At 45.3% G+C, this 144179-nt stretch overlaps 1 protein-coding gene across 1 annotated transcript; it reads left to right on the top strand.

Moving 5' to 3' along the window:
- Positions 1 to 34774: 34774 nt before the first annotated feature.
- LOC146861462 (uncharacterized) lies at positions 34775 to 133628 on the top strand. The gene is made up of 6 exons (XM_085646244.1): positions 34775 to 34895; positions 49822 to 50015; positions 59229 to 59545; positions 118867 to 118892; positions 123252 to 123323; positions 132206 to 133628. Exons 1-6 carry the CDS (start codon positions 34775 to 34777, stop codon positions 132217 to 132219), a joined length of 744 nt encoding a protein of 247 aa, XP_085502370.1. The 3' UTR covers positions 132220 to 133628.
- Positions 133629 to 144179: the final 10551 nt, after the last annotated feature.

Here is a 144179-nt window from a genome sequence, read left to right as displayed (position 1 = left end):
GCACCAATCCTAGCGCGAACCCTATTCTGATTCACTATCCAATCAGAGCGCGGACTTTTTGACGTCAACAGTCGCTGCAGTCGCTTGTCTCCTGTCTTCTGTCACTCGTCTACCCCTCCTTTACAAAATCTTTTCAGTAGACTTCGTGTCAAGATTTCTACAAAATCTATTAGTTACAACATAAAAACATCTCCATTGTCTGCTTCGCTAACCACAGAATAGTAAAAGAGAGTCTATTTTTCAAGAGTCAACAAACTTTCATACATCTCATAACTGTTTCCTCTAGGACTTATCCAAAGAGTCTTACAATCAATAAATGTATATACATTCACGCACATTCATGCAAGAAAAATATAGTACATGCACACAGAATCCTGTTCTCGGGAAGCAGCGCACAATCTGTCCCACTACAGAATTATAACATACATTAACTAAGCAACTTCGCCCAGTTCCTCAAACAAGCTCAGAGAATACCTATTACTCCTCCCGCGATAAGCTTTAACGGAAATCCTTATGGATCCCTGGGACTTAAGACCAGAGTTTCACAGATAACCTTCACTATGATACACACTCCTTATATACCAGAAATATATTCTAATAGTAACATACAACAATGTCACTGATTCCGAACCCAGACAATGTGGACGCGCAACTTCAATTGTCACACGTTATTCCTTACAATCCCGTCTTTCCCGAGAGCAGCATATACCTTACTCTGCCCTACTACGGAACTGCTACAACAGCTTCCAAGTTCCAGAAGCACTACATATAACTCAACATGACGACTTCAACATATAGTATTAGTACATATACCAATATCGATAAAATAAAATCAATAATCAATAAGCTAATGTACAAGCAATCTTATCAGATCAAGACAACCATCAAAACCATCCTCTCTCTGCTACCAGGAAATTGATAGAGATCAGGGTATCTAAAATATGCCCACTACCACAGATAGAGTAATCACACAGTTACACGCACATACATTCATCATACGCTAGGGCCCATTTCACTAACACACGCTCAAATACTCTACCAGCAATAAACCTGTGGAAAGAAAACACCTAAACACCCTGCATCAATATCAGGTCAATTAGATCTGGTTTTGTGACTGTCCTAATCAATAACATAATCTACACAACATATACAATAGTGATCAGAAATATAAACCCAATAATTGACAAGAAAGAAAATTCAACACCATGTTTAAAATTATATTGCTTTATCTAAATTAGTCAAAGTAAAGTCAATCAGAATAAATCATTTCTTATAGTTACCTATTCTAACTAAATGCCAGAACGGGTCAGGACAAGTCTCTCGGTAAGGTCTTTCAAGACGAAGTCCTCAGCACCGATCCTCAGCAACGCAAACTCACGCGGCAAAGGTAAAATGGCAAGTGGCAAAGCCCTCCCTAGGCTAACAATTTTTATAGTAAAAATTACAATGGAAACACACATTAAGTTTGCAAAATACACTGAATCACTAAGCAGAGCGAGAAGGAAAGGATGCAACATTGCAACATTTGTGAACCTCCGCTCAGGAAAAATACACATAGCGAAAACTACGGAACAGGAACCAAGAAAATAAAACATGTATCACAATAATCCGGCTTCTCTTCGGCCATCGAGCCACAGTTCAGAGTTTCCCTCTAAGGCTCCTTTGTTTTTCAAGATTGCCAAGGACACTTTCACTTCTCTTGGAGAACTCCCAAAAACTGCTGCTGTCCTCATGGAAAGTTTCATTCAAGGACCATGGTCAGTCAACTTCAAGACCATTTCCAGCAGGGGTCTCCCTCGTCACGTCTTTCACATATTCACTCGAGGCCAGGCTCACAAAATCAGTCATCATAGACTAGGCCTCCATAGGCCACAATAGACCATCTCAATTAAAAGAAATAAAAACAACGTTACTACAGCATAATGATTAAACAGTGTTAACCCCACTAATACCCTTATGTGTATGCATTTATCTAGCTCTTGCGACATAAAAAATCATTAATTCGGACAGCGTTTTGTGCTCAAAATAAACAGCACACAGCAACGTTTAAACATGAAAACTTGCACGTTATTTTTTAGAAAACAGAAACAGCACACGTATGCTAACCCTCGTGTAACTTTCTCTTATGTTAAGACAAACGGATTGATTAATAAAAAACACACTTGCACAAGACAAATAATTAATTGTTATTTATTAATAATTAATAAAACGCATAGACATACTAGAGCTTCAAAAGCCCCTGAATTTTCTAAATGAAAACTCTGCTCCAGCACGTGTACAAATCCCCCATCCGGGAGATACCAACTTTAGCCAACTCACGTAGGGCTGGCCTCTCCCGTGCCGCAGAGATGTTGGAGTGCGAGGCCAAAGGTAACAGTGGAGCATATAAATAGGATAGCTGAGGCCTTTTCGCAATCAGTCACCAAGCACACGCCATGCATTGTACGGGGTTTATTTCAGTCCGTGGGCCACCTGAGCCGCCAGACAGGGTCGCCGTCTGCAGTGGCATTGGAAGAACGGCATCTGAGTCAATAGCTACGTGAGGTTGAAACCGCTGGGAGAAATGCCAATAATGCGCAAACTGCACCTGTGACCAGAGATAGTATAGTCTGAGGTCGGGGGCCTCAAACCCGCCCCGGTCAAAGGACTGAACCAGAAGATCCCACCTGCATCTGGGCTTCTTTCCGCCCCATACAAATGTCAACAGTGACGATTGAAGCGTTTTAAACAGCGCCATATTCAGTTTTATAGGAATATTGACAAAAAAATAGAGCAGTTTGGGGAGGAAGGACATTTTTACAACAGCTATCCTATCTGCAAGTGAGAGGGGCAGGTGCGCCCACCACTCAGCCAGTTCAGTGATACACGTGACAGTACGGCCATAGTTCTCAGAGATCACCTTATCCGGGTCCATGTGCAGCCACACCCCCAGATATTTCACGGGATCTGACGTCCAGTTTAGTGGAAAATCCAGCTCCACCTCTTTCGTATGTGCCGTCAGCGGAAACACATACGACTTTGCCCAGTTGATCCCGAGGCTAGAAAACCTCTTAAATTTTACATATTCCCGGAGCAGTTCAGGTAGAAATGTGGCAGGCTCTCGGACATAAAGTAACATATCATCAGCATACAGGGAGACTACGAGAGGTCTCTGCCGAAAATGCAAGGCCGCTGCTGCATGCTTTTGACGGAGTTTACAGGCCAGGGGCTCCAATGCGATCGAGAAGAGCATTGGCGACAGGGGGCACCCCTGCTGTGTGCCTCTTTCAATAGGAAATGCCGATGTCACCCAGCCATTAACACGCACCCGAGCAAAACCGGGTTGTCATAGAGCACTCTAAGCAATTGCAGAAAAAACGGGGGAAAGCCCATTCTAGTCAAGACCGTGAACATGTAGGTCCATTGGAGAGAGTCAAAAGCTTTTGCTGCATCTAGCAGCACTGTAACTGCTTGGAAGTCTCAGTCAAAATAGTGTAAGGTGGAGAAAACAGTGCGTAAGTTGTGAGTCGTAGAGCGATCAGTTACAAACCCAGACTGAAAGAAGAGGGACCAGCGGTTGTAATCTGGTGGCGATCATTTTTGCCAGGATCTTCTCGTCGATATTAATGATCGAGAGATGCGACTCGAGAGTTGAAACAGTATTGCAAACAATACTCAGAATCCAATTTGACCGTTCTTTTCACCCAATCAATCTTCGGATTGTGTTCCGTCAACCATGGCAGACTCAGAATCAACTGAAATTGAGGGGCGTCTATGAGGCTGAACTTTAAGATGCTCTGATGTTTTCCAGGTCCGATCAGCGTGATCTCTTCTGTGTAGTGGATGATAGGGCCAGAGGATAAGTTGGTACCGTCTACCGCACGAACTGGCTCCGGCTTTTCCTTCTTGACGAAAGGAATTTCTAGGGCCTTTGCGAACTTGATGTCACAAAAGTTTCCGGTGGCCCCAGAATCCACCATGACGGATACTCCATCCACCTCAACGTCTCGAAATCTTATTAGACTGGTGATTATTAATTGAGGTGCGGCAGACTGCAATGTATTTGCTAAATACTGAGCATTTGGAGTTGTCTCCTCGGCTGCTCCTACCAGAGCAACTCCATCTACTGGTGGGGCCGGTCTTTTACCCAAATATTGTTTTTAGGCCTCTTGGGACATTCTTTGACAAAATGACCCGCGCTTCCACAATACATGCACAATTTCCCACTTCTTCTCTGCTCTCTCTCTTCTTTGGTTAAGGGACCCGCACCGAACCAATCTGCATAGGCTGCTCTCCAGTTCCCACCTCAACAGACTTAGATGTTTCAGTCTTGAACCGATCAAAATGGGGTGGAATATGACGTATTTCCTTTCGACGCTCATTTCTTCTCGCGAAGTGTCGCTGATCAATTTGAAGAAACAGATCGATTAATTCGGACAACTCAGTGGGTTTCTTGGGAATTTGAGATAAACCATCCTTTAACTCATCCTTTAGCCCTCTGTAAAATATGGCAGCTCTCTTAGCCTCCGGCCAATTAGTTTCCACTATCAACTTGTTGAAGTGCGCCAGGTAGGCTATCAATTCACGATTTCCCTGTTTCAGATCTAACAGTTCATTATCAGTTGTTTGCAAAATTGCTGTTTGATCAAAAATACACATAAACTCCAACTTAAACTCCTCTAAATTATAAAGAATGGGATCATTGGTGTTCACTAAGGGCATGGATCAAGCTGCGGCATCACCACTCAGGTAAGACAGTATGAAAGCTACCTTGGATTGGTCTTCCCTGAAGATTGTGGGCCTACACAAGAAATATAAGGAACACTGCGTGAAGAAAATCTGTGCTTTGTGTGGGTCCCCATGAAACCTCTCTGGTGGGGCCAATGGAATAGTCGGGGAGATGGCATGGATCACGTGGGTGGTTAACTGCAGCCGAAGGAGAAAAAGGCTGGAACTTTGGTTCTCTAGCGCTTGAACTGGTACCAGCTAAAAACTCCTCAAATCTTTTTCGAAGAAAACTAGCTTCCTGACTAGACTTCCTAACCTCCGCCCTAGTTTCACTCAACTGCTTCTGCAAACCTTCTAAGACTGATGCCAAGGCCTTAACGTCTATACCTTCAGCCATTCTGCCCGGGTAAAGGAATGTTTATGGCATTTCAATCTGTTGGAACCCAGTATCTGTATTAGTGCCTCCACAGGAGCAGAAGGGCTGAATACTGTATCGACGAAATTTTCCCAACTCCTCAACCCCATTGCACACCAGATTTCACTCTGCCTCAGAAAGGAGGGGGGAAGGGAAATGGGAAAATAGAGACACCGCCACAGCGGGGCCACCTTGGAGCTCTTCCTCAATATGGTCTCCTAGCACCTGTAATACAAGCACACAATTACTCAGGACTCTACTCTTTGCACATACATGCTCTAATTTACTTTACTGTATACTTAGATTTCCTAGTACCTGTGTTATACTGTGGACTAGCTTATCTCTAGTATTGTAATTGCCTTTTTGAATGTTCGTAAAATGACTGTTCTATGCCACTAACCACTTCTTCTTTCTTTCTCTTTCCAGATAGATTCTGATGGTAGAACTGCGCCAGATGAGTAGGTAAGTAAATATATATAGGATGAATGCAGTAAGCAGTGAGAGATATGGTTTGAGTGGCAAAAATAATATGAGAGTATGCGCCTTTCTTTTAGTACTGTCCGATAGAGTTCTGCGCAATATACTTCAATAGTTTCTTAATGAAGTCTACAAAATGATTTAGTCTCTATGCCTTTGCTTGACAGAAGGAATAAACAGCAGTGTCTAACTTCCTCGTAGGAAATAATAAGGAATGTCTCTTAAATCCAGAGAGAAAATAAGCTTTTGCTTCTTCAGGAAAGAAGGCTAATCTGACTGAAATTGCAAGCAAACAAATAAAGGGATAAAAGGTGATGAAGGTGGACTGACGAGAGAATCCTCTGACTGGACCCTCTCTCAAGTCTCAAGAAAATACCTGCTTACTCCCACGTTGGCGGAAATGGGAACCGCTACAGACCTTAGAGCTTCAAATGAACTTGGCAAATGCAGGAAAATGTGAGCAAAATAACCTCGCAGGATTTTCTGACAGGATAACGAGAGGAGCACTGGAAAAACGCTGCTACTCTCTAGGAATGACGGTTGAAGTACAACGCGCTTCAGGTGCGTGAGCACGATAACCGACTATGCCATCAGAGAAGGCAGAACACTAGAACGCTGACTCTGCACTATGTAGACCACCATGTTGGTATTTCTGCTGCAACTGTATTTCAGTCTCTGAGTTTGCGGAACGTTTTGGCCACCAACTGACTCCATCACTTTGGTACCTGACTGACTCCTAGTACACCCTTCAATCCCCAAACTGGTGAGGAAGGCTTCCGCCTAGAGGAAAACCGCTCAGCCATGACACTTGGCTAGACCCTAAAGGAGACAAACAGGGCAGGAGAAAGACGAAACCATAGGGTACGCTGGATGTAAACCTGAAGGGCCTTGTGAACATCCCCAGGCAAATCAGGAAGAACCACCCCCTGCTGCAAATGGAATTTGGAGGAGACTTTAGGGAGAAAAGCCGGGTTAAGCCGCAAAACCAACCTATCCTGTAGAAACTGCAAATAAGGAAAGGAACAAGCAAAGCACCCAACTCACCCAACCGCTAAGCGGAGGTGATGGTCAATAGAAAAGCGCCTTTAGCAGACAACCACAACAAATCTGCATCCAACAAGGGCTCAAAAGGGCGCAACTGTAGACGCCTCAAAACAGTCGGCAAATCCCAAGAAGGCACAATAACAGGAGTGACGAAGCCGAAAAGACTGCAGAAGCCGACTCACCAAAGGAGCAACACCTTCCAAAGAGGCCCCGAACCCCTACATGCCTGAACCACAGCCCATTGAACAGACAAAGTAAAGGGGGAAAGGCCTTACAAAATCCCACCATGAAGAAACTCAAGAATAGAAGCCGGAGCCCCAGCCACAGGATCCACACCATGAGAAGAGCACTGTTAGCCCTGGCATCTTTTTGCTTTCTGACCTCCCGGTTTTTAATCTGTTTTTGCTGGTTTAGTGTCTCTGCACACTTTCTCACTGCTGGGCAGTGTTAAAGTGCAAGTGCTCAAGGTTGTTAATTGTGGTTATGGATTGGTGATTCCATGATTGGTTATTTGATTTACTAATCAGTCCCTAGTACAGTTCACTGTGAGTGCCAAGGGCCTATAAATCAAATTCTGCTAGTGGGCTTGCAGCACTGGTTGTGCCACCCACACAAGCAGCCCTTAAAGGTAACTCAGACATGCCACTGCAGTGTCTGTGTGCAGTCTAGTACTGCCATGTCGACTTGGCAAGTGCACCCACTTGCCAGGCCCTAACCTTCCCTTTTCGTACATGTTAGTCACCCCAGGGAAGGCTTAAGGTAACCCCATGAGCAGGGTGCAGTGTATGTGAAAGATAGGGCATACCCTGTTGTGTGTGGCATGTCCTGATAGTGAAATACTATTAATTTATTTTTTCACTTATGCATGGCTACCTGTTCCCATAAGATTGAATGGGGAGTTTGCTTATAACATCATATTTTTTTTGCAAATCTATTTTATTAATTTTGTATTTTTACAACTTACAGCATATTTATGCAGGCATTGCTGGGCGTACTATCTGATATATGAGGTATGATACATGTACATTTGTCTGGTCTTATTGCATTCACAAGACATTAAGTATAAATGCTGTAAAAACAAGACTTTTAGGTGCAGTTGCAGATCGTGTCTAATAGGTAGGCAAGGGAAGAAAAAAAGGGCGGGACAGAAGTCATGTCAGTTACATATTAGCTTACATTTCTGATTGTCCTCTGGAGCATATACGTTATTTCATGTGTACCTCTGCACGCCTTTACTTGCGCTAACATGCAGATAAAGTAGTTGTACTTGTACTCGTTGCCAGCTAGGCAACAGTAATGGATTAACAAGAGAGCAAAAAAGACAAACTTTGCATAAACAGACCGCAAAAAAAAGAAGAAAAAAAAGAGAAACGTGTACAACAAATGCTCCGCCCTCAACCCCTCCCTGTTTCCATGCATCGTGCTGTATGTTACTCTTACAGCCGGTAGCTACTAGCTGCCCCCTAAATTATAAACTGTGTGATTGTTCTCTAATACAGTCAACATGTATTTGCCAGTAAAAGGGTATAGTGGTGAATATGCTATCTCAGTTTGTAGTTCAGTGTTGAGGGCATCCCAGTATGTTGCGATGGGAACCTTACGCAGCCCCAGAGTTTCTTTGCGTCTGATGGTGAGGCTCTCCGCCTTGGCCCACGCGAGCATGGAGTTCCGTCAGGCCTGTATATGGGGAGAGTCTGGTGCCTTCCATCGTTTAGTCAGCAGCCTATTGGCTACTATCATTCCCAAGTCTAAAAATATGGATGTGACCTTTGTGTTGGGTGTCCTACGGAACTTGTGTAATAAATAGGTTGGCAAATCAAAAAGCAGCTCCTGACCAGTACAAGTGTGTAGTATTGCGGCCACTTCACTCCAGTATGTACCCACCAGGGTGCAGCTCCAGAGCGTGTACTAAGTCAGCCCCATTCTCAGTGCACCTCGGACATCTTGTATCTTCAAGACTGAAGTATTGATCCATTTTTGTAGGCGCTATGAAATATGTATAGCTGTATCTGTCGGAAGCGCATATTCCTGGGGATGTGTGTCGGGCTCGCAAGAATGAGGGCCCATTCCGTGTCGGTAAACTGGTGACCCAGGTCCCACTCCCACTTGTGGCGGAATGTGTCAAGGCTAATCGCTGCGTGGGTTCTAAATGAGGCTGTGAACCAGCGCATGAGATGTCTGCCATGTCCCATGACGTGTAAGTACTGCATGGTAAGATGCGTCCATGGCTCTGTAGAGAGTCACCTTCAAACTCCTCACCCACGCCTACAAATCCCTCCACAACATTGGACCCAAATACCTCAACGATCGAATATGCTTCCACGTACCCAAGAGGAACCTCCGCTCCCCCGACCTCGCCCTGGCAGAGGTCCCCTGCAGCAAGGGTTCTGGCGGTCGTAGTCTTGCGCCTGGATGGAATAGCCCGACTCTCTGCTCCAGAGGGTAGGGCAGCTGCGTAATCGCAGTATCTGCACAGTGACGGCCTGCCAGCCACCGCGCAATCCACTGTAGCTGAGAGGCTAGGTAGTAATGCTCGAAACAAGGAGCCGCCAGCCCGCCTTGGTCTGTCGGTAAGTACAAATTTTTCAGTGGCACTCTATGCCTGCCGTTGCTCCAGATGAAATCTCTGATCTGTTTCTCTAAGGTGGTGAAGAAGGAGGCTGGTATTTATATTGGCAAATTGGCAAATAATATAGCAGCCGCGGGAGGATCACCATTTTAGTTAGTGCTAGCCTACCCGTTACAGCCAGTGACAGCGTGCTCCAAAACCGCATCTGCGGCTTAATGGACATCACCCCCTTCCCTAGGTTCCCATCAAAAAAATCGTCTGACTGGCGGTAAATCTGGATTCTAAGGTAGCGGAACTTTTCCGGCTTCCATTGCACCTGTTTGTCACTCATGGTGAGACCCGGGTCCCGAAGCCCCTCATTGAATGGGTAGAGGCAGGACTTGTCTATATTCACTTTTATCCCAGAGAGTACAGCAAAATCTTCCAGCAATTGAGCCAGTTGACCAGGGACTCGGTTAATATCTCTGATATAAATGTGGCGATCATCCATATAAAGCAACACCTGATGTGTAGCATCTCCAAGGGGCACCCCATCTCCCAGATGGGTGCGCAGCGCCTCCACTAGCGGCTACATTTCGAGTGCGCACAGGAGGGGGGACAAAGTGCACCCCTGCCGTGTACCTCTCTGTATTGGAAGGGAATCCAAGATGTAGGGGCCCACTTTGACTCTGACTGTGGGGTTTGTGTAGAGTAGGCGTGTTAGTTGAATAAAGAGTGGGCCTAGATCAAATGTTTCAAGTACTGCAAACAGGTAGTTCCACTCCAGGGAATCGAAGGCCTTTTCTAGGTCCAGTACTAGGCATCTCGCCCATAGCCATTCCCCCACTGCATATGTTGAAACCCTAAAGCACTGCCGCAGGTTGAGTGAAGTACTGCGGGCTGGCACAAAGCTATTTTGGTCTGTATGGACCAATGCTGGGACTACTTGTACCAATCTGTCTTCTAACACCTTTGCGAGTATCTTGTAATCGGTGTTGTGCAGGGCCAAGGGTCTATAGGAGCCCATCTTCACCGGATCTTTGCTGGGCTTCAATTATGACACCAGGTGCGCTTCGCGCATAGAAGGAGGGTGTTGCTGGGGCTCTAATGCAGTAGTGAACACAGTGCTAAGACGCTGCACAAGTGAAACGCGGTATGCCTTATAGTACTCTACCGGTAGCCCGTCTGGCCCTGGGGTCTTCCCGGAAGCTAGAGATTGTATGGCATGTCCGATCTCTTCCATCGAGATCTGTTTATTGAGTGTCTCCCTGTGCTTTCCTGCCGCTGAGAGTAGCTGTAAACTGCCAGAAACCCCACCAGGTCACGTTCATCACAACTTCAACGGGACTGATATAGGCATGCATAATGCTCTATCAGGGCCTCATGTATTTCACGCTGCGTAACTAACATCTGCCCCGTGGCTGCCCGCAGCATCCCGATTGAGGCGTGGGCATGTTCTTGCCGGATCAGCCAGGCTAGCACTCTGCTAGCTCTATCTGCTGAAGTGGGCGCGCGGGCTGTGTGTGCAGTGTAATTGTGGCAACGAAGCTGCTCCATTTGGTCAGCGTGTTCTGAGCGTAGTGTTTCTAGGCATCGCAAGTCTCTACCTGTCCCCTCTCCTTCTCGTTCGTATCGCAACAACTGGGATTTCGATTTTTTCAAGGGAGTCAGATAGCTGCCTACGGACATTCCACGTGGCTCCCATGCAATGGCCTCGTATTGATGCTTCCAATTTTATGAATGCATCGCTAGCTCTGTCCTCATTTAGTTCAAAGTACGCTAATATTGCCATCCCCAGTGATGAGCGAGCGGGTCCTCCAGTGCACTAGGCTGGAGTCGCCACGTGAGGACCCGGGGGCATTGTGTCTCCCACCCGAGTTGCAGCAACAGGGGATTATGATTGGAGTGGGTCTGACCCAGGTACTCAACACTGGACCAATGGGAGTAGAGCCTGCAATCCCACTGGTCAGACAACGACTTAGGATCAAACCCCAGTACCTCCCGAATGTGGACCAACATGTTTGAAAAACCTTCCCCTAGATATACTTCCCCTTAGGGGAATTGTCCATGTCCTCAACATCATCCAACTTAGATTGTTTCGCAGAAGGTTCAAGCAGTGCCGCCTGCACCGCAAAATTAATCAAACCCTACAAATCAGACCTGGAAATCTACAACAGGTCATCCTCCTTCAGCTCATGCACATTATTCTGTTTGGTTAAAGACTTTGCAGGCACCGGAGAGGAAACCTCATCCTCCATGGCAAAACAGGAAGAACAAACAACACACAGGAAGCCACAGAACGAACCAGTAAGTGCCCAGCTACTCCCACTAAATACTTTCACCAGGCAACCAAGTCATAACTAAGACAAGACTTGGAAATGCCAAAAAGAACAGCCCTGCCGCTCTCCCCACAGCCACAGAAAAAAAACCTAGCACCAGAACAACCCGCCCCAGCCAATCACATGCTCGGGAGCGCATTCTGGAGACAGAGCAGGTATGCGGCCGACCGGAACACCGGTGCGGTCAGCGTGAACACCAAAGTAAACATGCACACAAAAAAAAAAATCACCACACCGCAGGCCCAGCACGAAGTGGCAGAGACAGGCACAGCAAAAAAACAACATTCCGACTGCTGTGTCGGAAAGTAGAAAAAACAGGCATGGCGGTGGGTGGGAGGGGCTTTTATAATAAAACTAATAGAAACACTAACGTTTTATTTGACTGTCGTGAGGCAGGTTTGCCTCACTTTGTAAGGACTGGGACGAGGAGGTCCTATGAGGGGGTAATGACATCAGACACAATGTCAATCAAATGGGGAGACTAGTTTCTTTTTGTATAGAATTGATATTTGTTAAAGAGTTACTTTGCAAAATATCATTTATGCATAATATTTGTTTGTTTAGCAGAGAGCAATAATTGCAACAAACTTATTGGTGATATAGTCCATTTTATCCCGTCAAGGAAGGTGTTCGCATGTCATTTAAATGCCCATAAGTACCCTTAAAGATAGTTCAAGAAAATCAGAAGTAAAGTTCATGAGGCTCAATGATTTACAGACCAAAAAGTTTCACAAAGCGAATTACTTTACCAAGTAAAATTGTCTTATATAGAATTAACTTCTCATAAAATAAAGGGGTTGACGTGTTTTGGCCTGGTACTTTTGGACCAGTATTATAGCCCTTCAGCATCTCGCATCAGTGCCACCATTCATTTAGACCTAGTTCTAAGACTACGAAAGTTACTGGTTTTGGTTTCGTTTTGAAAATCAAGTACCCCAGAAGGCAGGCACTGTAAAGAGAGGACAATTTGGCCTTTTAGAACAGTGGGTGGAAAAGAAAATAACACTGCAGTTCTCCACTCGGTCGTCATAGCTTTTAATAGAATGCCATTGCACCCTGAAACTTGTAGATTAGATTTTAAATTCGATTGCCCCTTACCCTTTCATCACTTTGGTTTAAAAAAAAGCAAGACTAGTTGAAATTGTCCCAAATTAAGAGTTGTGCCATTTAGAGGGTATGCATTCGATCTCTTATCATCCAGTCCCACCTTGACGGTACAAGGGTTGTCAGTTTTCACTCACTCAGTCTGGTCTTTGCCAAAACGCTGTAAGGCATGCAGTTCCCAAATAGCCTGCTTTAAGTATCCAGACATATTCTCTTGCAAACCTGGGGGCAAATCTACAAGAAAGTGCCACAGCGTGTCACCGCAAGCCCTGTGGCACTTTCAAAGCACAGGAATGCAATATATTTACAATAATATGTCGCATTCCTGTGCTCTCCCCTGCGCTGGTGCACAAACAGCTGCCATGCGCTGGCTCAGGCACCCTTGCACCATGGTGCAAGGATGCCTGCGTCATGGGGAGATGGGTTTTTGTGCAGGAAGGGGCACCTTCCTGCACAAAAACAATCACCACAGGCATTTTCCTCTTTCAATACGCGCTGTAGAATGCAGCACGGATTGAAAGAGGAAAAAACGAGGAGAAATGAAAAAATTTCCTCGTTGCACCCCGCTACGCCACCCCTAGGCTGTAGTTTTCGTTCTAAGCTATGTTTTAGATTTTAAGCAGGATTATATCTGCAAAGAAAAAGAAAAGGGGCTTATTTACAAACCTCTTGCATCGCCGGTGCGTCATGTTGAGTGACGCACCGGCAGGGCAACCTGTTGCATGATATTTACAAGCACACGTAAAGCTACCCTGCGTGGCTTTACGTGTTCTGGTAAATATCGCCCCTTTTCACGCAACACTTTGCGTGTTAGGGGCGGGACACGGGTGTTGCTGTAAGTGTTCAGACGCAACACCCATGTCCACTGATGCATTTCCAGATTTACACGCAATTGTAAACGCGTCAGAATGCTACATATTGAGCCCCAACGAGGAGAAATGTCTTAATTTCTCCTCATTTTTTGCCTCTTTCAATCCGTGCTGCATTTTACAGCACGCATTGGAAGAGAAAATCACCTCAATTGATTGTTTTTGTCCAGGAAGGTGCCCTATCCTGTACACAAAAAATCTCCCCACGACGCAGGCATCCTTGCACCATGGTGCAAGGGTGCCTGCTCTGGAGCATGGCAGCAGTCTGTGCGCCAGCACAGGGAAAAGCACAGAGATGCAACATATTGTTGTAAATATGTTGCATCCCTGTGCTTTGAAAATAACGCAGCGCAGCAAAATGACTTGCAGCACCGCGCTGCGTTAGTTTCTCATAAATAGGGCCCAACGTGTTTAGACAAATACCTCTCACAGTCAGGTAGTGATATTGTAACTGCAGGCAGCCTTGCACGAAATAGGGGTTTACAGAGACAAGCTTCGTTTTGGAGTGTTTTGTCATCCTCAAAATACATTTTCTTTAACGTTTTTTCATTTTGCTGTTTTTTTCAACTTAGGTGGCAAAATGCAGTTTCTAAACTTTTTAACTTGAAACTCCCTCCACGCCAGCACATGGAACGCCTGTTGAACATATGCCTACGCGCTTCAGCAGCTGCTGTTGTATTTCGGATATGGGCTTTCTGCTCAGGATGGCCACCACAACCACTCTGGCCGAAGCCGTTCCAGAGGCAGTGCGCGACGGCCATGGCAAGGAGGAACTGCTGCTCGGCTCCACTCCCACAACCCTAGGGACAAGAATGTTAAAATGCCACATTGCAATTCTGAGGCCCTTCCCAAGAATAGAAGAAGCCCTGGAGTCTCAAAGCCAATCAGGGGCCCCTCATAAGAATTAACAAAGAAGTTCAAACCATTTTGAGTTATTTTAAAGGTCACTCTAGCAGGGAACACTCTTCCAAAACCTCTCTAGCCTCGGGTATTTTTAGATCCAGTGCTTACAGCTCCCATTATATTCCATTCCCTGCAGCAATTGCTTCACGCCCCTTGCAGTATAGACAAAGACCCAAACAACTTTACAGACGGATAGAGGGCTTGAATACGATTTGATCTCATTACCTACCCCATGGGTGATACAGCCAGTCTTTTTCAGCAAACTAAAGAACTTAGGGGCGAGGTGGGGATCTCAAACTATTGGTCTTATGGCTTTCCAAGATGTTAAATAAACTAATGGTGAGCACGGCTCCTTCTATTGATAAAGAAACGTGTGTTCCACACCCATTCGATAAACTTCCCTCAGACAGAATACATAAGCCCACCTTGTCCTGATCCTCCTTATTGCTACCTAAGACCGCCCACTTGAGTTTTCCTGAAGAGGCCTCTGGAGTGAACGGGGGACAGAGATCTTCTCAAGACCCAAGGCCTATGCGAACCTCATGTTACTCGTTGTATTCTAGACAATTAATGCCATTATGGGGAGCTGTGTGACAACACGCGTCTCATCAAATCGATGCAACACTAGCCGTCAGTGAGGAGCTCCTCTTGGTAATAGTTCTTCTATTTCATTTTTATGATTAATATCCCCAAACTCACGACACATACATGTCATGAAGGGGACGATACTTTGATAAATAAAACCATTCATTGGACTCGTCAGGTGAGGGGTTACCATTTTGTTCTACGTGAGGACATTCTTGGCACCAAAAGACACTCGCAAACTGATACGAATTTTGATAATATTGAATTAATTCTCACCAAGAGGGTTCTAGTTGATAATTTGATTGCTTTTGATGTTTGATCCTCCTTCCTGCGTAACACAATCATTTGCTTCAAATACAGGTGAGTCGATGACAGCTGCCCGATTGATTTGTGCATCGCCTCTTCCCACCGCATGGATGGTCCTCCACTCGGGATGTAGACTGCAACCACTGATTTCTATTAATTCTCCAGTCTCTATATTGCTTTCTTCTAAATATGACTGTAGTGTGACTAATGTTACACCACCTCCTCAGTCGCAGAGTGTTTTTTAAGATGGCCCTGCTGTATGGGAGCCTACTGGCGTACTTGGTAGTCAATTCTCAAAGGGGCCTTTAAGTATTGGTTGCCGTGGAATCCAGACTGGGAGGAGTCAAGGATGGCATTCTCTTTGATGAAGGTGGTCAGCTGGGCGTTGACAAATCTCTCTGTGACTTTGGCTGCAAAAGGAAGGAGAGAGATGGTCCGTCGGGTCAGCCGAGGGTTTCTTGAGGAGGGGCTTGACCTCTGCCTGCTTCCAGTCATCGGGGAAGATGCCGGATTCAAAGGAGGCGTTGATGGTCCGGCATAGTTCAGGTGCTATAGCGGCGGCGGCGACTCTGTGGTAGATGTGCAGAGGCCAGGGGTGCTAAATCAAGCTGCCTAGCGACAACGCAGGGCCCCTTGCACCACAATGCAGGGGTGTGTCTTTTTTGGAAGGGAATGATTGTTTATGTACCGCAAGGTGTCCCTCCCTGCACATAAACAATCACCAATGGCAATTTGTAACTTCTATGTGTGCTGCTTTGTGCAGTACACATAGAAGTTGCAACTTGTCATTATTTAATGATTGTTTATGTGCAGGAAGGGAATCCTTCCTGCATGAACAATCACTAATGGCGATTTGCTGTTTCTATGCATGCAGCATAATGCAGCACACAGAGCAACAGCAAAAACGAGGAGTAATTATTCATTCCTCCTCATTTTGCCAGGTTAAAACCAGGTTTTCCCTGGTCTGTTTTTTTGGTGCTGCCTCATACTTGCACCACCCTTGTAAATAGGGGGCAGTGTCAAAAGCAACATCCATTGCCCACTCATTTCATGCTAAGTGCTGCGTGAAAATGGGCTTTATTTACAAGGCGGTGCTCAGCCACGTTAAGTGGCTTAACGTCGCCTTGTAAATAAGTCGATGGGCTTATTGCCACCAGAACGCCATAAAAAATGATGTTCTGATGGCAATAAGCCCTTGTAAATATTCCCTAATATGTTGTGGATGCTGTGTAATACACTTTTTATACTGGTACATATTTTTGGCTTCTGGTGTTCCTTCATTGACTTCAGCTGATTGATTTTAGTACTGTTGTCGAAAGACCATCATTTCGAACATCAACTATGGCTATATGTTTGAGCGGGAAAAATATACTCCAGTGTCATGTACACCCTTTTCCTTTTATGCTATGAAGTGAAGGCTTCTGGTTTCTTTTAATGCAATAGTATTTATTATCTGTTTTGAGTCTTACTAATTTTTTTATTTTATTGTATATATTTTTTATTGTATTGTTTGCTTTTATGGCACTAGCTGCCAAAATAAAGTTATATTGACTTGACTTGACTTGAATTTGTAGCGAAACACTACAAGCAATGACCTGGACTGCCTCCATTTACATTCAGTGGTACACAGAAGGCAGTCTTATGGCAGTAGGTGACAGCGTTTGTCAATGTTTTGGAGGAGGTGGCACACACCATGGGGATATTAAAAAGAAGAGGCAATATGAGAGAAGGCGTGTGAAGGAGAAGTTCTCTATGATTCAGCTACCACTTCCTGGAGAGGCACCTGTATTCCATCTCTCTTTAAGCCCTTGTCAAGAAGGCTGTCCTTTTCACAATGCACCCACAATTGCTATAATATCTGCTTCTTTCTTACAACACTGATGTGGTGCCAGGTAAGATTCTAAATTCCTCTCTCTCAATAAAATCAAACATACAGTCAACCACCCATATCTGTCTTTCACCCATACCTACATTGTTAGGCATACTTCATATGCATTCACCACAAACCACCCCCTAACACATAAAGTATGTACCTCGATGTTTAGATTACATGTTATTTATGCAATTTTCATATAGTTACTCTTTTGAATAGATTAGTTGCTTAGGCCAGGGCAGGAGTAAATGCAAGTGCAGCTGGGCAGCAGTGCAACACACAGGGCCAGTGTGACAATGCATCCTCACTACACACACAGGTATGTCCTCGTGCCACCAACATCACTATCACACTATAGGGGATTTGTACAACTGGGTTTTTAAATCTCTTACACTATATATTAAAAGGTCAAATATGACCTTGGCATTTATATTTTACGGGGGACATTGTACCGGACAATGATACTGAACGGCCAAAAAGTGAAGGACAGCGGGCAATCCTAAAAGGGAATCTAATCCTCCTCCAAACAACTATCTGAATCGCCAACACAGCTCAAGAAAAAGAGGAAGAGGAGAAAGACCTAGTCGAGGAGGAGGACATTCTTACCCACACAGAAAATCTCCAGGATGAGCACTTCATGACTGAGCAGTAGGCTTCCTCCAAAATCAATTCTGATGATTATCAGAATACCCCTGGTAAGGATTATGTATCCCTCATTCATTGTTCTCCTGACCCCCCACAAACATCCAGATGACGCCCCTCTTCATGACGGTCAACATGCTGGGCATTTCAGATGGTCATACATGCAACATGATTGGCATGGTTTAAACCTGCTCTCTGACAGGATAATTGTTTCCAACAACAGTCTAATGCTTGAAGCTATTCATGCAGTGGGGGCTACTCTCAAAGACATAGATATCTCCCTTAAAGGACTCCTTCAGATGATTGCCAGGCAGGCCAATGCCTTGGCTAACATTGTAAAATATTATCAAGACCTGGCAAAGATGCACCCAGAACAGGTTCACAAGTTGAGTGAAGAGAGTGCAAGGAAACAGACCTTGGAATGCAGATTGTAGAAGCAATAAGCAAAACATGCCAATGTCATTCTTCATGGCGAACACATTCACAGAGTTCTTTAAAGGCACCTCAACCTAGGAGGGAAAAACCACCTGGCAACCTAATACCTTTGACACAGACACCTGCAGCACCTCCACCGGCCCCACCTCCAGCTCCGCCACTTCCGTCAAACAGTCTCACCACCAGTATTGCATAGACAGAGTAGGACAAACTCCCAAAATAATGTTTGTTTTGTTAAATTTTACAACTCTCTTCCTGACACACTTGCCGAAAAGCATTATGAAAACTAATAGACTGCTTACCTATTTTATTAAAAAAGCTCTGACTATCTTTGAACAATGTTGAATGTTTGATGTTGAAGTTACTAAATTGGAAAGTGTTCTTTGTTTACCTTTAAAATGCATGGCATTATAATGTCATTATGATACTGAAAGCATCTTCAAATAAATAAACTTTCTTTTGCATGACATACGGTGGATTTATCTACATTTAAAAAAAAATCGAGAAAGACATTATTGGTTGAACTTTTAGATTTTTATTTAACATATTATTAAAAAATGGTTATTTGTGCCATTCATTTGGATTGGGAGATAATATAAACTTTCTTTGGGAATGTGAAAAATTAAATAAAATTGAGTTTTTATCAGAGAGGAAATGCAAACTCTGGGAGTTGGCCAATAATGCAAAAACATGTCAGGAAATGTCTAGGGTACAAGTTCATATACAAAGTGGCTGAATTACAAGAAAAGACCATTACGAGCCAAAAAATGATTCAATAAAAAACGATGATATGTTTAAGAAAGTCTAAGTTCAGAAACAAATGGACTAATTTAGAATTTGGCAGATGGGACAGCCCAGCAAAGCATGACAGATATCTTGCTCATCGTATTACAAAGAGTATGATGCACTTTATATATGGAGAACGGGACATATACCATTATTGTGACAGGGTATACTGTCCAGCAAACTCTAAATAAGGCCTGACAGTAAGTTTTATAAAAATGTGAAATAATATAGTTAAAGAGACAAGTGCAATGTTGTTATTTTGAACTGACCCGACACTAAAATGTGCAAAAACGTTATATATAACCATATATTAGCACTAGACCTCAATGTCTAAAGCAAGCTTAATTTTACAAGCAGCAAAGTTAAATGTGCTGAGATGTGCACAAAATGCTTTAAAGTTGAGAAGAGGAAACGATCCAACACGAACTGCAACATTTCTTCTGACTAGTTAATATTACTGTGTATTCCCAGAGTAGGTTAACGTGTTTTCTACATGCTTTTTCACAGAAACCTGCTCTATATCATTTGTCCACACTGAAGCTTAATGCTAACAGGTTTTTGCTACAGGCTGAAAGGTGATGTGCTATCCTACCTGACCCAATTGCTGATTGTAGTTGCTCCTGCATGATTATTTTAGCTTATTTTAGCTGAGACTTTACAGAGTTTTTGTGACCCTCTCTTTATGGGAAGCTCAGCTGATACTGATTGATCTAATTTTTGGGCTTTATGCTCTAATCTCCCTCTTGCCTCTTGAACATTAACTCTTTATGGGTTAGCGCTAACACCATTTTTGACCTATTCCTTAGATCAGGGATTCTTTCCTTCATGGAGCATGCTGAATGCATTTTTGCAATGGAAACAGGTATGCCAGATGAAGTGGGAGACTGGACCAATGAGGGTGAGGCGGATTGTGGAGATGGAAAACACATTAGACCGGCTAACAAGGAGGTTATGATGCAACATAAAGATTGAAGCTGTTCAGTAACAAATCTTAGAGTATCTGGAGCTCTCCAACTAAATACCAGATATCCTGTGAGTTCGATCTTCGAACCTCTCTGAATAGCTCCAGAAATTTAATGACAGCAGCCAATCCCAAATAATGTTAGGGAAGGGAGTGGCCTACACAATAAGCATTTGGAGTGTCTGGGGTTAAATTGTTCCTTGACTCCTGTTATTATTCTGTCTGGCACTTGGAGGAGGAGATGGAGGAAATGCAGGGGTGTAGCAGGAGGCCCCGTTGGTATGAGTGCCTTCAGGGTTAAGGAGGAAGTGGGTGCAAGCCTAGGTGGGCATGGGGCCTGCTCTTATAACATAATTGGAAGGTCATCTTCAAGCCAGGATTATCCCTAACATATGCTTCTTCTTGGCTTGTGGTGTCCAGATTACTTGTCCCTAAAGTTGGCTCTACAGCCCATGCCCTAAATCTTTTGGTGACTGATCTTGTTTGTCTCCTAGGAAGTGTACTCTCCCTGCTTGTATGTGCCTCCTCCTCCTCGCTGGTGGTGGATAGCTATCTTACCTGCTTTGCTGTCAAGGATCTTCTGCTTTGCCGGTCCTGCTCCGATGATGTTTGTCCAACCCGGTCTGCTGAAAGGCAGGGGAGAACAAGAAAGACATTTTTAATTCATATGTTCAGTACTGCATATTTGCAAGAGCTGACTGTTGGAAGATGTAGCTGTTGTGTGTGCTTCCAGCAAAGGCAGCTTAGTGCTTAATTTGTGAAAAAGTAAGTGCTGGGCCCTTGCCAGGAGGCCACTGCAGCTTTCACTACTCATTGCCCCTGCCAGTGCTGCTAATGACAGTACCAACACAACTACTAAGCATCACACTCCTCTAAGTATGACAATCGAGACTACTCCAGGCTCCCACAGCTATAGGATGGCTTGGGAGGCAGGTCCATTTTTTTTTTGTCAAACTTATTTTTATTGACGTCATTCCAAAAAGTGCACAACATTACAGAGAATGAGTATAGAATTAGAAAGAACGATAGCAATGTGACAAAGCTTATCTAGGGCTGTTGTGTAGCACAGCGGAGGTATCCTAAGCTTTCTTCTCAGTGGTACCTAAGAGTAGGGTGCAGTTGTCCGTAGTGTGAAAGCTTAGAGTGTTACAATCAAATAGGATATGCATTTAGCCCGTCTTTCTTTTGTACGAGTTTTAAGATCGGCACTCTCCAACAGGGAGGGTGCTTAACAGAAGAAGTACGAAACCCAGAAGAAAACCAAATGAGTCCCCAAAATAAAATTAGGATAAAGAAAAACCCACCCACAAACCCTCCCACAGAATGGTGGTGGCGACGGCAACCTATTGTCAAAGTGACACGGGAACTAGTCAGTTATGTATGACGTTAGAATTGAAAGAGATGCATACTTCTGATAGAATGAGGACACACAGCTTGTGGCAGACCCCGCGTCAGGAAGGCGACTGAGGGGCCCCACTTGTACTCAAAGTTTTTGTAGTTGTCTCAGAAGATATCGGACATCCTCTCTAGACTCAAAAGTCTCCAGAGCAGAGAGTGCCACAGCGAGACTGCAGGTGCTTCCCACCTCTTCCAGGCGGCCTCTATCGCAATTTTTCCCGCACCGAGACAGGTCCACATAATGGCATTGTCAGCTTTAGTTTGGTGTTCTAGGGTGGGGTCTCGGAGGCCCAGTAGAATCTCTGTCATAGTGGTCGGAATAGGGTAGCCCAGGTTGTCTTTAATGTGAGTGAGGATATCTTCCCAGAAGGGTCGGATAGTGGGACAGTCCCACCAAATGTGGCGGAAGTCACCCACCAGGCTGCAGCCCCTCCAGCATAAGTCAGACGTGTCTGGAAATATGCGCTTAAGCTTAGAGGGGTACAGGTACCAGTCCATCATTGTTTTAAGGTGAGCCTCCTGCAGTTCTATTGAATGGTTGAATTTAGTAATGTCGGCCCACAGTCCCTTCCACTCACTATCAGAAATTGCTCGCCGGAGGAGTTCCTCCCACATGTGCATGTAACGTGGTCGTGGGGAGTGCAAGGTATTGAGTAGGTGCTTGTAGAGGAAGGAGATCACCCCTTTCATGGAACTGGCAGTCAGGACATATAGTTAAAATTTTGTGAGGGGTCGGGTGGCTGCATCGCGAATGTGAGGTTCGGTGACCCAGTGTTTAAGCTGAAAGTAGTGGAAGTGTTCTGTCAGTTCTAGGTTAAAATCCCTTCTGCAATTCTCAAAAGTAAGTATATCAGAGTTATGGAAGAGATGCGTTAGCGCTCGACATCTCGACTCCTCGACTCGAAGGGGCCCTCCCGAAGGGCCGGCGGGAAGTCCGGATTAAACTGGATAGGGGTATAAGGTGACAGGACGGTGGTCCACCGGCCGTTTTTTTTAGAAATGGTGTCCCAGACTTTCAGAGTGGTGCTGGTGGGGGTACTTGTGTAGGCATTTTCAGGTCTGTCTCTCCTGGGGCGCCATATGAGATCCCAAATAGACCATCCGGCGACGGAGCGGTCCATATAGAGCCAGTTTTTTTCCGACTCACATTTAGACCATTCAGTTACCACTCGTAGCTGTGCATCTTTTTAATAAAGGGCAAAGTCGGGTAGGCCTACCCCACCTTCTGTTCTTAGGTGCCGTAGTATTGGGTAGGAAAAGCGTGCTCGACCTCCCTGCCAAACACATTTTAGTATCATAGTTTTAACTTTGGGTAGGAAATCCTTTTCGAGTTCTATGGGCAGTGCCTGGAAGAGATACAGGAGTTTAGGAAGTACGGTCATTTTGACCGCATGTACGCATCCGAGCCAAGAGATAAAAAGTGGTTTCCATCTATCAAGATCAGTTTGGAGATAGCAGAGGGCGGGCGGGAAGTTAGCTTTAAAGAGCCCTTCAAAATGCTATGTCAGTTGTACCCCCAAGTATTGCAGGGAACGGGAAGTCCACTGTAGCAAAGTATGGTGTCGTAGCTCTCTCACTTCATTCTCTGGGATGGTTAGGTTAAGTATAAGTGATTTGTCTAGATTTATTTTGAAACCTGCCCCTGCCTCAAAGCATGCTAACTCTGTCTGAAGCGTGGGGAGAGAGCAGGTTGGCTCAGTGAGGGACAAGAGTATGTCATCCGCAAAGAGAGAAATGTTGTGGCTCTTCCCGCTAAAGGGAATTCCCTTGATCCCCGGTGATTCCCGTATGACCATCGATATGGCTCAATGCTGAGGGCAAATAATAGCGGGGAAAGTAGGAATCCCTGGCGTGTTTCTCTGGTATGGGAGAAGGGGGCTGAGGTAATCCCGTTCACCTGTACTCTAGAGCATGGCTGTCCATAATTAGCCCGAAGCATGGTAAGGAAGCCATCTGCGAAGCCGAAGTGGGTAAGCGTTTTAAAAAGAAAGGACCAATCCACCCTTTCGAACGCCTTCTTGGCGTCCAGACCCACGAGTGCCACCGGTTTTTCCCGTTTGGTGGCCTTTTCTATCAAATGAACGATACGTCTGGTATTATCATGGGTCTGGCGGCCTTTGATGAATCTAGACTGATCAGAGTGGATAAGGTCAGGCAGGAGGTCGTTTAACCGAGCAGCTAAAATGGCCGAGTATATTTTTGCATCTAAATTTAAAAGGGCTATGGGGCAGTATGAGGAGCAGAGTTGCGGGTCCTTCCCAGGCTTGGGGATAACTGAGATAAGTACTTCGGCCATCGATGGGGGTGGCCGCGCCTTCTGTGGCCATTTTGTTAAAAAGCCGCGTGAAATGGGGTACGATATCTGGAGCGAATGTTTTATAAAAGTGGGCCGTAAGCCCGTCGGGCCCGGGAGCCTTATGTATTTTGAGGGATTTTCTGACGGAACCCACTTCTTCAAAAGTTATAGGCGCTGTTAAGTTGTCATTCTGTACCTGTGAGACCTGGGGAAGCTGTATTGTTTGGATAGCCCTCCTGTGTTACTGCGTCTCTTGATTCTCCCTGGTATAATGTTTTATAAAAGGACCCGAAGGTTTTGGCTTTTTCCGCATCTTTGTGTGTCAAAGTGCCTTCCTCAGTTAGTATCCCCCTATGTATTCCCATTCGCGCTTTTCCTTTAATTGTCTGCCCAGGTGTTTACCTATCTTGTTACCATGTGAGTATAACAGCTGAAGTAATTTTAAAAGGGTGAATTCTGCTCTATTATTATAGATGGCTTGTAAACTGCCCACGGACGGCAGTGAGCGTGAGGAGGGAGGCCCTGGTGGGGTTGGCTTTGTGTTGTTTTTCAATAATTTCCAATTCGGATTCCAAACTTTCCCTTTCCTTGGCCCTCTGTTTGTCCAGAGCGGAATTAAGGGCAATGCATTTCCCCCGGAATACCGCCTTGAAGGCGTCCCAATTATTAAAAGCATTGGTGTCTTCGGGTACAATTAGGTTAAAAAAGTCTGTGATGGCCTCACGTAGCTCAGCACAAAGCACTCTATCTCGCCTGAGGGAAGCCGGTAAGTACCATTTAAGTGTCGTGGATGTAATACGGGTCCAGGACAGGCCTATCGAGCCCAAACACTGGTCCAATACTGTGAATGTGAAAGATCTTAGCTTCCCTCAGGTTTCCCAGCTAATTTTGGCCTATGAATATGTAATCAAGTCTCGAATAGGTGTGGTGCACGTGGGAATAAAAAGTGTAGTCTTGTGTCTGCGCGTAGTGGGTGTGCCAGGCGTCTAAAAGACCCAGGTCATGTAGCTGTTGTTTAGTAGCATCCGTAAAGGAATGAACGCCTGCTAGGTGCGAGTGTGTGCTATGTAAGTCCGCCTGCCATGTCAGGTTAAAGGCGCTTAACAGTATCGTCTTCCCTTCCGCAAAGACTCGCACTTTCCCTAGCAGCTTGCATAAAAAGGGTGTCTGTCCCTGTTGGACTTGGCCCTTTTGCAGGGTCATCCCTGAACTTTTTGCCTTCCTCCTATATTTTCTCTGACCTGTTTTTGTTGGTTTTAACTCTGGGCACTTTACCACTGCTGATCAGTGCTAAAGTGCATATGCTCTTCCTATGTTAAATTGATATACTTATTAGTGACTCCATGATTGGGTTATTTGATTTACCTGTCAGACCCTAGTACAGTGCATCATGTGTGCCCAGGGCTTGTAAGTCAAATGCTGCTAGTGGGCTTGCAGCACTGGTTGTGCCACCCACATAAGCAGCCTGTAAAAGTGTGTCTCAGGTCTGCCATTGCAGAGCCTGTGTGCAGTCTCTGACTGCCATGCTGACTGACTAAGTGTACCCACTTGCCAGTCCCTAAACCTTCCCTTTTCTTCATATCAGACATCCCTATGGTAGGCCCAAGGGCAGGGTGCATTGTAAGTATAAGGTAGGACATGCCCTGGTGTTAGTGGCATGTTGTAATAGTGAATTACAGCCATTTTCGTTTTCACTATTGCAAGGCTAACTGTTCTCCATAGGCCAGAATGGGCAGTTTGATTATTACATCTTATAATCCTAACTGACTCAGGGAACATGGTAGACATTCGAATTTAGTATGTCTGAACTCAGAATGATAAAGTACATCTTTTAGTGAAGTTGGTTTTAACATTCTGTGTTTGAAAATACCACTTTTAGAAAGTAGGTATTTTCTTGCTTAACTGTCCAAGCCTGCCTCTGCTAGGTTGTGTATTGTGTGTCTGGAGTTTGAGTGACAGGGCTGGGGAATTCCAGGAGACAGGGTGAGGTGTCCCAGTGGTGAATACAGAGATCTGCATCTAGATGGGTGGGAGGAGTTGCACCTGGGACCTGAATAGGGCTGTGCCTTCCCTCCACAATGCAGGCTCCACCTCCTGTGGTGTGTCTGATGTCTCTGCCCTGCACTCTGAAAGGAAAGAAGGAGTACTGTAAACAAAGTGCTCCAGGATTGACCAGAACCGGTTTGGACAAGGCAAAGGCCCCTCTGCCTCCAGAGAACAAAGGATTTTGGGGTATAAGTAGTGGGACCCTGATCCCAAGAAATTAGATCACTTCTGGAACAACAAGAAGAAACCTCTGCCAAGGAGAAGAACCAAAGGAAGCTGTAGGACTGGACTGCCCCCCTGCCAGTGTGCTGTGTTGCTGGGTTGGCCTACAGTGGTGTCTTCAGTGCCAAGGAGAGGAGAAGGAACTTTGTGTGTACTTCATCATCTTGCAGAATATTTCTTCAAGGGTTTGAACTTGTGCTTGCCTCCTGCTGAAGTCTCAGGGACAACAGACTTCACCACCAGCTCCCCTCTGAATTTCCTTGTTGGGAATTCTATCTTTCGAAGCCTGCGTTTTGCTGGGAGCTGGAAGCGCGATGCAACGAGAAGAAGCGTGTCGCCGCTGCAGCTGTATTCATCGCGTCGCCGGAGAAGCGTGCCGCCGCATCTCCCAGAAGCGTGCCTTCATCGCAGCTGTCTGCTGTCGCATCACCGGAGAAGCGCGACGCAACCGTGAGGGTCGCCGTCGCATCATTGGAGAAGCGTGTCACCGGGCCTGTCGCGGCTCCAAAGTACGAGAGTCGTCGCAAGGCTGCCAGGGCGTGTCGCATCGTCTCAACGTCGTCACATCAAGGGCGCCATCTTATCGCATCGCACCAGGATTATTGCATCGCATCGAGGCGCCATCTTGCGCTTCGCAACCGGGCTGCAGCACGAGAATCTACGCATCACCTCTTCTCCGGTAAGGATCAAGACGCAGCCCCTACTCTGCGCAAGCATTGAGGCGCGACGCATCGTCTCCCCCGAAGCAAGGAACTGACGCATCTCCAACGCTGCGAACCTTTTGTTTATTTTGCGTTACGCATCCAGGTACTTTTGTGAGAACTGTGTCGCATTTATCACCAACTTGAACTAAGCTAATTCTAACATCTTGAAACCAATTTAAAGTACAGTATTGTGAATATTTGTCGTTTGTGGTCTTGTGTTAAGTCTATATAAAGAATACTTATTTTTATAAAACCTGTGTGGTGTCCATCTGTAGTGTTTGCACTGTATTACTGTATGTGTTCACAAATGCTTAACTCACTGCCATAAGCAATGGTGTACCCTACTAGTGAGTGCAGACCAAACGCGACCACATACTTTTGTGGTAGAATGTTTTTTTCCTTGGATTGTTATTTTTTCCTGAGAACTGCCAATTCTTACTGCCATGAGTCGGCCAGCATCTGTTGCATCTATGGATCTTGAATTTGAGGAAGAGAGATTGGAAACCTACACTGCAAAACAGCTCAAGTAATTCTGCAAGAAATTGAAAGTTGCTACACCAGGCGTTGCTAGAAAGGAGGACTACCAAAAGGCGCTGAGGGCCTGGGTAGAAGCCATAAATACTCCTGAGTCAGTGGTGGAGCCAGCTGGGGATGCATATAGGCAACTGGATAGGCCTGTGTTTCCAGCCAGGGGAGGGGTACCGTCCCCACCTGGCAGTAGTGTCTCTTCCAAAGACCTGTCCCCCAGAGAGTTGGAAGACAGGGAGAGAAATAGGACACACAAGCTGGAGATGGCTAAGCTTAAGATGGAGAGTCAGAGGAAATTAGAGAATAACAAGTTGTCCTTGGAGAGAGAGAGAATGAGAATGGAACATGAGTTGAGAATGGGAGAACTTAAATTGGAGCTCGTGAGGCTTGAGGCCATGAGTGCCTCAGCCCAGCAACCAGGAATGTGTGTAGCTCAGAGATTGAGCTTTGCTGAGTTAGAGGAGGAATACAGCTCAGATGGTGGCAGCAAAATTGAATGTTCTAGTGCTGAGAGAGTAGTACACACACCCAGCGATGTGGCACCTGACTTGAAGGAGGGGGTTAGCATACACCAGGAGGTTCAAGGATCTGAGATAGCTCCAGTGGTGCGCAGTGTCCAGGAAGTAGAGTGGGGCACTGGCGCAGGGGTTCATGGTCCTAGAGATGGGAGAGACACTCCACTGACTCTAGATGAGAGGAGCATCATCCCATGGTTGAAGTACTGGTGTGTGAAAGTGGAGACCGCCCCGAAGAGTGTGGGTTGAATGACAGAGACAGTCAGATACTGTCTTGCCAATCTCAAGAGAGTGGTGTGGAGTACGTGTGCAAGGCACTGGATGGTGAGGTGAAGGATAGTTTGGTTAACCCTTGTAGGGGGCTGTGTAATCCAATTGTGGGAGAGCATATTGTAATTCCCTGTTTTCCAGAGCTATGCCAACACCTGTTGGAGAGTGAGTTCTCTGACCCCAGGGTGCTCACATTGGAGGCAGACCTTTTGGTGGAGTCCAGAGGGTCTGAAGAGGCATTGGGGAGTGATCCTAAGAGGAGTGGCTCAGGTATCTTCCAACCCAGCATGGTGGAGGTGGTTCAGAGTAGCCCAGCTATGTCCTGTAGTAGTGAGAGGGGTGTAGGGACTCACGTCCTGTCTTTAAGAGGAAGGAGTGAGAATGGGCTATGTCCTGGTAGTGCCCAACCTCAGTCTCAGACCCTGGAGGGCTCTTTAAGGGAACACCAGGTAGGGAGCCTAGGCTGTCCTGATAGGCCGCCAGTTGAGGAGGATCCCCTAGTGTCTGGTGAACTGGGAGAGTCTGTAATCATACCTCCATCAGTTCTGGTGTCCGGCCGTGCCACTCCTAGGTGGAGTGTGCAGAAGTCCAGATTGAGGGGTGAGAGGGGGAAGAGTCCCCAGTGGAAGAACCAGTGGGTCAGGGGCCAGCCAGAAGGACTGAGCCACCAATGAGTGACCATGGTGACGCCACTTCTGTCCTGGGGCATCTTCGCGCACTGTCAGTGGGACAGGATGTCGTGAGCTCTGCACCAGGCAGACTGTCACACGACACATTAGTTATGTGTCACCCTCGGAAGGGTATATGTACTCCCCAGGAAGTCCTGGTTTGCCAGGCAAGTGTTCAGCCACAGGGGTTGGTCCCTGGGTTGGGAAGCCAGGTTCAGGTGTTGCCTGACCTGGAGGGAAGGACAACTGTAATCAGTGTCCCTACCGGTTTGTCTTCTGGGGGCAACATTCCAGGTGGGAGGGGTGCAGTACTCTGGAAGGGGGTGCAGAGAGAGGGAGTCCTCGCCTCTGACCCCGATTCAACTGGAGGGTTTAGACCCTAGATTGGAGGACCAGGTTCAGGGTGTCCCCCCTGACCTGGATGCCCAGTTGCAGGATAGAACCCCAGAACTGGTGGGCAAATTGTGCAGGACACCTGCCAAAGGTGCCCCAGCAATTCAGGAAAGGGGTACCACTCCAGGTGGGAGGGTACAGAGCCCAAAGAGGAGGAGGACCAGGTCTGGGAAAGGCCACCCCAGTCTACTGTCCAGCTGCCGGGTACAGGCCTGGGGCTGGTGGGTCAGTGCCAGGATGTCATACCTGACCTGTCAGGAGGGAGAATGGACAAAGGGTGCCAGGCACCTCGGGCTACTGCCCCCCACTCCCTGATGCCACAGAGGTTTGAGAGTCCTGAGAGGCATAAGGCCTGGGTCTCATCCCTGACCAATACCCGTGGCCACTGTGGCTTGATGTCTGTCTGTTGGGACACACCTGTGGGCAAGTTAAGGTTAGGTGCTGCACAGGTGGTGTCCACAGGTGAGGAGAAGGGTTCCCCATGGATTAGCTTGGTGGGCCCTGAGAGTATGGACAGAGGAATCAAAATAGGTTCAGATTGGCGTAGAACTGGAGTCTGCCCCTGCAGTTGTAGGTCAGGTCCGTGTTCTATCGCCCAAAGCAGAGAAAAAGAGAAAAAACCCAACATTACCAACATCATCGTAATACACATCGAGGACAATGTCCCGACCAGAAATCAGGTGTCCCCGGTGTGTATGAAGGCGGGTCAGAAGGACCGAAGTCCCCGTCCGCGCCCGCTCCTAATCATATGTTGAGCTAAAGTCTTCTGGTGCTGCTTTCGGAAAGCGATAAGTCCAGTCCAAGGAGCCCCATCTCTAAGGCTGTTTGTGGCAGTAGGTGTGCGGCAGAGAAGCTATAAAACTAAATCTGAGAGCATGTCAGGACCGGAAACTGGACCTTATTGTATTCGTCAGATAAGTGAACACCCAGTGTAGGACAGCGGCACAGGTCTTCCATTGATTGGAGGCGTAGTATAAGTAGTGAGGGTGTCTCTGTAGTCAGCGATAGGGGCGTAGCACACCCGACCAGACCTGTACACATAGTGCACCCTGATGGTATCAGGGTCCAGCAGGATCAGTGCTGCTTCCAGGGCGTGTTCTATAATTCGGGCATTAGTTCAGTTTGTCCGCGAGGGTCTCATCAACGATTTCTCTGAGAGTTGGTGGACCATTGATTTACTGGAGGGCCGCTCCTCGACGAGTCCTGCGTTTTTTTCTGTGTGGGTTCAGAAAGTTCGGAGGAGAGGCCTAGAAGATCCAGGCCTTCTTGCAGGTCTGTGCTTATTGTTGAATTCGAAGGAGAGGCCGAAGGGATAAGTCCACCTATATCTGATGTTATCGTCCCGTAGTTTCGTCGTGATGGGGCGAAATAGCTGCCTCCGAGCTAGCGTGGCCGGTGCCAGGTCCTGGAAAATGGTGCAAGAGTGGTCCTGGAAAGAGACTGTTCCTTTTTTCCTGGCAGCTAGCAGATCAGCTTCTTTGGCTTTGTAGGAATAGAATTTGGCAAGCACATCGCATGGCCGCTACCTTTCTCCGGTCGCCAGGCCTCCGACACGGTGTACCCTCTCAAGCTTTATCTTAATGGTCTGCGGCTGAGAATTTCCGCGAAGAGGCCCTCGAGGTCCGGTCCCTCGGCACCCTCCTCCAGATCTCGGATGCGGAGATTCCCCCTCCATGCTCTGTTTTCGAGGTCTTCTGCTTTAAGTTTTCTGGTGCAATTGGTCTTGAAGGGCGTGAATGTCTTCTTGCATACTGGCAGCGTGCTTATCTGGATCTTGAGTTTGTGCTTCTAGGTCCATCACTCTTGTGGCCACGGAATCGTCATCCTGTTGGAGGGAGGTGAGTCGTCCGGTGAGCTCCGATTTCAGTTGGTCGATCGAGGCTTTAAGATCCTGCCCCAGTTTGTTCCGTAGTTCAGTCTTAAAGTCCCTTAGCGTAGCCAGGAGATCGTCTTTAGTGGGAGCCATGGCGTCTGTTCTCTTGCCCGATTCAGACAGCGAGCCTTTATCTGTTGACACGAAGAAGTTGGATACACTGGTCGTTGCCTTACTCGTCCCCTTCTTTGGTGGCATAGAGGCAGGCCTGGGCTGGCCTCTGTCGCAGTGGCAGGCCTGAGGAAGAAGTGTGGTGTGAGGCGGCCTGGGACCCCCCCAAAACACCAGCGGTATTAATGGCGCAGTCCTAGGTCCCAGCTAGAGGATGCCCCAGTACGCTCGCGTCCTGTGATCTGAGCTTCAATTGTTAAGCTGTTGTCATGGGGACTGCGATGGAGGCGGAGAGGCTGTAGCGAAGGAAGGCTTCTGTTAATTACATTTCGTTGGACGTCTCGAATCCAGAACTCAGGGTGGCATGTGGTGTGGGTACTAGCATAGTCAAGCTGCTGCAAGTATTAGCTGTCAAGGTGACAGGACGCTGAGTGTCCCTTCGGGTCGTAGAGCAGTCGGTCACCAGTCCTCCTCCAACCCCTTCCAGCACTTCGAGATTCTGAGGATATTGCTCACCAATGCAGGGGGAAGCAGATTCAAAGGAGAGGCAGATCACAGCAACCCCACCGGGTCGGGCACACCGGGCCGCCACGTCAGGGTCAGGCACAGTGTCTACTGCCCGAGAAAAGCGGCATTCTCAAGACGTTATCTTGGGGATCAGAGCCCACTGGTTCAGCGCGGTTGGGATCTCTGGATTGTGTTCTTCAAAATTTGCCGCCGGTTCCCCCGGGGCCACCAGGGCACCCACGCGATCTGTCAGCCGAGGGAGCGTCACTCCGATGTAGGCAACTCAGCGGTTCCTCCTGTGGTTGCTATCTGTTGGCTGCAGTGGCTATGGACCCCTCTCTCTTCTCTAGAGCTCGCATGAAGTGGCAGGAAGAGTATGGCAGAAATAGACCATCACACTCAGCGAGCCCGCCGCCATGTTAAGGTCAGGCAGAGCACGGGATTCGACTCCCAACCAATGGTCTAACTCAGACATTTGCAACCAGGGTAGACCGCATTAGTTTGGGGCAATCGTGATGGGCAGTTGAAATTTGGGTACTCAGGGCTCATGCACCCACCTCTGTTACTTGGTAGTTGTGCCTCGGTAGTATCCTCGCTTCAGTCGTGCTGACCCACAGGTGCCCCGAGAGCACCACAGCACGAAGGCTCCACATGGAAGTCCAAGCTATGATGGCTGTGTCCCCGATGGACCCCGGAGTCGCTTCATGGCGGGGTCGAAGTTGCCACTTCACAGCAGGTAGGTGCCGCCATTTTAGGTGTTCTACAGCCGGACCGCCTCCACTGTATTCTGGTTGTTCTTGGGGGGTTGGCAACAAGACTGGGCTCTCAAAACATGTCCCTTGTTTTTACCGATGCGTTGATGCCTTTTTGGGGTCTGGCTGGCAAGCTCTAACCACAGCAAATTGGTTGGAGCTGTAGCGTAGATCGGGAGCCGAGACGAGCTACGTCCGTTCGGCCATCTTGCCCAGCCACGCCCCCACAGGTCCATTTTTTAAAGTATATTGAATTAGCAATCAACTGTTCTTGTGTTCGTTTCTAAATTAGACATACAACACCACCATGGTGCAGACTATCATATGTGCCAGTGTTGACAGTTAAGTGCCAGTGCCGAGCACCAGTAACCACCAGCTCAAATTAACACTGGGCAGTGTACACATCACTGAAGCAGACAGCTGGCACAATGATGCAGTGCTAGTTGTGTCTGTTGTGATGTTCTGTAACCAAAAGATGATGTGGTATTCTTTAACCACCACATAAGCTTAGGACTGGTAAGTATGTTGCTAAGCTCATATGATTCCAAGGTCAGAAGGCCTCAGGCTGAGCTGACCGTTGGATGCAGATGTGGACAGGGTCCCTAGTACCTCTTACTGAATAAAGGACCTTTTGATCATAACTTATGCACATGAGAGCCTTCTTTGAGAACTTAACATTGGCGATGAATGACATGCAAATAAGGGGGAAGACTAGAAGGTAACTTGGAATGAAAAGGAAGGGCAAGTTGGGACCCCAACACAACCGTTCTTTCCACTCCAGTGTCAAACCACGATCTCAAAACAAGGAATGAAACGAAAGACACCCTTACCATTCCCATGTGGTTTAGATTATCTGAGGTTATTTTTGAGGGGTACTACTCTCGCTTCTTAGCCGCCATGCGAGGCTCAAAACTGAGGATGAAACGCATGCAGTGAGTGTGAGGACATGGTGGGTTCAGAGAGGTCCATCTAAGCATCACTTAGTAATGGCATGCATGCAATCAAACAGTGTACCAGCCAGAGTTTAGTGCATCTCGCATTGATAGGCAATGGCACGCAGGGTGGTGCGAGGCTTCAGAGTGTCAGTGTGCAGAGTGGAGAGTATTTGTAGTGATTAGCAATAGCAGGCGTGCAATTCAATGCAGCACCAGCTAGAGTTGAAAGTGTCTGAGAGCCTAAGCTTTGCCTAGCAATGGCGCGTACGATATGCGATGCTCAATCCAACGCCCCAACACCTGAGTGAATCGGAGCTGAGAGAAGCTCAACGCAAGCTAGTTAACGCCACATACTGGTCGCATTCAATGCTGAATGTGTAATGTGAGTGGGCAGAGCTTGGGAAAGCACATTAAAGTGCAGGAAACCAATGCTGATCAGAGGGTAAGAAGGAAAAGTGCATTAAGGACCAGGAAACCAACTCTGAACATAGAGTAACTTGAGGAGCTATATGCAGCAGCACCAGAGAAGAACTTTTCAAAATACTTATTTATTTGTATTTGTCTATGAAAATGATTAATGAAAACTAAGGTAACTTGACTGAGGGACAAATTGGCATATGGGGTATTACTTCTGATACTTGCTAACTTCGGGTTTTGGCTTTGAATAACAGTGTTTGAACTGTGGATATTTGATATTTATAATTTTTTCTTGCCACTTTCAAACACTTTTCAGTGAACTGGTTCCATAGGGTCATTTAATTTTGGCACTGTCATTTCTGTATTATTGTTGATTTGTTTCATTATGCAAAATGTTACTGCACCACCATTTTGCTTTGCAATACTTGGTGATGCCCCCATACAATGGCTGAAATGGAAAAAGGTGTTCAGTCATTGTGCGAGAGTGTGTGGCACCTCATTTAGGGCTGAAAGGAAAATGTTGTTGCTAATGCACTGTCTGGTCCTGAAGGTCAGGATGTGTTTGAACACCTTCCTGACCTATCTGACCTCGACTCAGTGATCTTGAACCAGATGATAAATTGGTTGCAGAGGACACAATCTCACAAGAAAAAGAGAATTCGTCTGAGGGCCCATTTGGGATTGTTCGAGACAATGGTGAATCTGTTATTATACTATTTGACTCTTGTGCTAAGGTGCCACTTAGGCCAAAAACATTTTAAGAGCACAATCTGATGGGGAAAGTAAAACTATTAAAACCGGACATAAAACCAAAGGGGTATGGTAGAGAACCAATTGAATTGCTTGAATAATTTTGGGGAGCTATGGAATTTAAAGACAAAATTATACCAGGGAAAATATATCTTTCCATCAAAGGAGATTCACTTATTAATCGGATTCACCAGAGAGATCTATTTGTATCTCTGGATCCCAATGAGAACCTCTCTGTTAGAGTCAAAGAGGTTCCGGCTATCAGTTGTGTTTCAGAACAATGTGACGATTTGATCAGAGGGTTCCCTGATGTATTAAAATAAAATCTGGGGTGTCTCAAAGACTATGTACATATGATTATGCTCAAGCCTAACACCCAACATAAGGTGGCTAAAATGAGGAACGTTCCTCTACTGGTGGGAGACAGCATGCGGAAAGAGTTGGATACGTTGATCAATAATGGGATTATCCAGGAGGCTGAAGTCATGGAATGGCTGGCACCTGTTGTAATTGACCGTAAGACAAATGGGGAGGCCAGGCTATGTGTGGACCTTTGAGAGCTCAACAAATTAGTGGTATTAAATCAATATCCACTACCGAATATCAATAAATTGTTGTGTTCTCTTAATTGTACTAAACATTTTTCCTCATTTGACTTAGCTCAGCATACCACCAGATAAGGTTTACCCCTCATCACAAGAATTAGCAACTTTTGTGAAGCCATTTGGCACCTTCAAGTTTTTGAGGATGCCATTTCAAAATATTAAAAGGAATAGAGAGAGTGAACATCCACCAGAATGATGTGTTGGATCATTTGGGCTCACCTTGGTGAACACAATATAAGACTGGGTGAAGTATTAGGGAGGTTGAAAAAAAGTGGGTTGACACAAAAGTCAGAGAAAGGCAAGTTTAATGTGCCTGAGATAGAATACGTAGGAGACTTGATTATAGCATCTGGTATTCAACCCAAAAGTGGCTTGTGGATGCCATAAATGACTTGCCTTCTCCTAAGAGTAAGGCGGAGATGGTTAAATTTCTTGGCATGGCAAAGTTTTACTGTAGGTAATTTGCAGAAAAAATGGTGTGCATGAGAGGTTTACTGAAAAAAGGCAAGGAATATTTCTGGTGTTGATCATGTGATAATGAGTTTGAAGATGTAAAATCTTGCTTAGACAATGCTTGAAATTTGGGAAGTTTTGAGCCCAAGGAAAAGACCTTAGTAATGACTGATGCCAGCTCTAAAGACCTGGGAGCAGTTCTTATACAAAGATAGGGGCCTAGGACAGAGCCACATTGTTTGTGCCACAAGGGCTGAGAGGAGTGGAGGACAAATACTCTGTGATAGAGAAAGAGGCATTGGGAGTCTTTTGCGTTGTGAGGAAACTAAAGAAATCTCCATGGGGGTGAAGGTTTGAGATCAAAACTGATCACAAGCCTCTTAGAGATGTGTTTTCATAGAAAGGAATCAGTTCAGTTCATACGTCTTTATTTCGATATTATTTCATCATAAAAGACATGCGATAAATCATTCCACTCATGACTAAAAACTCCAGTTGTCAAAATTACACAAAATATTAAAAGATCAGGAAAATAAGATAAAATACATACAAGAGTTAATTAGCACAAATCATCACTAATAAGCGGAGTTAAACATAGTATACGCAATAAAATAGGATTAAAAGGTATTTAAAAATGTCGGTTAAAGACGTGTTAAAAATATGTACTTGTTATGAGGGGCTATTTAGCCACTATTGCAATGTTGACTGGCTCTAATAATCCATGTCCAACCCAGAAATTTTGCAATGGCTATAGCCACTGGGATCGATGTATTGGTCCTTAAGAGCCATAATGCCTCCTGGCTCACCCGAGTTTTCATGTTTTTACAGATGGGTTTGAGCCATTTTCCTCGGGGGGCTGAATAGGATGGGCAAACAAAAAATACATGGCCTATGGACTCTTTTTTATCCCTGGACCAAGGGCAGTACTCATTCGTCTGGCCACGCCATGTAGATGTAAAGGATCTCACTGGAAGTGACCCCACCCTAAACTGATGGTATAGTTTTCTATCACAGCTCTTTACAATTACATCCCAATACTCCTCTAAAGAGGGAGTGATCCTGTGTTCCATGAATCTACCAGAAAGAGAAGTGGGATCTGTCTGGACAATATGTTGATAACGTATAGTCGCCCAGTACTGTTCTTTAAAATCCTTTTTTGAAGGAAAAATGCTATTACCGGGATCCGACCATAACTGATCATGGCCCATGTTTACCAGTATCAATCTCACATTTCTAAACCAAGGGATGTTAGCAGATCTGTTGGACCTGTCAGCCCTAGGGTGGTCTCCCCTTCTATTTTTGTATCGTGCCTCATTTTTTCCACCCTCATTTCTATGTTGGACTAGGTCTCCGGGCGCCTTTTCATTGCCAGGCAGTGTTAAGGTGCAGGTGCTCCCTTCTCCCAAGATGGCTGCCACAGACCCCTGCTACTGCAGGGTGGTCGTTTTTCATAGTAGCACCCTAGCTGCCAGGAGCTGGCTGGGACCCACAACAATGTTGCGATACCAGCCCGCCTTTTTGTCCCATAGTTAGAGTGGGGAAGCTCCTGGAAGAAGCTGGAACCTTCTAGAAGGGAGGTGGGGTTTTACTTTTGCCGCCTTGGCTAGAGGTCACCTGACCTAGGGCTACTTAAGAGTGGGAGGGAAGCTTTTGTGGTGAGTTGGCCATTGGGGTGAAGCAGAGCTGGAAGAATCCACCAGGAGTGTAGGCGGTAGGGCCTAGCCAGGGACTTATGCCTCTGAGAGTGACAGGATTTAGGTACTGCCTCTTAAGTGAGTGAGGTGCCCTGTGAATCCCACTGATCTTGCCCAGTAGTAGGAGGACCCAGAGACTCTCTGCCAGCCTGACTAGGAAGGACCTAGTCGCCCTCTCCATCCCTACCCCTGTAACAGAACCCCTTAAGGGCGCCAGATACATCTGCGCCAAAAGACTTCATCTGTCAACTGAGAACTGAAACCTAACTTTAAGAACTGAGACTGCATGACAAGAGCGAGCTGTAAGCCTTGAATGCCAGAGCTGAGACTGCGTGTCCAAGCTACCCTAGTGAACAAAATACTAAGCCGATTGCCAAGCCACCGGGGATCGACCAGGTACTAGCGCTGTGACCCCCGCGCTCCCTGCCCTGGTCTGGGACCCCCGGCATCGTGCTCCGCTGAGCACCATATCCCCATCCTTAATTTGAGCCCCCCCCCTGCGACGACGAAGCCAGCGCGCTCACCGCCGCGGCCTGGAGGCCTGGGAGAGTGCCCTGCTGTGTCGCGAGGCCCAGGCGAAGTCCGGGGCCCCGTCGCTGCCGTCGCAGCCGTGTGAGGAGAAGCGCAAGGTCGGGCCGAGTTCCCCCAACGTCGTGAGGACGGACGCCTGCTGACGCCGAGACGGAGGTAAGCCCGGAGGCCGAGATCCCCCCTGGTGCGCCCCCTGCTGGTCTGGAAACCACACCGCACTTGGCCCGGGTTGTCCCCTCCGTGGGAATCCCCTCCCCTGCCTGCGCGACGGAGAGACCCCGCCGAGGGATCCTGTCCGTGTCCCCCCTCCTGTGTTACTGAGCGCGGTGTTCTGTGAACTGCACCGGAGCATAGGGACTCGCTCCTCAAGTCCAGTAATCTTCCCCGCTGGAAGCCATTCAAAGTACTGACAGACATTACTCTCGTGTGGCGCTTCACGCTACCGACTCTGCTTCCTCAGATGGAGGGACCGGGACGGCGAGTAACCCCATGTGGTATATGCACTGCTCGAAAGTAACTATATGCCAAGGAATGCGAGTAGCGCATTGTGTTATATGCTCTGCTCGAAAGTAATTACATGCCAAGGAATGCGAGTAGCGCACTGTGTTACATGTTCTGCTCGAAAGTAATTACATGCCAAGGAATGGGAGTAGCGCATTGTGTTATATGCTCTGCTCGAAAGTAGTTACCTGCCCAGGAATGCGAGTAGCGCACTGTGTTAGATGCGCTGCTCAAAGGTAATGACATGCGACTGATTACGAGTCACGCGATGTATTAAATGTTCTACGCAAACGTATCCACATGCAACTGATTGCGCGTAGCGCTATGTTTATATGCCTTGCTTCACAGTACTAGGGGCCCTTGATCACGAGGAGCGCTCAGTTCTACAGGCGCCATGTTAAGTGAACCCAATGTGTCCCCTTTCAAGTATTACGCTTAGTTAGACGGCCGGTTCAGGGAAAGACTTTACGTAAGCGCGCACGGCGCTAGAACAAGGTTAGGCACTGCATAGATATCACCCAGAGTGTCGAATGTAATGTCACAATGGTATTATGATTCATGTATTACCTTGTTATTTCCTGAACTGCATCTGACCAGCTATACTTGGATAAACTTGAAGTATTTGCATAATTTAAACGGTGTGGCGTCCCTTATTGTGTGTGACTCTAGTCCATGAGAAGCGTGTGGTGTATGGTTGCTTAACACATAGCCCTCTGGTTGCCCGACCAGCTCGCGCCACGCTACCGCCTATAGGGCCTGGTGACCCCAGGTTCCTACAAGATCCCAAAATGGATCTAACATCTAATATCTCCTTTGCAAAAGTAGCAAGTTCAGGTGTTGACCAGATCCTTCTCCACAGAGCAACGGATCTATACTGTGCCACTTCGTCAATAGGATAACAACCCAGGTCTAGTAACAAGGGCTTCAAGGGACTAGATTGGGGCAGGCCTATTAGATTACGTTGAAATTTCTTTTGGACTTTAACCAAGGAGGACAAGTCTGAAGAGCCCCATAAATCTGCACCATACAGGATTGCTGAACTTATTTTAGCATTATAAATTCTTAATGCAGGGCCAATCCTTTTGGTTGTAGAGGTTCTTTGTTCCTTGATTAAGGTACCAGATTGTTGGGCAAATTTCAACAACAGGACATCAACCTGTGGTTTCCATCTTAACTTATTTTCAAGTACAATCCCTAAATATGTCATAACTTCCACCTGTTCTAGTTCGACACCATTCATCCTAACGTGACCCTTCTGTGGCTTATTTCTAGTAAACACCATAAATTTTGTCTTGCTGACATTGACTTGAAGGTCGTTGTCTTTACAAAACTCTTCAAACTTGTTTATGGCGAGTTGGAGCCCCTTTTGAGTCTTGTATAGAATGAGGGTATCATCCGCAAAGATGAGAAGTGGGAATTTAGTACCACCTAAAATAGGGGCATCAGTGGGAGTGTCTACAAAGTACTGTACGACCCTGTTGATAAATAACAAAAACAGAGTTGGTGCAAGGACACATCCCTGGCGGACGCCACGGGTGACTGGAAACCTCTCTGTTATCTGTCCTTGCCTGCCCCATCTCACCTGGGCAAAGTTAGCCACATGTAATCTTATTGTTATATCCAGGAGTGCTGACGGCATTCCCATGTTCCTTAGGGCAGCCCATAGCTTTTCTCTTGGTATGAGGTCGAATGCAGACTTTAAGTCTACAAACGCTGCGTAAATAGTTCCACCGCCCAAGGTCACCACCTTCCAATATATAAGAAGGAATCTAAACACCTGGTCAATTGTACTGACACTGGGTCTAAATCCTGCTTGCATAGGAGATAATATATTCTCAATCTCCATCCATTCAAGGATTTTAACCAACACCATCCTAGCTACAACTTTTTGAATTTAATCTATTAGACTTATAGGGCGATAGTTTTCCGGGGCCGAGCGTTCCCCCTTCTTAAATATAGGTAAAATTTCCGCCCCACGCCATGAATCCGGAATTTGGGCACCACTTGCAATGGCATAAGCTATAAAAGTGATATAAGGGACCCAATTCAATAAATCAAATTTGAATAAGTCGGCCGGGATACAATCAATGCCAGGGGCTTTACCTGCTTTAATCAAACCCAGAGCAAACTCTGCATCAGTATTCTCAAAAACTATAGGTGGACAGAACAGTGATTCACTTAAAAAAGAGCAGATAAGCCACTCACAGTTTCTGGTTCACTACCCCTAAACTGGTGCTCAAAATATTCTACCCACACTTCTGGCGAGACAAAATTCGTTGGGATCTGACAGTCCTGATTACTACCCCATTTGACTCTCTGCCAAAACTTAGTCTGGTCCTTTGATTTACTGGCTTCATACAAGTCCAGCCAATGCAAATCATCCCATTCTCTCCTTGACTCTCTTTGTACCTTTTTATACGCAAGCCTTGCCATCCTAATTTCTGGCACATCTCTAGATTTTAAGGCTTTAATCAGGTGAGTATGTGCCTGTCTACAGGAATTATTATACCATTTTTTTCCTGTTTTTGGGACCTTTAAGTTCATGGGTTTATAACTTGTAGTGAAAAGACATTTTAAGACACCAAAGAGCTTGTCATGCTGACCAATTATGTACGATAATTGGTTCAACGGGTCAACCAGCGCTTGCAAAGCAGATAAAGTGGAAGAGACCTCTAATGAAATTCTGTCTAATATCATAGGATCCTTCACTATCCTGCTCCACCTAAGCCTTCTACTGTCGTTTGTTAGAATTGCCTCTGCAGTTGTACACTCAGTCGGAATTAATCTCCTTAGGCAGTCCTTTAGATTTAGACCAAGCACTAACGGGTTATGGTCGCTCTCAGGTCGAGCCATTATAAACATATCCTCCAATAGCACCCAGTACTCAACCCCGATTAGGATATAGTCAATTCGACTAGTACTGGTGCCGTTGTCAAATGTGGCCCGGCCTTCTTTATCAGAATGTGATCGGCCATTAACCGCTCTCAACCCCCACTCAAGACACAAACCCATCCATTGTAGTGCAGCCTCTGTCCCTCGCTTAATCGGTTTTAGTTCGAGGGGAGGGATATTCCATTGCACATCTTCTTCAGCAAATATGTCCACTCCCTCATATTGGAGTGGTTCGAAGGTACAATTAAAATCCCCCGCCACTACCACGAACTTATCCCTACCGATATTATTAAGGAGGAGATCTAATTCTCTAATAACCAACGGACTACGTCCCCCAGGGAGTCCGCGAGCATATATGTTGACAATAAAAATCTCCTGGAGGTTGGGACTCGTCAGCATAATCCCACTAACACTTCATTGATCCTATAACTGAGTGACTGGCTCACCCAAATAGTTAATCCCCCAGAAGCTCTGCCCATTCTACCCCTCTGGGCAGGTTTGTAGAAATTAATATACCCATGTCTATAAATAGGATCAAGGGCCCAGGTTTCCTGAAATATTAAAATGTCCTGGTTGTCCACAAAGTCAGCCCACTGTCCTAGGCCTACCTTGCTTTTCAGCCCTGCAATATTCCAGGAAGCTATTTTAAGCGGGGTATTCATACTAGGGGATTGAGAATGTTCGATAGCCTGGAGACTAATACTCGATAATCCTCCACTCTCCAACAAGGAATCCCTGTCTGTAAATATCCTGGTTGAAAATGCGGACTGCCCCTTTCCTTGCACACCCTCCGATATCGCCGGCACCAACTCCAATGGGCTACCTAAAATTAATCCATCAGGGACAACTACTTCCCCCCCTATGGTACCAGTCCCTATGGAGACCGCTTCAGGATTCATCGGCCAACTATTTTTACCGTGCCTGTATGAAAGTCAATCTACCCCCTCTAGACCTATAAGGGGCTCGAACCGGTTAGACAAGGGAAGGTGTCGCTCTATCTGGATTACAGGATTTCCCCCCGGGTGTCTTCTCCTATATGGATTGAAAGGTAAGTGGGAAGACCCACTAGTTGAGCGAGGGTAGAAATAATCAAGACCTAAGGATTGTATATCTCCCTCCCTCCCAAATCTTGGCTCTCTGCGGATAAAATCAACCACCCAAGGGTCCCTAAAATTCACAATGATACAGTCACCCTCTAAGTCTTTTGGACATTGTCCCACCCATTTCACCCTTCTAACAAAGAGTATCTCAGTGTTAGAGAAGGGAGGGAGAATTCTTTTCTTATTAAGCCAAAATATGACTTTATTTTTTAGCTCTCTATCTGATTTTTGTTTATCCTCCCCCAATGAAGGGACTCCCACCAGAATGATAGTGTAAGGTGTGGATTCAGAGGGAAGATTAACACAAGGCAAACGCTGCTTGTTTTTCTCCTTCTCCAACCGAGAATACCCAGTTAGCCCACTAACTGGAACTGGATCTTCCAGAGCAACCTTTGTTTTAGACACCGCCCCTGCCCCAGTATGCCTAGCCTGTGTGGTAACTATAATGGTTTTGCCTACCTGGGGAATATCCGTACTATGTTGTACTTCTTGGGAATTAGGAATGTCATTTACAACTGATGTTAAAGCACTTGTTCCATTATCTAACCCTGTTTTTTGGGGTTCAACAATCAGTACGTTAGGGTTTTCCATTCTTGTAACTAATTTGTTCAGTACGTCTGTGTTTAATAAAACAAGGTTCTCCAACTTGTCTAATTTCGAATTAATCAACCTTGTTCTCTCCACTAGGGGTACGATCAAGGATTTGATTAGGGTTTCCAGTTTACCCAAAAGACCATCAGCAGCACTACGCGTGGGGGTCTGTTGGGCTGGACCTCTTTTGACCAAAGTTGGGTTTGTTGGCTGGGTAGTATCATTAGGGGTCAAAGTTTTCCCAGTTTAGTTAGGGATTTTGGGCATTTTAGCAGTTCCACCCTTCTGAGGACCACCCCCTCTTTTCCTTTTGCTTGGTTTGGTATTTACCAGTGAGCCTATTTTTTGGGTTTCTGTAGTGGGTCTATGTAACGGAGAAGGGCTAGAAACTCTACTGAATAGGCTACTAGAAATCATACTGGGTGGAGAATGATTGGGGGTAGAGCAATCCGCTGAATTGTCCGCAACCAGAATCGTTGGGCTCGAGCAGGATCGAGATTCCTGGGTAATAATAGGTTTAGGTAATCTTGAGGGGTCAGGGGAGATCACAGTCCCAATGTGGCCTAAGGATGAGCGTTTCCCTGTATTGAGATCTAGGGACAGACGTTTCTCAGTAAGAGCAATCTCTTTCTCTAAATTCACTGTTGCTCGTTTTATAATTTGGTCCATTGTTCCACTGACCACCCCACCCGTGATTGGCAATTGAGCAGTTCTTCCCTTCCCAGAGCGTAATGTCATAACTGGTTGGTGGCAGTACTAGAATACAATGAATCGCAAACAATGAACAACTTAAAAACCAGATTAAGGGGAATAGCCCAGCCCAGCCTCAAACGACCTCGGACGGCCTCAGACGGTCCCGCCCTTGTCCCGGGATGCTCCCGCGGCGCTCCCGCGCAGCGGTATGATCAGCTTGCTATGAAGGGAGGGAGAGTGGTTAGGGGGAGGGGCAGGCATGCAGGGAGAGCGGACCAGGTGGTGTTAATTGGTCATGCAGGGACTCCAGGGAGATGAAGTCCCTGTAAATACGCTCGCAGCCCTGTAACCAGTTGAACCCTCACCTTTCCCAAACACAGCGCCTCTGCGCTAGTCCCGGTACAAACACAGTCGGCAAGCCCAAACAACGAAGCGGGACCCACGGAGCGGGTCCGGCGAGCAGTGGACAAATTCACGGGCAGAAGCACATCAGTTCTCCAGTACTGCTACACCTCCTTACGATCACCAGCAACTTGAATGAGTGTCCCTCGGTCTCACAGGAAGCGGCAGGTTTTACTCCTTCGTGGTCAGGGGGCGGGGCAGGCATGCAGGGAGAGCGGACCAGGTGGTGTTAATTGGTCATGCAGGGACTCCTGGAAGATGAAGTCCCTGTAAATACGCTTGCAGCCCTGTAGCCAGTTGAACCCTCACCTTTCCCAAACACAGCGCCTCTGCGCCAGTCCCGGTACAAACACAGTCGGCAAGCCCAAACAACGAAGCGGGACCCGCGGAGCGGGTCCGGCGAGCAGTGGACAAATTCGCGGGCAGAAGCACATCAGTTCTCCAGTACTGCTACACCTCCTTACGATCACCAGCAACTTGAATGAGTGTCCCTCGGTCTCACAGGAAGCGGCAGGTTTTACTCCTTCGTGGTCAGGGGGCGGGGCAGGCATGCAGGGAGAGCGGACCAGGTGGTGTTAATTGGTCATGCAGGGACTCCTGGGAGATGAAGTCCCTGTAAATACGCTCGCAGCCCTGTAGCCAGTTGAACCCTCACCTTTCCCAAACACAGCGCCTCTGCGCTAGTCCCGGTACAAACACAGTCGGCAAGCCCAAACAACGAAGCGGGACCCGCGGAGCGGGTCCGGCGAGCAGTGGACAAATTCACGGGCAGAAGCACATCAGTTCTCCAGTACTGCTACACCTCCTTACGATCACCAGCAACTTGAATGAGTGTCTGTAATTAAATTCACAAAATGGTAATTGCGCTTCAAGTTTGTGAGTTTGATTTATCATATGCCCTCACTACAAGTAATTTGCTGGCAGATTGCCTATTGAGGATTGTTTCGTATCTATGATGAGGATGGTCCAGGGAGTGACAAATACTTTGGTGGGGAAGAGCATGAAGAAGAAGTGAATGTGTGCCTGATCATGGATGGTATAGTACAGTAAGATGAGTGGAGGAAAGAAGTAAAGGAAGACATGGTGAAACAGAAGGTTGTTAGTCTGCTGTTAGGAGGCTGGTGCAGTAAAAAGAGATGTAAGGAAGATGTTTCAGCGCATTGTCAGGTGAAGGATGAGTTGGTCATGGAAGATTGGCTATTGATTAGGACTGGGCAGTGAACTACGCTCCGCTCGCAGAGTTTGCAGAGTTTTGCGCACTCCGCGTTATGCGGAGCTCGTGGAGTTCCGAAATCCTCCGCTTCGGGCAGCGGAGCGCAGTTTTTTTCCTTGCTTGCGTTCACCAATGCCAAGTTGGCGAGTGTGAGTGAGGAAAATCCACCTCCCGGCGATATTTTTCCTTGTTCGCGATCGTCAACATCAAGTTGGTGAGCGCAAGCGTGGAAAATAAACCTCACAGCGAGATTTCTCAACACGGGGGGTCAGGTTTCTAATTGCGAGTGGTCGCGTATGCTCGCGACCGCTCGCGTTGATAAACTGCCCCTTCGCGTTGAGAAAGCTGACGCCCGAGTAAAGGTCTACTCGAGCAGCAGAAAGGAAAGCAGCGCTCGCTTGAGCTGTGCATGGTGCTGTTTGCGATGATTGCACAGTGGGGACAAGCATCTGGCACTGAAAATCACAGTGAAAAGGACTTTTCTATCACACTCCGCTGCTTGCGGAGCTCCGCGTAGTGCGGTGGAGGTTTTTTCCACTTTGCGGAGTTTCGCGTAGCGCAACTCTGTGAACTCCGCACAGGGTTACTAATGATGGGAGGGATCAAATTGGTACCTCCACACCGCTTGAGGAAAGGGTTTCCGAATAATGTTCACGCAAGCCACATATTCAAGACCAAGGAGAGGGTCAGAGAAGGCTATTGGTGGCCAGCAATCGGCTTGATGGTTAAAGGAAAGTGAGGAATTGCATAGTTTGCGGAGGGACAAAGTGTTGAAATGCAGGACACAACCCAAAGTCATAAGAGAACAACCCTCAGGTCCATGGGTGGACATAGTATTAGTCATCCTCTGACCAGTCAATGTGAAATTAAGTGACAGGTTTGTTCTAGCATGCATTAATATATTCTCGCATTGGCCAGAGATATAAATGGTGAACTCATTAGAGTCCAGGGTGATGATAAGCTTCCTTAAAGAGATGTTTGAGATGGAGAGTTCCCCTCCTCACTACTTCCTGACAATGGTGTGCAACTAACATCAGAGATTGTTGAAGAGTTTTTGAGGATAAGGAGCTCGTAATATAAACAGGCAGCACTCTACCACCCAGAAACCGATGGCGTGGTGGAAGGCTTTATCAATTTGTTGAAGAAGAGCTTACAGCAATCGTTGGTGTGTGATGTAGATTGGGAAAGTGTAAATAAGTTTCCTACTTTAGGGCTGTACATGTTTCACCTAATTGTTTTATGCTTTTGTGTTGTGTTGGGTGAGGTAGGGGGTGTGGTGTTCTGTAAGCAAGAGATGATGTGTTATTCTTTCACCACCAGATTAGCTCTAGAATGGTAAGGATGTTGTTAAGCACATATGATTCCAGGGTCAGAAGGACTCCAGCTGAGCTGACCATTGGATGCTGGCATGGATGGGGACCCTATTACCTCTTACTTAATATAGGACCTTTTGAGCTTAACTTGTGCACATGTGAGAGCCTTCTTGGAGAGTTAACAGGTGTGTTGTGTGGAGCGATGGCTGTAGTGTCATGTGGGTGCAGCCAGTGGCACCTACCACATCAAGGAAGTGGGCAAAGGTATACATTATCTTTTCCACTCTTTGCCTTGCTCCCAGTGATGATGGCATGGGGAAAAACTAGTGCACTCTTCTTTTAATGCATCTTTGTACTGGATACAAGCATCAAGAATGGTTTGTCTGTGTGATGTCACACTGTCAGAGTTGACTGTTTGTAACGATCTAGTGGCCTGAAATGGAGTCTGTCTGTTTGTTACTCCATTTACCACTGCTGCATGGGTTGGATAGGGGCTCGCCTGTTTAGGTTCCTGCAGCCCCTGCTGCAACAGCATAAATAGGAGGTCCCGTCTTTCCGGACCCAAAGGTATCCGGTATCGAGTTTGCAGATCCAACAGTTTCAAGCCTGAAGAATCTTGGATTTCTAACTGACGGAATCTCACCCCAAGGCAAAGATCGATGTGAAAACTCTCTACATGTAATGAGGGCCAATGTCGGAAGTTGCAATTTCCTTGAACTCTATACTGGACATAGGAGGGAGTGTATATTATGCAGCATATCCTTTTGAATACTCTCCATATAGAATATTCATAGAGATGAGTGTGGTATTCCTTCCTCTAGTCAACCTTAATCACCTAGGCTTCATACGTTTGTGGTATGGTACACCCAGTTGCTGTAAAAATCATATCTTAAAATATTAGATATGTGAGAAACAGCATCACAAGATTGCATTATTTACCCTAGGGGTAATTTCTAGATGAATCAGATGAACTGATATTACAGCGCTCATTAGAGAAACATTTACCTCCTAACGAGGCAGGCAGTAAATATTCCACCGAGGCAGTAATTCCAGGGCTAAGGGATAAGAGTAACATGTAGAATCCCACTTCGCAGTGAAGTGGTTTGGACACCAGACAAGATAGCCATGTGATTGCTGAGCTGCGTACCTGAGGCCTTATTTCTTACCTCTTTTGATGTTGGAGGCATGATTCTCTTCATGGCAGCACGTTGGAAACTCCTTACTAACAACTCTTGAGCAATTTGGTACTTCACCTGTGAGCTTCAACATGTAATTTCAATTTGCCATGCATAGCGGCTGCTAATTTGTATTTCCGCACACTTGAAGTTTTTGACATTTCTAATTTTACACATGGAAGTAATACCCTCTCAGCTAGGAAATATACCTGATATTGCATGCCTTTCAGCAAGGTCGTGAGGTCCTGTGACCTACTTCTTCTTACCGCATCCTCAATATCTTAGTGGCCGCCATTTTGTCTTCTCCTCAGCTGAACAGGATTTCACTGAACAGAATGAAAACCAGATCTTAACGTACCTAGGGAACTGGGCCCTGTTTATTTGCAGGCCTTCTTCTTGCACAATAGACTCTTCTTCTATCATTATATGACACTGTTATTTCTCCTATAGGTGCTCCCCTATCTTTTGTCTGCATACTGTTTCCCATTGTTACATTCTTCTTAAGGATAAGCCACTGTCTAATTAATTATTAGTTTATGGGTAGAATACAATGCTCGATGCCTCCACTTAATACCTCATCTGGTTCTCTGCATTGTTCTTCTGTGCATGATTATAATATTTTTTCATTTCTGTATTCTTTATATTCAACAGTATATTGTTCATATTATTGCAAGAAATATTTTAGCACATGAATTTTACTGCTTTTTTAATTCAGAGTAATATCTTGGAATGTTAAAGGCTTGAATAATCCAATCAAACGACATAGAGTTCTCTCTCATCTTTCAAAATTGCATTGAAATATTGCATTTTTACAGGAAACAAATGTAACTGAGTCTGATGCCCTAAAACCTAAAAAGTATGGGGTGCGTTATGTTTATTTTCGCCGGCACTGCAGAAGGAAAATGAAACTATCATACTAATTCATAAACGCCTAAATGTCACAACATTATTGCAGTCCATTGATACAGAAGATAGATAGGTTATGGTTGACCTCTTAATGGATAAAATTCCTCTTTCAATTTTGAATGCGTATAGACCGACCACATAAACAACTCTTTTTGGCTTGATAGCACTAACAAAATTTTGAACATTACCAGAGAATGCTTCATAATGGGAGGAGATTGTAATTAGGCACTTTAACCACTTTTAGATAGAGCTTCTCAAGTTAGATTTCTCCTTATGAAAATGTATGTCTTCCTGTTCTACCATGTCCCAAAATCTTTAATAGACAGATTGCGAGTTGCTAATCCAACCACACGAGAATATACCTTCTTTTCTCCACCACACTATACCCAATCCAGACTTGATTACTTGTTTTCATCTAAATTCCTGGCACAAAATCTTCTTAATGCACAAACTGGTTCTACATTAATTTCTGTCCATGCCACCACTATAGCAGATTTTGATTTATTTCCCATTCCACCTACCTAAGACAATGGAGAATTGATAATGCTCTGCTTCTAGATTCTACATTCAATACGCAATTTAAGACTTTTGTGACTTAATTTCTCTCTTTTAATACCCTCATGAAACTTCTTTACCTATCTTTTGGGACACTTTAAAAGCATCTGCAAGAGGTTTTACCATTGATTTTGTTAATGTAAAAGGATGGAAGTTGACAAATAATCCAAAACACTACTAAAGGAAATCAAAAATCGAGTACATGCTTTTTATACCTCCAAATCTCAACATTTCTGTCACAACCTAACACAATGTTATTTTAATCAATTAACCACTCAGCAAGCCTCCTCTTCCCTTTTAGGACAAAACAATAGATATTATGGGAGCCAGAACAAAAGAGGAAAAATGTGGCTATTTATTTAAAAGTCAAGCAAGAATGAAAAAGATAGAATCAATTATAAATTCGCAGGGCCTACCGGTCATTAAAGATGCAGACATTTTGGTGCCTTTTATAAATACCCCTGAACATAACCCCTCGATTCAAAAAATAATTGCTTATTTGGCTTCCATTGCAAAGCTAACTCGGAACATGTAAACATTTTACAACTAGAAAACGATATATCCCTTACAGAGATCACAGCTGCTGTCAAAACAGTTAAAACCTAAAAAGACGCCCGGACTAGACAGATTTACATCTGAATTTCATGCCCACTTTTTTACAATCTTATTTTCTTGGCTTCTTAAACTCTACCAATACATTATAAATTCCCAGGTTGCCTCAGGTACTTTTCAAAAGGCACTTATTTGTCTAATTCTCAAAGAAAACTGGAATTTACTGCTATGTAAAAATTATCACCCTATATCTTTGGTAAATGTAGGCTATAAGATCTTTGCCAAAATTCTAGCACTTTATGTAGAGCCCTTGCTTTCTCAAATGATTGGTCCGGAACAAGATGGATTTATAAAAGGTTATTTTGCTACCGATAATACTCGATGCCTTTTTGATGTCCTTGGTAAATTCTCTAAACTCCACTACGAAATTGATGCCATTGCTGAAAAGGTTTTTGACTGGGTAGATTAGTAATTTATTTCTGAATTATTGAAAATGTTTTGGTTTAGGACCTACATTTCTTAATCTCATTTCTCTACTTTACGCATCTCCTCAAGCAGCTATTTTTGCCTTTGGCATGATTTCGGAATATGTTCCGCTCCCTGGACGAGTACGACAAGGATGTCATCTATCCCTCTTTTATTTATTTTTTATTTAGAACCCTTTTTAACCAAAATTAGAAACAATATACACATTCCTCGTTTCCCATATGGAGATTACCAATTAAAATTATCTGTCCCGGCTGGCGATACTTAATTATAACTTTCCAAACCAACTGAGTCCATACCTGCTTTTCAGACGGAGATCTACAATTTTTCCAGTATCTCTTGATATAAATGAAACCTTGATAAATTTGCAAATACTACTACTTGATAATATTCTGTATAAAAGTTATTTTAAAGACTTAGGAATCACTTGGAATCCAATTAAGATTAAATATATAGAAATATGGCATACAATCACAATTAAAACAAGTATTACAATGAATTTTGAAGATCTCCTGGACAAAACACAACAGTTTTGCTCAAAATGGGATCCTCTATTTCTATCCTGGTGGGGGAGATTAAGCTCCATTAAAATGATGCTTTTCCTTTGTGTGATGATTCAATTTCCATGATTCCGGTCCACCTTCCCCTTCATTTCTTCAAGAAAATTGACTTTATCCTTACACATTTTTTGTGGAATAATAAACCTCTCCAAATTGTTCTTTCACGTTTGAAACTTCAGGAGCAACATGGTGGTGTTAATTTTCCCAATTTCCCAAAATTTAATGAGGCATTTTGTTTCAAAGAAGCTACTACCTCGCTTAATGTTGATACTGTTTTATCCAAACCACTATGGCTGTTTCTTGAACAATCATTTATTTCACCCTTTTAGTTTGCTGAATTTTTTTATCTTTTTTCACAAAGGCTACTCATATTTCATATTCTTCTGTTGCACATTCCTATAACCTTTTATTCCCTAAACATTTACATAAAACTAATTTTACAAACTCTTCTATATGGCATAATAAACATTTCAAACTAAAAACTAGAACCTTATTTTGGAATTCTTGGAGAACTAAGGGGCATATCAACAAGGACTTTATCTCTGCTTTTTTGGCTTTAAAAGCCAAAAAAGCAGAGATAAAACTAGCGCCCTATCAGCAACAGGGTGCTAACATGCAAATTTGCATGTTAGCACCCTTTTACTCTACGCTTCCCCTTGCATCTCTAATGAGATGCAAAGGGGGCGGTCCAGAGTAAAATAATAGGAGAAATGTCGCTAAGCGACATTTCTCCTAATATCAAGGATGTCGCTAACCCTGTTAGCGATAAAAAAAAGCAGCGCTAACCGCGGTTAACGCTGCTTTTTTACGTCTGGTATTTTTCTGCCTTAGCAATGATATGCTATGTAAGGTGGATATCATGGCTAAGTATGTCTATCCCTATCAGCAAGCTATCGCCAAACCTTGTGGGAATATCGCTGTATTTCCAGCGATAATGTCACAATTGGCAGCTTGTGCTCTGAATTTTATCGCTTTGGAGATAAGCGTTGCTGATAGCACGCTATCTCCGCGATAAAATTCAGCGTAGGCCAGCGATATTTATCCTCACGCTAAGAGCGCTGAGCGGTAATTATCGCCGGCCCTTGCTGATATGCCCCTAAGAGACTTAGTTTAATCTCTCAATTAATTGACAAGCATAAACCTATCTCATTCCCCAGAGCCCGATCTCTTTTCCATCTACTTCACTCATTCTCTGGTATCAGAGTGCTTTATTTGCACCAGTTGCGTTCCAAAAGGACAAATTAATTTTTTGTTAGGCACGGGGAGATTAAGTGATTTGCCCAGAATCACAGGATGTTTAGCGTCATTGCCGAGACTCGAACCCGGTTCCCCAGATTTGGGGTCAACCACCCTAGCCGTTAGGCCAACTCCTCTCCCCAACTAGTCACCCAACAAATTCAAGATTCTTTATTGCAATTGCAAGATGAGGACATACCTTGTCCTTATGAATCCAACCTAATTCATTTATTGAAAACTAGCCGTAAGGCATCTGCTATTTATAAACGCCTTACCTGCCCACTTCACTCTCGCCAGATATCTAAACTTCGAGTACAACTGGAGCAGGGTTTACAGGCAGATTGGTCTACTAGTTGTTGGGACAGGATTCGGACAACAATTCATAAAGCACCTAGAGCTGCTAATAGTGCACAAACATTATATTTTATGTATAATAGACTGCTTATCACTCCAATGTGCTTACTGAAATGAAAAGTTGCCTTGCATGATCATTGCTGGTCATGTAATGCACCTCACTGTGACTTGATGCATATGATGTTTATGTGTCCTCATGTTCATGATTTCTGGTTACGGGTTCGGCAACAGGTCACTACTATTTTTAAAGTGAATGCTCCTCACTCTAGAGAAAATATATTAAGAGGTAACCTTTCTTCTGATTGGGAGCAATGTACATCTAGACCTCACGTATTAGATCTCTTAATTGTTGTAGCATTTCACCAGATAACCTCAAATTGGAAAACTAAGGTGGATGTCTCTTACAAAGTATGGTGATAAACCGTGTGCTTTAGTCATAGTTCAGATAGAGTCTATATACACACTCTCACATTAGCCCTCAAAGGAGGAAGTATATGGTCACCTTTAACAATATTTCTTGATCACTCTAGTGCATATAATAAACGGTCTAATATTATAGCCGATGAGATTTGAAAATATCATGAACATATACATACATTTCATAACCATTTTTTGTATGCTATTTCCCCGCTTGTACTGTATACTTTGTTGGTTGCAAATTTGCATCATTACTATTTTCTAGATATTGGATATTGAGATATTTTCTTTTATGAATTTCCCTCTCCTTTTTCTCTACCTAAAACATAATGCTTTATTGAAATGATATTGTAGTTATGTTTTATTTGCTTTTACTTATTATTGTTCTATCATTTCTATGAATGCAAATGAGTTTACATACATTTGTACTTTTTCTTTGCTATTTACTATCTTGTTCATAATCTTACCAATATCTGCTTAAGATTTCAATAAAACATCTTTGAACTAAAAAAAAAAATCCCACTTTGCCCTAGTAAGTGGTACAAATGGCAAAGTCATCTTGCACTGCCTGTTGGTTCACATAGCCCCTGGGTTCAAAATGCTTCTGTGGAGTAAAGATTGCATAGTGGTGCCAACTCCTAGAGTCTCAGAGACTCCAACAAGCAATGAGACATTCACATGCACCCTAGAAACACTAGTTAAAATCAGCATAAGTCTTGTCATATTCTGAGGAATATTTACCCTTCCACTGTAATCTGACATTGTAATACCAGAAATCAAACCATAGGTGGTTTTTGAAGGGAGGATCGTATTAGAATTAGGTGTGAAAATTAGGCGTAGCCCACCATTTGAATCAGCCAAGCTACATGATTGTTTATAGTTAACGAGGCATTTTTATCGCGTCCATTAATCCCCTTTTCCCCTATACCGGTGCATTCTTTATCTCTGTTTCTCTGCATCCACTAGCAGGTTCACTGCCTCCTCCGAGCCTAAATCTTCCACTGTCTCATTGAAAATTGGACAGGACCTTCTCCCATTCTGTATTCTTTTCATTGTTTTTTGGTTTGTGGAGTTTGGTTATCTTAGTATAATTGTAATGAGATATACATACGTAACTTTACTTTTGATGATTTGGAGAAGACTTTTAGTATTTTATTAATATTTTTACCCCATTCATTCTCAGAATGTAATACCTGGGGCAATATTACTCCAGTGCCTCGGGGGCACATTGCTATTACAGAAAGGGCCACAGACGCTTGTGTGACCCCTTCTGTAATACAGATAGCACTGGTGCACATATAGCGCAATCGCTATCAACACAATATTAGTTTCTTAATAGTTCAAAATAAAATTTAATTATCAAAATGCATAAAACATCACAATAAAAAGCAACAATTAAACTTTCCAAGTGACTCAATTAAACAAAAAAAAAGACAATATATATAATTGTCTAAGGATATTTTGTTCTTGGATACAGAGAAAATGGCCGTACGGAAATGCACCAAATCTGGCACATATTAGAGGTTAATTCAGAAAGCTTGCTTTTACGATTCAATATAAATCCTTTCAGCAGTTTTCATTCAAAGAAGAGGTAAGGTTTGGCATGAAAAAGAATAAAAAGTTGGATATATTTGGACTATTGGTGTCTAGATATGCTCTTATTGGCCAATTCAAAGGGAACTACTCAATCCTGACTTGATGACTACAACTCAAACAATGTGATGTGACAGCCATTAAAGGTCTCAGGCACATGGTCCCTGTGTCCTGAAAATAAATTAAAAACTATCTAAGGGTGTATTGTGGGCACACTTAGACCATCACGGGCATGTGGGGGTTGTCCCCTTGATTGGCTGGCTATACCATGGGCAGCATTTTGTGTTAGCCATTACAGGACTCGGGGATTGGTCTTAATAATTAGTCTAAGCCTGTTTGCAAAGCCCTTTTAACCAACTTACTATGTTTGCACCTTTGTCTTTCAGGTATTTAATGGACAGAAGACCTATACATTTGGCCTCCCATTCTAGGTGGCACACTTTCTACCTTTCATTGGCCACTTACTCTGCTCATAGTAAACTGAGCCTTAACTTTCCCCTAAGGTAATCTAAACTAAGACCCACTCACTCTCTAAACCAGGAATAATATTTTTTCTCATAATGTATTATGGAGGAGGGTGGTGCATAGTTTCAGAGTTGGGTGGGGGAAGAACAGGGCCATTAGAAATATTATTTTGCACCTGTAGTTGTTAAAACATCACGCAGCCAGGATTGCTCAATTAATTACAGTGCATGAAAAGTCACATAAATGGTGCTTCATTAATGAATGTAAAAAGAATTATTGATGGACAGAATTTAGAACAATGTCATACATTCACCCCAGTACAGAGATCTGGGCACAAATCCATATTTCTTTGCTCCCAGTGCCATTCCAGTTTGAACCCAGCCATATGAAAATCAGTCTTGAACCTGCGCCCAATGAGAAATGTCCAGCCCAAACTGCCAGGCCAGGTCCTCCCTGGTTTTTTTAAAATATGCTGATGGTGGTGGATTAATTAATGGCGGGTACTATTGCAAATAGTTATTGTATCTAAATATTCCTAAGGTTGACAATTCACATGACTGCATTGATCCTAGATAGAAGAAGCCTGCTAAGTTGTGTAACTGACTATACAAACATTGCTTGAACTGGTCTCTAAAATGTATTTCTTATTGTTTTTCTTCTCTCCTTAGTCAAGTTGGCTGCTTCTGTCGGAGGCAGGGAGGAAGAAGAGGAAGACCTGGGCTAAAAGCCCAGTGGGAGAGAGACACTTGTATGCTCCCGAAGAAGATCCATGCAAGTGTGTTGGCCTTCCGCCAGCTGGAGGATCTGAAGGAAGATAAGAATGCAACAGTCTCAACTACCTCAACTGGCTCATGAACAACACCTCAGCCACCATGGGCAGCTGCGCCAACTGTGCCCACAGCAGCTTGCCATAAGCTCTCTCCACCCACACCACTAAGCACACTTCTATAAGGTCCTTCAGGGCCTGGAGAACCCAGAACAGGGTCACGAGAACTTAAACAAAAGACTGGAGAATTTAGAGGGTCTTTTTTTTATTAGGGAGTGGGCATCAGTTGTGAGTGGTTTGGGTAGGATAAATGGGGAACTGGTCAGTTTTGTGTTGTGTAGGGCTATGGAGGGTATGGATCTATTGCAAGTGTTGTGGGTGGGATAAGTTGGGGAAGAGTCGTGTAGTTTTGTATTTTTTAGGGTTTAGGGATTTGGGGGTTCATCTCTTGTTGGTGGTGTTGGTGACTTAGATTTTACTTTTTTAACATAATTATTGTAATCATATACCTAATGGCCTGTTCCTCTGTTAATTTAGTTTGCTTTACTGTTTGCTAATCAATAGTATCCAGAGTAAAGTACGGAAATCCCGCCTGTAAACTAAATGACAGATGCCCATACCTTGCCGAGCAGGAAGAACAAAAACGTTCCATCATGCTCCCTAACTCTCTCCACAAGAATTATCTTTCCATGCCAGCCCCAATATGGAGCATTACCCCCGTGCAATCAGTACCAGAAATCTAACCATGTCATGTCTCCCCCTTCTGCGAGGCTCTTTCCATTAGTGATAGCTATGTAATGCTCCTCCCTTTGGACACACAAATAAGTAGTAATATCCAGAGAACAGAAGCCACATTATGGTGGAGCCCCTAAAACCAAACCTCTCTCTCCTCATCAGCTGAGTATGGATGGTGATCACCTCAGCTCCCACACTACCTGTGAGTGGCTGTTGATGCAGGATGTGTTCTCAGGAGCCTAACTATTACCAGCTCAATAGGTCCAAACAGGAAAAATGCAACAGGAAATTAGGTTTCTTATTTCTAGCGGAGAAGGCGAACCTTTAAAACAAATTCTGCAACATGAAACAAAAGAGAGTTTATGGCAAATCAAAAATAGAGGCATACAAAAATCAACACATTAGGCAGACTTATTGACTAAATCAATGATCTTACATTTTCACAATACACATATAGTGCACATAGTAAAGATATCAAAGCTATTTAAGTTACAGGAAAAGTATGGATTGTCATGTTACACTCTTGCAAACAAGGTGGGGGTGGTTTCTTTAGCTAGTAGTGTCCATGTGGGCATAAATTATACAACAAGTACTCAGTACCTAGCCTTTGTATTTTATTTAGTATTATTTTCAGAATGGTCAGGGTTATAGGGATTGTGTGGGCAACTTTGCAGTTTTTACCCTCCTATTGTAATGGTTTGGCATTTCACATCCACCCTGCCGAGTGTGAGGTCGCTTAATGGTGGAAACAGATTACAGCACAATAGATGTCACAACTGTGAGGGGAAAAGGGTTGGGATATTCACCAACGGATGGATAAGGGGAATTGTAGAAAAGTTGAACGAGAGAGCACAGCACATCTGCCATGGGCAGAAAATGGCAGTTATGTTAACACAATCCAAACAGCCTTTATCAACCCACTGACTCTCAAATTAGAGTCACAGTTAAAAAATCTTAATATTAATTAAAAATGAGACTGCATAAAAATTATGCATGTGCATTTTGTAATTATCTATTTTGGGAGAAGGGCTGAATCTCGGAGCAGGAACATCATAGAGGTTCCTTACAGAAGTGAAGACCTGCAGAATGACTAAAGAAGAGGGAATATTTGAGAGATGAGGTAAACATGGGGCACAACGTCTCAGCCTAAGGAGCATAATATGGCATAAATACAATTAGTTGCAGGCCAACCTAGTGCCACTCCCAGATACTTTCCATTTGTCAGACCTAGAGGCTGTTCTTCATTGTAAAGTCTGTTGGTTGACCATAAGTTTTAATTAGTTATCTTTGTCAACACTCGGCCTGAATTGGAGTTTGGCCGAAGTGTCCTCCGTCTCAAACGCGATGGATCTACTGTCTGCCTTATTAAAAGTGACCCAGGATGTAATGGACTATAATAAGATGGATGGGATATCCATCATGTTTGTGATGAAGTAATGCCTCTCAATCAGGCTCTTAGTTAGAAGGCCAAAATGACTGTGTCCTTGATTTTCTGTCTGTGTCTATGTTTGTTTATTTACCTCTCTTTGTATACTAAATATAATAAAAATGAGTTATGCTATTTTTTGTTTACCTTTTAGTCCTGTATGTAGTATTCTTATTCATGGTCTTCATGCAGAGTGCACTCATTTACCACACTTGAGACGTCTGAGAAATCAGCCTCATCCACTGTCTTGTGGAGCTTGACCATTTTTAGAGAAGAAATGCTTTCCTTTTTGCTCATAATGAGCCTCCCCACATTTTGAGGAGATAGATATGTCCTGCTGACCATGACAACTGCCCTGACTGCACTGAAAAGCCTCTCACAGGATATGCTGGCTAGCACATGCTGGATATTTTATTTCCAACCTCCTGAATTCTGGCCACTGTTCTTTTTCACATTTCAAACCAATGGAGCAATAGATTTTGATCTACTGTGAAGCTTGTTTGTTCATCCAAGTACTCTAGTAACATCATCTCTCTTGTGGTACTTGGCATTTGCTGCTCCTGAGTTTCCTTCATCTGGGAGGTTGAGAGAAGTTGTGAAAATAAAAAACAATAGTAGCTTGCATTCTCACGTTTCCACAATAGATTTTTTTAACGGACCGCAATCGTGTTTACTCTATGTCGTGTAATGGTGTAATTCCAGGCACACCGCATAACATCCGGAACACAAAATTAAGAAATTATGCACGAGACAAAAATAATCCAACGTAAAGGAAATTCTGCTACAATTTAGGGCCAGATTATGATGACAGTGGGACCGCCATTGACAGCCCGTCGGTGGCGGTCCCACCGCCATCGTAACCATGTTTACCGCCTGCCGTATTACAATGGGGGTGGCAATGTTCCCTCTAATTTTGTTCCCCTTTGTTTGGTAAAGAAGGATGCTTGTGCACCATAGGTAAGGCTATGTGAGCCGACATGCGACAAATCCCTAGCAAGCAAATGCTGTCTATAAGCTACCAAGTGCCTAATCTGTGTCTGATTTGATTCCAATTACCCTCTCAGTCGTAATAGGGAGGCAAACATATTTAAATTCATTTGTAGGCTGGTCAGTCACCTCTAGCAGTCTCAGGGCTTAAACAATGGAATATTTAAGATTCACCAGTGTGAAATCCATTGAAGAAATTACCTAACTCCACTTTTTGTTCAATTTCAGAAGATCTCAAGCTCTGGTCAACCCTCCTGGAATGAGTAAGGATAATCAACAATTGTCAAGATCACCAAAAAGCAAAGAACTAACTGCGCCCTACCAAACGTCGATCTGGTGCAGGTAACAGGATGTAACAGGAGGTGAAGGCAACCCAATGTGCTCTTTCTCACTCACATTCACTTTGATGCATAAATGCTCCTACAGACTAACTGCATCTCAATTGGAGCACACCTTCAACCTCAATTATGACACCAAACATGCTACTGACAACAGTGAACACCGTAGCCGTGAGGGGAACGGCCAACATTATCCTTGCCTGTCTCCTGCCATCATCCTGCTACCAGCCTGCCGTGACGGGAACGGCCAACACGGGACTATAGTTCCCAGCAGCCCCGCCCGCTGTGACGCTGTTTCCCACGCCCGGAGGCACGACAAAATCTCTGCTGGCCTCCAGCAGCTCGGGACACTGACAACAGAGAACACCGTAGCCGTGAGGGGAACGGCCATCATTACCCTTGCCTGTCTCCTGCCATCATCCTGCTACCAGCCTGCCGTGACGGGAACGGCCAACGCGGTACTACAGTTCCCAGCAGCCCCTTCTGCCGTGACTCTGTTTCCCGCACCCGGAGGTGCGATAAAACCTCTACCGGCCTCCCGCAGCATGGGACGCGCGCGGGCCGTGCCCGGGCGCAGCCATTGCCAGGAATGACAAATGTTCCATCTGACGGTGGCGGATTAGCAAGGTACTGTGCTCTTTGATTTGTCCTCTCATCTGACTGGCAATAATAACTGGCAAAAATAACTGTTAAAGGGGACCCACAGCTGTTCTCTGGGGACATTGTGCTCTGACTGTTTACGCGCCTGCCAGCGCAAGCTGCCTTTTCCAATGATTAGCTGCTTTCACTGCACAAGTAGAGTCTCTGTGTTCGCGATATGGGGAAGAGGAAACTAATAGAGGGCAGCGGAGGTGGTGGTGGTAGCCAAAACCCAAAGGGGAGAAAGGCCAGGAAAGCTTCTAAGCATCTAGCCAGCAACTGCGTTCTCAACAGAATAGACACTTTGATTACGGAATGTGAGGACATTCTTGTAGAAAAGCAAACCAAGCACACAAATATTGGCCGCTCGCCAAGAGTCTCATGCCCAAGTTTAAATCGCATCACTACTATTCCATCAATGTTTCAAAGGGCACCCCCTCAAAGAGAATCCACAATGTCACAGAAATCATTACCAGACGACTTGGGGTCATCCCCACACCCCGTTATTTCACACACAGTCATTGACATCAGAACCCAACAGTCTGAACCGGCAGTACCCTGCACTAAAAGATTTCTGCCGCTTCAGGATTCATTGGAGGATCACACTAGAGATGTGCCCCTGCCGTCTTCACTGCCACCCCCCTGTGTAAACACTGTCGCTCTAGTACAAAACAATTTGAAGATCCAAGAAATGGTCGGGTCGTGCACAGGCCGGGCAAGTAGAAAAAGGTGAAAGAATTGTCGGGTGCCACTGAGGTATCACTCTCAAAACCCTAGGAGTGTGAAAAGACAAACAAAATCCATGCGTTGGCTGGACACAGGCAACGTCCCTCTGGGCACACCTCAAAAAGCGAGAGCTTAAAGCGTGTTTAATCCATCTGATTAAATAAAGGTGCAGTGCATGCTTGAAATCATGATGTTTATTGGTCTCTGGGCTTTTCAAAATGCTTCATAAGCTTTAAATGTGATGAACGATGATATTGTACATGCTCCATATCATCTAGTTGCCATAATCCCAATGCATTTCGGGCCCATATGGCCCTTCATCAGGGGAGTCTAAACAAAAAGATATATAACAATGAATGACTATTTACAATGAGAGATTGCGCCATAAGACAAAAGCCAGTAAAGGACCCTGCCAGCGAGTTTATAAAAAGTGCCAAACTACCATGGTAGCCACATTGTCATGTGCTGCAAAGCATGAATAAACATACTAGAAACCAAAAGTGTATTAATAAAGTTGCAATAATCAAAGGATAACCGAAGCGGGTTGCCAACGGTGACGAAAGCGGTCAAACAAAATGCCGTGTTTTGTGCTCGGTAACAATAACAAAGTGATGAGGAAAAACGAAACAAGGTGAATACTGCTGTTTGTGCATGGAAATTGAAACGGAAGCGTGAAACTAGTGCCTATAAGAGCTCCGTGCAAAATAAAATAACGTACACGTGACTAAACACACAAGTATTCCGGTTCGTGCAAGTATTTACCTTGTGCTGATGAATCAGCTGTTCGAGCTGTAATGGTGCAGCGGTGCCGGTTTTCGGTCACGAAATGTGAGTGAAGCTGCTCGACAACCAGCGCGCATTTAAAGCGAAAAAGGCTGCCGGTGTAAGCCGGAAGTGACGTGTGGATGGTTAGTCCGCTTAGCTGTTCAGAACTAGCGGAAATAATCGGCGCCATGTTACAAGTACCAGTGAATAGGCAAAAAGGTGGATAAGGTGTGAACAAAGGACAGGCTAAGTGTGAAATAGGTGAGAACAAGCAGTGTGTGTGAAAATAATAAAAGTTGAAAAACTGCAGACATGCACATGCAAAGGGTTTATAGGTAACAAGCGAATTCCAAGCGGTCATTGAGACCCTTCGGTTTCAGAGAGTCCAGTTTATAAATCCAGAAATTTTCACGTTGCAGTAGAAAGGTGTCATTGTCTCTGCCCTCCATCTTAGATACAGTTTCCAAAACCAGGAATTTCAATTGCGAAATGTTGTGTTGTTTCTCTAGGAAATGAGCGGCCACTGCTGATTTCAAATTGCTGGTGCGTATATTACTTTTGTGCTCCAAAATGCGCGTCTTGATCTTCCTTATTGTTTTACCAACATAAACCAGGCCGCAAGGGCATTTTAGTAAATAAATGACGTTGTTGGTGTCACAACAAGTAGCATTGACGTGCAATTTGATGGGAGTGCCTCTCATTGGGTGTGCAACAGAGTTGCCCCTGATGATGCTGTTGCAGTTGCTGCAATTTAAACAGGGAACTGTCCCTTGGAACGGTGTAACAGGTGCAACAATCCTGGGGCGAATCAGCTCTTGAATGTTTTTACTCCTGGTATATGCAAACATCGGTGGATTGCTGAAGATGCCATTAAAATCAGTTTCAAACGTCAGCATTGGCCAATGTTTTCTGATTGATTGTTTGAACCTGTGGCTCATGGTGGAAAACCTGGAAACCATGACCATGCGATTTTTTTCTCCACGCGTAGTGGGTTGTAACAGTCTTTCACGTGGCGTGTTAGCCACTTTTGTTATGGCGTTCGAGATGACCTCCTGAGGGTAACCACGGGTGGTGAAACGATGTGCCATAGCTTGAATTTGATCTTGTGATTCAGAATGATCAGACACAATTCTTTTCACTCGCAGTAACTGTGAAAATGGTAAGTGGTTCTTCAGTGCCGGTTGATGGAAACTGGTGTAGTGTAGCAGGTTGTTGCGATCGGTGTTTTTTCTAAACAAGGTGGTAGTGAGTTGATTGTCACTTATTGTCACCTGAACATCCAAATATGTTATGGTTGCCTCATGGAAACTGAAGGTGAATTGGATGTGATCGTTGATCTGATTGAGATTTGTCAAAGCTGCCTTGAGAGAATCTAATGAGCCAAACCATAAGACGAAAATGTCATCTATATAACGCAAGAATAGTCGTGCATGTTCCTTCCATGTGTCCAAACTCAGAATGAATTTATTTTCAAATGCATGCATGAACAAATTCGCGTAGGTAGGTGCGGCACAGTTGCCCATCGATGTACCAGTGAGCTGTAGGTAAAAGTTGTTGTTCCATCTGAAATAGCTTTGATAAAGTGTGAAGGTAAGGAGTTCCATCAAGAACACTTGTAGATCATGATCCAGATCAGACTGCAGTAGTACCTCTTCAATTGCTTCAATTCCTAAGTCATGAGGAATAGTAGTATAAAGTGACTTGACGTCAATGGTGCACAACCACACTTCTTCGTCGTCAGGCAATGTAACCTGATTGATCTTGATTAAAAAATCAGTGGTGTCCTTGACGTATGTGTTCATGCGAGAAACAAACTGTTGTAAGTGAACATCCAAAAACTTGCCTATTGTTTCATGTATGCTGCCCCTCGTGGACACTATTGGACGTAGTGGGGGATTCATAAGATCCTTATGAATCTTGCACACCCAATGAGAGGCACTCCCATCAAATTGCACGTCAATGCTACTTGTGACACCAACAACGTCATTTATTTACTAAAATGCCCTTGCGGCCTGGTTTATGTTGGTAAAACAATAAGGAAGATCAAGACGCGCATTTTGGAGCACAAAAGTAATATACGCACCAGCAATTTGAAATCAGCAGTGGCCGCTCATTTCCTAGAGAAACAACACAACATTTCGCAATTGAAATTCCTGGTTTTGGAAACTGTATCTAAGATGGAGGGCAGAGACAATGACACCTTTCTACTGCAACGTGAAAATTTCTGGATTTATAAACTGGACTCTCTGAAACCGAAGGGTCTCAATGACCGTTTGGAATTCGCTTGTTACCTATAAACCCTTTGCATGTGCATGTCTGCAGTTTTTCAACTTTTATTATTTTCACACACACTGCTTGTTCTCACCTATTTCACACTTAGCCTGTCCTTTGTTCACACCTTATCCACCTTTTTGCCTATTCACTGGTACTTGTAACATGGCGCCGATTATTTCCGCTAGTTCTGAACAGCTAAGCGGACTAACCATCCACACGTCACTTCCGGCTTACACCGGCAGCCTTTTTTGCTTTAAATGCGCGCTGGTTGTCGAGCAGCTTCACTCACATTTCGTGACCGAAAACCGGCACCGCTGCACCATTACAGCTCGAACAGCTGATTCATCAGCACAAGGTAAATACTTGCATGAACCGGAATACTTGTGTGTTTAGTCACGTGTACGTTATTTTATTTTGCACGGAGCTCTTATAGGCACTAGTTTCACGCTTCCGTTTCAATTTCCATGCACAAACAGCAGTATTCACCTTGTTTCGTTTTTCCTCATCACTTTGTTATTGTTACCGAGCACAAAACACGGCATTTTGTTTGACCGCTTTCGTCACCGTTGGCAACCCGCTTCGGTTATCCTTTGATTATTGCAGCTTTATTAATACACTTTTGGTTTCTAGTATGTTTATTCATGCTTTGCAGCACATGACAATGTGGCTACCATGGTAGTTTGGCACTTTTTATAAACTCGCTGGCAGGGTCCTTTACTGGCTTTTGTCTTATGGCGCAATCTCTCATTGTAAATAGTCATTCATTGTTATATATCTTTTTGTTTAGACTCCCCTGATGAAGGGCCATATGGGCCCGAAATGCATTGGGATTATGGCAACTAGATGATATGGAGCATGTACAATATCATCGTTCATCACATTTAAAGCTTATGAAGCATTTTGAAAAGCCCAGAGACCAATAAACATCATGATTTCAAGCATGCACTGCACCTTTATTTAATCAGATGGATTAAACACGCTTTAAGCTCTCGCTTTTTGAGGTGTGCCCAGAGGGACGTTGCCTGTGTCCAGCCAACGCATGGCTCTAGTACAAAAAGCAGAGCCTCAGGAGACCAATTTTATTATAAATGCACTCAGAGCAGATAATGGCACAAGAAGATCAATGCTAGAGGGCCTAACCACCTTAGTTAAAATGTTGCTGCAGCCTAACCAACAGCATGGTTCCTCAGCACAATGCAGTTTTCCACAATACTCCCAAAACAAGTGCTCGACACATGATACACTTCATCACAGAAATAGCAATAGTAATACCTCCAGCAACCCGACCACGCACTATTCGGGAAATCTCAAAAAACCCGTTAGGAGCCAACCTTCCTCGGATCAAGTAGAAAGGAGAATTAGCAATTCTGCTAGTATTACCCATAATAGTCATAGGAACCTAGCTCCAACACAAGAACCTCAAAGGAACTATAGGGCTACACTCCCCCGATACATCGAACCTCCCTCTCCAGGTGACCAACATCAGCTCCCCCCTTCAGCCCTTGTAGGCACCTCACACCAATGGCAAGCCAAGAAAATCTATATGACTAACGTTCCAAAAACCAGCACAAGAGGCACGTTTGAGAGCGAAGAATCACTGGTTAATAAAGTGATCCACTGGATCCGTCATGTCAGGGGCTGTCAATCTTTAATCAGAGAGGATATCCTCAGGGCACGGAGGTGTACCTCACTTACCAATTCACTAGATTGTATTTTCGCACCTGCCCACCAACTGGCTCCTCTATCCAATTCAGGCACACTCCAACACATGTGCACGACATAGCAGTAATTCTGCAACAATCAAGGCATCTAGTAGGTGCCTCGACGCCCGAGGATAATGACTGACTACAGAACTTAGCTTCTAAATGCCCTGACATTTTTATCATTGCCCCTGGCCTCAACGATACAGTCTGCATCCTTGGGAATATAACTCCATGTAACATCCCACACCTCAACATGGATAGCCTTCAATGTAGAGCAAGTGTTGGTAGAACCCCTATTTTGTCCCAAGATGAGATTAATGGTGACTCTTCCATGCACTTACCCTCGGAAACACTAGTCCACCCACCAAACATTAACCATATCCCAGCCCAACATATTGCTTGTACCTCCGCATTACATCAACAATTAAAGATACTATCATGGAATGTGGCAGGACTTAATAGCAAAATTGCACACCCTCACTGAAATCACCTAGTGGAAGGATTTGACATCTGTATTTTCCAAGAGACTTGGAGCTTGGTCCCACTGCATAAAGCTGGCTATGCTTGCTTTCACACACCCGCAACTCCTAACAGGAGGGGCCGACCCGCTGGGGGCTTGATCACTTGGGTCAACATCGCTCTCAACTGTCAAATCACTTCTCGAATTAGTTCAAGCCCTGACATTTTGTGGCTAAGCATTAGGGGGCCAAGGGGTGGTACCACAATCAAACTCATTAATGTCTATGTGAGAGGGACACAAGGTGGCAGGCCATCGCCCACCATCTCAACATTGGAGGACTGCCTAGCTAACTGCCCACCCCACTCTAGAGTGGTGGTTGCAGGTGACTTTAACTGCACCTTTGAGCCTTTGGCCAAAGAAGATCTAGCGGGCACAGAAGAATACGACAGCAGATAGGCAGTTCCTCAGCTAGACCTTCCCCCAATCAAGAAATGGTCACAACAGGCGCTTCAACTTAATGCCATCACTATGGAGTTTGGCTTGAGGGAAGTTAATGGTAGGTCAGCATCAGACAAACATGGTGCCAATGCTTATGATAGAGTTACCTGTCCATCTCGGATCGATTCGATTATATTCTCCTTTACTTTAAGCTATGGAGAGAATTGGTCGATATGATCGTGGGCTCCAGCATAGAGAGCGACCATAACCCCCTATGCCTAACTCTAAAACTTAATGGGAGGCACCTTATTTCCAGCTAAGCAACCTACCTCTGATAACCACCAGTGAGGTAGTTCCCTCAAATTGTAAAAAAATCTTGAAGTGGCAGAAGTCAATACTGAATGACACTAAGATTACTGGCATCAAATGTGATCTAGCCGCAAGAACACTAAAGCTTCAGGCCACCATACATAGTGTATCTCGAGCAGTCGATGTCCCAAGGGCCCACTTACATACTGTTAGCCGTATTGGCGCATATTTTCAAGTTCCCATTTTGAATAAAAAATTCATTGACAACACCAAGGACCCATACTCTTGGTTTACCAAAAGCTGCAGGCAAAACAGGTCTACTAGTTGCAGCAATTAAAGAGAAGAATCAGCAGTTCATAACAGCTGCTAGAAAATTGTATAGCGATACAAAAGGGCATATGGCCATGTCTGAACTGGGGTGGTGGAGTGAGCTAAAGAATGATGATGGATTAAACCCAGATCAGTTGACTGGGGGTGAGTATTTGATTTGCTCAAACGCTCCGTCCGTCATCCCCTTTGGTATCGCTTTGTTCGCCCTAAGTTGGCAGGGGATGCCCAGACGTGGGTCCCTTGCTCACTTTGCCACTGGATTCAAGATAGCCTGGCTGATGAGGGTTATGAACCCGAAACCGGTCCCAGGATGCTTGTCTCCGGTCTAGGGAAGACATGGCTTGGCAGTTCGGGCTGGACTGTTCCTATGAGGCACAGGTTCAGACTGATTTGCATATGGCCATGTCTGAACTGGGGTGGTGGAGTGAGCTAAAGAATGATGATGGATTAAACCCAGATCAGTTGACTGGGGGTGAGTGTTTGATTTGCTCAATCGCTCCGTCCGTCATCCCCTTTGGTATCGCTTTGTTCACCCTAAGTTGGCAGGGTTTTGCCAGATGTGGGTCCCTTGCTCACTTTGCCACTGGATTCAAGATAGCCTGGCTGATGAGGGTTATGAACCCGAAACCGGTCCCAGGATGCTTGTTTCCTGTCCAGAGAAGACATGGCTTGGCAGTTCGTGCTGGACTGTTTCCATGAGGCACAGGGTCAGACTGATTTGCATATGGCCATGTCTGAACTGGGGTGGTGGAGTGAGCTAAAGAATGATGATGGATTAAACCCAGATCAGTTGACTGGGGGTGAGTGTTTGATTTGCTGAAAACGCTCCGTCCGTCATCCCCTTTGGTATCGCTTTGTTCGCCCTAAGTTGGCAGGGTATTGCCAGACGTGGGTCCCTTGCTCACTTTGCCACTGGATTCAAGATAGCCTGGCTGATGAGGGTTATGAACCCGAAACCGGTCCCAGGATGCTTGTTTCCTGTCCAGAGAAGACATGGCTTGGCAGTTCGTGCTGGACTGTTTCCATGAGGCACAGGGTCAGACTGATTTGCGTATGGCCATGTCTGAACTGGGGTGGTGGAGTGAGCTAAAGAATGATGATGGATTAAACCCAGATCAGTTGACTGGGGGTGAGTGTTTGATTTGCTCAGACGCTACGTCCATCATCCCCTTTGGTATCGCTAGAAAATTGTATAGGGCAGCCCAGCATGAGGCAAAGATAGAGTGGGACGAATTGCGCTGGCAAGATCTCAAAGATGCCTGCTCACCTAAAAACTCTAATTTGTTCTGGAAGTTGGTTACCTGGGGAAGCAGCTCAGGTGCAAGGCCACCAGCAAACTACATCACTGGACAGGCATGGTATGACCACTTTAGAAAGGTTTATTCAGCACCAGAGGTGACCCAGTCTGTGGAACTAGATAGTTTGCACGAGACCCTTGGAGAAAACGAGCGCTTCAACTTGCCCGAGAAAGAAGCTGCAATTAGCAAAATAGTACCCTTCAAAGCAGCGGGTCCAGATGGCCTGCCAGGCGATCTCTTTATGGCTGAACCAGTCAACTGGGCACATTATATCCTACTTTTGGCAAACGCAATAGATAATGGCGCACCGGTAACAGAGTCGTGGAAGGCTGCAGAGATAGTATTAATTTATAAGAAGGGTGCCAGGGACGACCCCTCTAATTATAGACCAATCAGCCTGATTGATGCTATACAGAAGGTCTTTGGACGAGTCCTCCTGCATAGTATACAGGCTTGGATCGAGGACGAAGCTATCCTCTCCCAGTTCCAGGCCGGGTTTAGATCCAAAACTGGGACGATGGACCAGGTGTTTAGACTCCTCCTTATTTACTGGAAGGTAGTGGTGATAGGCAAGGGCAGTCTTTACCTTGCGTTTATCGACCTAAAGACTGCCTTTGACCTGGTCTCCAGATCTAAGCTGTGGACGACACTTGGAGAGCTGGGTATTCCCCACCTCATCCTCAAATTGCTGATACGACTACATGAGGGCAACTACGCACAGGTCAGATGGGGGCCGCAAAGACAACTCACATAACGCATTCCTGTCAACAGAGGTGTTCGACAGGGCTGCGTTCTAGCTCCAACCCTATTTTCCCTATATGTGAATGGGGTGGTCAGCTTCCTCCAGGACATTCCCTCAGATTCACCTACTCTGGGGGGAATCAAGGTACCAACCCTGCTGTTCGCAGATGATACCCTGCTGATGTCTAAGACACCTGCGGGGCTAGAGCGACTGCTTAACAGATTCCAACTTTTTTGTGATAATCGGGGGTTGGTCATAAATAGTACAAAAATAAAATGTATGGCCTTTAACTGTCACAAGTCATTCAGGGGCACCACCCAGCTGGGTGGAGCACCCTTGGAAAGGGTCGACACCTTCAACTATCTAGGTGTTAGACTTTCAGACAAAATGTCGTGGAAGCCTCACCTAGCAAAGATGCTCCAGGGACACAAACGGGCGACCGGAGTTATAGGAAAGGAACATCGCCTCTCACACAACAGGCTGGTAGCCCCGGCCCCTCAAATCTATGATGTCAAGGCAGTTAGTGCGGCTCTCTATGGAGCAGAAATCTGGGGATTCGACCGACTCGATGACCTCTGTAGATCTGAGCACAAATTCTTTAGAGATCTGGTGATGTTACCCAAAAATGTTCCCCTCAGTCCTTTAATGTTGGATATGGGTAGGCGGTCTATTGAAGATGTAGCAAGATTGCGCCCACTGCTATTCTGGGCACGCATCAGACAGACCCAGAGCTCCTCCCTTACGCCGAAGCCCTTACTGAAATAGTTTGCTTGGATGCTGGCGTCAAGATAGGATGGATAACAAATGTCAAAAAATGCTAACATCCATCGGCCTCCAAACTTATTGGGACAGCCAGGAACCCCTAGGGAGAGACAACCTGTAACGGCTTTATTGGGAATGGGTGGGTGATCGGGAGAGTAGCAATTCTAATGTGGGAAGATCAATGAAAGAGTTCCTCATGCATAAACAAACTAGATACCTCGAGCCCTTTCTTGATATTGTTCATATCCCGAGGGATAGAAAGTTGTATACACAATTCAGGTATGGAACCCTTCCCGTTTGTGAGGTAACTGCTAAGTGGCACCCCGGTAATGAGACCTTAGGAGATTGTCCATGCTGTAACGCTCAAACAGAACGCATTGCACACTTGTTGTTTGCCTGTCCTGCATATAAAAATCCATGGGCAAAGTGGATAAGAACGATTTGCCAGCAAATAGGCACACAGGATTACCGCACAGCATTGCGTATCCTAAGGTCCGACCCCAGACCTCTCTTTGCTTGTTGTGTAGCAAAGTTTTTAGGCCAGGCGGGGCTCATCAGGTGGAATGTCCTCTCGAGAGTACCACAGCTATAACTTGATTGAGACCACAACACATATGTGGAATACCCTCAAGTCCGCTTGGCCTAGTTAGTAAATAATCCTCTCCCACGCACAGGCACTTTATCGTATAATTTTAACACCATAGTAAGGCAACCTGTAATCAGATGAGCATAATACTAAACGTCAACAACATCTGGATGGTTTGGTATCTAAATGAAATGCTATTGGTTTTTAACCTGCTGTTATTGCATATCCTCATTCGCTATATTAACTGGTTGTTTTTATCTGACGAACTCACGTTTTAAACATTTAATTACAATAATTGTTTTAATATGGCCAGGACTAATTAGATTATCATGTTGTACTGTTTGTTTACATGTTGCCTATGGTATTGAACGATTGTTTTTTTATCGATTTAAAAAAAAAAAATTACTTTGCTAGTTTTTATGACTTTTTTGTCGAAATAAAGCTTTACAACAACAACTACTACATATAGGTCAGTGCAAACACTCTGCCAGTTATCACGCACTACAACAACATTTCTTACTCAAACAAGCGGAAAACTCTTTGGGACCTCCTGAGGGATTTTGTTTGCTGTACAAATGCTACAGTACAATATTATATGATGAAACACTTATTTAGCAATTCAATCAATTTAATAAGATCACTTGAAAATGAAGGTACATTTCTATAGAAGAAATTGGGGTTAGGGAATTAAACATCCATGAATGCATAGAATAATGAAGAGGACACATATTTAGGCTATAAATATGGGTGCAAACCTTAACTGGGAGACAGTGCATGGCTCTACAGGCTGAGACATGGTCCAGCATCATCAAGTCCTTGGCTGATGTTCTGTCCCACATGAAGACATAGCTGTACAAAAAAAATAACTGGTATTGATGAACAATAAGCAAAAGTATCAACCACAGATTCAGTGACTAACCACTGTCAGATTTGGTGTCCATATCTCAATGTCCTGACATTATTCCTTTGTCTCTTTGTCATTGGCTCAATTTGGGTACCAAATGCTGTAAAAAAAAAACCTTCACAGGAGCCTTCAAACGATTAGCAGCACAGTGGTGTAGGCATACAACACCACACAATATAGGCCACCCTATTTTGCTAAATTCTGTTCTTGGGTAATCACTATTTTAATGTTTTCTTCTGTTCCCATTTTACCAAATTTGATAGTTCTTAGAATCAGCCATGTATAATAAAAACTACTCTGTAACGCCTTAGTTCTACTTTACCAAACCCTTTCCTCTATTCTGCAAATACATGGGACCTTTGAACTAAGCTTAGCAGAATAAATGAACACCAGGACATTTTCCCAGCACAGTTTTCATGCATACATCTTTATGATTTTATAAAATGTTCATGACCAAGTAGGCATAATTTGGAGACAATAACCACCTTGTCTGTCACTGTAACTCATCGAACCCTACTTGCCCTCAAGTCCTGCCTTTGGTCTAACATGGTTACAATTAAGATTGTTGAAAATAAAAACCTTCCAACACATATAAATTAATTCTAAAGATTCCTAAAATCACAAAAATGTGGTTTTCTTTTCAACGTATATATATTCTAGCTACTTTAATCTGTTTACCAAGGGTGGGTGGAGTGTTCTCAGGCTATAGTTGTTTCAAGAATGTCACTGGCTGTTAACTCACACTGTTTAATACAGGACCTTGCCAAAAGCAAGAAGTAACATTAAGCACCCTTTTACCATAATTACATCATACAAAGTGATATTACTTAAGATACCAATTAACATATAATTTTTGGGTCAATAAAACAAAAATGGTTGTGGTCAAAGGGTTGCAAGAGGTATGGTTCTAACATTACATTACACAGTAAAGCTTGATACTGTACTTTTAGCTTGAAAAAGTATTGCTAAAATCAAAAACAAACTCTTTCCAGACCTACTGATATGATGCACTGGGTTTGTTTCTCAAGCACATGTGCTACAGGCTGGGTACACTGAGCATCTGATGTGTTCCATTTCATTCTTAGGGCCGGGTTTCTCAAAGCCGTCACGGAATGCAGCGCAGCCCCCTAAGAACCTAAAAGAAAAAAGAAAACAACAACAAAAATCTGACTAACCTCCCCCCGCTCTCGTGTATGGTCCCAATGTCATAAGGGGAGACATAACCCTCCATCACCTAGGGAATATTCTGTTGCTTATTGCTAAATGTGAGTATTAAACCGCTACTAATGAGATGCAACTTATGTCCAAACAGTGTTAACAAATGTAAAATAGACAAAATAATGAGGTAATACTATCACTAAATGTGCAGCAGTATGTCACAAAATTTGCCTTTTTGTGACACATAATTTAGTAAACCTTGCTGCATAATTTTGCCCTCTCCTGCCTCATAATTCCAGTGGTTCTCGCCAGGGGCTACATGGACACTTTACACAGTCTGTCCCATTTAGTGAAGCGGTTTATATTCCTCAGTGTCATCTAAGTGCTTCAGTAAATCGTCTGGGTCGGGTAGGTGTCATAAATACTGAACTATATCATTTTCATGTGAGGTACTTTCTTCTTGTAGGATGCATAATGGACTGCAGCAAGGGTAGCCACCTGGTTGGTGTTCTACCACTGGTATTGTAATGTCCGTACAAAAATAGGCCCAATTACTTAAAGCCATTATTTATAGCCCTTATCTGTACAACTTCAAACAGGAAATATAAATAGAAAACATTTTCAAAGGTGTTCCAGAGAGGAGTTAACAATCCCTTAAAAATAATTAAGGTAAATCAAGGCAATAATTTCATGTTACTAAGGAGTAAATTCGATTTCGTTTACAGTCCTATTTAGTATCATGCCCTTGTAGCCTCTTAAAAATGGCTAGTATGTTTCCCCTTGAAAGTTAGCGAACGTAACTGCAGCTACTTCTTGACAACAGCCTTGTGGATAAACGCTGTCACTTCACAGCTCTGTCACTTTTAAGGTTTTCTAAAAACATAACATTTTGTGCTCTATCCAAGCAGTTGTGGCAGAAGGCAGACCTTGCAAAGCCCCTCTGTGCAGCTCACATCCCCTAATATTAAAACACCAAGCATTTTCAGTGCAATAGGTCTCGCATTTTTTAGAGTTAGAGCTTTTGACGCTGTAAATGACAATGCCTTTTAGTTATGCATTTTGGTTTGTAGTATATTGAATGTATGTGGTGTGGAGTGGAATAATGAGGTTTTTATTGGAATTGTTGGTTTTAGAATTGTGTGTGGTATGCAGTAGATTTGTGTAGTGGAATCATGTGGCAGGGGGTGTAGTGGAAATGGATTATGGGAATAACAGACACTGGAAGACAGAGATAGTACGACTGGCTAAACTAAAGAGAGAGAGAAAGAACACAGGGAATGGGGAGATAGATCTACCAAGATTGGGAACTTCAGACGATGAGAGAACACTTGGAAGCGAGAAAGCCCTGAAAACAAAGGAGTCCCTAGGCATGTGGAGATAGTGAGACCTTGAACATTTGTGGGGGTGAGAGAGAGAACACAGAGCGGGGTGAGGTGTGGATAGATTTAGGCTTCAGTTAAAGTATATTAACCAAATATAGCAACTGTGGTGCTGTATGCTATGGGACAGGGTTAGTGAGTTTGGTGCGGGTGAGTTATTAGAGATTAGAGATAGCTGAAATAGTGAGCTGTGACACTTAATAAGCAGTAACTAAGCAAGGTTAACGTGAGCTGAGGAAAGGATCACTGTCACACTCCAGACCCATTTCCCACTAACTGTAAGTGTGTGAAGTTAAGAATATTGACACTTGTGTAGACCCATAACCAGAACACCTACCGTAACTTACTTCCCCTTAAAATTGGTATAGGAATGTGCAGGGTACCAGGGTAGGTAAATTGCCACATTTAACTTGTGGCCACACATCTGTGTGCATTGTGATATCTTACAGAAGCGGGGCATTAACAATAGAAAGGAAATTGATTATCAGAGAATGTTGAAATGTGGAGCTCTGAGATTTTTGCATTATGAACTTGGGGATTGTAACCGAGGAAAGGAAGTCCATTGTTAGAGAATGTTGTAATGTTAAGCTTTGAGGCTTCAATAGCATGGGCTCAGACATATTAACCATGGAAAATAAGTCTATTGTTAGAGAATGTTGAAATGGTGAGTTGTGATACTGAAAAAACAGTAACTAAGCTCAACAAGTTTAACCCGGGCTGTGGAAGGATAGGCGTGCACTAGAGAATATTGAAATGTTGAGCTCTTTTCCTCACACTTTGGGGTCTGGGGATAATTGAAACAGGATTCCACGTGAAGGGCCATAGGTGAATGTTGAACATTTGAGAAGTGTGTGTCCTACTATATAGGTTTGGAACTTGAAACCTCTGCGGATGGAGGAGGTCCTCTGTTGAATGTTGAAATGCTAGACGGTGAGCTTAACACACATATAATCTTTTAAACACCCTGCTCTCCTCTAAGTGCAATTTCAAAATAAAGCAACGGTGCCCGACTAAACACGGTTTGACATGTTTATGACATATGTTTTGTTACATTAAAAAAGACAGATTTGCGGGTGTAGTTGTGCAAGCACTGGCCGGATATTAGAATAAAATGACCTCCAGGGAGTGTTATTGTATTTTATACAGGGGTGTGGCTCATGTTGCATACATCCGCCACTTAGGGACCAAATGGAACTTGGGCCAACCTGCGTGGATGAATTGTGCGGTTAACGAGGCATAGGCATACTGCCCGACCTTAGGCGTCGCATATGCTGCAGAATGTAGCATAAACCAGGTCCCTCTTTATAGCTAAACACACCCTAGTTGTGGTGTAACGGTCTAGTCTGCGGCGCGCACTACGTGCGACGTCAGCAGACTTCCGGCGGCGGCCATTTTGGAATCGGCATTAGCGCGCCGATTCAAACGCGATCGGAGCTCCATACCGGCGCTCCTGCACAGAAGTTGTATTTAGTGAATAAACCCCTTTACCTCAAACACGTGTAGCATCTTCTGTGGAAGTGGAACAACGTGGGGGAAGAGGCAACATTACAATGGCGACGAAGGTCGACAACGCGGAATGGCTGGCCCCCTTGGTCGTTGCGCAGAAGCCCAACGGGAAAGTGAGGTTGTGCGTGGACCTCAGGGAACTCAACAAGAACATTGTAGTGGACAAGTTTCCCCTTCCCCGCATCAATGAGATGCTAGCCAAGACCAAGGGCGCCAAGTGGTTCTCCACAGTAGACTTGACGTCCGCATACCACCAGATTGCACTCCACAAATTGTGCAACCATCTCACATCGTTCATAACCCCGTTTGGGTGCTACAAATTCTTGCGGATGCCGTTCGGGCTTGCCTCAGCTGCAGCCGTTTTTCAAAAACGAATGTACCGGCTGTTCAATAAGAAGGAGGGGGTCCAGTTCTTCCAGGACGACATCTTGGTGATGGGAACCTCCAGGGAGGATCACGACCAGAAGCTAGCGGACGTACTGGCAGTACTCAAGCAGAATGGGCTAACCGCCCAGTGGGACAAATGCAAGTTTGGAATGGAAACTGTCACGTATCTGGGGCACGAGATCAGCCAGGAAGGCATAAAACCCAAAACATCCAACGTGGCAGCCATCAGGGACGCACCCACGCCCTAAAGCAAAGAAGAGGTCCGGACGTTCCTAGGGATGGCTGAATTCTACAACAAGTTCGTATCCCACTTTGCCTCGAAGACCCACCACATGAGGTCGATCCTGAAGGACAAAACGGCGTTTGTGTGGAAGGAGGAGCAACAGCTGGAATTCGAGAGGATGAAAAGGGAAATATGCGATGCAGTACCCATCCAAGGGTTCGACCCAATGTAGTGAGTTCTCTCTGAATACGTACAGGCATTGTTAAGTTAGCATAACCACGTTAGATGTTAGAAAGCCATCTTTTTACTTTTGCACACGGCACTGCGTTTACATGTTATTTCTTAAAACAGACTGTTGACTCGAGACTTGCTTCACACAAGCGCGATCTGTTGTTACTATCCCAAGCTCTGCGCAGCGACCTTGGTCTGTACATGGTGTGACAAACAGTCTGGGGTATTACACAATGCATGTTTTTCACTCTAGGTTGCTCGGCCCACTATTTAGCCATAACACACGCGCAGCTGCAAATGCCTGAAAATTAGTGCTTTTAGTATCACAGACATCATGTTTATTATTCAGACCGAAGACGAGCCTTCCTGCGAGAAGTCTCCTGATGCTCCTGTGATGTGATTTCACTAAGCTGATCTTTGAGGTATGGGGTCCCCTATTCAAGCCTAAGAGACCTTCTATTAGCATAATAATAATATTAGCTTCTTAGTAAAGGGAAGGTGGTAGTATCCACTGTCATTATAATATGATCACCCCTTTTATATTCTATGGTATTGTAACTATGTTGCTGGTTTTGATATTAATCATTTGTCTGCTTGTATTAGCCAAAGTACTGCATCTTAGGACACGTGGTCTATAAAAATAAACCCCTTTTATTTACAACGTGTCTCTGTTGATTATTGTTGTGGACTGATGTGAGAATAATATACGAACAGGTATTTCCGATTCCCACCATTCCTGAGTATGTACTGAGTCGCTTGTTCTGGGTTGTCTACACATTGGGACCGCCGAGCTAAATCTCGGATAACGAATGGGACACTTATGCTAGCCGGATACTGGGTTCTGGGTTCTGAGGTGAGTTTCTGGTACACCACAATTCACTGAGGTCCTGGGGTTCTTCGCATAGTTCTGTGTATCAGCAGAATCCCTGCAACATGGCGCACCTAACGTTTGGTCTATGAGTTGAAACGCCTTAGTAGTGCTTACGTTTAGTCCACAGCACCCTCATTCTTGTTTCCGGATAACAAGTCTGACGGATTTCAAACCTACCTAGTTCTATTGATATAGGTTCCTTCAAGCTTGATTATTAAAAAGGTTATTGAACCCTTGTGCTACTGAATACTTGAAGTGTAGCTTGTCCTTATGGCAATTAATATTGCGGCGCATAGCCGTGCGGCCCTGAAACGTCACTTGACGCAGTATGGGGTGCCGGACGCGGGCATGGACGTCATCTTTGTGGTGGGAGCCGATGCGGCTCACCCCTTTGAGTTGTTCTACTCTTGGGTGACGATTCCGGCAGTCAGTGGTAATGATAATACATTTCATTCTTACACTGCCACTGCCGTGCCTGCCGCCTATGCGCCTTATAGGACACAGGAGATACCAATATCTGCTTGGCAACATCAGATTTGGTTTAATGGCGCCCTCCCCCATGTGGTTATACCGCCGAGAATGGGCCCTTTATCAATTGCGGGGGCCACTTGGCCGGTACTAGCCGGATTTACGCCTCATCCCCGTTACCTCACGGTGACGGTGGATGAATTGCGTGTACTACACACTGCCCTTATAACAGTATATAGGGCGTTAGTGCAGTATGTGTCGCGCACTGTACAGGCGGGGGCGCCTGTTAGTGCGGGACAACCTAGTGATCGTCACGCGGTGGTCATTAGTCCTGTTATGGTCAATTCTGTTGTGGGCAAGCGCCCCCTCACAAGGGATGATTATCCTTTTTGGCTTGCTGAAAAATTTGACCAAATAGAGGCGGTTTATCCGCATACAACTCCTGTGGAAAAACACAGGATCCTCACCATTAGTTTGCCTAAAGACTTAGTTCCCCATATAGATGATTGTGTATCCTGGGGTAAGATTTTTGCTGCGACGTACACGCAGTGCTTCGGCACTCCGTCTATGTTACAGCTGCCCTCCATCATTAAACAGGTTCAAGAGGACCATGGAGCGGAGTCTGCGATAGAATTGGGGATGCGGCTCCTCGGAGATTTTGGCCTGGTGGCTACCATGATAATGGGAAACCTTAAGGGTGATGCGTTGCACTTTCAGGTTCGTAATGAACTGAAGAAGGTTGCTGAAGAGGACAAGCCGCAGGAATTTGCTAAAATAATCGCAGAAGCATATCGTGATTTGGGTCGTAGCTCTTTAGGAGTTAAGCCTGTGATCAAGAATCCCGATTCTAAGCAGCAGGGTAAGGCAGGAACTTCTGGTGAGGATGAACGACCCTTTTTTCCAAAACAAAAGTGGCCGTTTAAACAACAGGGCAAGCAGCAGCAGAAACAGGGCTCTCGGCCTGCCTCTCCCGTACAGTCAAGTAGTGAACGCACTTATGATCTGCGAGATCGTGCTACTATTAAGTCTCCTGATAGATTTCAGGTTTCTGAACCGCGTTCTCCTCGTTCTTCACAGGAAACATCGGCTACACAGTCTGGTGGCGGAGGCGGTGGCAAAGGTCGGGGTGCTCCACAACAGCGTGACCAACCCCGACAGACTGAGGGTAAAGGCAAGCAGGACGAGTTTGCTCGACAAAGACCCCCGTTTCAGAAGAAGAAAGTGGCGGCTCTGACGGCAACATATGCCTCAGATAGTGCGGACACAGCTTCAGAACCGGACATGGGCGCTGACGCTACTAGACAGCGCAGCGGAAATTACCATAGTCCGTCAAGCTCTGCGTCCATTTCTGGCGGCGACAGCAACTGATGTATTGGTTACTGTTGAAACAGCTGACACCAGAGTGGCTCCCCCTGATAGACTTTATGAAATAGTCTTATTAATAGAGGGTGACATACAACGTACTATAAAAGGGATTTTTTGGGATAATCTGACCACCACCTATGATATCCTCCTAGCGGAGGCAGATTGGCCCCCGGCCTTCATTTTGGAAGCTCCTAGAGGGGAGGAGAAAATCCTCCCGTCCTTTGCGCACACAGTGCCTAAGGACCAAGCTGAAATGTACGCTGGTGAGTGGGCGCTGGCGCTTGCTCCAGCGGTATATCGTACTCAGGTGGGTTGGGACCGGTTGTCCCCCTGCCATGAGATTCCATTGCGGTCTATGCCCCAGCCTCAGCCCCAATATCCCATGCGTCGTGAGGCTAGACCTCACGTCGCGGCGATCCTTGAACAATTGGAATATCAGGGAGTAATTGAAACATGTGTGTCCCCTATGAATAACCCTTTATTCACTGTGACGAAGCCTGACGGCTCGTACCGTTTAGTTTTGGATTACCGGCACCTAAACTCTCATTGCCGGACCTGCGCGGTACAAAATACCCATAGCTCGGCTCTAGTCGACAGTCTCGTGCGTAAACGATTTAAAACGACACTTGACATTTCCAATGGCTTTTTTAGCCATAACCTGTCCACACTGAGTAGCCAGTGGACAGCGTTTACTTCGGGCGGTAAACAAAAACAGTTTACGAGATTAGCCATGGGCTACAAAAATAGCCCTGGCGTCTTTTCCGCTCGCGTGGTTTCCCTCTTAGAAAGAATAGACCCCGAGGCATACTCCTATGTTGACGATATCTACCTCACGGATGACGAACTGTTGCCGCATCTGTCTCGAGTCGACAATATTGTAGTGAGTTTTGCTGACTATGGCTACAAATTCAATTTTGCGAAGTCTCACATCGCGGAATATACAGTGTTGTTTTTGGGCTACGAGCTCAATAATGAAGGAAAGGGGTTAGCTCCCCACTTTCTGGAGAAGTGCGCATGCTTGAGTGCGCCAACGACACTAAAGAAATTACAATCTCTACTGGGCTTTCTGAATTTCGGCCGTACGTACATTCCTGATTATGCCCAGCGTATCAAGCCGCTTTACGCCTTGGTACAACCCACATTTTCGAAGTCTAGCTGGCAGCTGGAACATTCTAAAATTTTACAGTCTTTACAGGCTGACCTTCTTGCTTCACAATATTTGCTGACACGTGATAACCGCACCAACCTGGTAATAAGAATAGTGCCAGGGGCCGTGGGTTTCACGTATTTGACGTTTAATGAGGGCGATACAGTCCCCATTGCGTACAAATCCCACTTGTACACCTCTGCTGAATTACGTTTTTCCGCGGTCGAAAAAGTTCTGACTGCTGTACAGATGGCGATCCTTAAAGAACGCGCACTGTCACATGGGAAACAGATTCTGGTTGTAACACCCTATCCCGCCTTAGAAGCGGTGACAAAGGCAAGTGTACCAAATTCTAAAGCTTTGCATCCTCGGTGGATACAATGGGCCACAACACTGACGTCGCCAGACGTCACCTACATCTTTGATGCCTCATTACAGACTCAAGAGTTCTTGCAGTATGAATTCGTTCATCCGGCTCCTCTGTCTTTGCGCCCGCTCGAAGAATACCATTGTGTCATATACACTGACGGGTCTGCGCAGCCCGCAATTGGATCAAAGCACGCCTACTCAGCGGCTTGCGCAATTGTCGTAGGTACTTTCGTAAATGGTGAATTCCAATCTGATGCAGTGCATACGCAGTCATTGGGCGATTGTACCGCGCAATTGGCGGAGCTTCGGGCTCTAGTGCTTGCACTGGAGTTTGCCGATCCCCGAGTCACTACTCTAATTGTGAGTGATTCTTTCTACTGTGTCCAGTCCTATAATGACAATTTACACTTCTGGTCTCAGAATGATTATCGAGACACAAAAGGTGGCACAATTAAGCATAAAACGCTTTGGGTTCGAGTGGCGGACTTTAAAGAACGTCTCCCACTCGTGAATGTAATTCACACTCTTGGTCACCAACGACTTGGTGTCCATGCTGTCGGCAACGGCTTGGCTGACGAGGCAGCAAAAACAGCAGTGGCTACATACTTAGTGGCAGCAGTAACCAGATCAAAGAGTAAGATTGATGATGACATCTTGGCAGCTATTGCTGCTACAGAAAAGGGAGGCGATTACCCGAAGGGTTTTCCTTCTCGTTACATTTACCATTTAAGTCCTGATAATGTCCCATTAGTGAGGATTAACGACGTTGGTGACAGAATTATTCCCAACGCGGACTGCAGACCCGCACTGATTCTGGCTGCTCATGAGGGGTTGGCGTCAGCCCACGCCGGAGTGTCAGCCACTATATCTCTGCTACAACAACGTTACTGGTGGTTCGGTTTATATAAACAAGCGCGCGCTTATGTTCTCGATTGTGACATTTGCCAACAGATTAAACCTTCTACTGTTGCGCGCCCATCACAAACACAGTTGTACATATCCAATAAACCATTTGGTTGTGTTTATTTGGATCACTGCGGTCCTTTTTCTTCTGATACTGCGTACAAGTACATCTTGGTTGCAGTGGATTCGTGCACACGTTTTCTGTGGGTATGGCCACAAAGGAGTGCTGACTCGCGGACTGTCATCAGAGATTTGCGTGTCTTTGTGGGAACTTTTGCGTGTGGTACCTTCCATTCTGATCAGGGCCCTGCGTTTGCCTCTAAGGCTTACAAGGAGGCTATGAGAAATTTGGGGGTCCTAGTCAAATTTTCGTCCCCCTACCGACCTGAGGGTAATAGTGTGGTGGAGCGAATGAACCGTGACTTAAAGCAATCATTGACAGCCCGTGTTTTAGAAACAGGCCGAAACTGGCTAGCCCATTTGTATAACGTCCAACGTGCACTTAATAATCTCCCTAGAAGGTCTCTGGGTGGGCGGACCCCGTACATGATGCTCTTCGGAATCAGAATGTTTGTACCAGACCTTGATGGTCTAGACATGGCGGCGTCGACCGCACCCTTTGACGTAGATGATCACTGTGCTGTTTTACAGACTCTGCAAGAAGCCAGAGACACTCTATCGAAGGAACACATGCCCTCCACATCTGAAGCTGAAGTTCAGATTCCGGTAGTCGGCTGGCTACCCCGAGTTGGTGATCTGGTCCGTGAGAAGGTGGAGAACAAGAAGGAGTTCGGCCCCTCTTATCGTGCACCAGTTCCAGTGCTTGGAGTGCAGGGTACAAGAACAGTCATTTTACCTCCACTTCCTGGTCGCAAAGAAAACAGGTACATCTCTATTGACAATGTCAAACTTCAGCGAGTGGCCGATACTTCTTAGTGTGACTCCAGCAGTTTCATGCCAGACGACGCAAAGAAATTCAATGTTGACTCTTGCTTCTAACACCTTGCCTGATCTTGCCATCGAGATGCAATCGGTTACTGATCCCTTGTTGATACCATCGGCTGGTGGTTTGCCCGAAGAGACGGAGTATGCTTATCCTACACGTGGTCCCTCACCTGTTTTACAATCTACGGCGCTTGGACAGTCCCGTTTCTCCTTTGACACTAACTCATTGCCCTACAGCCCCCCATCGAACATTGCAGTTTTTTTCAGCTGGTTTAAGAGACATTTTTTGATTGCCCCTTGGACATACATTTGGCTGTTGCTTTTCGGTGTTTTTTTGTTTATGTCCATTGGATTTGTAATAGTTTTTTTCCGTCTTGTGGATGGCCACTATCTGAGTGAGAGATCGACAATTAGACTTATCAATGGAACTTTGGCCCCCCACTCCTCGTCCCACATCATGAAGAGGGACCAGACTTTTGTGAATATTACTGCCTGGCCCGTCTTGGATGGAATCGCATGGGATGCTGTTAAATTCCAAATTCATGGGCCTACAGAGGTCATTAATGTACCTAATGTATTTCGTGTTTCTATGGGTGATGTGGTTAGGCAGAACATACGTTCTGATGATTGGGATGTACACGCCATTGAATCACTGTTTTCTGATTTGAAATATTATGCCGCTTTTGATGCTGAAGATTTATATGAAAATGCGGCTAATTATGCGGAACAGTATTGTTTTCAACATTATGGCAATCATTTCCTGCACAAAGCAAATACATTTAGAAATTTTGTAAATTTTACCCAATGGGAACACTGTCCTACTCCCGAATTCGGAAGTTCACAAACACTAGTTAACAAGTACTCATATTTTACCGATTTCAGTGTTTCCAACCCGGCAGCGTTTTATTTTAAGGTGCTGCCTGAGTCTGCCACAAAGGTTAGACTGACACACACAAAGTTACTTTATTCCAAGTCCTTTATGGACGAGTTGTCAATCAAAGGTTATGATGTATGGAAGGCTACTATTGATCTAAAGTCGGTTTGGGGTTCCAAGCCGTGGCAGGTACAGGGTACAGAGGCTTTACATCGTGCCTGTCTTATACCAAATCATATTTTATTTTTGAATTCATCCATCTTCCAAACCACCTGTTTTGGATTGGCCACTTCTAAACAATTAAAATCACCTTCTGTGCCGGATCTGGGCGCTTATCCCAATTGGGATAACCACACAGATCTGTCCCTTGCTGCTTTGCACTCCTTAGTTTCAAATACATCTTTCAATATTTCGAAAGTTAATAGTGAGGGTTGGTTAATTTGGCAAAGCAGTTCAGATATCTGTCAACGACGTTTTCTGGGACTGAAACCGGGGTATACTCAAGAACGTGTAGACCCTCGGTTTGAGTCGTCACATACTGTCACTACATACTCTGTGGGCAAGTTATGTCAATCTTGGCTGCGACATTCCACTTTGGCGTCTGTCAAGGATCACTTATCACAATTACATGACAGAATAGATTTGAATGATTTTGTTAAGGGTCCTGTGGGCGGCAGAACCAAAAGGTGGGCGTATGCTATTTACAACGAAGTCTGGAAGTTGTCACAGATTGAGGCGGCTTCCAGATTGAGAGCTATTGACCAAGCAAACATGGAGAAGGTTTTAGCCGTTATAGATAATAGCATTAGCACTCTCTCTTCTAGGATTTATACATTAGATAATATTGTTTCGTCAGTTGTTGATATTGTGCATGATGATATGTCTGTGTTATATCATGGTCAAAACCAGTTGCGTTCTGTTATGCAGTTTGCGTGGACATTGCAGACGTTAAAGGCAGGAAGGGTCCCTTGGGACTATTTGAACACTACATCGTTATTCCTTCCCTTTAACCTTACTGACAAGCAGCGCTTTATGTCCATGAAGGATGCTACATATTCATTGTTACATATTGAAAAATTAGAGCCATTGCCCTTCTCAGTAGCGGAGATCAATTCGGCTACGTGGCTAGCACACGGATTGATAACTCTCCCTTTTGCGCTTTTTAAGTTTACGTCTTGTATGAAACATTATGCTTTAGGTAGATATGAACCGCTAGGCACCGCTTTCATACACGAGGTTTGGTCCCTCCCCTTTACGTATAGATGTACTAGGGACGGAACTGAGGTTTATTTGAAAGGCGAGGAATGCACCACGTCACCAGACCATTCCTTGGTTTGTAGGCACATTCAATTACACGGCGCGTGCAATGTACAAGCCCCGAATTTGGCCTGCGTTCTGCGGGGTATCCCAGTGCCTGTGATTACCCCTTCTTTCACGCTGCTTGCTAACGGTAGTTATTTAATTTTGAATAATGAAGCTTGCTGTGGGATGTTAGTGGGAATCCCATACATAGTAACTGTCTCGCAGAAAGTTGTCTGCTGCAATAATGTTCTCTTTCCACCCCCACATGGGCGGCTGGATGTTTCTATCTGGCCTTCGATTCCAACCTTGAAAGCAGAGTTCAACAAGTTGAGCAGAATAAGAGCCTTATTGTCCCAAAAAGAGGTGTCTTTGACTTCCTCTCGTGAAACATTCGACCTTCACGTTGCTAATACGCGCACAGAGGTACAGGCGCTTCTGAATACTGACCTCCCCCTACATTTCGGCTCTTTGATCCAAACTATTTTCAATGCCTCGTCCACGACCGGCCTGGTTCATTTTTTTAAACTTGTGGGCTCGGGTCTCGTGACCTCTTTCCAAACTATTTTTGGTGTGGTTCCGGGCTTTTTTCATTCCCTTTTCTCGAGCATCTTTGGAGGTGTTCCGCTACTTCTGGCGCTAGTGGCAGGTGTGCTGCTTTTCCTTTTCATACTACGAAATGGCTGCTCCATCTGTGCCACTCGTGCACCTGTCCCGCCTGCAGCTTCTTCGGGATAGGATGCTTGACTTTTATGGAACTCTGCCGTTGGCGACATTAAGCCTGGCATATGGATTATCCTTCCGGTATTGCTACTTCACCTGCGTGCAGCCTGTGCTTCACTGCCTGGATTGCCCCTTTGAATGGCCTTTGGATTTGTGCTTGACCAGCCTGGTGTCTCCGGTGCCGGATTTCGATCGACTAATGAGGCCCTTAGTGTCTCACGAGTTGACCTGTTCTGGTGTCCGGATAATGGCTTGTGGAGCAGCACATGGGATCCTGGGTAATTGGGACATCTCTACAGCTGCCTACAACTTCTTGGCTATGAGCTATTTGGAGGAACATTCCGGGTGCCCTCTGATCGTGCTGGAAGCTCCGCTGATTGAAGAACACGTGTGTTCCTTCTCGTTGATGGATTGGATGGCTGAGACTTTCGCTGGCCCTGCAAATGATTTTTTGTTGGAAGCGGTTGCCACATATGCTGCATATACATTCATGGATTGACTGAACTATCGTCCTTGGCGCCTGTCGCTCCTGGACAGCACCCTGCCACGGCATATACACTTTTTGCTTTCTCCCGGATGGTGGTTTTGAGTTTTTTTTTATAATTGATTATATTTTTTTTTCCGGACTCCACAGTTTCCCCTGTTGCCTTTCAATTTTTTTCGTTTCAGACTTTAACTCATTCTGAACCTTTGGATTGGTTACGCCTTGTTCTGCTCTGACGAAACTGAACTCTGCGTTCTCTCTTTTCTTGCCTACTAAATAGTGCTTCGATCAAGGGGGCGTGTAGTGAGTTCTCTCTGAATACGTACAGGCATTGTTAAGTTAGCATAACCACGTTAGATGTTAGAAAGCCATCTTTTTACTTTTGCACACGGCACTGCGTTTACATGTTATTTCTTAAAACAGACTGTTGACTCGAGACTTGCTTCACACAAGCGCGATCTGTTGTTACTATCCCAAGCTCTGCGCAGCGACCTTGGTCTGTACATGGTGTGACAAACAGTCTGGGGTATTACACAATGCATGTTTTTCACTCTAGGTTGCTCGGCCCACTATTTAGCCATAACACACGCGCAGCTGCAAATGCCTGAAAATTAGTGCTTTTAGTATCACAGACATCATGTTTATTATTCAGACCGAAGACGAGCCTTCCTGCGAGAAGTCTCCTGATGCTCCTGTGATGTGATTTCACTAAGCTGATCTTTGAGGTATGGGGTCCCCTATTCAAGCCTAAGAGACCTTCTATTAGCATAATAATAATATTAGCTTCTTAGTAAAGGGAAGGTGGTAGTATCCACTGTCATTATAATATGATCACCCCTTTTATATTCTATGGTATTGTAACTATGTTGCTGGTTTTGATATTAATCATTTGTCTGCTTGTATTAGCCAAAGTACTGCATCTTAGGACACGTGGTCTATAAAAATAAACCCCTTTTATTTACAACGTGTCTCTGTTGATTATTGTTGTGGACTGATGTGAGAATAATATACGAACAGGTATTTCCGATTCCCACCATTCCTGAGTATGTACTGAGTCGCTTGTTCTGGGTTGTCTACACATTGGGACCGCCGAGCTAAATCTCGGATAACGAATGGGACACTTATGCTAGCCGGATACTGGGTTCTGGGTTCTGAGGTGAGTTTCTGGTACACCACAATTCACTGAGGTCCTGGGGTTCTTCGCATAGTTCTGTGTATCAGCAGAATCCCTGCAACACCAACGGCACCCACGGTGCTAACCACGAACGCGAGCGACCGAGGCCTTGGGGCGGTGCTAACTCAAAGGTCCGCACAAGGGGTGACAGCCACAATCAGCTTTGCGTCCCGCACGCTGGCAGACAATGAACGCAAATTCAGCGTAATTGAAAAAGAAATGCTGGCAGTGGTATGGGCTGTGGAAAGGTTCCGACAGTTCCTGTGGGGAGGTAGATTCCTCTTACGAACAGACCACAAACCACTTGTAAAGGTACTCACGTCCAACGGCCAAGAGCACGCAACACCGAGAATCGCCAAGATGACGCTACGACTCCTCGACTACGTGTACGACGTGGAGTACATACCTGGGACCAGGAACAAAGTAGCGGACTATCTAAGCAGAGCAGCAGCAAAGGAATCTGCAGAGACGCAAGACGCAGAAAGTTGGGCAGAGTACGCAGTGGCGTTCATGGGCGACCACGAGAAAGCCATAAGCATGCAGGAGTGGGAAGAAGAGTACGAGTCAGATGAGAAGGTGAAGGCCGTCAAAGTGTACGTGACGCAAGGGTGGCCGGAGAAGAGGCTACTCGGAGAAGAACTCAAACAGTACTGGGAGGTCAGAGAAGAACTGTCGCTGGGTGACGACCCTTGTTTTCTGTTTCGGGGCAACAAAGTAGTGCCTCCGCTGGTGTTGAGACCTAGAGTAGTGGCCATCGCCCATGAAGGGCATTTGGGAATCGTGAAGACGAAGGGAAGAGTAAAGGAGGACTACTGGTGGCCAGGATTAGACCTCGCGGTGGAACGTCATGTCAGAGCATGTGAACAGTGCAGCAATGCGGACAAGACGCAAAGGGTGCTGCGCCCACCGCTGGGACGCTTTGAATGTCCAGAAAATCCGTGGGAAGAAATCTCAGTAAACGTCCTAGGCCCAATACAAGACGCCAGCGGTACCCAGAAGTACCTCACCGTGGTCGTCGACAGGTACTCGAAGTGGCCAGAAGTCCACGTGGATGAGAACGCGGAGACAGACACCATCTTAGGATTCCTCACGGACGTATTCATCAGAGAAGGCATCCCCAAGGGGATCCTAAGCGACAACGGCCCACAGTTCACGTCGACCAAATGGGAGGCCTTCATGGACAGAAATGGGATAACGGTCAGGCGCACGCCAGTCTACCATCCCGCGGGGAACGGAGCGGTGGAGAGATTCAATAGAGTAATAATGGGATCGGTGCAAGCGGCCATCAGTCAGGGCACAGCTGGGAGAAGGAACTTAAACGACTGCTATGGGCATACAGGATAACTCCCGCTTCCACAGGCTACAGCCCGTTCCGAATACTGAGCGGGAGAGAACCTTTCACCAGAGACAACGTGGCCTGGAAGAAGCTCACAGTGCAGAGTCGTTGGTCACCGGCTGTGGTGCGCAAGAACTTGGAAAGGGCGCAGGCCATGTACACAGACTACTACGACTCAAGGCATAACACCAAGGAAGCAGCACTGGAGAAAGGGGAGTGGGTGAGGGTGAAATTGCCAACGCCCGGGAGGAAGGGGGACAGCAAATTCACACCCCCATTCCAAGTAGTGGAACCTTACTCCACATCAGCCTTACTTAGCGACGGAAAGATATGGGCCCAAGACCGTATGGCGAGGTGTGCCAGGACCGATGAAACCGAACAGAGGAAGGAACTGAACAGCACAGAAAGGGCCAGATCCACACCGGCGGCAGAAGGCGAAAGGAGGAGACCAGACAGAGGAGTAGGAAGTTCCCCTCAGGGGACATGGAGCCCGAGAGAGGGCGGGATCAGGACGCAAGGACAAGGTGACCAAGAGACAGTGGAGGAGACGGAATTGGGTGGTCCAGAACTCCTAGAAGCGAGTGGAGCGGCGTTCCCGAGTGGGGGGGACACCACCCCGACCGGGGGGGCAGAAGGCAGGAGAACACGCTGCGGGAGGAGAATAATGCTGCCACGAAGATTCGAAGAGTTCAGCCTGGACCACAAGTAAGACTGTTCACATTTGAAGAGGGGACTTGGTATGTTGTGTTTGTAAAGGAGGGAGATGTGGTGTAGCGGTCTAGTCTGCGGCGCGCACTACGTGCGACGTCAGCAGACTTCCGGCGGCGGCCATTTTGGAATCGGCATTAGCGCGCCGATTCAAACGCGATCGGAGCTCCGTACCGGCGCTCCTGCACAGAAGTTGTATTTAGTGAATAAACCCCTTTACCTCAAACACGTGTAGCGTCTTCTGTGGAAGTGGAACAACGTGGGGGAAGAGGCAACATTACACTAGTTGTAATTGCAAACATATACAGGAATTAGGTATGCAAAATCCATTAAGTCCTTTCTGACCAATTAATTCACCAGCGCGAGCCTCCTGCATCCTGCATTGCGGATTTATTTATGTGAGCTAAACGCAGCTCTGCCAATCACGGAAACACGATTACAATGGAAAACATGCATTTCACTTCCTTTGTTTCAAGGTAAAGAGAAATGATCATTTTGACACGGTACTTTGGGTTCTCTGGCATTACTTAAGAAGACAGCAGTCGAAGTATGGAAAACAGTTTAAAAGCGGAAATGAGCTTGCCCAGAAAAGAAACGAAATGCAGGCCTCGTTGCCTTGTCACAGAAACAGGCAGTAAGAAAACCAGTATTTTAACAGCTAGCTCTAGAAAGACCGTCACACTCAAAGAGAATAATTCTAATTAAGGGGGAAATGTGTCATAAGATATCCCCTCGAGTTCTCGTACGTTTAAGAGAAAAGGGCACATACGACCACAAAGGCTGCTAGTGAATGGTGCACTAATGACCCCTTAGCTTTATGACCTAAAAACAGGCCCTGTGAGTTAACAAGCATTTGCAATGCAATAGGTCTCGCATTTACACGAGTTTGGCATTGTAGATTACAATGCCTTTTATTAATGTGTTGGTTTTTTAAACAAATAAATAAAAGGCATTGTCATTTACAATGCCAATAGCATAAACTCTCGCAAATGCGAAACCTATAATTTGCGAGAGTTTATAATAAAAGGCATTGTAATCTACAATGTCAATAGCTCAAACTCGCATTGCAAATGCTTGTTTATATTACGTTTGAATCCTTGCATTCATTAAGTGTAAATTATCGTTATCAGCGGATCACCCCAGTACCTACTTAAATAGGCACCATTATACACGAGAGGCGAGCTGTCTGTGAAATATTTCGCCGTGGGCTGGCCCTTCCTGGTAGAGCAGAGAATAGAGCTGTCTGTACGGGAGTTGTAAGCTGCTTTCCACCAAAATTCATTATTGGGCACGGCAGGCAGGGGGGCAGCAAAATATAAGCAGTAACGACACTGTGCTATGGACATTTTATGTCACTGGAAGCAGAAATCGCCCAGTCGACACGGACAAGGACTCGTGGCCCTGTTCCAGATTCACTGGAAATTACCACGTACCAGTGATCATTCAGGAAAAGGCACGGCTTTGTTTCAATCAGAACTAGGCAAAGTTGTAGCTCTCTCGCACCTTTTAGCAGCTCCTGTTACACACGCTGCTGCTGCCTTGGTGCTGAAAGTAAAACACCAGAATGGCACTATCCCTTTAACTGAACTACCTTTGAATTAGCTGGGGGTGGCGCAGAGCTCCAGGGCCCCGAGGCAAACAAAATGTCTGTGAATGCGAAAGGGCTGGGTTATCGACAAACAGCTGACTACTCGGGTGAAAGATAAGAGCACACATGGCGCCAGGCAGTGGGAGGCCTCCTTTGTTAATTAGTGGTTAGTGGTGGTTGCAGAAGTTGCAGGCAGGTAAACAAGTGCAAAGAAAGTTCTCCTCATTGTTAGCCATACCCAGGGCTTTAAGACAATTTGGCCACTGCCATCTTGCTTTAGTAGCCGAAACTTCCCATGTCAATAGAGTTGAGGGAATTGTTGTAGGCAGAAGTGATGCAGCAAGCAACACTCGGGTGAATTGTGCATGCTACTTCTCTGTCACCACCATGAAAGTATGTCCCTGTTGTCATCAGAGAAGACACGTGCTGGGCGCGTTTGCAGCCTCCCATTGCAACAAAACACCTACATCCATCCTCACATCTAGTCATTCTCTGTTCATCCACGTACCACTCACCCATCCAAAAATCCAACCATTTACCAACCATGGTTGTGTGTTTGCGTGAGCCCATCTCTGTGTTGTCTGGCGGTATGAGTTTTGTGTGTGTGTTTACGCTTTTAGTTATATTTTCTGTGTGCGCGTGGGAGTCTGTATATGCAATATCTGTTCACGCATCCAAGCACATCACACTACATCATAAGCCATTGCAACATAATAGAACAAATTAGTTAGACAGCTAACATAATCCATGCCTGTTGGCTTTGACAATGCTTTTGCTTTATAACGTTATTCGCTTCACTGCGCCAGGGAGACATAATCACATTCACACGTAGTTAAAGTGCCTGCTCATCATTCAGTGTAACTCCTCAGGGAAACAAACGTGGGAAAGCAGAAAATATTGCACAGGAAGGAGGCCGAGCAAACAAGTGTTAACAAATATTTAGCAAGAAGGTGTCCCAGATTTCAGAGGCAGCCTGACCCCATTTGGGAGGAAGGAGCCAGCCTTTATCTGAGACAAGCAGGCAGGAATGGGCTTGGTGGGGGATGACAGCCCACCTACCAGGCTCGGCTGGGCTTTATTTGTACGCAAAAGATGTCAAGGAAGAATGCCGCCGCAACATGAAAGAGTTGGCAAAAGCCCATCTGCTGTGTTGAAACGGCGGAAAACAAATCTGTGTGCAGAGAGCATGATGGGACTTCGAGGTTAGCACAATTTCGTGGTGGGCTAAAAATATATTTACAAAACCTTAGCGAGACAGCACAGCACGCACTGACAAACTCGAGAGTTTTTACTTTTTTCATAGTGAATAGACCATTTAAGCTGATCCGGTTTTCTTTCGTTCATTTTGGGCTTTTCTTTAAATGACATTTTCTTTTATTTGTTTACTTTGAGGGAGTGCCTCGAGCGGCAGCAATGCACTACCCTTAGAACAAGGAGGAGTGAAAAAGAAAGGCAGTGCATGAAGGAAAACCAATGCGAACCCCATAGTTGCTTAATGAATTGCGCGCCTGTCTCATGCCTCTGTGGGTTTGAAATGGATGTCAAGAAGGCAGATCAAGCATTGAGGTACAGGGGGAGCGGGGTGGATAGCGCGTCGCAAGGGGCTGGCTGGAGATGAATGGCAGACAAGAGCTGACAACAGGGTGCAAGACGTAGAGGGCTTGACAGGGATACATTCAGCGAGCGGCACAAAGAGGGCGGGCACGTGTGGGACAGTGCAAGGACAAAAATGGCGAGGGACAGAGGAGCATTGAGAGAAGGGGGCTGCAGAGAGGAGAGTAGTAAAGCCAGGTCGTGAGAGAGAAATGGGGAAGACAAACCTCTGCGATCAGCTGTCCTGCAGTTCCCCCGGGGCACAAGCAGGCATCCACTTCTGTCAGGACAGCTGATCGTAGCAAAAAGACAGAAGTGGATGCCTGCTTGTGCCCCGGGGGGACTGACATTAAAAAAAAGACACACGAAGCGTCACTTTCGTTGCTATGGCAACAAAATGGTGCGTCGCGAGGGGCTGGCAGTGCTTTTCGGGCTGCCAAATGGTGCGCGCGCCCAGCGCACATGCACTGTATTTGGAGGCCTGAAAAGCACTAGTTTGCACTTCCAGATCCCCCTTTTACAAAAGCTCTCGCGAGAGCAGCGCTAAAGCGCTGGCTCAGGCGAGACCTAAAAATGCCTGCTCGGTCCCTTTGTAGCCCCTCCCCCTCTCTTGTATGCTCTGCACACCTAGGCTGTTGTGCAGCTTTCTACCACCACAGGGGTCCGACACCTCTGATCCCCTTCCCAGCGGGTTCGCTTTATCTTTTACAGCATCAAGAGAGACACTGCCTTTCACACTGATCATCTTTCTAAACGACGATCTGCTAACAATAGCCTTGAACAATCTGCGTGCTTTCAGATTAATTCTGAGCGCTTGGTGAAGGTTGTGTGAATGCGCACAGGCGTGCACCTCGGAGGGAACATAGGTGGGAGGATGGTTTGCAGTAGGAAAGACCGACTGTCATGCATCTGACGGGTTCCTTGAGCCCGCCGGTGCATCGAAGGGAGCCCTAATCCCTACAATGGTGAGTGCCAGGCACCACCGTAGGGATTAGGATGTCCCTCCCTGCCGGCCGTTTCATGGGAGTTTACCCGCCATGAAAAGGCTGGCGGAAAGGGACATTGGAGGCCCATAGCGGGCCCCCTTTCACCCCTGGCCCTCAGTTTTGTGTTTCGGGGTGGACCTATGTTGCTCCCTACATATCCCTGCACCATCTGTCTGCCATATAGTGCAGAGATATGCTAAAAGTGTATTTTTTGTACTGCGGCATGTGATGCAGCATGCATCACACGCCGCAATACAAAAGATACACTTTGCAACCGCCTTGAAGGCGGTCGAATTGTAATGTCATTGGCGGGACCGGTGACAGTAAGTCGAGCGGTCCTGTCTCTGATATGATGGTGGTCGGACGTAAGTCCGACCGCCATCATAATGAGGCCCTTAGTTCTGAAAATTATTTACTTCAGAGAAGTAACCAGAGGTCTCATCTTAGCTGATTGATAGATCATGAGTCCTTCAGTGGACACACATTAAGAGACTCTCAAATGATTTAAATAGTGTCACTGAATAGAAATCATCTATGTATACCCCATAGATGAAAAGCCAGAATCAGCAAGCACACTTGGATAAACTGATTCAACAAACAGTTCTATTTCTGCTTAATAATGTTTATCCAGTTTCACCCATATTATCAAGATTTACTGAATAATATGAAGATCTCTACATAAAAATTGTGTTTTGCAGCTTAATGGCTAGCATGTATGGATTACATTGAGGCTCCTGGCACTCCTTCCTTTATTAAGGCATTCATAAGCTAATATATTTGTCAAGATGGCATCAAAATACCAAATGTGCTCTAATTCCTGATAAATTGGGGAAGTGCTTTTGTCTTATGTCTACAGCAGGCCACACAGAATCAACATATGTAAATATATTTCAAGCAGGAAACTTACAGTTAATCTTTGGTCTTCATCAGTGGGTGCCTTGAATCCAGAAAGTTAATAAATATCCAAAGTTAAGTGCAGCTCAATAGAAGTTAACCTTTTATGGCAAGAAGTATGTTCATGAAAGTTTGTGTAGTATTAAATACAACACTTCATATGTTTTATATACATTATTTTACTGTGGATTGTAGTAAGAACAGACAGAAAAACAATGGTGTTTCCCTGTTACCACGAAAGAGAATTATTGCTTACTATTGAATATATCTTGTGTACCCTGGACTCTATTTTATACTAAGAGTATTCTGTGCTAAATTATTATAACAGCAAGATAATAATGCTGTAGAATGGGCCACATATTGTATCAGCGTAGGATGCTGCAGTAAGTTATCTTTTTCGGGTGGTTACCTCAACCCATAAATGTGCCTGCTTTTAAACCACCCCAGGCACGAGACTGGATCTAGAAAACTTGCTAAAGGTCCTTAGTGCTGACAGGTTATATCACATGCCTCCAGCTGCAGCTCCAAACCACCACTGTCAATCACAGCAACCATGTAAGAGACAATCCTGAATGCTTACCTCAGTGCTTTGTTTTCTTCAACCTTTGGCTGAGATTTGAAGCTCTTCTTTCTGGTGTTTTTTCTCTTAAAATTAAAAAGAATTAACATTGGTATTGTCTAATTTGAAGCAGTTTTTACACATGCCTAAAGCAGCTAGTGATCTCAGATAATCGCAGCCTCTTCCATTGGTGGCTAGAGCTCAAGCATCATGCCAACTCCTCTGAAAGATGTGGCTTAATGCATTCCAAAATGATCAAGAAGAAGGATGCCAACTTCCACATGGCTCAGGCCGGAAAACAATGAAATTGTTCCCATTCCAGGTCTTCTTTAGCTGTTAAGTCATATAAATGTGAGCATTCTAAGTCTATATCCTTACACAAGAAGGCCAGGAAACATCTCAAATGGGAGCCCTCCTCCCAAGCATTGATACGACTCAAGGGAGAAGTTTAAAAGTTGGCCATGTCGATCTCTCACCTAGGTCTCATCTTTGGAGCCAGTGCCTACCGTGGAGAAACAATACCCAGAGATTCCAGAACTGTTAGTTGACCCACAGCAGGTGGTGGCCTCTAGTCACGCAATGTTCCAAGGGCCTTAATATAGAAGTGCCCTCGGGCGGAACGGGCATTAGAGCCTGCTTTGCTCGCCCCGGGGCACTTTGCTATTACAGAAGAAGCCTCAGATGCTTGTTAGCCCCCTTCTGTAATACCGGCAGTACTGGCGCACATAAAGCGCTATCTGCAGGGGGTGCTCCCTCATTTGCATTTGTGGCGGGGTCCCACACAAATGAGGGAATCTCTTTTTTCTCTGCACCCGCACCGTTTTACAGACACAGACGCAGAGGCAAAGAAGCTCTCAGGAGGCGCACTGAATAGTGCACCTCCTGATTACAGCCCTCTGGCGGGAAGAAACAGGGTCCCATGGACTCCCCAGACATCCTCTTGCAGGCGGGTGCAGTCATTCACTGCACCCACCTGCAAGAGGATCTCTAATCCCTTTTAAAAGTGCAGGCAGGTGCCGCCTGCACTGTGAGAACACGGAGTGACTTCAAAACAGCCGCTCTGTTTTTCACATGAATGCTTTGCCCCAGGGGAGAGCGTTTTCGCAGATTCCATGGGAGCAGCGCATTCACCCTAATATGGCGCATTTTCCTTGATTGCTCCGGGCACACTTTAAAAGGTGGGCCCGGTGCACTCAAAGAAAATGGACCGTATATATAATATAGCCCCAGATGTTCTCCTGCTTTTTTTCTAGCTAGATGAGCCCTCAGGTCCTCTGACAGATCGTCTGTCAGCTGCTCCTGCCTCGGTGCTTGTTTACCTCATTTGGAGGTACCTCAAGTCCACCGTGGCACACAGTATTCCTCAGCTACTTCACTGAATACCTTGCCAGGTTCACCTGTGTCGCTTTTGGCAACTACTCTCGATCTGTCTCCTTATGCCAATGAAAGGGAATCCTGTTTAATTCAGGAAAGGGGGTGACCCTTGTGCCAGCCTCTGCTGCATGGTCAACAGTTTGCCAGCCTAAATGATGTCTTAAGCTCAGATTCTGGTCCCCCTCTCGGTTCCCACCCTTGTACCTCGCACTGCGAATACTTTTTTCTCTCTCCATATTATACAAGTGATAGTCTCCGCATTGATTTTAAAAATGCTAGTGGAGCTAACACCTCTCCAAAACTAAAAATGAATTGTCCTCCTACTGGTGAGGATACCTCTTTTACTGTGGTTATGATTGAATGGTGTTGCTTGAGCTGCAGGATGCTTATGTTCATAAAAATTCCTCCAGTACCAGAGGAAGTGTCTTGCTTTTGTGGTGTATTCTAATTTTCCGTCTTACAGGAGTCCCTCAGTTCTTCACAAAGATCATGTCAATGGTTATGGCTCATCTTCGTAAATTGGAGATAAATGTATTTCTTTACTTCACTGCCAAATTGTGTGTTCGACTTGTCCCTTTCTGCAGGGTTATATCCATACTTTTTGCCTTCACCCTCCTGTTCTCTGAACTCATTTTTGTTGGCTTTTAGACTCTACGCACGTTACCACTGCTAACCAGTGTTAACGTGTTGTGTGTGCCCTCTCCTTTAAACATGGTAAAATTGGCTTACACCTAATTGGCATATTTAATTTACGTGTAAATCCTTACTAAATTGGGACTACATCTACCCATGGCCTGTAAATTAAATTCCCCTAATGGGTATGCAGCACTCATTGTACCATCCATTTAAGTAGCCTTTTTAAACATGTCTCAGGTCTGCCATTGCAGCCTGGGTGAGCAGTTTTGAACAGCCCTTTCGAGCTGGGAAAATAAACATCTTGCCAAGCCCAAAGCTTCTTTTTTTATTATATATGAGTCACCCCTAGGGTTGGCCTTTCACACCCCAGAGGCAGGGTGCAGCACATTTTATAAACATGCAGTTTTAAGTTTTATGCTCTTTTGAGTTTTACATGTTGTGGTAGTGAAAAACTCTTAAATTAATGTTTCACTACTGTGAGGCCTCCCTCACCCATAGGATAACATTGAGTTAACAAATGACATTTATTAAGGAATGACTTTCAATTGGGAGGGAGCAGGTCAGAATGTCGATTTTGGTGTCTATTGAATCGTAATTTAAAGCCCTCTTTAATGGTAAAGTCGGATTTTAAGTCACAATTCTGAACACCCCACTTTTAGAAAGTTGGTATTTTCTTGTGCTAACCATTTGGTGCCTGCAGCCGCTTCCTGGGACACATAACTAGGCGTAGCTGGCAGTTGGTATTTGTGTATTGCTCTCAGACAGTGGGACAAAGAGGAGATAGGTGTTGGTAGGATGGGCCACTCTGACTTAACGAGGGGAAGGGGCTGTCACCTACCACACTCGCACATCACAAAAGCTCTGCCTGAACACACTCACAGGGGTTTGTCACTAGTATTGTGTGTCCCCAGATGGATGCCTGACACCTCATGGGGGTGGAAGACTCAAGAACCTTCTCCTTCTTCAAAGCTGGCACCAGGTATAAATATTGGGCCCTCAGACCCAACTCTTCAGTACATTTCTAGACCTGTGGAAGATTATAAAGAACGACTGCTGTGCTGATTTGTTTCAACAAGGACTGGCACTCTGCCGCCCTGCTGTGTTGCCCTGATGCCCTCTTGCCTGAGTGAGAAGATCTGGGCCTGCATCTTGAAATCAAGACCACCGTAATGACTCCAAGGGCTCGGTGCCTGGCCTCTTGATCTGAGCGTCAAGGAGAGAACAGGCTCCAAAATCCTTGAACCCAGAACATGAGCTCTGCTAGCTGTGAGTCCTACCCTTCTAAATAGTGCCGCCCCAGTCTTCGACCCTTGAAAGTGGGCTTGATGGGGCTCTGCCAGCCCATCTATGGTCCCGGCAGTACCATCGCAGCACTGTGAATCACTTCTTCATACTCCACATCGGAACTGCTGCGTGATGTGAAGGCTCACCTGTGTTTACTGCAGGGACGGCATGGATGAACACAATGCTAGTCCCCAACTTCCCTCACCCACCTCCTTAGCCCAACTATGTCAAAGCCAAAGAGGGAAGGTGGGGAAGGAGGAAAACAAAACAAGGGAAGAGAGAAGGGGTAGACGTCCGCTGGGTCTTCTGAGAGGGTCTGCTACAATCCTACAAAGGAAAACATAATGTGAGTGCTAAGTATAGGTAAGACAGGATTTATATACGGTCCTTCCTAGTTCCTAGGGGATACCTTAAAAAGGAGATGCCATTACGTGCGAGGAAACCACTTCCCAGGGACGATAAAACACTTCTACTGTCTAGAAGGAGGGACACAGGTCAATAGGCAATAGGACTGCGGAAGTAAGCAAGAAAACCAAGAAAAGAAATCAGGTACAGACCTTAGTGAAAATCACCGTAGAAATAGTAAGCCCAAAATATTAAACAAACGATAATTCCCCTACTCCTGTAGGCAGGGAAAAACCCAAAAACTCAATTCCCTTATCAGGAGGGGACATGGGACAAAAGACAAAAAAAGGCAAAAAGGCAGGGATCAAAACTATATAATTTGTACTAGCGAATAGCAACGTTACTTCCGTGTGCTGGAGTGTCAGTTGGAGACGGCTGAGCAGGTGCGGGTGGGCTTCGGCATCATGGCTGCCAAACTGAACGCCATCCTTGGGTGTCTATGTCCGCCCCATGGTCTCCAATGAGCCCTGAATGACATTGTTGGAGTCATGACATGGAAAGAAGAACAGCTGTCCGCTCAGAGGGGCTCCAGCGATGCCAGCCATGAGCTGGCACACATACGGAGGCTCATGAAGGACGTGGTGCGGATGGAGGTGGAAAGGATGGCAGCCACCGCTGCACATCATCGAAATGTAGCTGGGATCTATCATGCCCTACAGACCTCCACCATGGCATTGCCACCACAAGGCGTGGTGCTGATGTATGCTGCTGCCCCCACACCATCCACTTCCCTGCCCCCTGGTGTGTCAGTGCCACCTAGTGCGGCAGTCGGATCCACTCAGGCCCCTGATGTGTCAGTGGCACACAGTGTGGCAGTCAGTTCTGCAACACCCACAGGTGGGGCAGGGCACACACGCGGGGACGAGCACGTGGATGGGACTGTGGTCAGAAGGACCAGGCACTAGCATTCTTTTTCCGCCACCGGGCCTGTTTCTGCTTGGTCCCGCACATGGCCTCATGACCTTCCACTGACCCACGATACACTCCGATGCACTTGTAGGAGAGTAGGATCTGCTTCACATGTTTACCCCCACTTTTTGCTGGTGTTTCACTGTTGTTCGACTTTAGTCTGGCTGGGACCCTGCTATTGAGGGCCCCAGCCTAGCTGCTTCCTCTCTAAAATGATTCCATGTACTTTAGGTACATTACAGATTGGATCTGAGGTGCCCTTATAAGTCCCTAGTATATGGTATACTATGTACCCAGGGCATAGGTACCCCAGAGGCCCACCAGGGGCTGAAGCATGTATTATGCCACCCCTGGAAAGCCACCCAAAATGACACCACAGGTCTGCTACTGCAGCCTGGGTAAGGTGGTGCATGCACCCCTTACTGAGATATAGGTTCACTATATCTCACCATATACTGCACATACAAACCTATCAGTAACCCAAATGGCAGGCCTTATCAATCCTCAAGGCAGGGTGCTTGGTTATAAGTGAGGGGGTGCCCATGCATGAGCTGAGCCCCTCTGCAGCCTTCGGAATCTCTTCTCCGAGGTTGTTAGTAGTGCAGCCTGATCATATACTCTTAAGTGTATTATAACCAAATGGTAAATGCTAACTTTGGTCTGGCTGCACGGAAACATGTTGTGTTTGGTGTCAAACACCTTGGAATCATACCCCCACACCAGTAACTGGTGTGGGAGTATGATCCCACCCTTCTAGAGGGAGAGACATGACAGCACTGGTATTCCCGGTAGAAACTTAATAGAGCCCTGGCATCACACAATGTATTGTATTGTATTGTATTCATATTAATAAAGCGCAACTGCGACCCTACGGGTATCAGGGCGCTCTGACAAAACAGGATCACTTATGCTGAGGGGGATAGGTCAGGGGACATCAAGCTGCTGGAAAGAGCCTGGTCTTAAGGCTCTTTCTGAATTCCATTAGCGACTGCGTCTGTCTAAGCCCCTGTGGGAGCTCATTCCAGATCCGAGCTCCCGCCACACTGAAAGCCCTCCCACCCAACCTTGAGCGTTTAAAACTGGGTTGTGCCAACAAACTGGCATTAGAAGATCGCAGCTGCCTTGCGGGGGAGTAACGTAAAAATCTTTCCTGGAGAGGGACCGGTCCCCTCCCATGAATTGCTTTATGAACTAAGCAGAGGGACTTGAAAAGAACCCTTTCTCTAACAGGCAGCCAATGTAGTTCACGTAGCGCCTGAATAGAGGAAGAGTCGTACTTGCGATTTAGCGCCAACTTCGCTGCAAATGGATGCTGCAGCCACAAATTCGGGTCTGGCCTCCTGCTGCTGACCGAAACTCCTGCAGGGGAGGCCTGGACAATAGGTTTCCTGTCACAGGGAGGTGTAACCACCTCCCAGACAGCTTTATGTGTATTGGGGCTGGGTGGGAGGACTCTCTGAGTGCTTTGAAGTCCTGCACTGGGGGCACATTTGGTGTCCCTGTGCAGAGTCCAGCTCAAACCGGTTCAGGGGCGTCCAGCCCCTGCTCTGGCGTGAAACTGGACAAAGGAAATGGGTGTAGCCACCCCTCTTTCTAAACCCTCCCATAGGTGGGTCCCCAGAGTATGTCCAACCCCCTACCTTAGTATAAGTATGGGACCCCAGTCCTTAGGACTTTAGATTACCCTGGACGAAACTCTGAAGCTGAATCCTGGACCTTCGATGTTCTGCTCAAGACCAGAGAACTGAAGAAATCTCCCTTGGGGTCAAGGAGTGACTCCCCTGCTTGGCAGGCACCAACAAAGCAATTTACCGGTCTGCATCATCGAAGCTCCCTCCGTACTCCGAAGTATTTGCAGCCCAGGAAGAGGATTTCCAGACACCTCAGAGGCTGACCCCAGTCCCCAGCAAAGCTGAGACCCGCAGCACTCTTGAGTAGCGTGCAACCGGAACTCCTGGTCACCGTGCATTTCTGCAAGTGCATTGACTTCTCAACGCTTCTTGAAGTCGTGCTTGGGCTGACTTGTAGCCCTTACCTCGAGCACTGAATCCACTGAAGATTGTTGGCCTGGTCATTCCGAGTGACCCGTAGGCCACCATTTTGTGTTTTGTCTTGAGGTTCCTTCGCGATCCCTGGTCCGTTGACTGGTGGGTCCCTCAGGGGGTAACTGTGCATTTCCTTGGGCTTTCCTGGTTGCTCCAGACGTGCCCTGGCTCCCAACCAAATGGTGAGTCCCACAGACCTTGCTGGTCTGCACCAAAGCATTTTTCTCGTTTCTGCGTGGGTTGCTGTTGCCAAGGCTTGTTGTGTCGAATCCGGGCACCGATGCTGCAGCACACTCGACATCCTTTGTGAGACAGGTCGAACCCTGGTTGTCCTTGACGCCTCCTGGTCCTTGTGGCTGAAGAGTCAAGCTTCACCTCTTTCACCTGAAATCATCCGACATCGGTGGGCATCTGCTCATCGCCTTCCTGGTCTCTAGCTAGTGACCCACACTCTGTCCCCTCTGCTTTCAGGTTCTTCTCATCCTCGATCCAGGCTTGGATCTCTTAGGACACTTCGCATCTTCACGGCAGCAGCACTTCTTCGCCAGCTCCCATTGAAATCGACGACGCGACCCGACACCAAAAGGCACCTATGCACCCGGCTTCCCTGGGTGAGATAACACGAGTACTCCGGTGCTCCCGTGGGTGCTAACCCTAGAACTTCCCAAGTCCAAAAGGGTTTGGTCCTGACTCATTTCTATGTGTCCCTAATCTTTAAAAATATAACCGCGACTTTCCCCATAGAAGCTAACGGGAGCTCGCGGCTGTGTTCACACACTGCACACGGCCCTCGTGGGTCCCCTGTGTCACTACCTAGGGTAGTTCCTTGGGGGCCCAGCTATTTTACAGGCTCTAGGCATTGTGTCTTGTTAAGTTTTGGTTCTTATACCACTATTTTAGTATATGGTTTGGCTTGCCCCTAGGGCCTGACGTGTATATGTGCTATTTTACTGTGATTATTGAAGTGTAATTTATGTGTTTTGACCTCTAGTCTCATAAAGAGACTAGGAGGGTGTGTTTAGCAATAAGTACATATATTTTATATATATATATACCTGGTGTGGATATCTTTCATTTAGTGACTCAAGAGATTATAGACTGATAAAACAAGCTGCTTTACATTCCTTCAAGACTTAGCCTGAAGACTGCTCTCCATAGCTACCACTAGGATAGCTTTCAATAAAGGTTGTCTTTAAGCTATAACCAATAAGGGGTTGTTTGGACTGATACAAGGTGCCCACTAGAACTAGTGGACAGCATATATCAGGCCAACTTCTTACAGCACTCACCTTGGACAGCGACATGGATTGCCACTTCCGGATTGATGACCAGGCTGCGGACTGTACCCTTCCCTTCAGCAGGACTTGTCATCCCCGGATGGACTCTGGCTGGCCCTCCACGGGCCCATATTGTGTGGTGTGCTAGGCATTGCCCTGAACCGCTCCAGCTGCATAACTGCACTGGATGTGCAATAAACATCCATTGACGCACTGCTGTGTCATGTCTTTCATCAGTCATGTATGCATGTGTGGATGAATGTAGGGGCAGTGATTACCCTTGCGTCAATAATGCTCATCCTGTGGGATGCCAGTCAGAGGGTGCTACATTGCATATTGTGTACCGGGTCCCGTGGACACTACAACAGGGACACACGCATCACTCACTTCCTTGTCTGGACATGGACTGAACCATGCCCAGAGCCCACGTGTCATTGTGGCAAGCCCTGGGCTGGTCCGGCGTATGGCAGGTCAGGCCGCTCCGCTTACGCTCAGAGGGGGGCCCTCATTGCTCACCTTCGCAGGCGAACTCGCTGGTGGTGTGCAGGTCACTGGTCTAGTTGTCAGCATGTCACAGCCACTCCCTGAGGGCAGGTTTGCACGCACACCAAACCCATCCGGCACAGGCGTCACAGACCATGTGACTCCGTCAACATAAGGGGCCGAAAACGTCACATTCTCTTCTGCCCGTGGTGACTGGATGACGGACGCCACGGTTCCCAATCATGAAGGGCACAAGAGTTTTGTTGCGCACAGGGTTAGTGGGATCCCAGGCCTGCGTATGGCACGGGCCGACCACCACGTGGTGCTGACTGGGGTTGCACAAGTTTAGTGGCAACCCAGGCCTTCGTAAGGTACGGCCCGACCACCACTTGGCGCTGACTGGGGTTGCACAGGGTTAGTCGCACCCGGCGCATTGTGGCAGACACAGGCACCCTGCCACGGGACGGTGACTTTGGGTGCTCTGAGTCAGTGGCACCTTATGCTGCTGAGCGGGTGGGCACCCTGTGATGATGCCCCATCCTGGCAAGCCGGGCAACTCAGGTTTTGTGTCACCTGCAGTGTAGGCCAGAGCTAGCGGGCAGCGCGGGCCTATCACCACGTGGCCTCGCTTTCAGATCACAGACTTAGTGGCACCCATTGGGCTGATTGGGTGTGCAAAAGACACACAATTGATGTACGTAATGTTGAACAAATCAAAACTGAGTGGCTGTGCAACCTGCGATAATTCTGGGTGCACTGGTATGTCCTCTGCCATGGACAATTCAATACCAAATGTGAGTTCTGTTGGCCTGCGGATCATGGCTGCATGGTGTGGAGAGTGCCATGTCCGCGGGCTCTGGGCTTGTGACTTGCAGCGGCATGTGATGGGACATCCAGTCTACACCTCTGTGGCGGAAGGTGAGCAGTGAGGCCTGGGTATGCTTGGGCGGGCATGCTCCGTGGGCGGTGGGTGCCTTTGGGATGCCTCTGCCTGGGTGTGCATGGGCGGGTAGGCGATGTTATCTTGTGCAAGTGTGTGTACTGTGCCAGTCATGTATCTGGACTCTGTTTCAGATGACGGCTCTGAATCAGATGTGTGTCCTGGTGTACTGCTATTCATACCGGCACGTGGTTGGAGACACACCGGTGGCAGCAGGTGAGCAGTGTGGCCTGGGTGCGCTGGGGCAGCTCTCTCTCTCTCTCTCTCTCTCTCTCCCTCTCTTCCTCTTCCTCTCTCTCTCTCCCTCTCTTCTTATCTCTCTCTCGCTCTCCCTCTCTTCTTCTCTCTCTCTCAATCTCTCTCTCTCTCTCTCTCTCTCTGCCTCTTTTCTTCTCTCCCTCTCTTCTTCTCTCCCTCTCTTTTCTCTCTCTCTCTCTCTCTCTCTTCTTCTCTCTCTCCCTCTCTCTCTCTCCTTCGCTCTCTCTCTGTCCATTGATGTGCGCAGGACACACCTTCTCATCATGTTTTTTGTCTTGCAGGCTGTAACCTATGAACTGTCCCGCGGGGAGCCGCCATGTGTCTTCATTTAATTTCGGTGTTCATTTCAATCAAATTTTATTTGTTGCTTCGAAAGTGAATGTGTGATGCTTATTTCTGTGACGACACATGCAGTTCAACTGTTGTGATTGTGCGACATCATGCAGAATATTTTGTACATGTTTTTGTGTAGCTGATGTGGCATGTCTTTGTTGGGGTGGTGCCGGCGGGGTGGTCCAGGGGGTGGTGTTGGTGGGTGTTGTGGCCCTCTTGGGTGTTCGGGCCGCATGATGTGTGGCTGCATGTCATCTGTTGTCCTTCCGATGTGGCCCTGCGCTGGTCTCCCTTTTGTGGTGCTGGCTGCCGTCCGACTTAACACCAGGTCAGAGCAGGTGTAGATTTCCTGGTGCTAACGCGCCTTCTTGACGGTTTTGTGTTCTTATCGCCGATCGGGCTGGTCGTTGAGAATGTTGAGGTGTAGTGTTGTCACGGCTTTTGGCACGGGAACGCCTACTCTGCATCTTATTAGCGATAGTTGCGGGGATCCTCTGTGGCGATGTTTTTTGCGGTTGCTATCGCAGGTAAACTGGTACTGTGGGCTGCTAGCACCAGCTTGTGAATGGGGAGGTAACTTTTTCACGCCTTAGGCTGCGATAAAGTGCTGTTAATTCGGCGATAGCTCCTTGTGAATATGGCCCTTAGTTTCCCTGTTTGGAGCAATCCCCAGAGTTTGTTAATAACTTTTTTTACAGGGTTGGAAATAGTGTTATAGATGAGGACACATGTAGGTAGTAGGCCTGTACCGAGCTCACAGAGTTTCACTCAGCGGAATTCCACGGAGTTACTGAAAAACTCTGCAAGATTCTGCTGAGTTCCGCGGGGAGCGGAGTATACTGGTATTGTTAGTTATTCTGTAGTAGTAGAAAATACCTTTCTTCTCCCTGGCCTTGTAAAACCAGGGTTATTACCCCAAAGCACGCACAGCACTTTCATTGGATTCTGTTTGTTGTTTTTTTCCCTTTTGAGGGCAATTGGGTGCCTCTAACGTTTGCCTAATAAAGACTGGGTGCCCTTTATGACTGAATCATCTATGGACAGGATTTGGCCAATCAGCTGGTACTGAGCTCACTTAGCTCCTGGAGCAGTTACCAGCTCTAAACAAACTGTTACCCTTCTGCTATTTCCATTGAAAGAACTGGGTCGAAGGCTTTCTGAGCACTGTTTTGGCGGCATGTGATCATATTATAGGAGTACATCCATGGGGTGGTGGGCACGTAAGTTAGATGGGAGAGGGAGTGAGGTACTATAGGAGGGTAGAGATGTACAGTTTGAGGGAGAGTCAGATAGAGAGGAGAGAGTTAGATGGGAGTGTAAGAGAGATCCACAAAGTGAGAGGGAGAGGGATCTACAGAGAGAGAGGTGAGAGTGAGGAAGGGTGAGGGGTGCATGAGGGGTGTACGAGAGATCCACTGAGTGAGTGGAAGAGGGGGGTGAAGAGAGAGAGAGAGGAGTGAAAAGGAACAAGAGAGTGACAGAGTGTAAGAGAACTGTGAGCTGGAGGAAGAAAGGAGAGAACGAGGGTGCATGAAATATGGACCGGGCGGAGCCAAATGAGATAGAGAGAGGGAAAGGGTGGAATAATGAAAGAAAGCGAGGTAAACAAGTGCGATACAGAGAGTGGAAGGAGAGATGTGGGGGAGAGTGAGTGATGGAGAGTAGAACTTAGAAAGATGTGGTGGAGGTGAGTACCCCAGACTCAATGCCCGGTATGTCATAAACTGTTCCTCACCACCCCACCGACCCCTTGGTTTCCTCCTGAGCATGCTCTCCCCCACTAACACCTCCACGTGCCAGCTGTGGTGCCTCCTGCCTTCTCTGGCCCGAAGTCAGCTCCAGCATGTCTGGCCCTGTGTTACTGTGTACCCTTCTCTAGGTGCAAGGGTCCTCCTCCCCCGTGGGGCCTCCATACTAGCCCACGCTTTGCCTCATTTCACACGCGCCCCTCACTCCTTTGGTCCATTATCAGCAGGGCCTCTAAGCTGACGTATCCCTCACTCATAACTACTACAAACCTGAAATGCACCGACTCCAGGAATGATGGTGTTACCGGCCACAATGTTTTGCATGGAATGCTCAAAATACAGAGAATGTGGAGATAGGCTACATGACGAGTTACATGATAAAGAACAGTTCTGCCACAAATAGAAGATGGCTGGGCTGGGGCAGAGTTAACTATGTACGTGACTGAACCTACCTCAGCCTAACCAAACCATGCGAGAGAACTCAACTAATCTGCTAGGCACATCGGGGGATAGTTACAATAAAATGTTGGAGCGCTGTGTAACTCAAAAATTGGTATCGTCACACTCCAACATTTTGTAAAAGCAGGGATCTGCAGTATTTACAAAAATACAGCGCACCCCTGCGTTTCCCCTAGAACTGGTGCTTAAATAGCTTCCTAGCGCGAGCGCAGGCACCCATGCGCCATGTTGCAAGGGTGCCTGTGCTGCAGGGGTGATGGTTCATGTGCAGGAAGGGACACCTTCCTGCACATGAACAATCTTGAAAGGTGATTTGCTGTTTCTATGTGTGCTGCAGCACACATAGAAAGAACAAAATACAAGGAGAAATTAATTATTTCTCCTTGTTTTGCCATCCTAAGATGAGGTTTTACTGGTCATAGTTTTTGATGCTGCCCCATCCTTGTATATATGGGGCAGCGTCAAAAAGCAATGGGTTTTACGGTGGAATGCCCACTGCAACACCCATTGCCCGCCCCTTTGCTGCAGCGACTGCTGCAGTAAGAGGGATATTTCAAGGTGGTATTAAGCCACGTAAAGTGGCCTAACACCACCATGTAAATATGGGGTAGAGAGCAATGCCACCTGAGGCGTTAGAGGCTTGTAAATATGCCCCATGGTTTTGTTATGGGCAAGGTAGTACAGAAGGTACACCTATGGATTAGCCTGATTGTGATTTGGCGCTATGGGACCGGCTCGAACCCTGACCTACCAGGGACAAATAGACTTAGAAGGCCTGCAGCTGTAGGTTGATGATGTGGTTGATGCCGGCCTCACTCTCCTGGTGGTAATTGTCATATGTTGAATCTAAGAGCTCATGGTGACCTCCACACATGCAGGCTCAGTCAGTGGCCCAGGGTCCAGTTATGCACCTGGTTCCGTCCAAACACTGTGGCACTGGCAGCTCAGCTTGAGGGGCAGAGGAGCTTAGGCCGCTGTAAGCAATTGACCGCATTTCTGTCATTTCAGGTTTAAACTTAAGCACAAGCATAATCGCTTGCACAAATGCCCCAAAACAGCCCTAAACCAAATAACAAAGATCGCAGCAGAGTATATGTGGACGTTCAGAAGACAATTTTTCATTTAGTGCTGCACATGCTGATTTGTTGAGTTTTTGCTGAACGCCATCAAGGACGGACTGGTTGTACCGGGCATCGGGCATTTCCCAGGGAGGCTGGAAGGGTGGAGGCCACTTCTGTTACTGGGGGTCGGTTTTGTAGCAGTGCAGCAGTTTTAAAGCACTGCAGAGTTCCTTGTATATCCAACAGTTATCAGGCAAAAATAAAAGTGCCACGATAACTCTGGTGATTAATGTACCTGCTGATCAGAGTTTAGTCTCGTGGCATCTAAGGTAGCACAGAGGGTTAATATGCCTGCTGCAAAGAGTGTTTACTATGCAGATCACAGAACAGCATTTTATGTGCATAGCTCAGTGGGTTACCAATTTTGTCACAGAGATTATTTTGTTACTGTGCAGTTCATAAGTTACAGTCAAAATCTAGCTTAGAAAGTTATATTTTTTCCCAGTCTTTCATTATCTTAATTTTGCCAAAAAGGGTTTATTTGGGCAGAACTCAATTTTTGTTAGTGAAGTCAATCTTAACCACTGTGTTATATTCTGAATCCTGTTTGTGCTTCCCCAATCCAAGCACTCTTAAAAGGTGCCTACCAGTATAGATGGCTTGTGAATCCTACACCTTATAGTCCCCTTTGTCGTCTGCAACATTTTCTATACACTGATTTACACATGTATGATTCATTGTCTCTGTAGGTGAGTGTGATGAAAAATGCTCTGAAACCCTACACTGGTATGAGAGGAGCTATAAAACAAATTAAACACATGGGAGAGAAGGTCTATGGAGAGATGAGAGGCACTGTTGGAAGCTGATAGTGAGGGAATAATTAAAGTGCCCTTAAAAAGATTGCCATATCCTGGTACATTGTTGCTCCATTATTTACCCTGATTTAAAAACTAATACAATTGAAAATCTATTGAAATCTGTGTTTTAGAATGCACAATTTGTGGCAATTTTTCCCAAATTTTATTGGAGGGAGAACCTCCTCCCAACCCCCATTGTAGTGGTAAGGCTTGCTCACTAAACTCTCTCGCTCTGCACTGTATGGAGACTGGTCTGACAAAATTTGCCATGGCTGCATTGGGTACCAGTCCGACCCTGAACCCCATGCTCCAAGTGGAGCGCAAAGTGGCAAAATTCTTGAACTCTGCTGGTGGAACCAAGTGCACCGCCCACCCTTATTAAGTGTGACTTTCCAAAAGAGCCTCTCTAATTTTGTTCTTTGCCCGTTTTTGTGCAGCTTTTATCACACTTTCGGGGTAGTTGCGGTCCTGCAACTTCTCTATCAGAGCCTTAGCTTGGTGATTGAAATCTGACGTTATGCTGCAGTTTCGTCTTAACCTGAGGAATGGTCCTTAGGGTAAGTTTTCCCTAAAAGGTCGGGGTAGAAGCTGTTAAATCTTCATAGGGTTTTTGTATCTGTAGGCTTGTGATAGGTTTTGAAGTTGTACACATACAATCCTGCCACGCTTGGGCCAAATGTGCTCCCAATGGAAGCCCCAAGTGTCTGTATGCCAGTGTGCCCTCGTATTCAAAGTATTTCCTTGAAAGTTCCAGGCGTGTACATTCAAGAATGAATCCCTTGAGTGTTTTGTATTGCTGTTCCCCTTGTTCCAGGGCTTCCCGATTGACTATTATTGTATCCTCCTATGGGAGGCTTGTGTACAGACTCTCCACACTGAGGCTTAGTAATACTCTATGTCCCTCAGTAGGCATAACAAGTCTTTTGTGTCTTTCAGGTACGTAGAAGTGCGCTATACCAATGGCCTCACGTAAAAATCACAAAAGTGGGATAGAGGATCCAATAGGGAGCCTATACCTGACACTATTGGGCACCCCAGGATAGAAGTTCTGTTCTTTTGGATTTTAGGGAGTGTGTAGAAGTATGATGTTTTGGGGCTAGTTCTTCAAAGAAATTCTGCATCTTTTTAGAGATAGATCTGTTTGCTTCCGATGTCTCAATAAGGTTCTTCATTTCAGATCTAAGTTGTTAGGTACGGTCTGAAGTGAGAATTATGTATTTTTTTCTATCTCACAGGTGATGGAGACATTTGGTATTGTGGTCCTCTTTTTTCCTGAATTACTCCACTCCCTTTGTCTGCAGGTTTTACGATAATTCTGTTTTGGATTCTCAAGTCTTTTAGTGTAATGGCTTTTTTCTTATTCATGTTGTGGGAGGCATTCCGTCTCGTTCTTGTAGTGTCTTTATCTCATTGAACAATACCTGTTCGAATGTTAACACCTCACTAGAGATTTTAGTAGCATGGGGACAGAATGTGGATTTTATCTTCAGACCTGGAAAAAAAGGACGGTGCACCAAGATGAAGTCAACGAGTTCCATGTATATTCCAAAAATAGACTCTTTATTGAATTTTCAATTAAAAGCTTGGGCCTCAGCCAACGTGTTTCGTTCCAAAAGGAACTTCGTCAGGGCAAATATGACTTTGTCTTGATACGACAATCGAATAATTTCAATAATGGAACAAATTCCGTAGGGGCCTGGGTTCTGGACAACAACTATAAGTGCGTTGAGCGTTCCACAATTTATAGAAGAGCAATTCGTCTGGACTGTAACACCCAGGTCCTAACTTCGTAACAATTATTCAGACTATTAATAGTCTGAATAAGGGACGGAGACCGATAACGCGACTATTGACATGGATAAGGAATATTGGCTGTTACTTAGGCCTTTGGGTGTACTTGTACTTTGAAGCATTAAATTGAAATTGTTACGAAGTTAGGACCTGGGTGTTACAGTCCAGACAAATTGCTCTTCTATAAATTGCGGAACGCTCAACGCACTTATAATTGTTGTCCATAACCCAGGCCCCTACGGAATTTGTTCCATTATTGACATTATTCGATTGTCGGATCAAGACAAAGTCATATTTGCCCTGACGAAGTTCCTTTTGGAACGAAACGCATTGGCTGAGGCCCAAGCTTTTAATTGAAAATTCAATAAAGAGTCTTTTTTTGGAATATACATGGAACTCGTTGACTTCATCTTGGTGCACCGTCCTTTTTTTCCTTGACTATATCTGGCCTCCAGTGGAGTAAAAGTGTGGCATACTCCGGATGTGGTTGCACAGGAACCTAATTAATTTGTTTAACTAGAGAAACTGAGGTGCTGAGCCTTTGGTCAGCCGCACTTTGTCCTTTTGCTTATTTATCTTCAGACCTGTTTAACCCATGTCCGTATTGTCGGGGGCTTCAGTTTTTTCCAAAAAGGCATTCAGCTTGAGTGTCCTAAAAACCTCCACCAATTCGCAATGCAGTCAGAACTTATGAAGGTGGGCTGTAGGTAAAAAAAAGCAGTCCTTTATTCAGCACTCTTAGTTGTATTTCTGTCAGTGGTAGCATAGACAGGTTTGTTACAATGTCCAGCCCCTGCTTGTTCCTGGGGATGTTTTCCTCTACATTCTCCTGAAGTGTACTTCAGCTGACTAGTCTTCCCAGTGTATTTGGTTGTCTTTTCTTCTTTTTCCTCTTCGCCTTCCTCCCTTCGATAAAACAAATTGTTATGGGGGCCCTCTGGATAGGGTTACCCCAGGCAAAGAATTGGTGGGGTTGGGCAAGAGGATAATTTTGTTGTGGTATCCCATTGGGTGGTTGTAGAGATTAAAGCCCTGCCACGGTTACATCCAAAAGTCTTTTTCTATTCCTGTCCAGCTGTCTTCCTTTGCTCTCCTCTCCACTAGACCAACTTTCTGTTTCCGATGTTCTCCCATCAGACAAGTTTGTGTCATTGAGGTCAATCAGTTTGTCAGTGTTTGTATAGTTGGGTGCCTAGAAAATCTTTTTAAATCCTGAAACTTGTGGATTTTGGATTGTGTTAGATTATCCTTATATTCTGTCATCTCTTTATTAATTTCATTGTGTTTCTTCTTATAAGAAGTTGAGGTAGTTTTAAAGTGGTTTTCCGTGACTTGTATCAACACTAGCATTGTCTAAGAGTGTCTTTTGTGTTTTTTGTCACATGGACATGTGAAGGACATATCAAGCAGACGTACAAAGTATGGTAGCTTGCTCACTTTTCTTTGTTGAATATATTTATAAGGGAATATGAGGGGGCTCACTTCTCACTCTCAATTGCTGCTACCCTTCTGACAGAGGGACACAACTGAGTTCAAAGAGGCACTGACAAGTGCACCTGCATAACAGGGCCTTTTTACTTGTTCTATTGCCTAAGCAGAGAAGCTCATCAAGTTATTGGTGCCTAGGGCCTGGCCCCAACTTACCTGGACTGTTGCTCCAAGCAGTCTAAGGCTCTTTCTGACATGGCCATCTCACTTGAGGTGCCGCCTCATTGTGCTTCTCCTCTCTCCCATTAGTGTTTTTTTGCTGTCACTCATTCTTAACTATATTGATCCTCATCTTTCACTCTCCACAATGATCACTTATTGCCACTCTCACTTGTGTTTCCATTTCACTATAACTTCACTCATTTTTTTTTGTCCGTTTGTGATTTGCCTCATTTTGTGCCCAATATGTATTTGTCACATTTTTTTCTCCATTTCTGCTTTGTCTCATTCTTGTACCTGTGACTGTTTTTTTCCTCTTTTCTTCCCCGTTTGCCCCCTCTCTCCAGGGACTCTCCCGCCATCCCGCCATCCCTCCCATGCTTTCCCACCTCCCTATTACCCCTCTCATTACCTGTGTCTCCTTAGTCTTCCATGTGCCTTCAACCATGTCTTCCTCAAGCCTTCTCCTGTCTCCTGAATCGTGCCCCTCCCTAGCCCCGCCCCCACGCTCTTCCTCATGCCAGGACCTACTTAACGGCGGCTGATGTGTGACTCTGCTGCTGGGGCGTCAAAGGCAAGCCCCTCAGCACCCGGCCATGCCAGGAGCCACAGACCCAGGTACATACAAACTCCACCACTACACATTCTCCATACTGCAAACACTCAAACACCAGACGCGGCCATGACTGCTGGTCCCTCTCCATGCCTCACTCCAAGGTAGGACCTTTCTCATGTGCTCATTGCCACTTCTCTTGCAGCATCACTCCTACTCCACCTTCCACGCACACCTCACCCTGCATCTCATGCATAATCTTCAACACCAGTTCTCTCTGCAAGCACACCACCAAGGTTTGGGACCTCATAGACTCGCAGTCTGTGGACATACTTTTTCTCACTGGAACCTGGCTCAACTTATCATCCAGCCCAGCCATCACCTTGGTCATCCCTCCTGGTTGCTAGATCGTCCGCCAAGACAGGCACCACATACCCGATGGAGGTCTTATGATCATTCTCTGAGATACTGCTAGACCTGGCATCCTTGGCATGGTTTCCTCCTAACTTTTTGTTTTCAGATTCCCTATTTTGCTGGCCTGGGGACTCTGCACACTTTACCACTGCTAACCAGTGCCAAAGTGCTTGTACTTGCCCTTTAAAACATGGTGGAATTGGCTTCAACCCAATTGGTATATTTAATTACGTGTTTTTTGCCCTTAACTTTTTGCCTTCAGACCACCTGTTTTGCCGACTATGTTTTTGCTGGCCTTAGGACTTTGTGCACTTTACCATTGCTAACCAGTTAGAAAGTGCTTGTGCTCTCCTCTTTAAACATGGTGGAATTGGCTTACACCCAATTAGGATATTTAATTTACTTGTAAGACCCTCGTAAAGTGGCACTACCTATGCCCAGGACCTGTAAATGAAATGCTACTAGTCGGCCTGCAGGACTGATTGTGCCACCCGCCTAAATAGCACTTTAAACATGTCTCAGGCCTGCCACTGCTACCGTCCCACGCATCCGTAGAACCACAGCCGGAGGCAAATCCTTCTCCCACCGCGCCGCTAAGACCTGGAACACCCTCCCCCTCATCCTACGACAAACCGAAGACCTTCTAACCTTCAGGAGACAACTCAAGACCTGGCTGTTCGACCAGTAGCAACCGAACCCCCCTCTCCCCACCCTCAGCGCCTTGAACCCTTGCGGGTATGTCGTGCGCTTTACAAATTATTGATTGATTGATTGATTTTAACCTGGCTAAATAACCCTCTTGCCAAACCCAGATGGCAGGGTGCAATGTATTTAAAAAGTAGAACATATACTTTTTAAGTTTTACATGTCCTGGTAGTGAAAAACTTTTTAATTGGTGTTTCACTACTGCAAGACCTACCAATCCCAAAAAATAATGTTGTAGTTACCTTATTACATTTAAATATGTTGTAATTTCTGAATGGGAGCAGGTAACCAGTTCATGTTTGCTGTCTTTGGATTTGTAATGAAATATCCTAACTTATGGTGAGGTTGGATTTTTAAATTGCATTTTAAAAAATACAATTTTTAGAGAGTTGGCATTTTCCTGCCTTAGCCATTTAGTGCCTACAGCCTGTCTCTGGGTCACATGACTGGGTGTAATTGACAGCTGGACTTTGTGCACTTCTCCTAGACAGCCACACACAATATGGAGTTTATGTATGCTTGGATGGGCCATCGCTGGAAGTATGTAAGGGAGGAGCTGGGCCCAGTCCTACTTACACAGTTAGGTCACACAAAAAGGAAGGCAGGGTACCTGTGCCCTTCAAAAGGATGCCTCTAGAAGCTTCTCCCCACTTCAAAGGCACAACTGGGTATAAATACTGAGCTTCAGGCACCAACTCTTTAGAACATTTCTGGATCTGTGGATACTATGCCAAGTGATAGGACTGCTGTGCTACTGAAGTGCCTAACACTCTGCTGGTCTGCTGCTCTGAATGATTGCTGCCCTGCTGTGCTGACCTGCTTCCCTTTTGACTGGGTGAGAAGGAGTGAATCTGCATCTCTTGAACCAAGAACTCTATAGTGACTTCAAGGGTTAGTTGGCTGGCCTCCTAATCTAAAGCCTCAGGGACACATCAGGCTTCCAACAACCCTGCTCCTGTGCCTGTACTCTGCCATCTGTGAGCCTACCCTGCCAAGTGGTGCCACCCCAGTCCTGGACCCTTGGAAGTGGACCAATGGTGCTTGCCAGCCTTTGCGGATCCAGCGGAACAGACATATCTTCTTTGCTGTGTGGGCAACCCCGAGCAGAAGCTCCCTATAGCTGCTGCTGTGTGGATCGTAAATGTCGCAAAACCCTACATAGTAGTGCAGCCTTCTTGCCCCATCAGAACTGCCGCTGGTGGACGCATCCCCACGCAAGACCATGCATCTGTTGTCAATGGGAGCCTTGACGATGACACCGGACTGCGCATCGGAGCCTTGCAGCTTCTCTGAACCGACACATTGCCCCGACACACGCAAAAGTTCCTCAATGTCAGACTTTGCATCGCAAACTCTCGTTGATGTCATATTCGACAACGACTCAGGACCTCGCACCGCAGCCTCACCACATCTCAGCACCGACCATCACTTTGGATGTGCAACGCATCTTCGATGCTGATCGTCGCAATGCTCTGTAAGGTACTCTGTTCAGCGGGCCTAAGTGGGTCCTTATAGCCGGTCCACACTGCATCATAGTCGGCCTAAAGTTGTGAATTTGTCCCTGTCCGGCGCAACCAGGTATTCACAGTTGTCGCTTTGTGCTTTTTGATGCTAGTTTCACTAAAATCTTGAAAATTGCATAGCTCCAGTTCACCTGGTTCGATTTTTGTTGTCATGATCATGTTTTATTTATTAAAAAGTTCTCTATTTTTCTAATCTGCTGTGGGATCGTTTTGCAGGGTTGCATGAATACTTTAGATCTTGCCTCTAAGTGAAGCCTGACTGCTCTGTGCCATGCTACCAGAGGGTTGAGTAGAGGTTAGTTTAGGGTTGGCTTGTGACTTCATCCTGACAAAGATTGTGTTTTCTGCTTTCAGCCCCTACAACCAGTATACCAATTTCTTACACTGTTGAAGGCAGACTTCACAAAGGTGGTGTTAGAATATCCCTAGAGCACAATATCTTTGCTCTTTAAATGTGTTTTTTTTTGGTAAACTACCTGCAGTCGCACCTCCTTAATCGTTGCTTTTCACTGGGGTTGATTTTGGCATGATTGCACTAAGCTTTCCCCTGTGGAAAGAGCTTGGAAAATTCAGAATGTGATCTCCATACTTTGGACAAAGGTTCATTTTCCAGGTCTGACAGTACTGCAGCTGCCTGTACTCCTGGGTTCCCGCATTCTGCTTGTCCCCAAGGCACAGTGACCTATGTTTCACCTATTGTTAGTGGGATTGGCACTCTAGGACATATCAGATAGGGTACTGATTTCTCCAGAAGTGTCCTGGATTGGCTGTGTTGGCTTTTGCCTTTTTCATGGTAAGGGGGTGAGTTGTAGAACATGGATATTTGGTTGTCCGACAGGGTGTTCCTTGCTTCAGGTTATGGCCAGGCTGTTCAGGTGCTCACCAACAACACAACAGTGGCATTCCAACAGTGAGTGTGTGGGCTCTTGTGCCCCGCATTAGGAGGGGCTGAAGTTCTGGTGCTGGGCGGTTACCCTTGATGTCCTACCATGAGTCACCTGGCTGTCTTAACATGATTGTGGGGGAGTTAGGCAGATGAAATGCAGATCATGATTGGCACCAGCATCTAGAGGCGGTTTGCATAATAGTCTCCCTCTTGGGCTTGGCTCAAACAGACATGTTCTCCACTCTGGAGATTACTTAGTGTCTGTTTTCTGTGCTCTACAGTGTACTTAGCAAGGAGCCATGACCATGCATCTCATGTGAGGTAGGATGTCTATTATATTACACATTGCCTGCCGTGTCCCTTATTCCTAGTGTTTTGAGGAAGCTGAAGTATGACCGTGCTGGTGATCCTGTGGACCAGATTGGGAAAAGGAGGCTGATATTCAGTGCTTGCTCCACCTCAGTGTTTATCCATCTCTTCCACTTTGCACAGTAAGATCTCGTATCATGGTGTGGATGGAAAGTGCTCCACCTCAGTCTTCCTATCCCCCGCCTTCATCCTTGGACACTGAGAAAGGAAATCTGAGTGCCTTCTATATGCCTTTTGGGATTAAGGTTGTCATCCCAACTCCCCACTGTTCCCTCACAAAATCAGCTTATTTCAGAGGCTGGTCACACTTGTTGACTCATTATGCTGAAGAGAAAGTTGAATTGCTTAAGACAAAGGTGTTTGATGTTTAGGTTTGTATTTTCCTTGGTCTGGCAAAGCTTTGGTCTGGGCGTAGTGAAAGGTTCCCTGTTGGCTTCGTCAGCTTTTCTTTGTTTACCAGTTTAGGTTCATAGTTCAAATCATAATGTTGTGATGCGGTTTTTAAGAAGTATGACCATATGTTTCCTACTTCTCCATCAATCATGCCCAGCGGGTCCTGTTTGTGCTTGATGTTGGTCATCTCTAAGGCTTTCACCTCCACTTGGTGAATGAGCAAACTGCTGGCCCTTTCTGTCCATCCACAATTAAACTGGCTCTTTCCAGACACGTTGGTTCTTCAGATATTGATATCCTTTCTCCGTAAGGTGGTCCCCCAGTTTCATGGTTGGCACTATATCACCCTAATCTCCACATTGGACCAAGCAGGGGACGAGGCTGCATCACTTAGAACCACAAGAGGCTTTTACATTAAGAGAACTAGATAAAGGAATTGCTGATCAGCTTTTTCTTGGCTTGATGGGACAGAAGAAGGGAAAAGTAACTATGCCCTAGCCAAGATGGTGCCTCCTGGAGACACCAGGATTCATTCCACTTATGTAAAGACTGTTTTATCTGCTTTGTCAAAGCGGTGACAGCCCTGGAAATGTGTTGTGCTGTCGCCTGGGCTTAAGTTCACACCTTCAGAAATTACTACTGCTTTGGACCCTAAGTCCAAAGGGAAGGTAATTTATCCAGATCTTGCTGCAAGAATGTTGGTGCAGTTCTCTCTACAGACTCCCCACCATGCGGTAGTACTTGGATATTGACTCTAAAGGTCGAGTATCATCAAATAGAAGAATCAATCAGCTTCAGGAACAATTTTCCGGTGAGTACACTGTGCGTCAGCAGATTACTCTCCGCCTCCCCATTCTGAGTTGTAGTCTTGAAGACTTTTGTAACACAATCCTGATTTAGCTCAGTTATACACACATAGCCATCAGGCATTACTCCTTCACTATCTGTATGAACTCCACATTTGAGGGCATGGAAAAAAGGATGTGTATTGCTGTCAGCTCTTATTGTGATGCATTATATGGCTCTGTGACCTCTAATCTGGAGAAGGTACCAGAGCGGTACTTGGAACTGGGTGATTGCATCTCTTGGTGGAGGGGAGCTAACTCAGGTTTGCTGCATGTTGAGGGAGATTCACAAGGTGAGAAATCTGCAGCTAGAGAAGATCCACCTGGATTTTTTTTGCTTAAGGTAAATAACTTATTCTTGTTGTTCCATAAATAAGTCAAAGCTGTTGCATAATTAGCTTCAGGACTTCTACCTAATTCCCTTAATACAAGTTTTGTGGATCAATGGCCGTGGTTCCATTGCAGATATGCAAGTTTTTTCATTGTCCGACGTTTGATAAAGAGTGAGAGAGAGTGTGTGTTGTATGAATTTTCCATTATGCAGAGAAATTTCAAGATTTTGCCCATCTGGAACGAAGTAGCCTTTTTTATGGAAGAGATGATGGGCTTGCTGTTTGCATGTGATCCCTGTGTGGTTCTCTTGGGTGTCCTAGAAAAAGGATCACTGCCAGTGGTGAATCACCTAACTCTTTAAAGAAGAAAGGCACCATAAGTTATCATTTGAATAACCTGGGATCTGATGGCCGAAGGACCGTCTGGGTGCAAGCAGCCATGATGCGAATGCCCTGGTATTGGAAATCTCCTACACTTCTTCATGAAGGGGCTTTAAGACATGCCTGAGAGCTTTGGAATACATTATACACAGGCGTCCCATCAGCAGCACCAGCAGACCACTTATGGATTAGTGTAGCATAGAAATATTGACATCAGTCAATCAAAAGAGGTTCTACCCAAACAATTCTACCACTCCTGCCTTTTCAAGTGCCTTCTTTAATTAATGCTTTTGGAAAATGAAAGTAAGCAAAACCACAAATGTTTTGAGATTGTATTACATTTGTCTTTTTGAAATGGAGATGATCAAAACTAAGGTTTCGCACTAATATTTGCCGGCTATTTCAAGCTGATTAGCAGCAATGTGCTTGTGTTACTTCGGTTGATCCCAGAGCACCAGTGGCCCTGTCAGATAGTTCAAATGGAGTTGAGCTTTCACATGCAACATCAAAAAATAAATAGGACTAGACCTGTTTCACAGAACACATAACTTGCATATTTCACTGTTCCAGTAAACCACATAGTCACCATTGTTGGGAACCGGTTTGTCGTCCTAGATCTATATATAAAACTACTGACCGGAATGAGAAAAACCAGAATAGCAGCATTTGGAGAGCTATAAAGCCCAAGGTGTTCTAGGGCTCGGGGAAAGACTCTTTTGTCTTCTTCCACGGTAAGTGTCCATTCTCTCTCTTATAAATTTTTTACACGCATTTAATGGCTTTCCCCATTTTATATTGACTGAGAAGCCCAAAAAATGTTTTATGATATTTTTGTATTTAATTCTGAAAGTCTACTTTCCATATTTAATAAACTGTTAACCAACAGCAAAAGTCGTATAACTGAATATAATATCTTTGTATCTAATCCCTAAAGGTGTACTACAGAACCAGACCCAGTAGGTGAGTGGACTTAATGCTTATAAGAAGCACAGACGGTTTTGCAGATATTAGCAGCGCCTGGGTGATGCTGGCTCTGTAGAGATGTTGTGGTTTATTCTTGGGCGATTCTATGTAGTTTTTAGATAAAACCCTGCACTTTTAAACGTGCTGTACTTCCTCCAAGTTTTTTCAACGCTTTACAAAATGCTGCTTTGAATAATCACCAGTGTGGGATTTTCCTGCAGGGATCAGTTTTCAAGCCATGTGTTTATACTCTGTTGCTAATTTTAGCTTTGAAACCATTAATAATGTCTTCTTCCTTCTAAAATTAGTTCTCTTTCTTGTTCTTTTTTTGTATTTGAGGTTACTTTTCATGTTTACTCAGCATATGCATTCTTAACATTATTATCACGACATACTTGAGTACTGACCTTGTAACTTCACTTTGGTATCATACAGATCGCTTCATGCCTTTTAAGATTATTTTTTTTATAGACATAGATATGTCATGCAGAAGTTGCATCCTATGTTCATGCATTTACTAAGGGCAATACATGTGACAAGGGCTGTTTTCTAAGGATGTTACACAGGGGAATCCAGGCATCGAGTATCTTTGCTTTCACGTGAGTGATGACTTGAGGCTCTGGCGCCCATGGGAGTGGAACTATACGCACCTTTGTACATCTCCCCCTCCAGGAGGAGGCAGCACAGAACTGATGAGTCCGCGTTCTGTGTTGTGCTCACTGGCAGGAGGGGTATTATTAGGGGTCACTGGTGGCTGCAGCTGCAACACAATACATGCTTTACTCATATTTCAGCCTTTATTTTCTAATCCAGGAAAATGTTCAAATTATTTCATAGTTTTGCTTTGGATCTGCCACTTCTAATGCCCATGATTCTGATGAAGTGACCTACATGGATGTGTAGGTGTGTTAAATACAGGATCTTAAATTGATGGGTTTATCACAGTTTGAATGAGTGCAGGGACAGCTGACAAAGACAGCCTATGAATTGAGATTGACAAATGTTCTTGATTCATTGTGAGAAATTAACTGAAAAACGACTCTTGGGGGCATATTTACTAGAAAGTGATGCAGCGCAGCGCTGGAAGTCATCTTGCTGTGCCAAGCTGCGTCATTAGGAAAGTGCAGGGATGCATTGCATTTACAGTAATATGGGGCATTCCTGTGCTTCCCTCTAAGCTGGCGCACAGTTGGCTGCCTAGCACCGGCGCAGGCACTCGTACACCACGGTGCGAGGGTTTCTGCGTTGCAGCGATGATTGTTTTTGTGCTGAAAGGGAAACCTTTCTGCACAAAAACAATAATTGATGCCGTTTTCCTCCTTCTATGTGTGCCAGAATGCAGCACACATAGAAAAAGGAAAAACAAGGAGAAATAAAGGTATTTCTCCCCATCGTGCCACTTTAACGCCTTAGCTGGGGAGGCATTAGAATCTGATGCATTCCCTTGTATGAAACCTTGTAAATCTGGGAATGCATCACAATCCATGGGTGTTGCGTGGGAACATCCACAGCAACACCGATGGAACGCCCCTTTCACGCAGAGTAATGGGGGAAAGGGGGCCATATTTACAAGTCCAGCCCGAAATGCCAAGCCAGGTCCTCCCTGGACTGGAAACAAGCATCCTATGACCAGTTTTGGGGCATTACCCCTCATCAGCCAGGCAATCTTGAATTCAGTGGCACAGTGAGCCCAGGACCCATGTCCGAGCAAACCCGGATGAGGGGTGATGCCCCGAAACCGGTCGCAATATGCTTGTTTCCGGTCCAGGGAGGACCTGCCTTGGCAGTTCGGACTGGACTGTTCCTATGAGGAACAGGGTCAAGATTAATTTGCCTATGGCTGGGTCTAAATTGGGGTGGCATGGTGAGCAAAAGAACGATGGATTTCACCTAGATCTCTTGACTGGGGGTGAATGTTTCATTTGCTCTGCATTCCGTCCATCATCTGTGTGTCTCTTACTTTCTCGCACTAAGTTCTCTGGGTATGCCCAGACGTGGGTCCCAGGCTCCCTGTGCCACTGGATTCAAGCTAGCCTGGCTTATGAGGGGTGATGCCCCGAAACTGGTCCCAGGATGCTTTTTTCGGGTCCAGGGAGGACCTGGCTTTGAAGTTCAGGCTGGACTGTTCCCATGAAGAGAAGGGTCAAGAGTGATTTGCATATGGCTGGATCTAAACTGGGGTTGCATGGTGAGCAAAAGAACAATGGATTTAACCCAGATCTCTTGACTGGGGGTGAATGTTTGACTTGCTCTGCATTCAGTCCATCACCTGTGTGCCTTTTGTAAGTACTTGCAGCACAGGACATACCTTATGCCATATGTGGCACCGTTACATGTATAACACATAATCATTTTTTTTTAAACAGGAGAAATTTGAAGTGCAGAAAAATGTACCTAATATGGGACATTTTTCTGCACTTTAAATTTCTCTCATTTCAAAAAATGCCTCTATTTTTATTTATACTCATGGCAGAGTTTCTACTGGCCACCACGAGTAAGGGGCATTCTGTTTGTAAATGCAACACCTTAAAATGAGAGAAAATTAAAATGAAGAGTTAACTTAATCATTTAGGTAACTTTCCTTTTAAATTTTCTCCCATTTACATAATTTTGTTCACAGCCCTAATATTGAGTTGACAAGGACTTTTATTTATGAGTTAAATACCTCAGTAGTTCAGTTGTTTACCTCTGTGCCACAGCCTGGGTCATACATCTGACTGAGCACTGTTCATTATCAGGCCGTGCTATCTGCAGCCTGATGAGAATAATATAAAATAAACACAGCCTTCTCTTGACTCTCAATGGAAAATATGACCAAGTTGTGCTTATTTAAAAATGAACTCAGCTAGTAGTTACTATGAAGGTCTGGGACATACTGGCAGCTCCCAATCGACTGGTTGGAGAAACCTGCTCGGGAGCAATCCCCCCTCAACCTGCATTACTCTTTCTCTGCCGACACCCTAAAATGCTTTAAAGGGAAATCAGTCAATTTGCATAGACTATATGTATGAAGGGATCAACAGAGCTTCAGATCCACTCTCCCTGCTCCTGTAATGCAATGCTTCATTGCCCCTTAGAATGCATGTCTCTGAGGATGATCAACCTATGTTGTTTTATAAGCTCACTTCAGTAGGCCTCGGCTATGTGTCTGTAACCACTGGTTAACTCCATAAATTTGAGAGTGGTGGCGCTGGCCAGTGGCCTTGCAAATCTCACTAAATCCATTTAGGTTTCCAAAAATCCAATCAATCACAAAATAACCACAAGACTCCCACAGGGGGCAGATGTTCTGTATTTTTTTATTTTAAAAAGTCCCCCAAAAAAATGTTTTTATTGAGTACTCCTTTGCCAATGGCGGGATGCCACTAAGTCAAGAACTGTAATTGGGTAAACCTAATGCATCAGTCTTGAAATAAAGGGGAAACTGTATCAACACTTTCACAAAAGTGATGCAAACCCAGCATAAAATGGTGTATCAGAATTTACGTTCCAATGATAAAAAGGATTTGCCTTTGCACTACTTTGCATTAAGGGGCCGTTCCATGGATGGTAGATAGGTGTTTCCATGCAACGACCCATGAGTTTTGATGCAAAAATAACTCTACTAACATTGATAGACAATGCTTTCAACCAAAGAAGTTATGCCTCTTGTAGCAGCTATAAGGTTTGAGAAACATTTTCTTTTCCCAAAAGTTTTCAAACTTCAGAAGTCTTCTGCACTGTACAACAAACATATAAAGTGGGATAAGTAATACATCATAGGTTTTGTCCTGGAAGGTCCCCTTCCAGTACAATAGTTATGCTTGACACAACGCACACACACCATCACTGTGGTGCAAGTACACCAGCACAAAAGGAGAGAAAAACAGTGCCATATCTTTGTAGCTATGATCCTGTTTTTGTTTTTCCCATTAAGGCCACGCAGTGCAGCAACTTTGCTGGCTGAGCTGCATTGCACCAAACAATTAGTAAATCTGCCTCACAGTTTCCAAATTCCTCAATTTATTTGTTGTTTTGGAGAAGTCAGTCTGTGTCCATGCTTCTGTCCTTAGCCTATTTAAACCTCACATCAGTGTGTGAGGGAGGCAGCAGTGGTATTACGTTATGGCAACTATCGGCATCTGCCTTTAGGGATCATCAGAAGAGGCCACTGCAGGTCACCAGATTGAAACAAAGCAACAAATGGGCTCACAATTAGGCTTGTGACTAGATGGCGGAGAGCATCCATACAGGTGCCAATCTGCCTGCATTTAAGAAAATGCTTGCACCAGAGCTGGATGGAAATTGATGGACATATGTAGTATCTGCACAGGCATAATCGGAGACTGTGGCTGACACTTTTCCTCTTCTTTCCAGCTCTACAGGACTCTCATTTGAGGCAACCACACCTGAAAGAAGAAGTGTCATTTAGAGAGCTCTCTGACATAGGTAAATACTTTACCATAACTGAGTGGTGTTGTTGACACATGAACATTTGGCGCTCTTGGTGAAGGTGCTCATTGCTGAAAACCTCATTACACCTCTATGTGCAATCTGGCCCCAACTTTCGCCCTGCTGTTTTATCTCTGTATGATGGGCTAGACTTGTTATGTCCTAGATCCTACATTGTCATTAGTCACTTAGATGCAGTATTTTGGGCCCTGATTCCCCCAGTCCCATTTCCATACTATGTTGCTGACAACAGGTGCAAGAAAAGGGGTGCATTTAGGTGTGCGGTTAACAGTTTTCTCGAATTAACATTGCAGGGAAGTATTCCCGCATCTTAATCTGCCTATTTAGAGTTATTGTCCCTCAAGTGGGGAAGAACATGTGGACCTTGAATTAGTGGGTCCTTTTCCATATGAGACTGCCCCATTCTCCCCTTTGAACTGTGACACTGAGCCAGTGGTAAATTGGGCTGGGAGTGTCTATCTGTGGATGGGGAGATTGGTGGTGAGGTTGTCATGGAAGAGGTGAAGTTGGTGCTGGACAGGTAGGAAACATCCAAGCTGCCTCAGTGCTGGAGGAATAGCTTGGCACAGATCGGGCTGTCCTAGAGATCACAGACCCTGCCAGGTCGGCATATGAATTTTCTGGTCATAGTTGCAGATGGTAAAATAGGACGTGGTGTTACTGAACCTTGAGAATCCGCATGTAGGAGCACCGGGCCACTTCTGGTCGGTGGAGCAGTAACCCACCTTGGGATACAGCTCCATCCAACTCGTAATATGTTCCCAAATCTGGTAAACTAAAGGGCCTTTTTGAGCTTACCCCAGAAAATATCAATATTAAATGCAAACAAAGCTGGCTTGTTCCGAATTATTAGTGCACCGCCTACTGGTAGCAGTAAATTACTGCAAAAGGTATGAAACGTTTTTAAGTGTGCAGGAGGGTTCCAGAAGGCAAATATACTCTGAGTCTTTGGTCTTCTTCTTATTTTCACTTCAATTTCCTTGGAAAAATTTTGATTTTATTTCTTCTCACTCCCAAGCTGTGGAACATATTTCCATTTTCATTTGTCATAGCTCATACCAGTGATGGCCAGCAATTTTATGAGGGAGTGGGGAGGATGGGATACACATGTACACATACACACTCGCTCACACCCATCACAGATGTGCAATCACACACACATCCATTCGCAAAACTCCTTACCAAATATTCAAACATGCATGCACCAATATTAATAGGAAAAAAACAGTTAAATGTAGCTCTGCCTCGGATGCCCCGGGAGAGTTGGGACTGCTGCCTTCCCTCGTTGGTTGACCTTAGGTCAGTCAATGAGGGAAGGCAGTAGTCCCAACCTCGTCACATAGTGGGATGGGGTTAGTGCATAGGTCTTCAATCTGTGGGGCGCGCCCCCTGGGGGGGGCGCACACTCCACCCCACCACTTAACCTTCCATTGTTCCTTCCAGGCCCATTATGCTTTGTGTGTCTCAGTCCGAGGTGCTGCTGCAGCTTGGGCTGCTGGGGACTCGTCTGGGCAGTGTCTGGAGTCTTATGTCCTGCACGCCCGAGTTTTTCTAAGGTCTTTAAAGACCATGTGCAAACCATGTATATCTTGGAAACAGAGCACAAAGAGCCAAACAAGAGCTCAAAGCGAGCACAAAAGAGCACAAACTAGTACGAAAAGCTCAAAGAGGGGTACAAATAACACAAAAGGGCCCAAAAAGCAGAAAATAGCAAAAAGGAAAAAGAAAGGAGCACAAAATGCACATACCAAGTGCGACCCATTTTATGCTGCTTCGATAGGGAATTTCAGAATGGTTAATGGCTGCTAAACTGTTCAGTTTAAAAAAAAAAAAATACTTAGGGGTAGTCTGAACCGAAAACTGACCTATTGATAGCAAACCATTTAAACTTTCCTGTTACATTTGAATGGCATTCATAACTTCCTAATCTCCGTTCATAAAAGGCATGATTGTAGGCTCAACAGAAGAGGAATCCCTTTAGAGAAAACCGAAAATAATGTAACTTTTTTTTTCTTTTTATGTGGTGTTTTTTGTTCAGGCTTTTGTTTGACCTTTACTTCTGTTTCAATGTCGCAGGTAAAGGGGCAGGGCTACATGTTTAGCGCTTTACCCAGGCTCCACTACCTCAGTGAATGGACTTGACCCAGCTTCAAAGCTGAGGTGAGCCTGGTGCTTCCTTAAATTAACTCTGAACATTCGTGTCCATATTTCACCCATGTTCCTATGTGTAGCCAGCTCGACACCTTGTGTAATTGACCTGACAGACACGAGTTGAGCACTGCTAAACTTGATCAATTTTTTGGGGTGGGTTACATATATCCACCACTCAAATTACTTCCATGTTTCACTATACTAATTCACCACTAATCCTTTATGGGTTTCCCGAGTAGCGTGCTACTCGCCCCCCCCCCCCCAAAAAAAGCACTTCAACACCCCATTAGGGGTAACAAGCGCTATATAAATGCAAACCTTTTTTCCCTCTTCTATCCTTCAGCTCTCCTTTTGAATCCAAATAATTGACTAACCCATCCACTACTTAAATCACTTTAATATTTTACTATACTAATTCAACACTAATCCTTTATAGATTCCGGAGTAGCGTGCTACTCACCGAAAAAACGCTTCGACGCCTCGTCAGGGGTAGTAAGCGCTACATAAATGCAATTACAATATTTACATACCTTTATAAACTGGCTACAGAGGCTGTTTGTTTTCTGGTTCCAGTACACCCTGGGCCCCCACTCTACCTATTTCTTACATTTGGATTTTACTTTCTACTGCCTTAGTGTGAAAATGCATTTCATTAAAAGGAATATAAAGTTGGGTTACAAAAAGAAATTGCCAGCCATCAGTTGTTTAAATATCCTGCAAAGGCCTTGTCTTGACACTAAATAGGGTTGTAAATAAAATAGTATGTATACATTTGTAATGTGACGTTTCAATCTTTGTTCCCTTTAATTATCAGTCATGGATCATTCAGGCAGCCCTAGAACACAATAAAAAATGTTTTCTGTTCAAAGTATGCACCTATAAGTGCCGAAAATAGGCTTTAGGGGGCATCTTATTTTTGTACTGTCTAGAACATCAATATAATGAGCTGGCAACCCTAATCACAAGACTGGAAGTTTGTTGCAGGATGAGCACAATATTTATTTTTCTCCACCCTTGATTCCTAGACCTTGAATAATGTCATAAAAGCAATAGTGTTACTATATCTGAAACCCTATGCCGCCCTCAATAACAATGCTGAATAACTTCAACTGTGTCTGGGAATGCGACCTGCATTCAGACAACTCACTCCTCATTCTTGTCCTTCACTTTCACACTCACCCTGCACTCACAGGGATCACAATGTACTCACACTGATCACGATGCACTCACACCACCCGCTCACTCTGCATTCAGTGACCACACTGCACTTATGCCACTCACCATGAACTCACATCGTTCTCCCTCCACTTACCCTGCGGTCACATAAACACACCGCTCACTCTGCACTCACAGTGATCACTCTGCACTCACAATGCTCTTAAGCTGTTCACCCTGTACCTCATCCTTCAGTCACACAAGCACACTACTCACCCTGCCCATGTGACACTTCACTCACCTGTCCCCCTCACTGCTCACTCTGCAATCTCACTCAAACAAGCCCATCACTAACTATACATTCATTTGTCCCACTCTGCACTTACATCTGCACCCAAATGGTCACCTCACTCACCCTGCAGCCACTCCTCTCACCCTACTCTCAGACTGTCGCATCATTCACCGTGCACTCACATGGGCACTCCTGTCACCCACACAGTGCAGAGGGCTAATGTGCCTGCTACAAAAACATGTACCATGCAGATCACAGAACTGAGTGTTAGTGAACTATGGTAGCCCTATATAAAAGTGAAATGTTGGTCAGAAAGGGGCTATAGAGAGATGAGGTGCATTGTTGGCGAGTGGTAGTGAGGGAATTCATGGAGAAGGAGGAAATGGTAAAGGGGGCGCTCAAAAAGACTGTTGCACCGTGGGCAACCAGTGTTAGAGCCAGTCCTGGCTGGAAGTCTTAGCCCCCCCGAAGTTCGGGTCTAGTTACACCCCTGGTTGCTTCCCATGTCAGAAGTACATTTGCTGCTTGTTTTTCACACCCCCCTCTCGAGTTAGGGCTCTCTGATTAGAGTAGTCATCCAGAACCGCCAATCAGCATGTAGTTCCTGCAGCAGAGCACTGCTTTGACGTCAGCACTGACATTCCTCCAATGAACGAACAGCAGGAGAGAGGCCAGGGAGTGCCGCAAATTTTGTATACATAAAGTTGCAAAATACTTCAACTTTGCTAATGAAACAGCACTTCTTCTCTGTTGCCTTTTGCCTCATGGTTGCTGAATTTGACATCTGGTTGCTGCCATTCGCTTTGCTCTTGAATCCTTCCCCCTCAAGGTTATCCTGGTTTGTACCCAGGCAGCTACTGCATTTTACTACTAGGAATTTACAATTTTACAATGGTTGTATCTTTCCTGAAGATTCCTTTCTCTGGCAGGTAAGAGTGAAGAGCTTTTTGTTTTCATTTTTTAAAGCTTTGCTCCTTTCCCCTTCGTCTCACTGCTAGTGGGAACATTGGAGGTTTCAAGGAGGAACTGATTTGGAGGTAATGCCACAGGTGCTGACTTTGGTTCTGGGGACCCAGGTTCGAGTCCTGGCATCAGCTCAACATCATGTGATCCTGGGCAAAATCACTTAATTTACCAGTGACTTACGAAAAATGAATTTGATCCTGATTAAAGTCGCTAGTGCTTGTTTAACATGTTCCAATCCCTAGAGCTGAGTACACAAGCCTTATATGACAAAAATTGTGAAGTATGCCTACCATCGGTTCTCACTTCTTTCGTAGACCAAATTTAAATGCTTTCTTGTGCAGTTATTTCTGAAGCTTCCGAAGGCGATCTTCTTTCTAAGCCAACTATGCTAACAAATTGACTCTTGATGCTGCTAGAGAATAAAGATGTATATATCCTCTTGAATCACTTATATCACATGTGTATGATTTAAATGTCCCCTAGCCTTCTTGGAAAACTGTGGCTGGGTTCCTACTGGCACGGCAGCACCTGGTCATACTCCACATAATCACAGATTTTTGAATTGTTTCAGAAAGCATGTCTTGTGGAACCCGTTTTTCTGATATCTTGTATAGGGGCAAGGATGTGGTGCAACAGCCAGAGCTGAAGACAGTGGAGCTGGAAAGCCAGGTTCAATTCTTGGTGTCTGCTCAACATCCTGTGATTCTGGGCAAATCACTTAATCTCCCTGTGCTTACAAAAAATGAATGTGTGCTTGTGTAATGTAAAAGATGCTCCTGTAAGGCGTTGCAATACCTTTGGGTCATGTTCGCGCTATATAAAACAGCAAAAAATATATTACAAAATGTTGTGAGCACTCCCGTTTCCGGGTACTGCTCAAGACTGGAAGTGGAGCACAACCTAAGGATGGCAGAAGCAAGAATCCATCCACTGTCTCTGTGGAGGAAAACAAGCACACCCCTCACCTGTGTTTTGGGAGTGTTTTTACTAATCTATCCTAAATCTTATGTGAAAAATAAAGCACCAATGTAATTTTTTTGGGCTATTGTTTTCTTGGAGACTTTTCTTTTGAACTTTATAATAAGCATAAGCACTAGAAAAATGTCAGTTTACTAAACACTCTTACTTTATTTAATATTATTTGCCTATACAACGTTGGCTCTGCAGAAGGGAATGGCCATCAATGATGCAGAGTACCAGTTTCCGGAACTTTTACGTCAGGTGGTGGTGGTGGGGGGGCTCGACTTGTAAAAAGGTTTAGATGAGGGGGCCCAGCCGACAAAAGTTTGAAGACCTCTGGGTTAGTGAGACTGCTGACTCCACCCCACTCTGGGACAAGGTGTCACTGATTTACACTCAGCCTCGGATACTTCATCCCTAAAAATGAAGCACCCAGGCCGGAGGCAATGAGTAATGTTTCTGTTCGTCACAAGGGGGAGGGCCCAAGGACCTTTGCTGAGCTGAGGAGGCCACCTCCACAGGAGCTGTAACATCCTCAGCCCAGCAAATTTCAGCTCTGGCAGCCAGGAGCCTTCTTATTTAGCACATGTCTAGGTCCTGGCTGCCTGACCTCAAAATGAAGAGTGTCTCTCAGGCTGACCTTTATTCAGCCTGACAGACACTCTTCTTGAGGGAAAAAGGTGAGGGGTATGGCCCTTCAGCCCCTATAGATGGCCCATGTTTGGCTCTAACTTCAACTTTTATTAGAACTGTTAAGGGAGAATTGGCAATCATTTCTTAGGCTTTGTTTTCTTCGCGGGAGCATGGCAGACCTTAACAGGCTTTGGCAGAGTCAATGGTTCTGGATTGTACTTTCAGTTGTAGACCAGACTCATTCTGTTTGCTACTGCTTGTTAAAAATACAGTTTGTTAAATTAAAAAAAAGGGTGTGTGCTGAAATGGTACTGCATTTCGACAGGCAATGTGTAACTAGCCCAATACACACAATTGCTGCAGATGAGATGCTTTTTATATTCTGTGGAAAAGTGAAGCTGCCTTAAAGTTTGCAGCTGCTATCAGGACACTAAGCACCCCGACAACGACAGCACTCAGAATTTAATATGGAACCGGCGGGAGAAGCAACAACATACTAGGACTACTTTACTTGACTAGTGTAGAATGTTAAAAAGGCCATGCAATATCTGTGAAATGCCGCCAGCTAGCCCAAATGTGAAGGGCATTTTACACAACCAGTGGCTGAAGGAGTCTGAGCACAACACACCAATGGTTGAGGAATGCTGGCCCAAAGCCTCTTTCTGTATGTTGTATATTGTAAATTGAATATTGCGTCAGTGTTGTTGCTAACATGAGATCTGTCCAGACAGGTATTGTTTCCTTTAGTCAGACCTAACAATTTAGGCATGAGAACATCATCGTTTGATCATAAGCTGATCAAGAGAGTAGTTACAATTATAAGGAAGTCAAGTCTTACATCATAGGGGCAGGTTGAAGGGGGGTTGAGATCTCAGTGACCCGATAATCCATTTATTCTCTGTAGAATGGCAAAGTTACTTGTGTGAGCTGTTAAAGGTTTGTCAAGGTACTTTAGTATGCGCACAAAGTGCCATTCACTCCTCCCATACTCCCCCCTTTTCTTCCAGCGCAGCTGTCCCAAAGAAAGCTTAGATTCGGGTTATTTTCTCCAAGGCGTAGCCTTTTATTCACATCAAACAAGGTTATTCAAACCACAAACCAATACGAAAGTGTAAGTATCCTAAACTTCTATATAGGAAATATTTACAACAACACACTTTAGCGGCATCAACAGGTCAGAGGCAGAATGGAAAATAGGTATGACAATTAACTTGATCTTGAATTTACCAGATTTACACGCCAATCCTACCCCCTCTTGGGGTCCATCCAGTCGCTGAACCTCTGTTGTTGTGCATCCCCATTTGTTGTTAACTGTCAGGGCCCCCGCAAGCTCTAGTTCTTCTGCCAGGTGGGAGGGTGGTTCACGATGCTCCGATGATGCCTGCTTTGGGTTCAAGGGGACAATGAGGCTGGAAACCCTGGTGCGCAGCCTTAAATGGTCTTATAGGTTCCTGCTGCGGCCCCCGATGACGTCACTGACCCGTCCCTTTGATCAGCCCCTTCTGGGCCAGGCAGGGCGCCCCTCCCATAGGCGGGGACACCTGTGAGGAGAGCAAGAAGGTTTTAGATTCTTTCCTGAAAGTCAGGAATGAGATGGCTAGTGTCAGGTGGTGGAAAAATTGTTTAAGAAGTGTGCAAATTCACCTTTTTTTTTCTCAAGAAGTTTATTAAAACACCCTGAACATTTTCAAAATGAAACAAGATTACACTTTCATACTGAAATGTGATCTGGTGGTATCCCAATTTACATTTGTTGGTAAGCTCATACCCTGTATAAACTGTATTATTGTTCACTATTGCTTATTATTACAAATAGGACTTATTATTATAATAATAAACAAATCTTAAAAGATACCACCAGGATTCTGGATTGAGGAGAAAATATATGTAGATGAGAAATTTCTGTGCGAACCAGCAAAAGTGCACGTTCTGTTAAAAAATAACTATGCAGAGTCACGTACTACAAAATGTTGAGACATTTCACAAATTTTGTGTAGCACACATTCCAGCAGTTCTACTTGTGGAATTAAAACTTTACCCAGGATAAGGAGCTTATTTACAAGCCCATTGCACAACCGGTGCATCACCTTTATTGACGCACCGGCAGCGCAATGGGCTTACCCATATTTACAAGGCCATGTAAAGTCAACCTGCATGACTGTTCATGGCCTTGTAAATATGTTTCTCTTTCACGCATAACTCTGCATGAAAGTGGTGTTCTATGTCAGAATCCTACACCTCCCCAGAGAGAGGCGTGAGGAGGCGCAACGAGGAGAAATACTTTTATTTCACCTCACTTTTTTCTCTTTCTATGCATGTTGCATTCTGCAGCACACATAGAAAGAGGAAACTTCTTTTAATGATTGTTTTTGTGCAGGAAGGTGTCCTGCAAAAAAGCAATCATTCCAGCAACGCAGGTACCCTTGCAAATTGACTCAATGGTGTCTGTGCTGGTTCATGGCTCTTGTTTGTGTGCCGCCCTTTTATTTTGACATGCAGCAACGCAGCAGGAAGGCATGCTGCACTGCCGTGCGTCAAAATATTGTAAATGAGGCCCTAAGTTTTCTATGTCGTTGACCAGGCAATGGTCTACAAGGTAGAGAAAATAAGCATTGTTTTGATGGTAAAGAGAATGTGAACTGTTTCTCATCATATGAATGTTGCGCTCAATTATCTCTTTTCCCATTTTTGCTTTTTGCAGAGAAAGCAGAATGAGTTGCTATGCAGAGGAAGATCTGTTTGCAGAATCAAAAGGGAGGCTCTACAGGGATTCAACTCTGCCGACCTCGCATGACCCTAAAGATGGAAAGCTCTACGAAATGTACCACGGGACCACAGTGGATGCCGCAGAGGATATTATCAAAAATGGCTTCAAAGTGACGAGGGATGGCAAGTTAGGGTCAGGGGTCTATGTCAGCAGAGAGAGCCATCGAGCCCGAAACTTCCCCAAGAATTCACGTTACGACAATGTGGTTCTAAAACTGAGAGTAAATGTTGGTAAATGCATTAAGATTGATAAAAAGGGGCACCCCCTGCAGAAAACCTGGCAGAGTCAATATGACTGCGCCTGGATAGAGTATGGGAACCCCTGGATTGGTCCCTTCAATGAAAGAAATTGTATTGCAGATCCGAGGAGGATTAAAGTGATTGGTATAAGCAGTGCACCAGCAGGTCAGCCAGGCAGGCTAGAGGCCTTAATTAAACAATGCACAAAATAAAACGGTTAGTTGACACCGAGGGGAAGATTTACCAACTTTTCACACAACTCAGCATAGCAATCTAAGTTATTGTGCTCCGGTGAGTGAATAAGACATTTCCCATTGTTTTAGGCAACTTTCTAAAGCAAATCATGATCTGTGTTGGAAAGTAAACCCCGCCACAACACTTTGTGCTGGGTTTGTGTCACTTTTGCGATGCAAATCCAGCACCAAGTATTAGTAAATTTGGGCTTGAATGTCTAGTGATAGTAAAAATAATCTGAAATAGTATCAATTAAAAGTACAGTTCAGCAAAACTGAGATGTTATTACACAGATGCTGAAACTTTGGGAAGAAGCACATTTTCTAAGTTGTCTTTTTTTGCCAAGCGGTAAGTGTCCTAGACTCTGACTACCAGAGGATGCACCTCCATCACTTCAAATGCTATTACTGAGACTGACCTTCAGCCCCTGTTTAGCTTGTGCTGGATTTGAAGTACTTCCTGCAATGAGTGGTCTATGTAATGGCAGCCACTGATGTAATGTTCAGTCACACTATTCAAAGTGGTCACATTCATCCGTTCAAAGACTAGTTTTATTGGGAAAGCAGTCCTCCTGGCTCATTTACATCCTCCAGTGACATCAGTGCTTTGATGGATGAATTTCCATCTTTGATTGTTTACATTAAGTTCCAGTAAGGTACAGTAAATGCAGTGGGAAACCTTCATTGCAGATTGCTTTTAACTTTTTCCTTCTGTTTGTCTCCCAATCCTATAAGTATATTATTGATTTGTTCCTCCAAAGCTCTTTGAATGCCCGCTCTATATATATATTGATGAAATGTATCAAGATCACTGCCAAAGAAGATGGTGTTTTTGTTCCCAAAGATGTGGTGTCTATAACTAATAAAGTTGTTTTGGTCACTTGCTTTTGTTGGGCTGTGTTGTTGCTATTGGCAGGCTTTAAGACTGCAGTGGAAGCCCCTGTGATACTGATTTGTGTTGTTATTGTCACCTTGGCTAGACAGATAAATAAAGTTGGTAAGTGAGAGATCAAGAAGCAGGGTGGAGGCCTGTGGACCTCAGTGGACCCTACTGGTGGTGCAAAAGTTTGGTGGCAGAGAAAAAATGAGTATCGAGTACCTGAGTGTCTGACATCTCCTGCATTGCACAGTGTTTGGCAGCTAAGAATAACCGACTTCAATAACAAATGACAATACTAAAGAAGGACTTTAATGGATGGAATCAGGAATCTCTTTCTGGAATGTGTTTTGGATAAAATGGTTTATTATCATGAGATTTAGATTTAAATACATGTTATCAACATTTTGTTGCCATAGCCAACTATCCATCAGATAATATAAATGGGTACATTAAGCTCTGAAGTGAACGACAGGCAATCCCCAAACAAATCCCTCCTCCTCCCTCCTTTCAGCCGTCTACTAGGGCCGGACTGGGAACCCAAAACCACCCTGGAAGATTTTGTCAGACCAGCCCCCATACGGTGCATAGTGAGTGCAGTGAGTGAGTCTGACCATTACAAGGAGACTATTAGGGGGGTCCCAACCCCAATACAATTTGGGCAAAAGTGGTGCATTCTACACATATTTAATTACATATCCAATTGTATTATCTTTTAAAGCATAGTAAATGATGACCTTACAGTGCACCAGAATTGAACAATCTTTTTTGGGGCCCTTCATTGATTCCTCACTATAACCTTCGAACAGTGCCCCTCACCTCTCAATAGCCCATCTCTCACATGTTTTATAGCACCTCTCATACCAGTGTAGGGTGTCGGAGCACTTTACATCACACACAAATACGAAGATAATGAATCATATGTCTGTAAATCAGTGTATAGAAAATGTTACATAAAATAAAGGGGACTACAAAGTGTAGGGTTCGTGTCATACATACTGGTAGGTGTTTTTTAAGAGTGCTTGCTCTGGAGATAAATAGACTCAGAATTCGGAATATAGCACAGTGGTTAGGTTTGGCTTTACTAATAAGAATGTATTCCTACCCAAACAAACCCTTTTTTGCAACATTAGGATAATGAACAAAACATAACTTTCTAACCTGTCCCATGTAGTTTGCATGCAGCTCTTTGATGACGCTTCATAGCTCATTGTGCTAGATTATGACCGTAACTTATGAAATGCAAGTAGCAAAAGGGTCTCTGTGACAAAAGCAAAAACACAGTAAGCTATGCACATAAAATACTGTTCTGTGATCTGCATGGTACACGTCCCTTGCAGCAGGCATATTAACCCTCTGCGCTACCTTAGATGAGTCAAAACTGCAATTAGACACAGCTCTGATCTCTCTCCAGTAAGTACATTAATACCCAGAGTTATCCTGACACTTTTATTGATGCCTGAAAACTGTTGGCTATACAAGGAACTCTAACAAAACCGGCCCCCACCCTTCCAGCCTCCATGGGAAATGCCTGATGCCCAGTATGGCGAGTCTGGCCTTCCTCCCCACAACCTGCCCCACTGCTCCTGTGTCAAAATAAGGTTGCAGCGACATTAGAGTTCTCATCTTCTAGAATGCTAATCGTAGCTGCATCTGGACTATATACGCCTTTATGAGGCTGCCAGACAGTAGCATAATAGTCATCAAGCTTAGAGGGGTCCAAGAGTTTCAGTGCTCTGAGGCGCTGTGGGCATGATGGTTCTTTAAAGTGTCTGCTAAAGTAGCCCAGAAGGCAACCCCATTGTTTAGTGTAAGCTTTACCCTCTCCCGGCACCAGTTTCGACAGTTTCTCCATGTTAGAATCTACCATAGCCTTTCAATCAATTTATGCTCAGATGGCGTAGTTTGCTGACTCCAGTGGTTTAGTATGGTTTGTTTGGCTGCAAGAAGGAAGTGGGATATCAGTTTTCCTAGTTTGCAGTAGAGTGAGTAGATATCTGGTATGGGGCATCCCAATAGAATGACCTTGGACTAGCTGGTAAAGTCTGACCTAGTGATGTGTTCAATAGTGGTCAGTATTGAGGACCAGAAGAATTCTATTTTTTGGGCAGGACTAAAGTATGAGGTTATGGAATACCTCCCCATGCACCCCCTCCAGCAGAGAGGACTATCCCCTTTCTTCATTTTAGCTAGGCATGTTAGGGTGCAGTGTCAAAAGTACAGTATCTTAAGGAGCATCTCTCCGAGTGTGAGGCATAGTTATTAGCGCGGATCAGGATTTCCTTCCATTGGTTTCTGATCTAGGGTGATGCCCAGCTCTTACTCCCAAACCTGTTGGAATGTGTGTTTGGTGGGCCCGTGTGTGATAGTTAGCTGAGCAGTGTAGTAGGTAGTTTTTGAAGGGTGTAAGGGCTCTCATCCTTTTCTTCATTTTAGCTCAATAAGATTTTTGCAGCTTTGGGGGCATTAGAATCGGGGTGACTTGTTTTTATTGATGTTGGCCGCATTATTCCACCACACTTTAATTCCTGCCTTGCCTCGCTCGTCAGAGCGAGCAGGTGCCTTGGGGGGAATTAGAATTGGGGTGACTCTTTCAGATGATACCTGCTGTTTTTATTGTTGTTGACCGCTGCTTTATTCCACCGGAGTTTTGCACTTTAGTTTCTGCCTTCCCTCGCCTGTGAGAGTGAGCAGGTGCCCGTCGTCATGTTGGCTGTTTTCCGGTCTAGTGTTCCATTGAGAAAGACCACTTAAGTGGAACTCTGGCGGGACCGCGCAGTGGATGCACGGAGCGGGCATGCCACTGGCGTGCTGGAGGCGTGCCTAAGGCAAGCCTGTCTGCGCCAGTCCGCGCGTGGACAGCACCAGGAGCCAGGACACCTGGCAGTTCGGAGTCAGCCCGCAAACAATACTCTTCCTCGGAGCTACTGAAACTGTCTCTGACCTTCCCGAATACTTGTCACCATATGCTCGACCTTACTCAAATACCACTGCTCTGTGGTAAGCCTGGGTTTCCACCTTTGTCCTTATTGGTGCCTCGCACGGAAGTTAATATGACTTTGAAATGGCCTCAAATGCCTTATTTCCTTTCTCTCAACTGCCGTTCACTAGCCAAGCATAAGCTAGAAAAGTATGACTTACTGATAGATCATTCACTGGATGCAGTTTTCATATCGTAAACTTGGCTGTCGAATATTCGGTGCCAGATGTACTTACAGCCATTCCCCAAGGCTATGCAATTGGCAGACTTGATAGGCTAGTGCAAAGTGGGGTGAGATTAATAATATTTTCAAACAGTCTGTCCTGTGCACGTTTACGGAGGTCGCTATTACAGGGTGTGAGACAGTTTTTTCTTCTCTTACCTATTCCAGCAATTTCACCCTAGCTGGGTTTTTGATCTGCTGCCCACCGGCTCGTGGATGTATTTTTATGGCATCTTTATAGGATATATTGCCACCATTTGTTCTACACTATTCTAATTTCACTGTCATTGGAGACCTCAATCTCGGGCGTCCGCGCATGCGCATTTGTCAGAAGAAGTTAACCAGGTAGAGGGAGCCCCGGAGACGCCGCGCTTCAGGTAAGAGTCCTTACTTTTATTCAATTTACAATTAGGGTATGTTTTAAAAAGGAGGGTGGGCGGGAGGTGGGTGGTGGGTGGCAGGCAGCTACGCTTCGCCCTGGCGTGTGCGTAGCGCTGCCTGCTTCGCGTACTTCGAAAACTGCGAAGCAGGCAGCGCTACGTACACTACGTGGGCGAAGCGTAGTGTCTCGCCCAGGGTTAATAATATTAGAAGAGCCACATCGTCGGCGGAATGGTTCAATGATAAAATTCATTTTTGTCTTTTTAAATTGCAAGTGCTTAGAGCGCGTTTGGCGTAGAAAGTTTGATCTCACTGATAAGACCAACTATCTGTTGACCTTAAAGGTTTAAAACAAATGTATTTGTCTTATCCGTTGCAATTTTTATACTGGTAAAATCGAGGCAGCCCAGAAGTCCTCCAGAGAAATCTTCTCTATTATGAAGTCTTCATCCTCATTGGATCGAGTTTCAGCGCCCACTCCGCCTTCAGAGGAATGCTGCAAGGCCTTAGCTCAGATCTTTTGTGATAAGTGTCATCCATCCACTCCTCCTTCTTTGAGGCCTTTTCTTGTGGTTGCAACCTCCAGATGACCTTTCCGGGCTGCCATCCTTCAAACCCATTGAACTATCAGTCAAGTCCGGTTCTCCTTTTGACACCGCATCTCCCGCCATCCTGGAACGAGGAATGGTGGTAGTGATAGGACCGGATTCTTGTCTACCTGATTACCTTCAAGAATCCTCTCAGGTCGCCAGGATCTTTTTATCTGCTAAATAGCGTAGAGGGGAGGAAAAACAATTATCAACACATAATCGCCAAAATTAGATTTCATTGCGAAAGGACCACTGACTTATTGGATTTTATTACAACCAAGAATAGCTGAACATACAGACACCTTAATACAAGGTGTAGAAGATAAATGGGCACTGATACAAATGCGAGTCTACAGAGGATTCTCATCCGACTCAAGACAAAAAGAATCACTGATTCTAAGATCATCAAGAAAGCATTGGTTAAGCCAATATCCAAATTAGGAGTCATTAGTCTAATAAGGAAAAACAGTTAGTCTGTCCCTACTCTAACTCTAAGGTGACATCCCTACTTAACATTTCCCATCCCAGGCAAGGAGAATAAAGGTGTCAGGAGTGAAGACTCCCTAAGAAGTACATTCATTCAGTCAGAGCTCATTCTAAGATGCTCTTTCCAGCTTCCCGTCTAAACCTCAACTGCTCAACCCACGGGGCACTGTCCCTAATACAAACCCCAAAATCATAGAACATGCCCTTCGGCACACCTCTTTAGCCAGGTCTTCTCCCAGTAGTTTTCCTACAACTTTGTCTGGCGTCCATCGACGGTTAGCTTGACCTTGGGTCCCAGGCACCTTCTCTGCTGAAAGTATCATCCTCACATTCCAATGTACTCCCCTGTTGACTTCTCGCGGCATCCTAACTCCTAAAAAAAAGACCTAGTCTCACTAACGAGCTAAATGTCCTTGCACCTGCAACAGAAACATGGGAACGAAAAACATTTCCAATATCCAAGATTTTACATCTCCCTGCAGCCTAAAGCCTTTACAAAGGGAAATTATTTTCGGCCTACAACGTTTAGCTAACATAAGAAAATGAACAGGCATTTCTCTTTAAACATATATGCGACCAGGCCTTTACAATTTAAACACACTATTAAATCACACTCTAAGCATTAGTTAATTACTCCTATACGTGAATAAGCAACCTACACATGTAACTTTAACATGACACACGTTAAACCTAATACGTTACATTGCACGAAACTAATCGTTATGCATTTGCTAAATACATTCACAATAGCTTGCAACGTTACTCTTCACGGAAAGCATTATTACATTTCTAATCAGCTCTATGTTAAACGATTACAGCAATACATTTCTACTGTACTTCTTAACCTACATCGAATAATATGCGGGTGCTGACTAACGGTGAATATGATGCACCCCTACAAATTTCAGAATCACATGACGCTCTATCAGTTCCCCCCTTTGATGACAAATGTCATCACATCATCACACAATTACTTCCCGTGGAGAAAGAACCGGCCTAAACAGTGCTTGTTGCCATTCTTCCCTGTCGGAACCTCTCCATCTTCTTGAGATTCTGATATTGACTGTCCTGCAGTCTAGCCATTCGCCTCTCACTCTCTCTAAGAGCTCTCTAAATTCTATTTCCTCTGTACCACTTATAGGCTCTGATGAGACCCCACAGGCAAATCACACAAACCACAACAATAATGAGAGGCTTCAGCACAAATCCAAGGAACCCTTTTCCCAAGCTTGCAAACCAACTTCCCACACGACCAAACCCTTTACCAATCTTTTCCCACACTCCTTCCTCAGTCAGATCCACAATCTCTTGATGAATCGTGGTAATGTTATCTATATATTTCTCCAAATCCTTGCTATTGTCTGGAATATACGTGCAACATTCCTGAACTTTCAATAATTTGCAGACTCCGCCCTCTTTTGCCAATAGTACGTCTAAAGCAAGGCGATTCTGCAAAACCATCGTTCTTATCGACAACATCTCTCCATCCACTAGTATCAAAGACTTTGCAGTATTCATCGACAACTCATCAACCACAGTCGCCAACCTTTTGATCTTCACATCATTCAAAACCACACCCAAACTTGGTATAATTGCTCCAAAAACATCACCAATCACTGCTCCTGCACTTGCAGCTCTCCGTACTTTTGAATGATGTCCAGTCTCCAAAAGAATCAAATCTTCTGCATGATAGATTTTCGGAAATATAATGGCCAAGTAACATGTACCATACCAATTCGCAGGCAACCTTACATAGGCATTCCTCCCGCACACATAATAAACAGTTGGAATCACTTGCACCGGACCCTGCAAAAAGTTCTTAGCAGAGTCCTCCATTGTAAAGATATGATCACACGTACTTTGTCCTACCAAAACCTTCTCATAATAGGTCTGAGGACGTCTCACACACAACTTCCCCTTTTGCGCCTGATCTAACGCTATGGGTCCATAACTCCCCTTAGATCTATGCAATCTCTCCTCATCTCTCCAATCCACTGGACTCTCTCCTGTATTTCGTGTCTGTGTTAGTTTTCTATATCTATCTCCTACTTGACCTACGAACTTCTTCTCTGTGTCTGATAATGAACATGTCAAATTATGTCGGTGAGCATAAGCCATATCCAACTCCAAAGTTGGTATGATATACTTCCGAAGTCTGTCTTCTGACTTGTAATAATCGTATTTATTCAAATGATTATAAGCTAGAACTTCAGGAAGTACTGCATCGTAATTGGAAAATAAATACTCAAATTGCTTTCTCTCTACTAAGCAGCAAACTACAAGAAATTCCATATGTTAGTGGAAGGTGATGGTACTTAATACCCTCATCTACAGAAGAAGGTAGCTGCATGCACACATAGCAGTCTTTCGCATCCATTGCATCCACGTACTCATACAACAACTTTGCATAAGCATTAAGCTTAAAGTCACTTCTAGACAGATCTATGTGAAATCTACGACTCTCTTCAAGTAACAAAGCTCTTTGAGCTCCTATAGTAACCTCTTTCTGGCTAGAGGTGGTAGGTGTAGGTGTCCCCTGTACCTCCCCCTCCTGCTCATGTGAAACGATATATGAGGCTACAACTATAACAACTATAGTGACTATCACTACCCCTAAAAGTGTACCCATCACTAATTTAGCCCTACGGTGAGTATTTCCAGCATCTGCCATCTTTGCAATGTTCACAAAGTTCTTGGCTCGACAGCAATAAGTAAGAATCTCTCTCTCCTCCGGGTACTGCTTGTCAACCAGTTCAAACAACGCTTCAAAGCTCGAAATCCCCTTGCAGTTTTCATTTCCTTATTTACACAGTCAACAGAACGACTTCCCTAGCCCTCTTTCATCGTCTTGACGGAAAGTCCCTAACTTTATTCTTCTTTCACTCGGGCCTAGGTTATCTTCTTCTTTGAACTTTTATGTACAACAAAGTCTTTATCTTCAGTCCAGAATAAGATCAGCTCCCAAAATCTCTAAGACACCTTGCAGAATTTCAAGACGAAGTACCACTAACTCCTGATGCGGTGGTACAATACCAAAAGTCGGAAAAACCAGCGTCTCCAAGATCAATTCACGAACCTTACTCAGAAGTGGTGGATTCGGAATATTGAGAGTCAGTATTCCTTCGATTTCCACCCCTGGAACCAGTAACAACACGTCTATTTTCAGGTTCGGAGAATTGCTGATCAGTGTCAAGAACCTCAGCCTCCCCGTGCTCAATACGCCTGGCATCAGTCACAACGTAAGTCCACTCAGGTGAGGCGTACCTTTGACACGGCACTCTTGTTCTCCTGGACCTTCTCAAATTGACTCGAGCTTGCTCTTCGTCACTTTGCTCCGATTCAGACGTTTCAGAAACTGGGGCAAGGTCTCTTTCAGGTGCCAACTTCAAGTTCAACCGCCTCTGACTCACGGGCCAATCTCTCTCTGCTTCTATGGCACTTCTGCTCTCCCTTCGAATACCCTGTGCACTACTTCCTTCTTCAGCAGAATTTGACTCTACTCCACCCACAGCAACACCTTCTCCGTCTGAGTCAAATTTGGGGCTTCGATTTGCACACCCCCTTTCTGCTCGATCTAGTGCACAACCAACTGCATCAGCAACCCTCACAGCTTGGCTTGCCCTCTCAGATGGCCTTGCCACCTCAGCTGGATTTTCATTTACGAGAGGGGCTGTATCTTCCAAGGGTGCTGGAACTCTGCGGGTGTGGGAGGCATGCACCCAGTTTGGCAGTCCCCCACACGTCACTGCCGTGTTCATGACCAGTATTACCTGGTACGGACCATGCCAATGAACATCCAGACAACTCTTCCTCACGTGTTTACGCACGAGCACCCAATCTCCCGGGCACAAGTCGTGGCACAGGTCACTTGCGGCTGGAACAGTTGCTGCTTGCACCTGCTGGGACACAGAACAGACTACGTCAGCCAGTCCCTGACAGTAGTCGAGAATCAAGTCATCAGTGATGTTAATCAAAGCAGTGGCAGGTATTGCTGGTACTTGCATTGCCCTCCCCATCAGTATCTCATGAGGTGACAAACCAGTCCTCCTATCAGGAACACTATGAAGGCTCATGAGAACTAAGGGCAGTGCGTCAGGCCATTTCAGGGATGTCGAAGAACACACTTTTGCCATCCGTGCTTTCAAAGTCCCATTAACTTGTTCCACTATCCCAGAAGCCTCTGGTCGGTAACTGCAATGTAATCTTCGGTCCACATTCAAGGCAGCACAGAGCAATTTCATGATCTCGCTATGAAAATGTGTCCCTCTATCTGACTCCAAAGAGGTCGGGAAACCGAACCTCGGGATAAGCTCTCTCAGCAACAGTTTAGCTACAGTGAGTGTGTCACATCTGCGTGTTGGGTAAGCCTCCACCCATCTGAAAAGACACATACCACAACTAAGATGGAGCTCAACCCATTGCACTTTGGCATCTCGATAAAATCCAACTGCATCCTATTAAAAGACCCTCCAGACCTCCCAATGTGGCTTAATGTCACAGCAGTTCTCTTTCCTGCATTAATCTGCTGGCATGTAACACACCTCTGACACACAGCTTCAGCTACTGCACGAAACTTCGGATTGTACCAGGTCTGTCTGAACACTCGCACCATCGCATCTCTACCAAGATGTACTGCACCATGTATCAATCTTGCCATCGGACTCAGCAGACATTCTGGTAGCACCGCTCGTCCATCACTCTAAACCCATACATCCACATCTCCCTTCTCACATCCTGCTCGTCTCCAACTACGTCGTTCCTGGTCGGTAACCTCATCCTGCAGTCGCTTTAGCTCCTCCCATTTATCAGCCATGGCTAACATCATGCTGAGATCGGTTCTTTCTTGGCTTTCTCCAGTATACCCCTCAGTAAATATGCATCCTTGTTCTGCACAAAACCGGTCAACTTCATCAGCATAGCTATTACCCATTGATACAAAGTCGCTTCCCTTAGAATAGGCTGAACATTTGACAACAGCAATCTCTTTCGGACATTGCAATGCTTCCAACAATTGTCTCACATGTTCCCCATTTCTAATGGGCGAACCAGGAGATGTCATGAACCCTCTCTGTGACCATAACTGTCCGAAGTCGTGAACGACACCAAACCTGTACTGACTATTGGTATAAATCATTATCCAAATCTGATCAGCAGCCAAGCAGGCACGGGTCAAGGCAATGATTTCAGCTACCTATGCGGAGTGTACTCCTAAGCAAGCAGCTTCCACCACCCCTGTGATGGTACACACAGCAAACGCTGCTCACAATCGACCGACATTGTCTCTTAGACATGAACCGTCCACAAAGAAAATTTCATCAGTGTCAAGGAGCGGTTCATCAAAAATGTCTGGTCTCGGTTTGGTGCACAGTTCAGTCACATCGAGACAGTCGTGCTCCTCACAATCTTCGTCATCTACATTTGGAATAGGCATCAATGTTGCAGGATTTAAAACAGAACACCTCTTCAATATTACATTTTCTGCAGCAAGTATAACTTGCTCGTAACGTGTCAACCTGTTGTTCGTGAGGTGCTGTGATTTAGTCCTTGTCATCAACAGTTCAACAGAGTGTGGCACATAAACTGTAAGTGGATGTCCCATTACAATACTCTCACATCTTTTAATACTGACACCTGTTGCAGCAACAAATTTAAGACATCCAGGCAACGCAGAAGCTACTGGATCTAAAGTAGCGGAAAAATAGGCAACTGGTCTATGGACACCTCCATAATTCTGAGTCAGAACTGCAAATGCGCAACCTTCTCTCTCGCAATAGAACAATGTGAATGCCTTGTTGTAATCAGGCATCCCCAAAGCTGAAGCGCAACACAGGGCTTCTCTTAGCCTCAAAAATGATCTCAAACAGTCTTCGTCCCATGGTACTGGATCACTCACAACTTT

Source organism: Triturus cristatus, chromosome 3_1 (assembly GCF_964204655.1).
Source record: "Triturus cristatus chromosome 3_1, aTriCri1.1, whole genome shotgun sequence".
Classification (NCBI taxonomy): domain Eukaryota; kingdom Metazoa; phylum Chordata; class Amphibia; order Caudata; family Salamandridae; genus Triturus; species Triturus cristatus.
This window is presented reverse-complemented; position numbering and strand designations above follow the sequence as displayed.

Bases quoted from the DNA above. Each gene is read 5' to 3' on its own strand.
- LOC146861462 (XM_085646244.1), top strand. From the start codon at position 34,775: ATGAGGAACGTTCCTCTACTGGTGGGAGACAGCATGCGGAAAGAGTTG. The intron at 50,016-59,228 runs GTAGATTAGTAA...CCACGCCCGGAG, and splicing joins CTGAAAAGGTTTTTGACTGG to GCACGACAAAATCTCTGCTG. The intron at 118,893-123,251 runs GTGAGTGGACTT...TCTTCTTTCCAG, and splicing joins TACAGAACCAGACCCAGTAG to CTCTACAGGACTCTCATTTG.